Source organism: Polyergus mexicanus, unplaced genomic scaffold, assembly GCF_030449975.1.
Source record: "Polyergus mexicanus isolate NDT 795.1 unplaced genomic scaffold, iyPolMexi1.0 SCAF_13, whole genome shotgun sequence".
NCBI classification, from domain to species: Eukaryota; Metazoa; Arthropoda; class Insecta; order Hymenoptera; family Formicidae; genus Polyergus; species Polyergus mexicanus.
In genome coordinates this window covers 5481260-5625438 of record NW_027223333.1, presented here as the reverse complement: position 1 = coordinate 5625438, position 144179 = coordinate 5481260, and the positions used below count along the sequence as shown (strand labels likewise).

General features: G+C 36.6%; 1 protein-coding gene across 8 annotated transcripts; it reads left to right on the top strand.

The window, feature by feature from the left end:
• Positions 1-22717: 22717 nt before the first annotated feature.
• Imp (IGF-II mRNA-binding protein) lies at positions 22718-131227 on the top strand. 8 transcript variants are annotated; one of them, XM_070306156.1, is made up of 8 exons: positions 22718-23540; positions 47616-47679; positions 124178-124351; positions 124707-125090; positions 125385-125637; positions 125891-126247; positions 126807-127058; positions 127135-131227. In XM_070306156.1, exons 1-8 carry the CDS (start codon positions 23366-23368, stop codon positions 127369-127371), a joined length of 1896 nt encoding a protein of 631 aa, XP_070162257.1. In that variant the 5' UTR covers positions 22718-23365; the 3' UTR covers positions 127372-131227. The 8 variants fall into 8 exon arrangements, with proteins under 8 accessions (XP_070162257.1, XP_070162255.1, XP_070162256.1 ...); XM_070306154.1 differs by having other exon boundaries at positions 124707-125135; XM_070306155.1 differs by having other exon boundaries at positions 124175-124351.
• Positions 131228-144179: the final 12952 nt, after the last annotated feature.

Sequence of the window (144179 nt, the reverse complement as noted above, 5' to 3'; positions counted from 1 at the left end):
TCGGAGACCGTCCGTAGGCAGGAGGATGCTGGAGTATTCTTAAGGCTCCCTGTCGGCTCCTCTCGACGATCAGTCAAGTCTCATAACTAAGGTCGACCATTAACATTTATGACCTGCGAGCTATAAATACGTGAAAACGTCAAATCGGACTTGACGCCCGTGTTAAATAACAAACAAAAATTCCTCTGTCACAGATTGAGACCCGTATATCGAACGAGCTCGAAACGATTTTTGTTATTTGATTAAGAGCGAAACGTCATCCGTTAAAAAGAATACACTTTATTTATAATTGTAAAAATTAAAAAGTATAGCGTACGAAACTTAATGAAATATCGTAACTTTTTTTTTTATAATAGAGAGGAGAATGAAGTATCGCTCAGAATGTTACAGTAATGTTTTCCGTGTTAAAACACCGTCCAAACAAATGCCATCGTTATTTATGAAAAATTCGAAGAGATCTTTTCGCGAAAAAGAAAACGCCTTTTCCAAAAAGCTGACCTTAATCAGTTTAATGTAAAATACATGATTACATGAAATATACTGTGAGTAATATTTCTCGCTCTTCTCTATTCGTTTCTCATTAATTATCTACAAATATTCTCCGATTAAAATCCGTCTTGATGAAATAATTCGAGAGGCGATGAAGAACTTTTGTCTCATGAAAGAATGACTCCGCAATTTTCGAAGAAAATAATCACGTGATAAAAGAAGTGTTGATGCTAATTGGCTAATTATATTAAACAAATGATTTTACTATCAGGTATGAAAATTAAGGTTGTTTTTTTAACAGGACGGAGCAAAAGATGGAAAAATTTTCCTTATCATCGATACATATATTTAAAAGAATCTTTTCACCAACTTCAAAAATAACAAATTCACTGTTATTATTTACCTTTTACATTATCAATTGTCTAATAATTTTATATCATTATCGAATGATCTAATTTATTATCAGAATAAAATGTTAAGGTAACGATTGACATCGGAGAAAAATTGCCACGGAAATAATTATTTTTCGATTATATGTATTGTAGTTATGTATCGAGCATAATTGCCGTTCGTTCAAAAAAAGATATACAAGTGATGAAAACTGATCGAGAGTATAAAGTACGCTTACCGATAAGAATAGATAGAGCGATTGAAAGAGATAAGATAGCTAGAAATAAAAATAATATTATAAAAGTATGCGAAAATATATATTAGTCAATGCCCAACAAGCTTCAAAACGTTACCTTCTTGCTCGTTTATTTTAATACTTAATCAATAATAATCAAAAATAATAATACAATAAAAAAATAATAAAAAATAATGATAAAAAAAAGTATCGATTGAAGCATAAAGTTTAAAACGGACAGATATCGAAGAATCATTATCCCCGTAAATTTTTTAAAACTATCTAAAAAGATAATTACGCAGAAATATAATCGAGAGAAATGGAGAAATAATGCATTGAAAGTAAAGTGTAAAAAAATATTCTTTTATATAAATATATTATAAAATATTATAACTTATTTTATATATGGTATATATTTCTCTTGTTCGATGAATAACATTGCTGATTCTTCTCAAAACCATAATGATCATGACGCATGAATATTTATGTTAGACATGATCTGAAAATGGCGAGTACCGGAAGTAAAAAACATTCTCGACGTCTTCCGTAACTGCCGCGAACGAGAAAGTCAAGCAATTCGGGGAATAAACTAGATATATCCACGAGTTTTTAGGATCGCACATCTTCGATTCTCTACCAGAGCGTAGTTTTCTCTCGACTTTAAGCGAAAGAGAGGGAAAGTGTCGAGCGCACTCTCTTTCGTCTCTATCGTTCGTAAAGGAAGGTCCGATCTCTTCCACTCCGTCCTCGAGCTCCCTTTTCCCTTTCCTCCTACTACAACGAGTCTCTCCGGAAAAGCCGGCACGCGGGATCTCAAGGCGTTGCCACTAGCAACCGATAAAACTGCGGAAGACCCTCCTGATCTCCTTTCGAAGAAACTCGCTAGGAATTTCTGTCGCGATCGGCCCAGTTATTGAGCGAGCTTATTAAGAAGGATTGGCATCGTTCGAGAATCGCTATCGGCAAAAATAATTTCTTCAAATTTTTTTTTTTGCTTTTACTAAATAATTAAAAATGAAAAAATGCTTTTACAAATGTGCGAGAGAGAGAGAGAGAGAAAGTATGTGTATATTTTAAATATACAAAATTTAAATTTTATGGGCTAAAAAAATATAAGATATTAATTAATATCTTAAATGTAACGATTATTATTTTATTAAATTATAATTACTATTTTAAATATATATTTTTCTTCTTTTAGTATAGTATACTTCAAAATGCATATCGGAAGCATATCATCCAACAAGCATAAGTCCGTTGAAAATTAAGTCATAAACTGAGACAAAATTAAGAAAAAATTCATGATTGAGCTTCAATTTAGTAATAAAATTTTCAATCCTTTTTTTTTCGTTTCCCGATATATATATATATACGTACGCGATAAATATTTCGCGGGAACACAATATAAATTTTAATACAATATTTGTCTAATTGAAATTAGGCGATTATATTTAAATTAAAATATCGACTTTATAAGGTTCATCGCGCAAAAAAAATTATTTTACGTCTTACGTCATTAAATAAAGAGAGAGAAAGAGAGAAATTTTTGAGAAAATAAAATCCATTGTTGAATGACCGCTTCGAAGAGACAAGCCACGATTTCCGGGAGCAGCAGAAAGGGGCAGCCATCGACCCCTCGCATTGGGTCGGGAAAATATTGTACAAGCGGGGTCGATATCGAATAGAGGGAAAGGGGAAACTAAACACACTCCCTCGAAGAGCTTTAATATGTCTCGTGAGTTTTCCACACAGTACGTGCGTAAACGTAGTCGTAATAATCGGATAAATCGCAATTGGAACAGAATGAGCGCGAGAGAAATCTCGCTATCTTTTTTAAACTTTTTATTACATTTTTCTTAGCAAAACAGCGATCTCAAAATGAAATTTTTCTATTGTAACGATAGTATATACAGGGTGTCCCATTTTAATCTCCTTAGGCAAATATCTCAAAAACCAAGCCCGGAAGAGAAAAATGTTTCAGACAAAATTTATGTGGCTTCGAGGGGGCCATAATATGGTGACAATTATTTGACCTTGGAAAATCATTTGAAGGTCATGTGAAGGTCAACTTTAAAATCTTAAATAGAAATCCCCATTTTTTATTTAGTATTCTTGTAGCTGACATCGAGAGCTTTCCAAAACATTGTAATAAAGTATTTTTTCATTAAGTACTTTTTGAGTTATTTTAATCTGACATATTTTGATATAAAAAATTCAATATCTCGTAAAATATTTAGTTTTCGATAATCTTACCGTAATACTTCTATGTACAGAATAATGAGACAAATCAATTAGTATAAAAAAGAAAATTGTTTTTAAGAAAATTATTTACAATGTATTTTTTTAAACAATTATTTGTTTTTCTTGGCACTAATTAATTTGTCTTATTATTCTGTACATAGAAGTATTACGGTAAGATTATCGAAAACTGAATATTTTACGAGATATTTAATTTTTCATATCAAAATATGTCAGATTAAAATACAATATAAAATAACTCAAAAAGTACGTAATGAAAAAATACTTTATTATAGTGTTTTGGAAAGCTCTCGATGTCAGCTACATGAATACTAAATAAAAAATGGGGATTTTCATTTAAGATTTTAAAGTTGGCCTTCACATGACCTTCAAATGATTTTCCAAGGTCAAACCAATGGTACCATCTTATGGCCCCCTCGAAACCAAACAACTTTTGTCTGAAACATTTTTCTCTTCCGGGCTTGGTTTTTGAGATATTTGCCTGAGGAGATTAAAATGGGACACCCTGTATAATAATAATAATAAATTTATAGAGAAATATATTTAGAAAATCGTAGAAACGCACATTCTCTTTGCTTCCTCCAGCTTTAAAGTCAGTTATTATTGATGCTGTTTTACTTAAATTGCCAATTTTTTAATCGCGAATAACATCAAACGTTCGGATCTAATGAAAATCGAATCGATACGGCGCTTTGCTTCACGCGTGTATGCGAGACGAAGGATAAGTAGTAGGTAAAAGTACGGTGAGAGGAAGGTGTTGCACGTGCTTCGTTCCCCGAAACGGTCGGTTCAGGAAGGACATCGGCCCGGTTTCCACGGGTCGTGCCGCGCGTGGAGTCGAGATCTCAAAGAGAAGGCACGCCATTTGCGATCGCACAAAAAAAAAAAAAGAAGAAGAAGAAAAGGAGTAGAGGAACAAACGGATCTACGGGAGCGAGATTCCCCTCTCTCGACGGGGTCGTTACCCCCTTTTTAGGATTTAGGTCGCCATCCCGAGGACGCTTAACCTTCCGTATAGATGACGAAAAATTCATTCGATTACAAAGACGCGCAGATTTCTTGAGATTTTTCTCCCGTAAAATGGCGGAATAACTGCCCGCGATATTCGTGAGAATGTCATTATTTCTCCTGAATGATGAAAGGAAGGTGGCTTTAATCCATCACGTCACTCATGGCTCCGGTATTAATCATACATCACGCTTAACGGGGACAACCGGTAATATCGCAATCGCTGAATAGGCGATAATCGAATATTATTAACGTGTAGAGTCTAACGAACAGTGAGAATCGATAACTCGAATTTATCCTCTCTTTAGATATTTATAAATTAGGATCGATTAGGGAGTAGTAATTTTTTTATTTTATTTGTTTTTTTTTTCGTTAAATTTGGATGATGTTTATTCGTACTCAATGATTTTCATCACGTGACACGAATACAAACTCCCGCTTCCGAACGTTCGCGTCTTAAAGAGAATTTCCAGTACCAGTACAAGATATAATATCGCATGCAGGTTAGACATACACGGCTGGCATGCGTAACATACGTACAAGAGTGCCTGTGAAACGAGAGAAGATCTCGTTAGTCATTCAGCTGTACCTGGCACGCCCATTCATCCCCCTCACGAAACCACCGCGAGAAGGCTCCTCAGAGAGTACTTCCGGGTTGGAAACCAATTTGTTGAACCGTTGAAAGAAAAATAACCGTCCTCTTTCTGATTTACTTAGTACTTTCTGTTTTCGTACAGGATCGTCTTAAATTTAGCGCGTTTATCTGAGAAACACATAGATGTAATAGATAGATTTTAAGATTGAATTTATTTCGTAAAATGAAATTCTCTTTGTGTTTAGAAATCACAAAGATTTAATTTCAGATATATTTAGATTACATTGTTTTATGTTATTTATAAACTAATTAGGCAAATAATATTCTTTCAATTTTTTCCGTAGAACGTGAATAGTAGAATCATAGTGAAATATCTCTCTAACGTAGAATAAAAAAAGTAAAGTGCAACATATAATATTTTAGCATAAAATATATGTATAAAGAACGGTAAACACCACTTTGTTCTTTCTGTTGAAAGAAATAATACATATAGAAAAAAATAGAAACGAATACAGAGAAAGATAAAGGAAATGTGGATTCATTTTTTTTTTTTTTTTTTTTACGATTCTATCGTATTTTAATCTGATATTCCAGTAAGAGGGATTCAAAATTTTTAATCGCAAATTATTTTACATTCGCAATATTATAGCTGTCTTTCATATTTTTATCGCGCGTGTCTTATTCGATGAAATTTTAATTTTATGATTTCGTCACTCAATAATTCATCTGCGTTTATAAATCGACGGTCATTTTTCTTTTAAAAAATTTTGCCGCATATTAATCATCATTTTTCATCAAAATCTCGATTTTTGAATTTCAAAATACGCCTGATGCTAATACTATATACGCTTGGAAAAATTTCGTTATACCTACCGACATATCGTCGCTCAGGTAGCGGAAGGTTACCTTGTCGAGAGAAAAGCCTCAAGGTAAACAGCGTTAGAAAATTCCACTCATTGTGTGATCTGGCGATAGGCTCGGAAACTCGGTCCCGAAACGGCGCGTATCTACAATACCACCCTAAAGTGTTGTTAATTTAAAAGCTCAACACACGCATACGAGCGTACGTACATACGCACGTCCGACCAATCCTAAGCTTGTCGCTTTCTAGGAATCCATAGGCGTAGGATTAGTTCTAGCCTAGATCTAGAAAAACGTTCTTCCCGACTTTTTTCGAAAATAGTTATGAAATTAGAGGTTGCGATCGTCTATTGCTCGAATTGTGCAACATTCTTTTCAATACAGAATAATGTTTAGCGCTCAGAAACTAGGAATAAAAATAAAGGAAATTATTATCAGAGGAATTTTTATAAAACTATTTTCAGATTTTACAAAACACGCATTCGATAAGCTGAATGTTCATCAAATCGATTAGCAAATAATTTTAAAAACTATTTCAAATTAAATAATCTAATATTATTCTCGACTTGGAATTTTCTGAAATTTTAATGGAATTTAATGAGAACTTTATACTTTGTTAACTTATTAAGGAAAAGTATCGAAACAATGAATTCCAAAGCATTTAAATGGAAAAGATAAATATGAAAATGTACATTATATTTAGAAAGTATGTATTTATATATATATTAAGTGCCATTATGATGTATTAATTATTAATTTTCAGACATACGTCTAGCAGAAATGTCTTTTTTTTTCTCTTTTTTTCTTAAAACACAACTAACATATTCAAAATTTTCACAAATTGTAGAAGTCCCACTGAGCTTTTATAGCAATAGTATTTTTATATATACATAATATTTTTTGTGTCATTTTATATATGCTAGTCATTTTAAATAATATATTTAATTTTAAAAGATAGATTTTTTTAACAAAAAATATGTAACTATTATAATAGTTGGGCAAAAATTTTTACTTTGTGCTTAGAGATATTGCAATGATTCATCTTTAAATTATTATTAAAGAAACTTATTAAATATCCATAGTTTCATAATCAATTGACAATAAAGTTTGTATTAATTTATAAAATAATAGTCATTATCGTACAAGCTATACTTTAATTCATATATAAAATAATAATGTTCAGAGTAGAATTTTGCTGCACCATGCAATTATACAATAGTATCTTTTTATTTCGATCGCTCAAAAAGATTTATAATTTGATATCAATATTATTATATTTAAGAATATTTTATAATTGTATTAATAAAATATAAAATAATTACATTAAATTATATATATAAACATATACACACAGATTGTTTCACATCTACAATATTACTGCATCATAATCAGAATTATGCTACCGGAAACGAACGAACTCGCGTTTCCCGCGTCGACTTTTCGTGAAGGGGGAAAAATAAACGTGGGGTGTCGATAGGAGGAAAGAAGAAAGACGGTGAGAGAGGGGATACGCAAGGGTGTTTGGGAACGGGAAAAATTTTTTCACCGTTCGTAGATACGTTGCGGAGCAAGGGGTGAAGGGTCATAGAAAGGGAAGGGCGTGCGAGAAGGGGGAGATGGGTTAAAGTTTAGGAGAAAAGGAAAAATATAAAATAAAACCACTCCTCGTTGACGTTCGTCGACGGGGTGGTCAGACGAAGGGCGCGTTGGCCCGCGCTTTTTCGGCACGAGCCACTTCGCAGGATCTAATTGGTCGATCGACAGGCAGCCATCTTTCGAATGGGCGTAGCCGGCCGATTAATGCAGGGTGAGTCACCCCGCGCACCGAAAAGCCTATGCCTCGGTCGACCAGCAACCCCCTCTTGCTTCTATCGTCCTCTCTCGCTCTATCCCTATCCCTCCTATCTTCAGCCCTTTTCCGCGAATCACACCCTCTTCCTTTCCACGCTCTTGTCCCTTTCCCTTCTCAATTCCGATCTCGGTCCAAACCCTGCTTAACCGACATTTATCTTTATCCGTCTTTTTAACACGCTCCGATCTATTTTCAGTTATTTCGTATTTTCACTTTATTTAATTATGTATTTTGTGTATTTTTTTCTACTAACGAGAAACTATAATCCCATTATTTGTGATAAAAAAGTAATTATTTATATTTAATCTTTATTTTCACTATAAAATCTCCTTTTATCTTCTTCTTTTTAATTGTTTCATTGCATTATATTCTATATATCGCAGAATACATTTTGGAATTTTAAATAACTCTGAATATAATTTTTTCAGCACAAATCTTGCAAACGCAAATAGTATTGATTAAAATATATGATATACGCGATAAATAAAAAAGCTGCAATTTTTATTACGTATATTGCATTTTATTACATTTTATGGATTTTGATCTATTTGAGAGCTAAAGATATTTTACTGTTCCGTATTTGTGACTTATCATTTTTTCAAATTTCCTCTCCTTTCGACTCTTCTCTCTATTTTTATCTTACTCTTATCCTACTCTCTCTTTTTTATTTTTTTTATTTCTCTCTTTTTTATCTAGTTTTCTTCGATTATTCTTTTATTTGATTGCGTCGTAGCATTCGACTTTCCTTTCTCGAATACTTTCACCCATGATACAGCGCATTCCCTTTCATCTCCCGATGCCTCCTTTGTTATCCTTGTTCTTCTATCTCTCGCTCGATCCTTCCTTTCGTCCCTTCCTCCTCTCCCTCTATCGCCCGCAACCCTCCTTCGACGCTCTTGCTGTGCTCACTCCCTGAGACTTTCACGGTCGCTACCACCCTTGAAACGCGATTGTGATCGCAAAGAAAGGTGGGGAGAGAGGATCCAGATACCCGGAACAATTTTCCCTCGTCGTTTTCCTGTAGTACATGGATATAAGATTAGAAGCGCATAGCCACCGATTTCTGCGACTGTAACACAATTCTGAGTTTTTATGAAAAAGAAAAGCCCGTTTATTTTCCTTTAATTTTGGATCCTTAATAATTTTCGCGATTTTAATATCACACACAGATCTCACGAATTTAATTAATGAGGTATTGCAATTTTCTCATTCCATATACGCCGTTTTCGTTCTTTTTTAACTTCTAAAATCTTTGTTAAACGTGCTATGGTAAATAAAATAACAAGAATAGAACAGCACGACAATAAAAAAGATATTCAATTTTCAATTTAGATTTATTTCTTATTTATTTATTGCCATTGTATACGAATAACATAATGCATATAACAATAGAACAACGTAATTTAATTAAAACTATTATAAACTATTAATAAAAAGATTTATTATGTATTGTATTTTACTCGTATATATACAGGATGTTCCATTTTAATCTCCTCAGGCAAATATCTCAAAAATCAAGCCCGGAAGAGAAAAATATTTCAGACGAAAGTTGTTTGGTTTCGAGGGGGCCATAAGATGGTGACAATTATTTGACCTTGGAAAATCATTTGAAAGTCATGTAAAGGTCAACTTTAAAATCTTAAACGGAAACCCCCATTTTTTATTTAGTAACCTTATAGCTGACATCGAGAGCTTTCCAAAACACTATAATAAAGTATTTTTTCATTAAGTACTTTTTGAGTTATTTTCTAATTTTAATCTGACATATTTTGATATAAAAAATTCAATATCTCGTAAAATATTTAGTTTTCGATAAGCTTACCGTAATACTTCTATGTACAGAATAATGAGACAAATCAATTAGTATAAAAAAGAAAATTGTTTTTAAGAAAATTATTTACAATGTATTTTTTAAAACAATTATTTGTTTTTCTTGGCACTAATTAATTTGTCTTATTATTCTGTACATAGAAGTATTACGGTAAAATTATCGAAAACTGAATATTTTACGAGATATTTTATTTTTTATATCAAAATATGTCAGATTAAAATACAATATAAAATAACTCAAAAAGTACTCAATGAAAAAATACTTTATTATAATGTTTTGGAAAGCTCTCGATGTCAGCTACAAGAATGATAAATAAAAAATGGGGGTTTCCATTTAAGATTTTAAAGTTGGCCTTCACATGACCTTCAAATGATTTTCCAAGGTCAAACCAATGGTACCATCTTATGGCCCCCTCGAAACCAAACAACTTTCGTCTGAAACATTTTTCTCTTCCGGGCTTGATTTTTGAGATATTTGCCTGAGGAGATTAAAATGGGACACCCTGTATATATATATGAAGATTTTTTAAATATCAGATATATTAAAAATATATTATTTTACGAAACAATAGAGGGCATCTTACAATTATAATATGAATTTTGAATGGCATCAGAACAAAGCGCAAAAACGTCTCTTGTGGAAAAGAATAGCGACACTGGAAAAGTCTGATATCTTTTTTTACGACGCTCTCTCGTTTATGTTACGTAAAAATATCGCGCGGTTACATAAATATAAAAAAGAGAAATGAAAGTTTAATATGTACGTAGAAAGGACCGTTGCACTCGGCGAGTGCATCATGCGTGAAATGCATTATCCCTCAGCGAGGCGGGATTGCCCCCCATCGCGGGACAATATCTCACCAATCCGACATCAAGCGCTTGTTCCGCACGATGCACCTATGCAATGTACGCGAATATGCGTTGCATTCCTTCCCCTCTCCATCACGAATACGTCCACCAATAGCGCAGAGACAGCGACTAACAATAACTCACTCGTATTATTTGGAATATCGGATTTTTTTATATGATTATGTATTCTTATGAAACAAATATTATTTTTATATAAATGCGAATATGAATCGATATTTTAATTGTAAGAAATATCTTGCATTTATATGTATATAAAAATTCGATCCAATTAATTATTTATAATTAAAAGTGTCGATTTAATATAATAGTTGAAATTTTTAACGAGAAGTATATACATATATCTATGTAAAATCTAAAGTATGTATATCTAAAATATATATTTCTCTGACTCGCAAAATTATAATATCTTAATTAAATATTGCAGGTAGGGGAGACAGATTTGTATTACAGATAAATTATTATTTTTCACACTAAACATTCATTTACAATATATACATAATTAGGAAAAATAGCTTATATTTCTGCCAACGGATCTCTGGATAACGATAACCAAGACGAACAGTCCGTAACCGAGTGCATCGTTGCAATATGCATTATCCCTCTTTCATCCCTTCCACAGTCGAGCGCATCAGCTCCCCTCCAACCAGTACCACCACCACTATCATCATCACCACCACCACCACCACCACCACCACCTCTATGCAGTGCTTGTTGGCTCTTCGTCACAACGAGTTGCATGCGACGAGCGATGCACCGATGCACGCCGTCGATTCGAGGACAGAAAAAGGGGGGACACCGCGAAATGGCGCCTCCCCTATTCACTCTCCCCCCTTTCGAAACGAATCGTCGAACGACTTCCGGGGGAGATTGGTGGATTTAATGGTTCACCTCTCCGCACCGCGGCTTCCACCAATCCGGTGACACGGACGCACGCGGTAATTCGACGCGCGTGTGCGTGTGTGTGTGTGTGTGTGTGAGACGCATCGCGTGTCGTTGCATCCGAGATGCGCTTTTACGGACGCCATCGGTCGATTGGAGCCGGCTGACATTCACGCACTATAAGGAGTGTGCAAGACGGTTTTTTTTTTTTTTTTTTTTTTAGTATCGTCGAAAGAACGTGACGACAAATGGGCAATATGTTGCAACGAAGAGAAAAAAGGACTTTATAATATATCTATAACTTTGCTCTTTTTATTATTTATTTTGATTACAAACGAGAGGGAAAAATAATTGCGTACGATAATAAAAAAATACACGCCTTTCCAACTCAATTACTATATATATATTATATTATTACAGAAGATCACAAAACTTTCCGATCTTCTAAAACTAATATATTTCTATTTTTCACATTTAAGTTTTACTATCGAAACTGATATAAACTTATTACTAATTCACTTAATTTACTCATCGAAAACTCATATGCTAACGTTTTCGCTTATAGATAAATTAGATTGTATCTTGAAGTCTAAAAACTATTGAGTCTATTCTTGAAATTTGAAAGCTTTCGGTCTATGATTTTATTTAGAAAATTAAATAGCCATAATAATGGAATAATTTTTTGCAATATTACTTACACAGATACTTATATACAGAGACTTTATATACAGAGTTTTCAGAAATGTCAAAAATTAATATATATAAATAAATATGAATAGATTCATAAAAGTGGAAGAAGCTCCATATGAGTTTGTAACTACTTGAACGTAGCAAAATCTCTCCAACCACATCATCCGGTGCTTTTGGTGACGCAAAATGAAATCTATGATTGTACAATTCCACATAGATTTGAAAATATTCGTGCAAAGCGAAGCTCATCATCGCCCCGTGTTTTCGATGTAAAATGAGATTTATAATTGTATGATTCCACATGGGTTTGGAACTTTTTGCTTGAAATTCTCGGCGCTTCCAGGTTCAAAAGTAGAAAGCAAAAAGGAGAATGAACTTTCGAGCACCGAACGATATGGAATGGATCTCGTTCCGCGCCGAAAGTTGGAAAAGCCCGTATGGGATTATATAATTATAGACTTTGTTTCACACACACCGAAAGCACCGGATAATGTGAGGTAGATCTCGCTTTGCGTGGACAGTTACAAACGCATATAGAATCATAAAGTTATAGATTTTGTTTTTCACTTTTATATTTACTAAAAAATTATAGATTGATTCTTTTTTATTTTTATTTTTAATATAAAATATTAGCCTAACTTTTATCTGTTAATGACTTTTCAATAAGCAATGGAAATGACAGTTATATAAAAAATATATAAAAAAAAATATATAAAGTATATATAAAGTATATATAAAGTATATATAAAAAAATAATTACAGGATTTTGCAGAAAAGCATATAATAAATCGCGTTTTGCTTTTAATAAAACGTTAATATAATTTTATTATATAATGTTTTAAAAAAATATTGTGTGTACGCCGTATAAGAATAATATAATATATTTTATTCTTCGATAATATTATTTCTACATAAGTGTTTCTATGGAGACATCATGCAGCACAGAAATAATTGGACATAATAATCATCAAAAAATATTTCAAAGTGTACCAAAATTAAGATATAGTTTTAAAAATTATTTCATACATTTCTACACGATAGAAATAGGAAATCTTATTAGCCGAATAGAAGATTTAATTTAACTTTTTGTACAAGCAATTTTATTGAAACACAACTTCCTTTTGGTAAAGACTCATTTATATGGCAACTTGCATGAATTATTTGTGCGTGTTTTCTCGTAATTTTCTCACTTTTATTTTTTACATTTACACACTTCTTTTCTTTTTCTTTTCTGTAAATCATCGACAGATATTTTCATACGCTCGTATATAGTTTATGTCATATACAAAAAGCGAAATCAAAAAAAAAAGGCAAGTAAAAAAAAATAGAAATACATTTAAAGGAATTTAATTAAAGCAATTTTAAAATATTTAATCCGTCTCTATACAATTTTTTTCAGCTTTAATTAGCCGATAATGGAATCTTTAGCAGGAATAGAAATTTAGCAAGGTAATGTCGGATACGCGATCGCGAATTTTAGACCGCCATTCGTACGCTGCATTCATTTGCCATAACTGGACGCCCCAATTTCTCTCTCCCCCTCTATCCCCTTGCCATATGTATATAAGCGCATATATGTGTACGTACTAACACCGAAATCTGCGAACAGCACAATCGCCATGTTTGCACAGTGCATGCCATTTTAAAATCGCTTCTTTATAAATTCCAATTTTTTTTAAAACTTGAAACCGTACGTACTGTAGCTTGTATCATAAATTTTCTCTTTATGCAAAAATTATCTACGTATATTATAATATTCAATTTTGTATATATTCAGGGCAAATTTAGTTTCCATAAAATTAATAATATTTGATAATATAGAAAAAACGAGAATCGATATATTCAATTATCAATATCATCAATAAAACATTATGCCCGCTGCAAATCGCCAATTTAACTTGCATGGCTTGAATCTCAATTACACATACGTGATTTGTTGAATATATTTTTTCTAAAAAAAAAAAAAAAAAAAAACTCGCGAAAATATTTTCCGAAAAGTGTCATTGTTCTCTGTCATTCCCATAATGTTAATATACTCGCCGTGCTTTGAAAATTTTTAGCGAGGAAAACCTTCTCTTAATATCCTGAACTATACTCGTCTATTTATTTTTTATTTCAAATATCAATTCGATCTTTCACTCCCGATACAGATTCCAAAAACGTTAACCATCAAGATCGCAAATTACCCTCATCATGTGATTATGTCGTTTTAACACGGCGCGACCGCAGCATAGATTAAGTCTAGCCATTCTCCATCTGGTATAGAACATCCAGAACGAAAGGTGGCTACGAACAACGGTCGCAACGGTCGCAAACCCAAAAAGAGTTTAAATAAACGCAATAAAAGTTCGAATTAAGAGGCATTAACGACGCACACGCAAAAGAAAGTGAAAAAAAAAAAGAACAACCGTCGGGAGAACGGAAGCGTCGTTGATAAACGTCCTTTCCGCTTTGCGCATACCTTGCGCGCATAGATAATAATTGAATCTTTAAATAGGGATAAAACAATTTTTAATAATAAAAATGCTTCTTTAGGACGTAATAAAAACATTAGTAAAAAATATATTGCGCGCGTACTATCTCTCATTAAAGACAGAAAAAAATTACATTTAAAAAGCACTTACAATCTCAGAATAAAAACTATTTAAAATTTACATTGTTGAAATACACATTTTCATATATTCATTATATATAGTTTCTTATTATATGTATACAACAACAATAATTGATTTGTTATAGTAATTGTTACAGAATGCCGATAAAAATGATGGAAATATTGAATTTAATTTATCCAAAATTTAAATAACAATGATAGAAGATGCTGATTGCCCGAGGGATATAAAAATTTTGTTTCACATAAAAGTACAATTCAAAATATTGAACATTGATTTATATACAATCAATATCATATATAAAATTCTACACAATTTTCCTAAATATATATAGATAAGTTCGTTCTTATTAAAAAAAAAAAAAAAAAAAGTATTTTTGTTATTAAAAAAAAAATTATTCTAATGAAAGAAATTCATATACTAATTATTATAGATTTGATAAAAATTAATTAAAAATCTAAAACATCGCAATCATTCATCGGTCACTTTTACATCATTTTTCTAATTAGAAATTTTTTCAAATTTTTAGGCTTCTATATCCGTCAAATACTATAAAAATCTTGCGATAATTAATTGAAAAAGTGAAAGAAAAGAAAAAAAAGGGCGTTTGTAAAAAGTACAATGACAATCCAATAAAATTCTAATAGAACTTGGAAAATAGCGTATTTTCGTGGGTCCTTCCTCGGACCTAAGTGCTTTCACGGTAATCGAAGACAAGATGGCAGTACCTTCGCTCGTAGAAAAGAACGAAATAAAAAAAAAAAAAAGGAAAAAGAGGAAGGAGAAGAGAGTGAGAGAGAGAGAGAGGGGGGGGGGGGCGAAGAAGCGTAGAGGAGCGAGCGAGAGGGTAGGAGACAAGAGTAGGTCCTTCAAAAAGGGAACTCCCGGCAGCCTCTCTGAATATTGTCATCGCGGGATCCATCCGTGAGATCCGCTCCTTTTGTGCACCGCCAACTTTTTTCTTCCGATTTCACGGCGGCATAATGGATTCCCCGATCCTTTGGATGCGCTCGTTACCACGGCATTCGTAACGGCCGCAGCTGCCTCGCTAGAACGCTATCGGAAAAATTAAATAATATATTCTGTCAACATAAGATAATATATTCAACAACAAAACGAGATTTGCGATTTAATTCTTTTTTTTTACATCTTCTGTACAAAGCTTCTTTATTTTCTGAAAAACTTTATGGAAATATGAATAATTAATAAACAAAAAGGAATGTAATCAGTTTTTAATATAACATATTAAACGTAATGAATAAATAAATTTAACATAGACAAAATTTTCAGTTTATATTAGAATCTAATGGCTCGTAATAGAAGAATAGAAAGATAAGTTCTACTGTGGAAATCATTAAATTCATTTCATTCTTTTCACGATGATTCCTTTTTCATTGTAGAGACGCTTAAGTTAATAGTTTCTCTTGCATTAATTGTTCTCTTATTTATAAATCATATCAAATCGTAATCTATTTACATATCTATTTACTTAATCTAGTCATTCTAATTTAAATCTGTAAATACTTCAATCAGTGCAAAATATTCGTATATGTACCAGCTAATTATAAAATCATAAAATCCAGATATATACTTGTGATAATTTGAAAAAATTGCATGACTGAATCCTCGCAAAAATCGACCAATCTATACTTTAATATATATATATGTAAAACATAATAATAATAAAAAGAAATTGAGGCAATTTCTGTCGTAAATAATGCCGGTCGACTCCTGTGTAAGGAAACGCATCGCACGTGCTATGACATATTTTTCTAGGGCTAGAACTACTAGGGCTAGAGAAATAGGCGGAAGGGGGGGCATGATGATCGTTTCGAAAAAGGGGGCGTAGGAGCAAAAGAGAGAAAGAGAGAGAGAGAGAGAGAGAGAGAGAGAAAGAGAAGGAAATCCAGCAATGCCAGCTGCGCTACCATAACATAACGAGAGGACTAAGCACAGGCGCCTACTATCGATAGGAGCCAACTGTTCATTAAGTCCGTTGGTACAGGCTGTTCTAAATTGTCCCCGAGACGCGTCGCCGAGCCTGCGAGGATGTGCCGAAAAATTCGCGCGATGCTCGAAAGTCATAGGAGAACGCCCGCGAATCGGGCCACTTTGTGGTGAAACTGAAATTCGAAGATCGTCCCTTAATGCAATTGCGGTTACGCTACATAGTACTGGAAATTGTCCCCTAGAAACGATTATAGGGTTTACCGCGTTAATAGAATGTTGTAAAATTTTCAATTCGCTCATTCCTAGAGCAACGATCTCAGATATAGTTTAGAGAAAATGCCTAAGAATCTTTTCGACAATTATGATGAAATAGAGATATGCTGTCAATGACAGATAAGTGACAGGCGTCTTCAATTCGGACGAATTGACGAATAACGAGTCACAAATGAGAAATAATTGAGAAGACTATTTTTTATCTAAATAAACATTTGTTTTTTTTTCTTTTTTTTGCGCATCACACGTACACGCGCGGAGTAATAATTGTCTTTATATAAAAATTGATTAATGTGTCGCGAATAAATAATATTATATGCATAGCAAGTTTGCGAAGTAAATGCAAAAAAAAAAGACTTAAATAGCTCCTTTTTTCATCGCTCGATTGAAAGTAATATTTTAATTTAACACTTGAAAGAGCAAAGCACAGATCGTATCAATAATATTTATTACAACGAAAACGAATCACTTTTGCTTCTCTAATCGAATTTCATTTGCTCGATACCACGAATGTAAAATACCATTTTATGGTTAGGCGAAAATTTTTATTATTCGTCTTGTTTGTAATAACTTTTTATTTATTTTTATTTGTACTCTTTTCTTTTCTCCTTTAATTGTTATTCTCGTTATATAGTACTAATCGTGTATTCCACCTATTACATTAAAGAGATTCTTTTCATTTCTAGTAAATAAATAAATAAATAAATTCAGGGGTATCTACTTTAAAAAAATTTACTTCGCCATTTAAATGGGAAAATTAGAATTATTAACTCTCATGCTAAATAAGCATCTAGCCGACAGATGTGGGACAAAAATGAGCTCTCGCGTTGGAAGCTACTGTAAAGGAGGCGGCTGCTTCGCTGGCAAGTCAGAAATCTCCTAAATCCTGATTTACCAATCGACTACGACACACTGGTAAAATTTACTTCGAAGGGTGAGAATTAGAAAATTGTGAAAATGGGAAGAAATTTGAGATTATTCTGTAGAGAATAAAATTATTTATTTTATCCATAAAATTTTAGCTCATAGCTATTCAATATAGTTGTGACGATGCCAGTTGCAGCAATTGAAATAGTATCGTTCATTCGGTCTATTATACTTTTCGCATATCAATAAAATATATCTCAACAAGTATATCTTTAAACATACAAAAATAAGCAACTTTTTATAAGTTAAGATAAATTTAAAAATTAACAAATATCAAAATTATAAAAAAAAAAAATATTGGAAAGTTAGTTTGTTTTACCAATCGGTACATTAATGAATACAATTATGACGATGTAAAAGCTTAATTAATTTAAATGCTCAAAATTAAAAATGTATAGCAATATTATTAATTTTTTTATATTTTTATATAATCTTTTAAGTAAATCTTCTCTGAATTTAAAAAAATTTGAGTACGATAAGAGTGCATATACGGAAAACGCACAAGATACAATATTTTTACTTACCTATTATTATTCTCCTATTAATTATCTTTTTCTCGCAATAAAAATGATAAAGTAATCCAAGAATAATTTAACACTTGAAGTGTTATTTGCGTGTGTTCTTTCGCAATTTTAAACATGCGAATATTTACACACAACTTGCACAACTTATTTAAGTAAGAAATGACCTCATCAAGAAACATGATAAGAATCTATCTCTTTAATAAGAAAATGCTCGGTTTTGTGAGAGGAAAATACGATCGGAATCAATACTTTTGTACGAATTCCGTTCGAACAATTATTAGAGGGACTGCCATTTGCCGAATTTTCTCTCTTTTCCGAATCTCACGGGAAATAGTCGCTCTCCGGTTGCACCCTGCCAAGAGCGACCATCGTGGAGACAGATTGCACTCTCTTCGGCAGAACCGACTGGAAACATTTGCCACATGGCGCAGCTGCGGACCCACGAGACCGCGTTGCCTGTTTCCAATTCATTTTCCGTCGACTGAATTTTCCCTCCGTCCCTTTCATCCGCCGAAAAGAAACGGAGCGATTATGGTCTGCAAAAATCGAAGTACGAGGCATCAAACGAATTCGTCACGTCGTTTCTGCAGCGCGTATGGGGCTACTGCAAAATCGCAAAGGGGAAAAAAAAAAAAAAAAAACTGTGAAGAGAGGAAAAAAAGTCAGAATAACCGAAAACGTTTGGGAAAAAGGAGAAATTGCAAAATATATTTTAAACATACACATATGCACACTCTCTTTATGCCAATTGAATAAATATTTAGATATATAATATATCTAATATTGTAATCGATATTTCACTGATGTATATAAATATTTTGTAACTTACAAGTCGCTATTAAATGTTTAGAATTTTTATAAAAAAAAAAAATCTTTAAAATTTTATTGAAGGAAAAATTCAAGGAAAAATGAAACGATAAGTTGAGATTTCGTGCTAAAACTTGATACGAAAGAAGAAAGAAAATTAAATCGCAAACTTTGTGCGTAAAGTTACAACCAACGAAAAAATTTAATGGATCAGGCTAATGAACCGACTATTTCACTCTATGAAAAATCATCACAAGCGAAATGATCTTATTCACGAAGATATAAAGCAGACGCGATAGGTAATGCACTTGTCCAAATGTTTTACAATGGAAGTGTGTATAATTTTTACTGCAAGTTTGTTAAGTAAAGTATTTTCATATTCCGCGAATTTGTGTTTAAATTATTTTTTTAAGAGACATATATTTTATTAATCATAATTATTTTATATAAATAATTTTGCACACATATACTTGTATTACTTTCACGCGCATCAACAAATCAATAATTCCAATATTTATTTATATCATATTATATTTAAATGCTTGCTTTTAAACAAGCGAAAAAATTAAAAGCATGTAAAAATTAATTTAAGCCAAAAAAAAAAAAAATGTAACATTTAACTTAAACGAAATAATTAAATTTCTTTACAATTTTCCATGATATACAGGTATATATTTATAACCTTTGCTCGTATTTAAAAATTAAATATTTAATACACTAAATAAATGGTGAGGAGAGTAATGGAGGAGGATAAGCGCATATTACTCGAAAAATTAATTTATAGCATGATAATTAAATCCAGACATTTAAATTAAATTCACAGTAAGTTCATATAAAAAGGTCTCTCATTTTATATATTAAATAAAAATTCACAATAGATGGTATACTGACCCTTTCAACCTTCTTCGATAGCTGTGAACGCGTCGACGAAATAATGACGCGTGCGAATCGTATAACGTGGATGGTGTTCGTTGACGTCGCCGTAATTAAACGCGGTCGTCGGCGCCCTCCCGCTCCCCGCTAATTAATCGTAATTTATTAACAACGTCTTCGCTCGGCATCGCTCCAACACGGGCAGGTGAATAGAAACAACATGGGCGCGGTTTCTTCCTTCTTTTTCTTCGCCCTCTTCCATGCTGCTCCGCAGCACCCTGACCCTGGGCACACGGCCAGCTGTCTCACTCCACCCCTTTTGTGAGAGGTGCACACAGTACTCTAAGAGAGGGATTTGTCTATCCCTGTACGCTGAGAGAAAGAAAGAGGGAGAAAAAAGGAGAGGAGAAAGAGTGAGCAAGAGAGAGAGAGAGAGAGAGAGAGAGAGAGAGAGAGAGAGAGAGAAAGGGAGGACGGCGGGATCGTCCGGCGAGAGAACCAGGGCGAAGGAACTTTTGTAGAGAGCCCGCGGAATAATTAGCATGCTCTCCTCGGCAGTCTAATTTTAATGGAATACCGACATACGGCGTTTCATATTGTAATTCGTCCTACATTGTAGCTCGCACGGCTCTGAATATTATTATCCTTCGCGTATCCTCCTCACGACGAACGTTTTTTTAAGGACGTTGAAGAGTATCTCGCACGTATCATAATACGATGCTCGATTGAATCATGAGGAAAATTGTTAGGTAAGCCCCCTTTTCCTATTTCGTAATATTTTCACGCGTAAATTAATTCGCTTATAATATTTGTATGAAGAATAGAAAAGGAAAAATTTTATAAGAAAATAGAAATGAGATAAGAAAACTCATTTTATTGTAAAATTTGTCATTCAACTTTATTATTACGTAATCTGACTTATATTTGCAATAGATTAGAAGATAAATATTTTTAAAAAATCAAATCTTGTGATACGATGTTCGATTGGAACTCGAGGAAAATTGTCAGGTAAACCGGTAAAGATTTCGAATTTTGTATAATAATATTTTCACGCGCAAATTAATTTGCTTAATATTTATATAAAAAAATAGAGGAGAGTGTTTGTAAAAAAAAAAAAAAAAAAAAAAAAGATCACAAAAAAACTCATTTTATTGTGAAATTAGAGACGTTTGACCTTATTATTCCATAAATTTATTTACGTTTGCAATAGAGCGGAAGATAAATATTTAAAAAATAAAATTTTATGGAAATCTCCTTTGTAGTTCTGTAGTTAATAATACCTAAAATTATTTATCTGAATTTATGGAACCGACAAGTGTTGAAAGATAAATAAATATTGTACAAATCAAGTAACAAATCAAGTAACATACAATGTATATGTGATATTAATCTTTTACAATTTTTTTAGCAATACTTTACATGTGAAATATTACGCATTTAACAGAATTCATATAGATGTAAGGTTGAAAGTATGTGTAAATAATCTTCGTAGAAAAATTTTAAAAAAAAAAAAATTCCATCTAAATATCGATAAGGTATATACCTTGGCAAATAAAAATTTTTATTTCAATTTTTTTTGTACGAAAAGATTATAAAATAATAATAGAAACATAGAATTTTATAATAAACTCGTTTAACGATTATAATGATTCGGAAGCCTTTCGTACGATCGATATACGTCAAGTGACAAGATCCCTCACGTTATACATCGTTCTCCAAAAACACCCGGTAGATTTCTGCAAATCTATCGCGGAGGCGCGAGTAGAACTCGCATGCATACACGCGTCTATGCAACGTGCGTTCATGGTGCGCGTGTAATTGGCACAAGATACCGAAAGGAAAAGAGAGACAAGTAAAAGGAGGGAGAAGAAACGAGCAAGCGAGAAACGAGCGTGCATGCATGCATGCATGCATGCATACTCACGCGCTCGCACGCAGACGCACATCGGCTGCGAAAACCGGCGTGCGAAAAGCGGCCAATCGCGAGCAGAAGTGGGAGTCGGTGGGGTCGCCCACGTGGTCTAAGAACGGCCAATCGGTGCTCCATTGCCGGCGTATCTCGAGTCGGTTTCCCGCTCGTTTGCGTTTGCGTACGAGAGAGAAAAAGAGAGAGAAAGAGAGAGAGAGAGAAGAAAACAGGAGAGTGCATACACAAGCGACGAATTCGCAAAAGAAGGAGAGAGAGAGAGAGAGAGAGAGAGAGAGACAGAATGAGAGGGCTAGCTAAAAAGAGAGGAAGGAGACGAGTTTGCATCGAGTCTCTCTCGATTCCTCTCCCCTTCCCCGTATCCTGAGAGGCAAAGGGGTGAAAGAGGGGCACGACGTGCCGAACGAGAGAGCCCCTTAGAATCCCGTCGCGTTGCGGTTTAGCCAAAGAGAGGAGAGCCTGTGGAAGGAAGGTGCGTCGTTGTCGCAAAAAGAGAGAGAGAGAGAGAGAGAGAGAGCGAGAGGGGGGAGTCCTGGACACGCCGCAAGTCGACACGAGGGAAAGAGAGAGACGACGATCTTGGCGAACGCGCGCGTCCCTTAAAACTCGGAGCAATCGGGACGAGCCATTTCTGCGAGGACACGCCGGCCGGTCTCCATCGTCGTCGTCGGTTTCTGCGATCGAGCTGCTGACGGACAGCCACCGGAAGCGCGTCAGATTCGCGCAACAGCGCCGCGAGGCAGACGAAGAGAGAAGAAGAGAAAGAGAGAGAGAGAGAGAGACAGCGAGAGCGAGACCGCACATACAGTCGTCGCCTATCCGCGGATCGAGCGGCTCGCAGTCGGCCAGTCGAGGCGTGAGGAAGCTAGCAGCGAAAAACAAAAGAAGGCGCGAACCAAGAGCCCAAGTCGAGGATCGATCTCGTCGTCCAGAAGTCATCTAAGAAGGACCTCGTGTGCTTTCTCGCCCCCGTGCTTTCGCCCCCATTTTTTTCCGCGTGTGTGCATTTCGCGCGATCCGCACGCGATTCGCGTTCGATCGTCTCGTCCTTGTGTTCATCTGGGAATCCCATCGCCAGGATCCATCGCCATCGTATCGTCGTTCTTCAGCGCGGATACGTCTCATCGTGCGAGGAAAAGGAAAAGGAAAAAAAAAAAAAGAAAAAAAAGACAACAACAACAACGGACGCCTTCGCGATATAACCCGAAAACCGACTCTTCGTCTCCAGCTATCGCGCGCACTTTTTTCCGTCATTCAAGTTCTCCGCTCTCGCGATCCTCGTGATCCACGTCTCTCCGCGTGTTCGCGCGCTCTCTCTCTCTCTTTCCCGCACCGGGTCCACGTAGACGGTGGCCCCGCGTCTACGACGAGGTCAGTACTTCGGAGTCGGTCGTCCGCCGCGCGCACGCGCAACCGTCTAATCCAAGTCGTCACCGGTATACACGTGACCGAGGCCGCCGCGTACTCGGTGGAAGCCCGGCATCATAGCGTCGAGAAGCGAGCAGCCAGCCACCATGTCCAAGCTCTACGTGGGCAATCTGCCGTCAGATTGCAACGAGAGCTCTCTCAGGCAGCTCTTCCAGGAGCACAGCCTGGCGTGCACCACGATCCTGGTGAAGCGCGGCGGTTACGCCTTCGTCGACTGTGCCGATCAGTCCACGGCCGATCGGGCGATCGACAAGCTGAACGGTGAGTCGTTACGCTACACGGGATGAATCATTGCTTAGAGCTAAGCTTTGATGCTTTTATAATGCTTTTCACGTTGCTTTTCATCCTGACGACGACGACGACGATGATCAAGGGAAGGGAGACAAGAAGATCCAAGAGGAACGAGCGCCTACTTCGCTGATCATTTGTATACTAATAAAATGCTTTTAACGCTTTGCCACCTACGCTGCTACTGCATTCTCCCAAGCTTACGCCAGTTGTTGTTGAGAGCTTACAAACCTTTCCCATAAATATTAGCCGATATAAGCCAATATGCGAAAATCGTAGACTAATGGAGATGAAGATTCTAATCGCTTTTTAGATTCTATACGCATCCTTAAAATATATTTTTTTATTATTTTCTCACTCTTGTCCAATTGTCATCCGAGATGTCTCGCTGCTTATAGAAAATCTCTTTATATTTAGCGCTGCTTGTCTGACATTTATTCTCCTTTGCATTCGCGTTAAATATATGAGAGACAAAAATAAGAATAATTTCATCGATACGCGCTGAAAACGAATCTTGATCTCCGCGCTTTGTTTTTATAGCGCTTCTTGCTAGATTGTAAGAACGTCGAATGGATATAAAAATCTGCGTACAGCATGCTTCTAAATCGTTACAACGAGTATTTTGTCGAGCATCGTTTTTGAAGAGAAACGGCCCAAATTTCCCGGCACATCTCTCGAAAGATTTCTCCTTAAAATATATACGTCACGTTGCCGTGTCACATCGATAGTTGACCGCCGATTGTTTTTTTTTTCTCTTCTTCTCTCGATGGACGCGAGCTTCGACGCGAAAATTGGATGACGTCCGCGAGAAGCTCTTCTCTTCCGATGTGTATGACACAAAATAACGACTTGATCTGACAAAAGAGACTGTCAATATTATCTCGTGCGTTTTGAATGGACGAATCATCGAGTTTTCTAGTTGCTTCGATAAAAATATTACTATTAGATAAAACTATTCAAATAATTGCCGAATTCTAGTTACTCAGATAATAGTATTAATGATACATCAAATCATCCAAATGCAATATAAATTAGTCTCTCTCTCTCTCTCTCTCTCTCTCTCTCATCAAATTGATTTTTATTGGTAATAAAAACTTCATTCTCTCAAATATAATCTTCATATACATGACATTTACATACTATGTTTTCATTTCTATAACAACTAAGAAGTTTATAATAATGTGCATGTTTCACACACACACATATGCAAACATAATTGGTGGAAAAAAAAATAGCAATTGAAATGTTTCATGCGTTTGATCAAATTAGTAATATAATAAATGAATAAATACGTGACAGGAATATTCTTATTTGATATCGCGTTTAATGAGAATATCGACCAAAAACCGCGCGGACACACGCGGTTATATCTATCGTATTTTTTAGGCTCAAGGATTCGGTTCAATTTGCGAATGAGATTACGGAATTTGCGAGAATCTCCGATTCCCATCGACAAAAGGAGCGGTCTTTTGCTCGACGTTTGCACAAATTCCTTCTAATCTTACCGTATGCTTCGCGGGAAGGTCTAGTGCGTCGACAAAAAAAAATGTGATAATATCTTATCTCGTTTTGAAGCCTACTAGGCAAAATTGAATTGTTAGAATTATCAGTGATATCAGTCATTGTCTCAAAAGTCGGTAGAATCGAACGTCGCCGCAAACCTTTCGAAATAAAACATGATTAATTGAGAACGTGGATTCCGGGGTGAATCAAGGATGGCAAAGTAACTCGAAATAATCACCTTATAAGATTACAAATTTTTTTAGCAAATTCAGATTCTTTATTTATTTATCTTTCGGCTTTAACTTGGCCTCTAGAAAAGTATTTTGTTATTTTTTTCCCAAGTTGCGGAACGAGAGATGCGAGTTCCTTCTGCTCAACTCGCACGGAAAAATTATCCACGTGACGGGACGGAGGCGCGTATCGATAAAATGGCGCCAATTTTGATGCGACAAGGTCGCGTCTGTGTGCGATAAGTCACTGATAATGGCGCGCGTTGTCTCGATCACTCCGATTACGAGACTCTGGCGTCTTCCCGCCAAAAACCAAGCACGCATTCGAGAATTAGCGAAAGCGATAAAAAGCAATTCTTTCCGGAAAGAGCATAAATACTCGAACGGGCAACATTTCTCTCTCTCTTTCTCCTCAACGATATATTGAAAAACTACTTGTATACCTAAAAGAGATTTCGTTATTTTGTATACAGAAATTTTCTATTAATTTAAATGTATGCAACGGGTCTCTCGCTTTGGAACGTCTTGCTTTTTATTACCGTGAATTTTCAGAAGGAATCTGTAGAACGGACGTTATTGCAAAAGCAGAAACGAATCGAGAATTCTGTTGGATTAAATCGCGTTTTTGGAACGAAACTTTTATATACTTTGACTTTTCTCTATCGAAATGCTTCTCTACACATGTGACGCGCGCAAAAATCATCAGCCCAATGGAAGTTAACTATACGCGACGAGACATTAGGAGGCTGAACGCATCCGTTAATCGCTAGATTGTTGGCGACAATATTAGTCAAAGCTACTACTCTCGCATTCGTTTGAAATATTAAACGACACATATCGTATAATTTGACGTAAAATGCTGGCATCGAAAATCGTTGAAAAAAAAATCTAAGCGTTTCCATTAAAAATTCTTACACTCTTTTCTGTTCATTTGTCGAGAAATCCATTCATAAAATAGTGAACTGATAATAATAAGCGGCGCTTTACAGATAACTAATTTAGAGACACTTGAATGGAATTTCTAACGAAAAATGTGTATATAGGAGAAAGAAGATATTTTTCCTTCAAAGAATCTCTATACAATCTCGAAAAGGAAAAATTATATATTAAATATATATCGTATATACAACTCTTATATATATTTCGCATCGAGATTTCTCTCCCGACTCATCTTCATATAATCCTGATTTAACATTCCCGACTTATATCCCGTGAGAATTTTCAACCGGCGGTATGAGAGAGGAGTCACGCCCGGCGACGAGTGGTAATCGGTCGACGAGTTCTCCCGAAGAGAAGAAATGTGGTCAAGGTCGTGAATGGCGACGCGAGCGCGCGCTTGACGTATGAAGCTCCCGCCATCGCCCCCGCTCGTTCTACCCCCCGCTCCTACCCCCTCGCTCCCTTCCTACTCCGCCGCCTCCTCCGTCGCCGCCATCGCCGTCTTCTCCGAGGTTGAAATTTACATCGCGAATAGCCGGCGCGACCTCATCTCCTCCGCTTCGCCACCGCGCCGAAAAATCGACTAGTCGCGACTCGTCACGTTCCGCGGCGGCCATGCCTCTCTCTCTCTGATATTCAGATCGTAAATTCCATCGAACGGACTCTCTTCGCGAACGCTCCCATCTCGTTACGGCGTATTAACGCACGCGCGTGCATATTCGTGGCTGCGTCCCCCATCCTTGAACTTCTCGGACGAGGAAACGCGCGAAGCTCGATTCTCACCGATTTCCAACGCGATTCAAAGACGCGTTCTAGAAACATATCTTCCGAAACCGGCACATTGCGTTCGATCCGATGTATATTGTCGAAAAAAAACCAACATTATAATTCTTCGAAATCAATTAAAATTACGATTATCAATTATTCCTACACAATTTTTCTCACGGGCATTTTTTTACACAAAGAAGAAGGAAAAAAAAAAATCTAAAAAATTTTCGAGACGATTATTTGATTCAATAAAACGTTTTTGCGACATCGTGGGATTTTTCTTGATAATATTTTTTTGTATTTTTCATAATTCCGTGGGCAATATCGGGGACGAAATCAAGTGCGTCGAATTTTATACTGTATTTCGAGGAAAGAAACAAAATGTAGAGATGCTAGAAATTTTTCGGAGAAAAGACTCTTCTCTTAAAATATATATATAAGATTATATTCTATTGGCCGATATATCGAGCGCGCGAAAGGGCTCTGCTTAGAAGCGAGGTACAGGAAGGAGAGCCGGGACCCCGAGGGCCCTCTTTGGAGCGATTCACGGAGCGAACGCTTCCTCTCTCCCTCCACGTTTCGTTAGCAATACACGGTCGTTGCTTCTGCAACGTAAGGGCCGATCCTCGGATACAATGCCGCGCGAGGAACGTTACCGAGGCGAGCCGAGGCTAGAACTAGTTTGGTGGGTTGTTGAGTTAGGTTTTAGAAAAGAACTCTACCAAAGAGCCGCGGTCTAATCGGGCTTTAGGCGAGCTCGCACGTCGCTCTGTCTTCAGCGAGCGAGTAAGCCGTATGTTTGAATCGTTTTAGAGCGGTTGCCAGTACCGGAGCAAAGTATCTAGCTACCTGGGATTCGTATTTTCTTAGTGTCCGATAGCGTCATTCATCTCACCGATATTTTTAATATTTTATTCTAAAAAGATGCCGCGTAAATACTACCCTTCTTCAGATTCTTATGTTTAATCAAATTATACACATGTGCAATAATTATAAAGAATAATAATGATTAAGTTTGATGTTGTTAGAACATCTTTTATCTTTAAAAGAAATTTATTGTATTACGATTATCAAGATATTCATAATTAAATATAAATTCTATTGCGAAAAAATTGCAAATTAGGCTTTTGAGGGTGAAATATTTTTCAATATCTTTATCCGAACTTGATGAATTTTCCAGATTATTCAATACAAATCCAGATGTTGAAAACGACGAAATCAATCGAACGGAAATTTAAAAAAAAAAATCTGATTTTTTTTATTGATTTCGTTATATCGGAATTTATTAATTTTCTATATCAAATTCGTATTTAGCTACCTAAAAAAACTTTTACGTTTGAATAAACATATTGAAAAAAAAAATTTGAAAGATCTTCTATGAAGTCTAATTTATAATTTTCCGCGATCATCCCACATAAATTCCGCATTTAATCATGAATATTTTAACTACAATTATGATACGACAAGTTTCTTTTCAAGATCAAAAGGCTTAACATAACATATTTAATTTTCAAACAAACCTTTCAATGTGTTACATATAATAATTATATATATATATATGTATAAATATAGAATAATTATATACATATATAATATATATATAGTATATTTAAATATTTGCGATACATTTTTATAGCATTTATATACGAATTATTGTTTTTTATATATATCTTGTTATCGTTTATAATCACTGGAGAATATTTAATGATTCGAATAAGATCATCTCATTGTCAGTTGTCTTTTGGGAATCTCCTTCCCCGAAATGTAGGAAAAAGTTTTCGAGAATTTTCTCAAAGAGAAAGGTGAAAAGATTTTTCCCAAATTCTACGGCCGGCCGCAGGCCACGCCGTAAAGCTATGTCGTGGCCTGCATGTGCGTGCACAGCATGCGTCTTCCTCTTTCACATCCGGCGTTCGTGCACGCCATTCTGCTCAGCACGATCCCGTAGGCATGAAGCCGAGCCGAAAGTCGGAGCCGGAGAACGCTGCTAACAGGAAGCTGCCACATTCTTCCATTCTCGCCGCCTCCTCTAACACTTTCTTCTTTCCTCGTAACACGCCTGGCTTGTACCGAATCGATCGACCGTTATCTTCTAAAGTCTTCATTGTAAGATTTTCTCACTCTTATCGGAGAGGCACGAGAATCAAAAATATCTGAGATAATTCGGAATTTCAAACGTTTTTCTACCAACGTAAAACCTTGATCCTTGTACGCAATAAAAGAGGCCCTTTTCTTTCAGATCTTACAGTATTTTTTTTTTTAAGATATTTCTGACAGAGAGGCAAAATTCCCTTTTTTTTTTTAGGTAATAAATTTTTGAAGAAGCCTAAAAAGCTCTTATTTCCCCCCCGACGCAATATTCTATGTAAAATATATAATACTTCATTTAACTCTGCCATTATTTAAATTTTTGCAGATCTTTTCGATAGCTACGTATCGAATGTTTATTTAAAATATAAACAAAGAGCATATTTATTAATTGGAAAAAGAATTTGTTTTACTTTGAATGATTTAAAAATTTATATATCTTTAAAAGCAAGAATATGTTGTATATTATATTGTAGATATATACCTAATTGTACATATATAATATATATGTATAAAATTATAATATAAAATATACATGTATAGCCATATATTCTCTCCGATACTACATTGTTGCCGAGTGCGAGGATCTGCATCCACCAATGTAGAGCTAGAACGAGCAGATGCTCCTAGGAATACATTATTCGCATTTGAAACTGTCTGTGTACTCGATATACTCCATTTTCAAACGTCTTAAAGAGACGTCCCATTTGCCCGAGATGTTTCACACGTTTCCTTTTTCATCTCTTAAAATATGCCATCTCGATAAAAGGCCATCTCGATCATATTTCGAACGTGTAGATTATAATTTTTCGACACGCCATATACACTCTTTCTATGAATGTTAGAAAGTTAAAATATTGATAATAAGCGGAGCAGTTCGTAAATAAATATATTTACGATAACAGAAATATTACGTAAGCGACAAAAAAAAAAGAAAAAAGAAAACTGTATACAAGCCATTCAGTCCGAAAGTTATTTGCACATTTTCTCGAAGACGACGATTAAGACGGATCCACAATCGTGCCAATCTGTTTGCGTATTCGTGTCCCGCGCTTAATTTTCGACGTCGCGCAAAAAATAGCACGATTCCCGATAATTACGTATCGTAATTCGACTCACCACGCTTCGAAAGTAAGCCTCAAGCAAAGAAGCGAGATTGTGGGCATCGGAAGAAAAAAAAAAGGTGCAGCGACTCGGTATTATTTTTCTCTCGCACCTTTCTCTTCCCTCCCCCCTCCCCCCTCAGGACGTACCAACCTAACGTAAGTTTATGCGGACCGAATAAACATGTCCGCGCGCGCGCAATTCCTTCCTTTTTTTTTTTTTTTTTTTTTTTGGTAATCGCTGCCCGGCCCCGTCTTGATTTGTCGCGTGCCCGCCGCTCGGACGGGGAACCACCTGCCCCCGAAAAAAGTTACCTGTTAACAGTACACCGGTAACCGACACTGATGGGGCCTTACGATTCGCATCTCCTCCTCGCGCAGGCCCCAGGCAGACCAAGGCGTTCGGGCCTGCCAATTCTCGATCGCTCTTTCCACGACGGACTGACATGAGCGATCGAAAGAAAGATGAAAACAGGAGAGAGAGAGAGAGAGAGAGAGAGAGAGAGAGAGCGTCAATTATTATAATGGTTTTCCAGCGGATAACAAACGCGATCATTATTATCAACCGTTATAATCCACTGCACCTGATTGATGCGTATCATTTATATTACAATATATACCCAAAGAAATATGAAAATTCCTCTTTAAGATCAGCGCTTTTTGATCCTATCTAAAGGCCACGTCAATCTAAATGCGTTTTTGCGTGATTTTTTTTTTTTTTTTTTTTTTTTAATCAGGAAACTCAATCTTCTTCTTTTATTTTGTCGAACGAACGAAACTCAAGTAAGGTGAGCTTTTTGTAAGGATTGTCTCAGCTCTTTTAATTCTAGACGCTTCTCAGATTCGTAAAATCTTACCTTGCGCCGCGTTTCTCGAAGACGACTTTGCCGTATCATTATTCTCACAGCTATGCACGTTTTTGTCTAAGGCTCGCATAAACAGAGAATTCTCCTGCGATATCAATTATAGTATTAACTTAATAGCGCTAACTATTGTATATACGTGAATTGAGCTGTCTCATACTTGTTGCTCCTCGCTCGCGATCACATCTCGAGACATATTTGTGTAAACTCTCCGAAGTCACGTTCTCGTCACGCCTTTATATCGTGCTCCGATATAATGCTCCGGAAACGCGTAATATATTGATACGAGACACATTTCGAGATGGTTGAACGATATTAACCTTCTATGGCGAAGAAATTGCGGAAAAGAGAATAATATTTTTTATTTAATTAATTATTTAATAGAGAGTTATACTTGCGTTCGATTGACGGGATTTCGGAATTGGAGAAACGGAGAGCAGAATCAACGCGAGTAAAGCTTGAAAGAAACACCGGTGCGTTTGTAAAGAGGAAGGAAGTTGCTATCTTTAGCGCCACGAAGAGAGACTGCAGTAGCATGTGTGTATATATGTGTGTGTGTGTCTCTCTCTCTCTCTTTGTCTCTTCATTCGCGTCTTCCTTCCCATTATCTTCTACCATCGCATAAAATGATCCCAATTCACGATAACCGCACGGAAGCCGATAAAGGATTATTATCGATGATGTTTATGCAGCACTTTAAGTTTATCTTCTGTTAAAGAAAGGTTTGATAGAAGAAAATTGCAACAAATGTTTTTTTTTTTTTTTTTTTTTCCCCTCTCCAGAAACTCGCGCTCCCCAGATGTTCGATCACCCGCTCGTTAACAGTCGTTCTCTATTCGTCGTTCTCAGTCTCTCCCTGCTCTTATCGCATTTATTTTACGAACTTATATTCACGATTGTTTTTATGAGAATTCAGTTTTAACTTGTCAGAGTATCGCTTATTATTGTATTAATTCGAGCGACACGTTACGTTTACATAATCTCCGATCTCAATATGATTTAATCGTACAACGGAATAAACATCTTCACATATCTCTCTCTCTCTCTCTTCCCCTTTTTATCATCTTAATTTGTCGTTTAAATAAATATATTTATCTCTTAATACACGAATCCAATTCTATTTTTTTTTTTTTTTCGTTATTTTTAGGAGTAGTTTTTTTATATATTTTTATGTATCTTATTATATATTTTCTACTTTACATATCTCTTATCATATTTTCTGTGTTCCTCGAAAATATTTTTCTTAAAATACACATCTCTCTCTCTTTCTTTTTTCTTGGAAAGAGGACATATCTTTGTCTATCGTGACCTCCACCCGGCTCCGCTCGGAGAGACACGTGTTTGTTTTAGATACCCGGCCATTGACTTCCCGACAAACAGCGCGCCGGAATTTTCGGCATAACGAAAGCGCCTCGCGTCCCGATCCAAGTCGTTCCCTCTTGCTCTGTGTTTCTATTCGTCATCCATACGGCCCACATTTGTGGCATCCGATTCTGTGAGTTTCAGTAAAAGGATGATAGCCTTTTCAATAAAGCGAACCGAACCATCGAATCTCGCCCTTCAAATCAGCTATTTCGTCGTCGCGCGTTGAGTTTCATATTAGTATACGTGATATCAGTCGTTTGATATCAGTAAAAACAGTATATTCGTCAATCAAAGATAATTTTTTTTTATTTTTTTTTTTTTTTTTTAGGAAAAAGACAGGTTATTTTATCTTTCATACAATGCCACGCAAGAGTTTCTAAAGATAAAACAATAATTTTTTTTAATTATATTACAACGAAAAATATTAAATAAGATTAATATTTCAAAACTTATTATAAACTTATTTTCAGTACATAAACATAAATAGTATGGAAAATAATATCATCGCGAATAATGAATGTAGGAAAATTTCAGAGAGGCGCGCCTTAATCGAGTATTGTCGACGAATTTCGACGAGGATTTTGCGAAATTATTGAGAAATCGAGATAGCATTCCGGCCCGTTTCGGGTGTCCCGTTAACTCTTAATCATCGCTCATCGACGACAAGATCGGTCAATTAGCATCCCGAGTAGTCTCAATGAAATTCAGAATGAATAACAAATTTGTAAAACTGAGAACGAGAATGTCCAGCCAGCGTGATCTTTTCTTACTCTCATCAAACAATGATGATAAATTTTCTACAAAATTTGGGATTTCGTTTTTTTTTTTTTAATTTAAATTTTGAAAGCGCGGATTGTGTAAAAAAATGTCGATAGAAATTTCCGTCGGACCTTGTTCGAAATGTTAAGAGAGACGAAGCGATCTTTGTGCGAGGAAGCGTACAAAGGGATCTCGTTGCTTGATCGATCCCATTTGTGCAGATATCAGTTTGACAGAAATTTCATTTAGGACTTAATGGCCGCAATATTGAAAGGCATTGAAAGATCGCGATAAATGATAAGAGTTACGAGCGGGTTAATGGGACGAAGGAAAGAAAGAGAGAGAGAGAGAGAGAGGCGAAGAACCGGCTCACGTGCGCGTAATTGTCAGGTACACGCGGAGAGGAAACCCGAATCTTTCGACAGGTGTCAATGAACCGGTCAACGACGTATTCATCGCTGAGGATAAGCGACGACGAGGCTGCGATCGAGCCTCGAAGTGGAGGGAGAGAACGAAAAAGAGATGAAAAAAGAAAAATACGAGCGAGCCTTGGCTCTTGCTCGCGCCTTCGCACCTGCCTCTCGATTGTGCGAGCCAAACTTACGGTGATTTTGAACTCGCGAGCAGGCGAACGCGTGTCACCGAATACGGATCCGAAAGAGCCGATTTTCTCCGCGCGAGAGAAAGAGAAAGAGACACGATTAAGATTCGTCCAAGGCCGCAATAGATAGGAAATACAAAATAAAATGAAGACTTATTTTTCAGGGAGAAAAAAATAATATAAAAAATTATAAAAGAATTATATATATATATAAATTAAGAATATAACAGAAGTAAATTATTAATTAGATAAAAGATTGAATTTTTTAATCCTTCTCTTTATGAAATGTAATATTGCAAAGAACACACACATATTTAATTATTAATCTCTATAAAATTATATAAGAGAATTTATATAGATTATTTAAAAATATATATAATATTTAATATATAAGCCATATATACATACAAAAGGATATAATATGAAGAGCGAAGAAATTCTACCTTTAATAGATTTACAAGAAAAGAAATATCGACGTTTATTCTATAATGTATAAAATGTGGTTCATTCGTATCGCAAACGGGAAAGGGACACTTGTGTGTGTAATCGAAGCTGCGCTGCTTTTTCACGGGTATTTTGTGATTTCACGGAAAGAGGGAGACGAGAAGAGTAAGAATTATCACCCGACATGTATTCGGGAAAATTACGATTTCAAGAAATCTTACGAGTCTCGAGCGTAAAATCGACCCCTCCGATGTGAACCGAAAAATCTTAACAATTAGATACGCTCCTTTTTTTCCCCAAAAATATTTCTCATTCAAATACGAGCAGGTATAAAAATCACAATACATAATTGTAGCATTATATTTTATTATAGTATATAACTATTGTACATATACATATATATATATATATATATATATATATATTTAAAATTCAGAGAAGAAAAAACAATGAAAGAAAGATTTTTAATATTTAGAAATATAAATGACATTTAATTGTGACGTTTCATAATTTACCATATATCATTATTGGTTCGTTCCTATTTTCGTTCACATACGTTTCACGCTTACTAACACGCTTATATTACACATATTAATCTGTATCCCGTTTATATTAAATACGAAATTTTATCTTATTATTAATCCTATAATACGCGATTCGAAAGAGGAGAAATACAATGGGAACGATTTGCGTCGCGATACTCTCAATCTCTCCGAAAAGCGGCGACGTTCTTTCCGCGTCGAATCGAACGTGAGTCACGTAGACTTTATCGAGTCGTAATTCAATCCCCGGTTGACGATAAGAGAACGAGCTGGGTGCCCTGAGAAATGTACGAAAATAAGAATTACGGATGGGTTTGTGGGGGGGCAAATGCAATATGCGATCTATATGAATTTTTCGAATCGTGTGTGAAATGATACTGTCTACACTATAATTCCGGTAATTTATTATGTCGTTTTAACTCTATACAAAATACTATCATTTTAATTGTACAAAATTTTAACCAAAAAAATACTGTTGTACAAAATAGTTGTTTAAACTTTCTAGAAAAATAATGATATAAAAAAATTGCGCCTAAAATAAATAAAAATGTATGCTAGAAAATTTGTTTCTTTTATTATTATTTAAATAAAAACATTTTAATTAAAAAAGAAACTGTTATACAAACTAGTTGTTTTAATTTTCTACAAAAATGATGATATCAAGAAATATTACAACTGAATAAAAAAATTTATGTTATAAAGTTAATTTATTTTATTATTTCTAATATTAAGAAAAATTATATGAATAAAAATTTGTTATAAAGTTAATTTATTTTATTATTTTCAATATTAAGAAAATTTATATTTAATAAATTGCAATATAAAATAGTAGGATGTATAGCTAATTTATTTAAAAAAAATTAATTGAAAAATTAAAAATTTATACACAAAATTAAAAATTAAAAACTTATGCAAAAATTAAAAATTAATACGAAATAAAAAAATTAAAATTTTAGTTAAAAATCTTGGCGCCCTGTAAATAATATGCTAATGATATTATGATATTAACGTTACTCCGTACATTTATATTGCAGTTATTAATGTAAGTTACTTTAAGATACATTGCAGTTATTAATTTTGAATTTATTATACACAGCCTATGTGAATATATATCACATCCGATAGAGTCTTGTGTAAAAAATTCGCAGAAGATAGCAATTTCTGCATATAATCGTTCATGATAAAATATGTATCGATGATAACAAAGCAAACCTAAGTAATGCTAATCTTAAAAACGTGTTAAAGTAAATGAAAGCATTATCCCCTCCCCCAATAATCGTGCATAGAAAATCGCATAATCTCGTATCTTACCGATAAGTATTAAAAACTTGGCGGTGTGTATTCGTTACTCGTCTAATTATAGATCGAAGATATATAATTTCGTCGTCTCGTACGCGTCGCCGTAATTCGAGATAAAACTTGAAGAATCGACCATATCTCGTACACTCGAATTATCGCAATATCGAGACGCGACGCTGAATATAAGTGGGCTCTATTTCTTTCTCAAATACGCGGGGGAGGAAGACGGCAGTCGAGCGCCGTCGAGAAAAATTACATCGGCACACCGCCATTAATCTCCGAACGAGCGGATATTATTTTAATTCCCGAGTCTCGGGCTTGTGAGTCTCTTCCTAGAAACGCCGGCCTTTGTCCCAGCCGGCTGCCCAGAAAGAAAAGTGACCGAGTGATTTAATCTACGAACGAACGAACATAGCGCGACCCTGGACTCCTCTCTCTCTCCCTCCCTACCCTCTCTCTCTCTCTCTCTCTTTCTCTCTTGTTGTGTGCGCGTTTGCTCCTTCTCTCCTCTCTCAGCCTCGTTTGCTCGTCCCCCCGTTGCCGAGATTCGTTTTTGCTCGCCGAATTTGCGACGGCGACCACCGCGTGCTCCAAGTTGCTTCTCGGGAAAGTCGCGAGAGACGAGAGTTTTCTCCGGTTAGATTATTAACGATCTCCGGTATACGTAATATTGAAGCTATGTCGAGGGATACCGCTCGAACTCGGTATATAAAGTTCAACTTTTTTACACATACATATATATTATAAATCTATATTAAAATTTAGAAATTAATTGGCAACGAAATAAGTTTATCTAATTATCTAATTATAATTAATATTAGAGAGACACAGTATATATATATATATATGTATAATCGTTGAATTTTTCGAATAGTAAAAGAAGTCAAATTTCCTGATGTTTTTAAAATTTGCTATCGTATAATCAATTGAATTGCAGGAAATGGCGTTGTGTATATACCGCATCTGCCATTTCCGTTCTCCTAGATAGATAAAAAGTGAAATCTGGCGTTCGAAAAAATCTGGTGAGGCATTTTATTCTACAGCCATGTAGAACGAAAGGATTTGAAAAAGCTAAGAGGAAAAGAGATAGAAGTACGTCGGCGTCCATATGCGCGCGTACGTGCTTGCCTTCCCTTCATTTTCTTTTGCTTATGTGGTACGGTTGTGAAACGCACGCAGCTCAACTTCGTAACGGCCCGAATCTTTGAACTTTGTACGCCACCCAGATATAACGGCCGTTATCTTCGGCGCTTCCGCGCGTAGCTTTCATTGACAAACGCGTTTTGAAAATCGCGTGCGGATCCGTAAAATCTGAAAATGCGTATCACCTAATTATGAAATTAATGAAATAATAAAAAAAAAATAATATCTTCAATTTTTTTTTATTTTATTAATAAATTGTTTCATTTTTGTAACACAGTTTATAAATAAAAAAGAAACTTTTAATAAATAAATAAAATATATATATATATATATTTTTTTTTTTTCATATACATACGTATATATAAAATTCTTCTTTAATGAAAAAAAATACTCACTTGGAGTAAATAGTTTCTTTTTTTTTTTTTCCTTAAAGAAGAACTTAAAAATAGCATCAAGAAAAATAGCATCAAGGTTATAAGAATCTGTCGCAAATGATGATTAGATTACGATTGACAGACCGGTTTTCTTTTTTTTTTTTTGTGGATACGCGATGCACTAGTTCCATCAAAAAGTAACGCGTCATTTTCGATCAATGCAATTCACAATATCGTAATTAATGCAAACGATACAATGTTCTTCATTACGATTTATCTCATGACGCAATACCGCTTTTACTTTCATTAAAACTAATCGTTTGCAAAAGTATCGTTCTCTCGACCGTTGCACTTCAATAGGAAAATATTACTACTAGAGAAACATACGGCGTGAAAAGTAGCTTATATTATAATCGAACTTTTTTTTCTTTTTTTTAAAAGCAACTTTTCACGAGAGAAAAAATTTAGCTTGAAACTTAAGACCTGATTTTTTTTTTTTTTTTTTTTTTTTAATGTAAAACAATTGTGTATATTTGGCATCCACATTTTTGCTTTGATTCAATGAATAATATATTTTTTAGGAATGCATTTTTAATTCCAAATATTTAATATTTATTCTCCTTCTCATAGTCGAAAAAAGCATAATTAAATTAAAGTAATAATATAACCGATTCTAAATTCTGCTTCGTTAATCGTAAATATTTAAGGAAAAAGTGAGAAGAAATCGGCATTTTGAAAATTTCATGTTTAAATGACATAATTAATACAGGGTTGAATCGTGCATTGATAACTCAATATATTGAACATGAGTCCGGACTATCGGAACTATATATGTTCGATAATACTTTCGCTGCTCGTGTGAACCGGATGCAGCTCGTTTTTGATCGATAGAACCAAGGACGAGCCGTCGTCAGACTCGCGCGTTTAAAACATTCTAAATTTGCGTTGCGCGAGCTAGGAATCCGTTTCAACTTTTTTTTTCCTCGATACTAAATTTAATGGGGAGCATCTTAAAATTTTTTTAGAACTTATTTTTAAATTATATGTTATTAAGAAATATAATATCGAAGAACTGACAAGCTACTTCTTTTCATTTATATATTTCATCGTATTTTATATAATCTCAGTGAATTAGAATATAAAAATTTATGTATTGTAATAAAATCATATATTATGTATATAATCGTGAACGTGATAAGAAAGTGAAAAGCGTGTGCAATCCTACATGCATAAGTAGCTACGGAAGAGGAAGTAATTAGTGGAAAGCAGAATATAATTAACTTGGTAAACCACGGCGTATCCACATTACATATTAAACGTATAAATACCAATCCACGTTTATTCACATAACTATCCTACGTCTCAACTAATAGAGAGTAAGTTTTCTTAGAGAACATAAATAATGTAATTAAAAAAAAAAAAAAAAAAAAGCATATATAAGAGCGATTAAAAATGTCAAAAATATTGTTGGAGCATAAAAAACATAAATGCGATAATTATAAGATATCTGAAGAGAGTCACACACACACATACATAGATGCGTGTAATGTACACATGAAATTCATCAGTATTATAACGAAGTGGTGGATCGTCCCAGAGTAATTAGTCCTGTTGTTGGGAACGAAGCATCTTGCGTTTGGCGCGCTTTCCTGCTGGATTCCCAGTCAGGACCTATCTTAACGTGCGTGGGCCCGGCTCGCTTCATTCGGCAAACTAACCTACCCGTCTAAGTAATCCATTGTGCTTCTCGTGCTCTCTTTGTGTGGCCGCTCTCACGCCAAGAGATCGGCGTAAGAGGGCCAGAGGGACAGAGCAAGAGAGAGAGAGAGAGAGAGAGAGAGAGGGGGGAAGATAAAGAGAAAGAGTGAGCGAGAAGGTGCGAGGATGCTAGAGGAGATAGAGAGGAAAGAGGCGGGATTGAAGAAACGAGAAAGAGGAAGCCACAAGGCCAACCGAGTCCTAAACGATTCCTGTTGCCTTACGTTTTTACCGTGCCGAAATCAACGTCGGATTGACTAACTGGTCCAGTTTTATTTATTCCAGAATAATTCGTCGAGATAAGCTCGCGATATTTTTCCCTCAAACCCAAATTTTAACTCTTCGAAGCGTAATAGATAGTTTTCTTTTTAAATCAGCACTATGGGAAAATCATAGTGAAAAGAAATTAATAACAACTTTAACTAAAATCCTTTTTATTAGGTGTACAACTTTGCTTCCACCGTTTTTTTTTTCCCAAATTCGAGACTTTATTGTAAAAAACTGGTTATACATTTATGATTCAAAGATTCGTGCCAATTCCTTTTGACTTTGACTCGAGTCTTCATTAAGTAATGCCTCCAAAATTCTGCATCTTCGAAAACCTTCTCTCTTCCACCGCTATGCCGGTCTTCGACGTGAAAATCACCGTTCTTGAAGCGTTGAAACCACTCGCGACACGTTCTTTCACTAATAGCGGCTTCGCCATAAGTATTTGAGAGCATTCGATGAGCCTCGGCCGCAGATTTCTTCATATTGAAGCAGAAAATTAAAACCTCCCGCAAATGACGAGAATTTGGCTCGTAAACTGACATTTTCAATCGAGAATAACTTTATGACGCGGACACAAATCGACTAATGTTTCTATGGGGTTATGTTGACAGATGCCCAAGTTTATCGCATGACGTCTACGATCTATTTATTTCGACCGCTACTTACCGCTAAAGCCATCTATAGGAAAACGGCGGAAGCAAAGTTGTACACCTAATATATATCGCGTATCAATATTTTATTTGGCGATCGCAAGCGAAATTCTACGATTCGATTTTTTTTTTTTTTTTTAATTTCTTTACAATAATGATAATCTAAAAACGAATATATACATATGCATCGATAAATGTATGTATATATGAATATACACATACATTTGTTAGAGTGTAAAATTATTTGCGATATTAATACTAATGAAAACTTTGGGTGATCGTAATAAACGAGACAATAAATGCAGACGATACATGTGTATTTTTTCAATCTGCCATTGTAGCCCGTAAATGTTTCGACTGTATCTCCACGACGTTTGTTGCACGGAGGAAAGAAGCTTCACCGATATTCGTCACCGATAGCGCGACACGGCCTCGGTAAGATATATTACTTAGAATCACGCGACCGCAATATCGTGTAAACCTTATCCTCGAATAATCCTCATTCGGATCGCATCTCTACGTTGATTTTAAACACTACCTTGGACTTAATTGCTCCATTCCTACTCGCCGTCGTCTTTTTACATCAACTATTGCCCCGGCATGTTCGTCTGTTCCATAGTTTTATAAATGGTCAAAACAATGCATCAATTCTTCTTTTATTTAAAACTTCACGTGGTGAAGACGATGGGATATTTGAAGGGGAAACTATACTTTTATGGTGGAGAGAGTATCAAAACATAAGGATTTTTTGACAAGAGATTCATGTGCTTTTTTTTTTTAGAAACGTACTTTATGGTTAGTTACAAGATAATTTAGTTTATTATAGTTTTAAATATCGCAGGATATTTTATTATGGTGATACAAATGAATAATATTGGATGGAATATTGTAAAGAATGTTGAAAATAATTCTATGGAAATTGTGATACAAGAATCGGAGTTCATCGGCAGAAATTATAAATATTTAGACGGATTTATTTCATATTTTTAAAAATGTTATATTATACAAAGTGTCCCAATATGAATTTTATCCATAAGCATTCAACTCCCTTCTCATTCAGATTCCCTATACATAAATATTTTAAGAAGATAATAGTTTACCCCTTCAAGCAAATTTACTTTTAATTATTCATGTGTTTTATAAAAAAAATTTACATTTATCTATATTTATAAAAGATATATCCACATTTATTTATATAAAATCTATTTCAGTTTGTGAAACATTCTATTCACAATTAATTCAGAATGATTGTTTCTTTTTTATTTACAAGTATATATATATATATATATATATATATATATATATATATATACCATATAATATATATCGAGATGTTTCGAATAAAAAATAAATCATCTTAATAGAGCGCGAAAATCGCAAAGCATTTTCAACAGAAAGCAATGTCTGTTTCCATCGTATCTTCGAAATAATAAATCGCTCGTTTAATCTTTGTCTTAGTTTTTCCCGCCTTTTCCCGATATGTCGTTCTTATCAATTCAGGCGCACCGGCTCGTCGTATGAATCGCAAAAGGCGGATTTCCATGAGACTGAGAAGAGGCAGCGCGCGCGCGCGCGAGAGAGAGAGAGAGAGAGAGAGAGAGAGAGAGAGAGAGAGAGAGAGAGAGAGAGAGAGAGAGAGTGGTGTAACCCAATAGTAATTTATGTACCTAACCGTGCCAACCGCCGTGTCCACGGCATCGGTATTCAGCATCGGCCTAAACAGAGAGAGAGAATGCGCAACAGGAACCTGTTCTCATTCCCATTCCCATTCTAGTTCCCGAGGCGCGTAGCGCTACCCAAATATTTCATTACTTACCTATGGCAGCCGATGTACTCGGAATTCTCTTCGCCTCTCTTCATCTATGACACCTTCCCTGCCTCTCGCTGAACATTACCAATACTATATCACTCGACGATCATGTATACGCGCGGCAAATGTATCGATAATAAATTTTAATCGTCAATTTTAAATATCGGATATATTTCACAAGATTTATTTTGAATTTGGAGAACGCGTCAACACAGATTCTCGCGAAAGATGATTAAATTGCCCGCGCGAAAAATGTATTTATTTAATGAACGTCTCCTGTAATTTTATCGAATTGAATAAATCTTTTTTTTTTTTTTTTTCTATACGAAATATTTTACGATGCTGATGTAACAGATAAATTAAGAAAGCGTAAAATGAATTTCATGGAATAATGCATTGCGAATATTAAAAAAAAAAATATATATATATATATATTTTTTTTTATAAGAGTAAACGAAGAGAAATGAGATATAGTAAGTCGTTTCATTTTTTTTTTAAGCATATAAAGCCACGCAATTTAGAAATGAGACGATTAAAAATGGGTAGTTAGGCACGTAGAGGCGAGCGACTACCGGAGAAGCTTCACGCCCTGTATCGCTGAGACAAGATAAGAAACCGCTAACGTTGAATTTCGGATGTGCCCTGACGGTCGGGATTTGCATCCGTTGACTGAGCAATCTCTCTCCCTCGAGTATTAAGAATTGTTTGCCCTGTGAAAAGAATCGACAAATAAGAAACGGTGCTTAATAGCTGTTATTTAATATCGTCGTTACGTCCGAGCCCTTGTTTGTCATTCTACACCAACTTTTCGATTGTAGACACAATATTATCATCCAGCGATGTCTTATAAAAATGTCGCTTCGCGCACAGTGAGATAAATAGATTTGATAAATAGGTGCGCGCGCGATTAAAGGATGATAGTAAAAATTGATATTTTCGAGATATGTTAATTCAATATTTAACTATACAACATTTTTATATGAATGTGAATATTCCTGAATTGTTTTTTTTTTATTTAAAGAAAAAATAACATTGACCGAGAAATAGCTTCAGGTACCATAACCTAACGAGATCTTTCACGAAATCTCCGTAAGCTCCGTAACTTTTAACAATGTTCGTCCGACGCTTAAAAATTTATCCTCGCACATCTTCCGAGACAAAGTACAATGCATTAAAAAAAATCTAAAGCATCACGAATTCCATTTCGTACATCGGGGAGAAGGGGGGGGGGGAGGGGCTCGTTTGCTTGCAAGGTACGAGGGCGATAAGGAAGGTTCAAAAAAAAAAAAAAAAAAAGAGGAAAAGAAAGAGAAAACGAATGAATATATATTAGGTAGGTTGCGCGGGGCATTTCTACTACATCCGCATAGAGAGAGAGAGAGAGAGAGAGAGAGAGAGAGAGAGAGAGAGAGAGAACGCCCAAGTTTGCCGCTAGCTCATTCTAATCTAACCAAACCCTAACCGGTAAGAAGAGGACAAAAAAGAAGTAGAAGCGGGCTCACCTACCTGGCGGCTTCGCTCGTTGTAGGGAGAAAAAGGGCTGGCAGAGAGCAAGGCAGAGGAGGAGGGGAGATAGGGTAAGAAGGTAAAGGGGAGGGCACGCACTCTAAGGAGACCTTGAAGGCTGCTGGCCGGGTGCCCAGGTCTAGTGCTGACCCACTATAAAAGCACTTGCCATCCTGCTCGTTCGTCAAGATGTGCCGCTAGCAACCTCTCCCTCGGGAGTGGAGCGCCTGCTAACCTACTACTCTCCTGCTTCTCTCTCTCTCTCTCTCTCTCTCTCTCTCTCTCTCTCTCTTTTCGTTCACCGCATTTATACAATACATACACCGGCTCGCGAGACTCGACTCCGAAACCCGCTTTCAGACCCCGGACCACGCGCGTTCTACTCGGAGCTCTACGGAGGCCCCCGCGCCATCTCGCTTTCCCCCTCGCCCTTCCATCGTTCCTTCTTTCACTCGTCATCATCTCCTCTCGTATCCACCCTATCGTGCTCGCTCGCTGCCTTCGCGATCTCGTTTTCCCTCTCTCATCCTCTTTCAGTATCCTCCCCCCGCTTCATCCCTCCGCTCGCGGTGGCTCTTTTCTCTCTCTTTCTCCCTGCCCTTTTCCAAATACACATCTTTGCCCTCGTCACTTCGCCCTTTATCTTACGCGCAGTGTTTCTCCTTCGTTTCTATCTTACTCTCTTCAGCTGATACTCTCTTTCTTTATCTCGCCTTTTCCTCGTTTCTTTTTTCTCTTCTTCTCTCTTTTGCCGCTCTCTACCTACTCTATTAACACGCGCGCAAGGGAAAAGAGGGAGAAAGAATGTATGCTTGTGCGTATCTATGTGTGTGCGTGTGTGTGTGTGTGTGTTTGTATGTATATACGTGCGTACGTATTTTGGAGGGAGTAGTAGCATCTAGCATAGCAACTGCTGTTTCTGCATTTCTTCGCAACGCGCCCCATACGAGATGCCGGTATATTTTAAGCGTATAACGGGTGTCCCCGTCGCCCGAAACGAAGAGACGTGAAATTTTCCCGGAAGTTCGCGAAACATTTCGGAGCCGCGACGATTCCTCTCGTCGTTTAAGAAAGTTTTCGTACACATCACGCGCCAATTAATTCACTCAGATACCGAAGTATGCGTAATTAATTTTCAGATTAAAGCTTTCGAAGAAATAAATTTATTTACGCAAAATAAAAAACACATTTACCATCTTTTCAGGATTAATAAATTCTTGTCAGGTAAAATGTTGTGTAATAATTGAGAAAATCAATAGTGATTAATATTGAATTAATGCATTATTTATAATCGTACAATTTTATATGAAAATATTTGAACTAGAAGAACTCAACAAGAAGAGTTTTAATAGTAATAATTTCATTTAGCAGTAGTAATTTTGTGTATTTTAAATCGTATATATTTTTATGTGTTACATGAAAAATATTACAAAAGTCAATGATCTGTCAATATAATCATTCTCTACCAATTACATGATTCAAGTACATTGATATTGATACTTTATCTTTTTATTGTCAATGGGAATGAAAAAATTTACATTTTACTATCTTATATATTATTATTACACCATTGTAATTAGTATTGTTGTTATTCTCGTCGATGCTGTCAATTTTGTAGCATCATCGGGTCGCTTGTCAAACCTCGCTTTAGCCAGTATTTATAATGACAAAGTTAACCCCGCCAGTGCAATCTCGTCCCATCTTTACGGCACGTGAAATCGGGCGTAAAATACGCGGCGTATTTAACGCGGTATAAGAATCGAATTAAAGCCTCGTCAGGAGATGTATCCTAGCTCTTCTCTCTCTTTCTCTCTCTCTCTCTCTCTTTCCTTTCTCTCGTCTATCGCCGAATTGGCTTTCGCATGAAACCTGTTGGCTACGCGGTCTCTCGAGCACACTCATCTCTCTCTCTCTCTCTCTCTCTCTCTCTCTCTCTATATATATATATATATATATATATATATATATATATATAGGTACACTTACGAATATTGTTACTGCTGGTCAACTCTGGCGAGGGGAGAGACCTGACGCGAAACATACTAAGTAGCTATTTAGACGCTACTCTTCTTTTTCCTCCCGTCTATCTGTCTCTCTTTATCTCTCACGCTGACGAGATGGAGAGGGACACGCGAATGCGCCATTTTTCTGCTACCTCTTTCTCCTTGTTCCATTTCATATTCGTATTTTTGATTCATTCGCATTCTCTCAAGCCAACTCGTCCAGCCACGTTATACATACATACAATACATACATACATATATATATATTTTTTTTTTATTGCGTGTGTATGTATATTGAGCGCAGCATCTAATAAACTCTAGTTTGCCACTCGATCCACATTCTTGTACCGCAAAAAAAAAAAAGAAAAAAAAGAAAATAAAAAAATGTAATCTTTATTATCTGATTAATAAAATTTCGTTTCGAAAGAGAAAACGTTTATAATTGAGAAAACATATCCGGTTACTCGCACAAACTTATAATTTATTAGTTTGTAATTATACAAAGAATTATTTTATATACTCTACAATGTTCAGAATTTACAATATAATTTTAACGATACTTATCGATTGATATGTTACATATCGCTTCCTTCTGATGAATTCTGATCAATTAATTAATCGCTTTCTTTGAAAAGGGGGAAATGATACTTTATACATGGATAATTAACAATGTAATTATATAATTGGTCGATAATACAAAAACGCGAATACCAAGAGCGACGAAACGGGGGCGATTAGTTTTGATATCGACGGGACGATTGAAATCGCAAGAGTTCCAATAATGCCTGGCATTCGAACCACACCAGGGATACCACTTAACGAGCGCTTATATAGTCGAACGGCCGCTCGACGCGCGAGAATGATTCGCGAATTCTATTCTGCTCGCGATTCGCGGGGCGAAGAACCGGTCGTGAGAAATTAGATGGGCTTGACCGGTAAACGACACCTGGCACATAAGAAACGAAAGGAAATACGTGCGCGCCTTGTATATATCCGCGCTATCTCTCCCCTCTCTTTCTCTGCTTTTTTTTTCCTAAGCATCTCTTCTCCTTCTACGTCTTTGTCGCGAGACTTTGCCGAAATGTCCAACGGTTCGCATAACCTTTTGATCCTGATTAGAATATGAGTGAGGTCGTAGCCGGTGATAGCTTCTCGGTCGGCTCGATGGTCTCTCCGGGCCGCGATTTTTGCGCCGTTACCGTCACACGTGCGATACCGGAACCCGGAAGCGACCAGGCGCGAAACCGGTGTGCGCGGCGTGTTTTTCCATGGGAAAAGCCTCCTCGTCTCATCTCCGTTTCGTCGTCCCCCGGGGTCAGAGGTCGCGGCTCAAACAGGTTGTACCCCCTGTGACCCAATGATCCAATTCTGCCGTTCGACTTGAGAGACACGCATGAGAAAATCACGGCCAAGAGACTCGAGTAGTCGCGCGAAATGTGGCATTTCATTGCAATGTAATGAAGTAGCATTGAAAGTTAAAAGACAAATAATGCTCGGACGATAAAACACAATTATCATATCACAAGATTAATAAAAGAACAATATTTCCCGAATAGTCTTAGCGTCATTTACGAGAGATTGATTGGTAAATTGAATCAATGAGAAAGAAGAGTGAAGTATATATTATTCTCATTCTCGTGCGTGACACGAGATGTTTTAAATATATTTATACAACACCCATGTGTGTGTAAAAATAAAAATAACAAGTGTTTTTACAATTGAAGAAATTAATTCGTTTTAATAATCAACTTGAAAGTTTTAATAATAAAATTATTCGATCTTCGCATTCTTTTCACGCATAATAAAAAGAGAATAAAATCACAGACATTATTATTAATTATTTTTATTCGTCATGCGCGAGGAATTATTTTCCGCTATTTATGCCATTAAAATCAGACTAAACCGTTAACTTTCCGCGACATTGGTAATCGCTCTATTTATCGGCCAGCGTCTTTATGTTGTTTTCACAAACCTCCTCAACTATTTTAAGGGCGCATCTAAAAATTTGCTCTTTCATTTTTTCGTTGCAGGATATACCTATCTCGGATCCTCGCTCGTTGTAGAACCATCCGTAGCCAGCTCGGCGAAGAAACGGTAAGTCGACAAAATTTCTCCCTTAAGAGCGTGCAGACGAGGAAAGCATGGCTTCTCAATGATGCGACAATCAATTTAAACGAATAAAAAGTCACGAGCGCCACTTTTTTTAATTCCAGATATTTTCGTAATTCTTCTTTATAAAAAGAAGAAGAAAAAAAAAATAATAATAATCACGTCGCACGTAATTATTCTGACAATTAAATTAAAATTAATAGCTACGATTAGTGTAATATGTCTCTACAGAAATCGCGAGAAAAATTACGAGGGGAATGAGATAATCTCTTACTCTGATTCTTTTATAAACTCGTCAATGAAAATTATCGTCGCGATACATTATCGCTATTTTATTCTCTCTCTCTCTCTCTCTCTTTCTCTCTCTCTAATATATCTGCCGATGTCGCGGATCGCGTGTGACAATGAAAAATTTCGATCGCGTGCGGCGCGTGATATATATCGTTGCTCACTCTCGGTCATCGGAATTAATAAAGTCGCTAAACCGTCGGCCACTTGACCGATCGCTGTAAATTTTGCGCGATTTTATTTAATGATAATATTTGATCGTTAAGTCGAACGACTACCGGGAGCCGTTCTCGCTAATACGCGTGCCGATCGCGCGTCTCTCGCTCTTGGAACTTCGTTTAATTTAATTTCTCTCTCTCTCTCTCTTTCTTTTCCTTTGCCCGCGCGCGCGTACGGAACTTCAAAAGGTTCGTTAACCCGGGCTTCGTAGCTCGATCGGAGAGAGATTCGGGCAAGCGCGCGTAATACCGCGCGTAACAAGGTGCATAATTGGCCGCACGTGAGTGAAACGCGCGCGTGCGCGCGTGCAGAGGAGAGTTTCGGCTCTCGAACGTGCGCGAAACGTGCTCGGGCAAAAATCGCGCGTGGATTAAGTCACCCGCAGTGGAACTCATTCCGCGCGCCCCCGCGTCATCTTTCGGCTCGAATTCGATCGGGGGATTCGATCGTATATTTGTTTCTCTTATTCGAAATTTTCTCGGGGAGAGAGACGGTGGAGGAGAGAGAAAGATATTTGCCGTACGGAATATACGGAACGATTTTTTTTACCTTAGAGAGCGGATCTTTTAACATTTATATAAGTTTAACGTCGATCGGCAAGGATTGAAAGAGGGGAAACGTGCCTTGTAACAAAGGCAGAGACCTTGAAAAAGTTTTATTATGCTTAGAAAATCATTTAGAAACTTTTGCACGTGTATTGGAAATATGAAAAATCACATACAGGGTGTCCCATTTTTAAGGACCCACTCAAATATCTCAGAAACACTGCGTTAAATCGAAAAATATTTCAAACAAAAGTTTTGTTGCTTCAAGGGGGCCATAAGATGGTGACAATGATTTGACCTTGGAAAATCATTTGAAGGTCATGTGAAAGTCAGCTTTAAAATCTTAAATAGAAACCCCCATTTTTTATTTAGTATTCTTGTAGCTGACATCGAGAGCTTTCCAAAACACTATAATAAAGTATTTTTTTATCAAGTACTTTTTGAGTTATTTTATATTTTAATCTGACATATTTTGATATAAAAAATTAAATATCTCGTAAATTATTTAGTTTTCGATCATCTTACCGTAATACTTCTATGTACAGAATAATGAGACAAATCAATTAGTATAAAAAAAAAATTGTTTTTAAAAAAATTATTTACAATGTCAGATTAAAATATAAAATAACTCAAAAAGTACTTAATGAAAAAATACTTTATTATAGTGTTTTGGAAAGCTCTCGATGTCAGCTACAAGAATATTAAATAAAAAATGGGGGTTTCCATTTAAGATTTTAAAGTTGACCTTCACATGACCTTCAAATAATTTTTCAAGGTCAAATCATTGTCACCATCTTATGGCCCCCTCGAAGCCACACAACTTTTGTCTGAAACATTTTTCTCTTTCGGACTTGGTTTTTGAGATATTCGACTGGATGGATTAAAATGGGCCACCCAGTATATAGTGTAGAGAAATTTATATTTTTTATTAAAATAAAAAATTCTATTTAATTAATATATAATCTTATTATTAAAATAGAATTTCAAGATCTTTTGTTACACATTAAATCCCGAAGATTATGAACCCTTGAAGTTGACTAATTTTTTAATCAAACGATTCCGTGCCGTTACGATTAAACGTATTAAAAATATTATACATATTTCTTTGAATGAAAACGACAAATACATAATCCAATATTGTGGAATTTTCTTTCAAAAATTTATGAGAATTATAAATAAAATATGTTTGACTCGATGTAAATGGAATAATTTGAATATGCAGTCGTGTGTCGCCGGTTCCGTAGCATTGTGTGTTTGTATTATTGTGCATGAAAAAGAAAAAAGATACTTGAAGCTATATTTATACATTTCACTTGTTCTCTCTTTACATGCTCACGTATACACGGATCGATGGTACGTATCTTTATTGTAAATAGCAGAGTAGGGTTTAACGCGCGTCGCCCTGATAAAGGAGCGCCGAATTGCGATATCATCGTCAGTCCGTTATCATAAAACGGTCTGCATTTTCGTGTGTCGTAAACGATGAATTTTCATACTTTCTACGAAATAGTACAAGTTGCTTGTTTGGCGAGACAATAATTAGAGATATAACCCTTTTGTTCTTTCCTATTAAATATCTTGTATAACACATGTAGCATAATCTGTGTATTGTTGCTGTTGCAAACAATATAATATATAGGTTTTGTATATAATATATAAATATACAAAATTTTTATAATACAATATATACAATTTATATATAATTTATATAAATATATTAAAATACTTTATCTAGATTTTAGGATTAAAAAAAAAAAAAAAAAAAAAACTAGGATATAACTGTTTTGAATGACTTATTTAACGCAAAGATCCACATATGATATTACAATATTTTCTCAATCCAGTAAAGCTATTCGTTGCACACATCTCTTTCCCATTTCCATTAAATTATCGAAATAATTGATTAAACTATCTAAATAAATAATTATTCTCTCCTTACTTACATCACTTTTTGTTTGTGCGAGAGTAGAGTAATACTCGTAAAAATTTGCACACAACAATAATCTTAGAAACAATTCGCCGAGGAGGCTCCTTTTCCAATAGATAAATAAAAATACGATGTTATACTGAAAGGATTATTAACCCAAATACTCGAGAGACGCGACACGTTTTTGCGTAGCGAACTCTGCAGCAGCCTCTTTCCCGAGACGGCGGACGATTTGGGAAAGAAAGAAAAAAAAAAAAAAGAAAAAAATTTGTGACACCTGCCTCGCGAGGCGGCAGCCTGCGCTCTTTCGCTCGTGCCACAACTGCAATCTGTTATTTCACCATCTCCTGCCCGCTCACGCGCTCGCACTTTCCGTTTCTTTCTCCATCCTCTCATCCCTTACGCACCGCCAGTTTCCTCCTCCTCCTCCTGCTTCTCGCCCAGTTTAAAGCGGTCTTATCGATGCCTCGGAAACGTGCCGTCGTATAAGCCGAGGATTCGACCAAATTCAATATACTCGATCGAAGATAACGCCAATTAAAGAAAGGAAACGAAGAGCGAATGATAAATAACCGAACGTAACGGACAATGTATGATATGCGTGTATCTAGCTGCGCAGTTGCATCTTTTATCATGTATTTATTAATGGGTGCATCCGATTTTTCCTTTTATTTTCTCTTATCCGAGAAAGATATATTTATTATGTTGTCTTGCAATTAGAAATATTTTAGTTAATTATAGAGTTATGCGAATGCCGATATAGAATTTTAGATTTAGGCCTTCGACATGATATTCTTGCAGGATAGAAAAGATAATGATTATTTCTTTTTATCAGTTAAAAAGTTAATGAAACGATTAAAAATTATCTCAAAACGCGAATGCAATGTATTCTCTTCTTATTAGGTGTACAACTCTGCTTCCGCCGTTTTTTTCCCAAATTCGAGGCTTTATTGTAAAAAACTGGTTATACATTTATGATTCAAAGTATTGTCTACTCCCAATGATCGTGCCAATTCTTTTTGACTTTGACTCGAGTCTTCATTAAGTAATGCCTTCAAAATTCTGCATCTTCGAAAACCTTCTCTCTTCCACCGCTATGCCGGTCTTCGACGTGAAAATCACCGTTCTTGAAGCGTTGAAACCACTCACGACACGTTCTTTCACTAATAGCGGCTTCGCCATAAGTATTTGAGAGCGTTCGATGAGCCTCGGCCGCAGATTTCTTCATGTTGAAGCAGAAAATTAAAACCTCCCGCAAATGACGAGAATTTGGCTCGTAAACTGACATTTTCAATCGAGAATAACTTTTTGACGCGGACACAAATCTAACTAATGTTTCTATGGGGTTATGTTGACAGATGCCCAAGTTTATCGCATGACGTCTATGATCTATTTATTTCGACCGCTACTTACCGCTAAAGCCATCTATAGGAAAACGGCGGAAGCAAAGTTGTACACCTAATATATATCGCGTATCAATATTTTATTTGGCGATCGCAAGCGAAATTTTACGATTCGATTTTTTTTTTTTTTTTTAATTTCTTTACAATAATGATAATCTAAAAACGAATATATACATATGCATCGATAAATATATGTATATATGAATATACACATACATTTGTTAGAGTGTAAAATTATTTGCGATATTAATACTAATGAAAACTTTGGGTGATCGTAATAAACGAGACAATAAATGCAGACGATACATGTGTATTTTTTCAATCTGCCATTGTAGCCCGTAAATGTTTCGACTGTATCTCCACGACGTTTGTTGCACGGAGGAAAGAAGCTTCACCGATATTCGTCACCGATAGCGCGACACGGCCTCGGTAAGATATATTACTTAGAATCACGCGACCGCAATATCGTGTAAACTTTATCCTCGAATAATCCTCATTCGGATCGCATCTCTACGTTGATTTTAAACACTACCTTGGACTTAATTGCTCCATTCCTACTCGCCGTCGTCTTTTTACATCAATGTCCCCCGGATAAATTTAAAGCAGAATCATCTTCGCATCTCTTATCCAAGATATATTTACATGTATCTAATCTAATCCTCATCTGGATGACTTTGAGATTATCGGAGCGGGGTACGGCTGGTAACGATCATAAATACACACGAGTGTAAATGAAACGATTATTGTCCGCAAATGCTCGGTCGCGAATCTCAATATGAAAAGCGCAGATAACGCAACGATCTTCTGCACGATCGCTCACGGGAGAGAATCGTCGTTGTTATACCTGCCATCGCGCCGTGGGAGATCGTTACCCAAGGATAGAGAGAGCTCTCTCTTCGCGAGAGGAGATACGAAAGTGTATATAGCGGCAGTTTATTATACACTCCCTATAATGAAAAGGACGGAGAGAGAGGGACAAGGAAACGAGTATCACTTCCGAGTTGTCCTCTGCATATACATATAAGCCGAAGACGCGCGGGTTTCCAGCGGCGAGGCTCGCACTCGTCGTTCCTCGATGTTTAGGAGCCGATGCATGGCTAAACATTCATTTCCATATAAGCTGATACGTTTCAAATGTAAAGCGACATTTGCGCGCGCGCGCGCGCGCATCGGAGAAAGAAAGAACGGCGGAGCAGGAGGTGCTCAGGGGAAGAAAGGTGGTAAGGGAGGGAGGGGGGGGGGGGGAGGGTGAAAAGAGGAAGAAGCCTGCGTGTGTGGAAGCGGCGAACTAGTACGAGCGGAAACTAGTTTAAGCCCGCGGGTTGTCTCTCAACCCTCCTCGAGACCGAGCCCCTCGACAATGCCCTCCATGGGATTCACCGTGCTCCCGATTCTACTTTAACTAGCTCCGGTATATCGCGCGCGCGCGCGCACACACACACATATGCACACATACACACCGGTCTTCTCTTTCTCTCTCCTTTACGCCCGTAAGTAACCCCCGCGAGTGTGAGAACTGATCGGATGCCTAAAGCTCGTGAACCTTCAACTTTGCCGAAACGCGCGCCTCGGTTACCTTCAACCCTTTCGTACCCTATAAATTTAATCGAATACGAAAATTTGGAAATTTATCCGTGTTTTATTGTTGTACGTGAAGCTCCGAGAGATTATTTAATTGCTTTAATAAATTATAAGAAAAAACAAATACGTCGAAGTATAACGATTACGCTCGCTTGAGACATGCTCTGACTCTTTTCTTTGCACACGTAATCAAGCAAAGATTAATACCCGTATTCATAGTCCGTCCTTGAGGAATAAGGATTCCTTGTTCCTCGTTCCACGTTTCATAAACTTTCCTTGACCGAACAAGGAATCTTATTGGCTCCCTTATCTCAAGGAAGGTCACGAGCTTCCTTGAGAAGTGACGCGACCTTTTTAGCAGACGATACGCAGAATATAACCAAATATAACCTCCAAAAGTTAGTTTCGTTACATTTGTGGTTTTGTGGTTATTTGTTGTCGCGCTCTCAAACTGAAAGTGTATAAAGGAAAAAGGGATAATGGACAATGAATTTTTAAATGATTCTGACGATGGATTTGAAGACGAAAATCCAGAGAATCGGATTCTGTGGCGGATTCCGAAAAGATACACTCGCGATTGGGAAAATCCCGTGGAATTTTTTGAAGATACGAAAAAAGTTTTCATATGTATTATATGAAATTAGTTGCAGGCAGCATAAAACAGTGCTGCCTCCAGTCGGCCACTAAAAATCCCTAAAATATTCCTTCCTTTTGAAAGGGAGACTCGAGGTCCGTCTATGAAACAAGGTGGCCTTGCAGATTCAAGGAATCCTTCATGGAGGCTTCCTCCGTCCTTAAAATAAGGAAGGACTATGAATACGGGTATAAATCAATCGAATAAGGAAAATCGTATTAGAGCCGTTTTTTCATTATTTTAATTTTGACGTATTAACAAGAGCTAATATCTTATATATTTGCAATTATAATATTCAATCGAGGGATAAAAGACGAAAGATTTAGCCTGTTTCGTAATACAATCAAACGAGAATTATCGTCCCAAATTAAGCATCCTTTTTCCGTATCAAATCATTATTAGATTACCAATATCAAATGCGTTATTATAATTTAATTATAGCAAATAAATGTTCTTCGACATTACGATCCTTAAAAAATTCTCGCGTCGACTCGAGACAGTTCACCGAAATTCGTGCGCTCGCCGGCCACACTTGCGGCCTGTCGACACACGCGCATCGTCTTATTAACAACCGCACGTTACGATTCCTCATGTCGGCACGTGGTGCCAATCGTTCCACGTATCGTTCGCGCATATGCCGGACGAAAGTCATCTCGCGACCGCAAGACTCGCTGCGGACGGGCGGAGGGGGGGGGGGGGGGCACGCTCGATGCTTTGCGGCGCAAAAACCGTGTACAATGTAAACACGTGCAATGCGTATTATTCCGTACGTGCGTGCGTCACTCCATTCGCTGCGTCTCGGTCAGAGGCCGGCCGAACGAGCGAGTCGACAGCTTGAAAATACTGACGAAACTATCGGTCAAAACCGGACGGATTCATCATTTTGTCTTGTCCGGCTTATGAAAATTATTTTTACCAGGATTACAGCATTTTTATCTTATTTTTATTACTGTTACGACCAACATTGTACATTTTTCCGGTGATTTGCACAGGGTGTCCGAAAATCGTCAAACGTTCTTTCGATATGATTCTCTAGTCTACTTGAAAAAGATTTTTTTTTCTATCATATACTTTTGTAATAATTAGGCTTCAAATTCTTTTATAGAATAGATTTTTAATGAAATTATTACTAAAGAGTATAGTTTTGCTCTAAAGTCAAGTTTAATCGCGAAGAGCCTTTCTTTTTCGATATTATTAATTCTTTAATAAATTAAAAAATATATATATTTCTCGATAGCGTTACAGAAAATTATACACAATATATATATATATTTTAATTATCATTTTTTGAGTATAGAATAAAAGATTGTTGCGTTGAAATTGAAATTGATATTTTGAGAATAATTTTTATCGCGGCAAGCTCGTGACTCATGACAAAAAAAGTGCGAATGAAAGAATTTTCTTTATAATAAAATTTGCATCTCGCATTTTCCCTCATAACGTTAATCAATTCCGTACATGTATGTGTGTCGATAATTCATCATGAACGAGTGGCAAGTGCGCTATTCGTCCACCCCAGAGAGCATTGCACCGAGCGCTTTAAAAGAGTCATTCGGGCATGTACCGGTCGTCGCGTACGATTGAAAGCACGCTTGCGGCGCCGCTTGCATTTCCGCATAACATCGAATGGGGTGCGGACATGCGCGCGTGCGCACTCGACTGCACTTTTCTCATTTGCATGACAAGGCCGCGCTGCACCTCGCGACGTATGAGGTCGGCAGGTTGTACGATATATATATATATATATATATATATATATATAGGGGGGAGGGATGGAGAAAAGAAGTAGCCGGACCCCCTGCAGCCGCCGACCTGTGCAGTCCGGTAAGTCCCCGGATGCACTTTACTTGCATTGACTATGCATTTGAAATGCAATTCTGTCGTTCGAAGAGAACGAATCTATGTCCACCTTTTGCCCATAAATTCGATCACGTTTGCAAAATAAAAAAGATACAAAGAGGAGGAGGAGGAGGAGGAGGAGGAAGAGAAGTAGGGAATGTCATTCTGAGGATTTTATGAAGGGCATCTCTCTCACCCTCTTTACGACGGCATCTCTCGGTCGATTTCTCTCTCTCTCTCTCTTTTTTTGCTCTTTCACCCTTTCTTTCTCTCCTTATCCTTCCTCTCCCTCTCCCCCCCCCCACCTCTCTATTTCTCTTCCTCTTTCCTACGGAGTGAATCGTTGCACTCGGCGCGTGCCGACCTCGTGCCCTCTCCCGCCTGCTGTAACCCCCTCCCTCGCCCCGTGCATTTAATTCCGCCGGTTCTCTCTTCGTCCTTCTACACCCCTTTCGATTCACCCCACCTCCTCACCGGCCGACTCCAAGTGCATCCTACGTGCACTTGTTGCGCCGAATGATCGCGCAGCAGGCTCTCTCGCTAATATTTCCTTCTTCTTTATCAGGCGCAAGTTTCTTAACCGAGAGATTTATCTGCTTTCACGAGATCATAGGAATACGTTGGAGATTATAACTAATCTACTAGATAGAATTTAAATATATGTATAATATAATAAATGAATTTATAGATTTTTACACACATACATATAAAATTATATATTTGATGAAATCTTTGTTTCCTTTTTTAGCAGATTATTTATGTACAAAAAGATTCTTATGAGAAATTATCTCTGAACTTTAGGAATTCTTATATGAGATTTTCTAACAAAGTTCAAAAACAATATAACAAAATTAATATTCCTATAGAATTTTTCCTCTATTGTAGAGCGATAAAAGCGTCTTCTTTTATCTCCCCTTCTCTCTCACAACAGATTCGCGCAAAATGCAACAGAGAGACGTGATGATATAAATTGATACGCGCATAAGCCCGTCCCCGTAGGGTATCTTGGATTCCAATGTGTTTGCTCAGATATATCTTTTCACAGGCCTCGAGGAACGACGTTCCGATGACAGGAAGAACCCTCTCCGATGCAGGAGAGAACCTCGTTCGTGCAGCTGCGTCCACACGCGCATCATTAGCACGCGCTTATTTCACTACGGTCAGCGTGACAACATCCGTGACGTTTAACGAATCGGCCGGTTACGCGCGTAATTAGTCATGATTGTGATTTGAATTGATGTATGCAAACGCGACGTTTGACTTATGCTAATGAAGATAAAGCTCGGATCATCGCGCGTTATCTTTTTACATCGCCAATATTGTATATTATATTAGCTGCTATAGTCAGATATCGTGTCGGTTGATATTCTTGACAAATAAATGCTTTAAATATAATTTAGAACGCCTGGAATCCATATTTGCTCAGTTGTAGAAATTTATTAATCTTATGCTCTCTCTCTCTCTCTCTCTCTCTTTTAATATTTATTTTTTCATAAAGATAATATTCAAGTACATATTATTGCGCTAAACATATTTTTTTAATTTAAAAAACACTGGAATAATTTCGCATTATTATTAGAAATGGATTAACATATTATCGCGATGGCAGAGAAATTGCAAGGTAAATAATGACGGTGAAAGTTTGAAATTGACGCGAAGGCATCTTTAAACTTTATAACGCGTAATTCCGGCGGCCTCGATCCGAATTACCGATTGGATGCTGCGGGGCGCAATGTATTGTAATTTGCCCTTAAGTAACGCGACGAAAACGCGATTATCGTCGTCGAGACCCCCAAGTAGTAAGCACGAAGCGTGGTCTGAAGATTCGCGCTCAAGTCTCGCGTCGTTTAATAAGATTCTTTTGCCCTCGCGGTAACGAGCCTGGCGTAGACGAGCCTGCAATCTTGCATTAATAGCCAGATTAAAGTGTAAACGAGGCGCATCGTCGCGCCAACGTCATTGAATCCAATGCAAATATTGTACTTATGAGAAAGAAAAAAAATTGTTTCGCTGAATTTTATAAATTCTGCGCAAAGTATATAAAAATAACATCAAGCTAGAGATATTTTACAATTTTGTTAGATTATATAAATCGAATTAAAGAAATTTCATATTATATATACGAAATATATACCATTAAATAAAGATCTCGGAAATATAAGTGTATGATATCGCATATTAATTATTGCATTACAAAATAATTTTTTAATTTATCTTTTTTTTTTTTTTGGATGTTTAAATTATGTTAATTATTATTAAAAAAAAAAAAACCTTAAAGTTTTATTAAATTATATTACGAAAAATTTTGTTATACATAAATATACTTAGATATTATTGTTTAATATGAAAATACTGCGAGCAGACGAATTTCTTTTTTTTCCTTCCCCCTCCCCCCCTTTGGACTTTTTAACAGATTCGCCGCAGGCTTGTACGCGCCAGCCGTTTTACGCTTTAAATCTCTTTTGTTTGGAAATATCGGGGCGATGACCATGCGCAATTCCCTTTATTAATAATTAATAACAGCGCGTACGTGTATCCTCTCCCTCTCCCGAGAAAGAGAGGAAAAAAAAAGGGGAAGACCGGGAAGAGCCGCGGAGGACGGCGAAAATCTTAATTACAGATTCGCCGCATTGCATAATGCGCTCTGCACGTCGTGACGTCGGCTGTTTTTTTCTGCCATCTTATCCTATCGAGAAGAAGCGGAGGCGGTTACCCTCCGCTTATCAATCTCTTATCGGGATCCCGGATCGGGCCCCGTGTCCGGTCACGAGTGGACGCCGGATTTCATGGATACGCGTGGTCCGCAGGTGTAAAAGGGCCCCGCTTAATTATTCCGAAATAAAGGCACGCTGACGTGCAATAATTGTCACGCGTCGCCCCCTCGCCTCTTCCTTCTCCCTTTCCACGGTTTAAGCCGCGCCTTTTTCAGATGCTTTCGCGAATCCTGATCGTTCCGCTTTAACGCGATCGTAAAATCATTTCGATGATGCGATCTCTTCGAATTTAGATCCGTCCCGCCACGGAATATCGGAAGTCGCTGTTATTACGACGATTGCACCGGATGCAATATGTTTTTTCCACCGATACTCTATCATTCCAGAAGGCTCTTCATCTAAAAGATCATAAATTTTTGTAATTTCTATATTTATGCGATATTAAAAAACTTGCACTCTTATAAATGTCATCGTATATCCTTGATCGAAATAAATTTTTAATTTTTTTCTAATTAAGTCTACAATTAGTAATAGTACTCGAGTCTACAATTTTATGATAATTTCGTCAATGAACGATGAAATTTACAAATCGTCATTACATCGTACTGCGAGCATCTTAATTTTATTTAATGAAACACGTACCTATACGTAAAGTGAAGAGAGAAAAAATATCAAGGATTTTTCAGAAACTCATTCATATATTTATATACTTGATCTCAAGAATCATTCAGTTCTTATATCTGTCTTTACATCCCGAAAATGGCACTAAACGATTAAAGGGTTAAAAATTACATATATATATTTTTTAACGTCTATAAAATCGATGTAAATACAACTCCTGTCTCCAGAGACCATAGAATGCTTTAATCGCGATCATTAGTATTAGTATTCGCGCGGCGAAAGTGAAAACTCGCGCGAGGTGAAACAGAGGTTCCTTCTGGGGCGCGTGCTCGTGCTGGGGCGAGGGCGATTTTAACGGCGATACCTCTTAATTGCCGTGACCGGCGTAAAAGGACGCGTGGAGGAGGCACCCGGGAATATGCACGGATCACGGAAGAGACGACACAACGCGACGGCGTCCTGCACCTGGCCGGAACGACCCGGAACGACTATAGCAGATCCGTATCTCGAACCGACGTGGTTATTATTAATTCTCTCGTTTTTAATTCTATCCTTCCTCCCCCTCCTCTTTCTCGCCACCGCCGCCGCGATTAATATGCGCGTCGCGAGAGGTTTGGTTAATTGGAGAAACGAGCGGACGTTTTTTTTCCCTATCGCGAAATTCAGCCTGACTCGGCAGCTTCTGTCCTCATTGCGGCTCATCAATTTCATATTTATTTAGCCGAATTATATCAGCTACATTATGTATACAACTACACATACACGCGTACTTGTGGTGGTACGCATCTCGCAGAGTTGAAAGGAGGAAAGAAGGAAAATTGTTGTTTACGATAAACATACACATGAATTATTAATATGATATTAAAAATATTGTATAATTAATAATTATTATATATACTGGGTGGCCCATTTTAATCCATCCAATCGAATATCTCAAAAACCAAGCCCGGAAGAGAAAAATATTTCCGACAAAAGTTGTTTGATTTCGAGGGGGCCATAAGATAGTACCATTGGTTTGATCTTGGAAAATCATTTGAAGGTCATGTGAAGGCCAACTTTAAAATCTTGAATGAAAACCCCCATTTTTTATTTAGTATTCATGTAGCTGACATCGAGAGCTTTCCAAAACACTATAATAAAGTATTTTTTCATTAAGTACTTTTTGAATTATTTTATATTGTATTTTAATCTGACATATTTTGATATAAAAAATTAAATATCTCGTAAAATATTCAGTTTTCGATAATCTTATCGTAATACTTTTATGTACAGAATAATGATACAAATCAATTAGTATAAAAAAATAATAGGTTTTAAAAAAATTATTTACGATGTATTTTTTTAAACAATTATTTGTTTTTTTTTTTGCACTAATTGATTTGTCTCATTATTCTGTACATAAAAGTATTATGGTAAGATTATCGAAAACTGAATATTTTATGAGATATTTAATTTTTTATATCAAAATATGTCAGATTAAAATATAAAATAACTTAAAAAGTACTGAATGAAAAAATATTTTATTATAGTGTTTTCGAAAGCTCTCGATGTCAGCTACGAGAATACTAAATAAAAACTGGGGGTTTCTATTTAAGATTTTAAAGTTGACCTTCACATGACCTTCAAATGATTTTCCAAGGTCAAATTATTGTCACCATCTTATGGCCCCCTTGAAGCCACACAACTTTTGTTTGAAACATTTTTTTCTTCCGGATTTGGTTTTTGAGATATTCGACTGGATGGATTAAAATGGGCCACCCAGTATATATATATATATATATATATATATATATAATTATTAATAAATGCTTTATTTACAACGCTTGTTTGATATTTATCTGTACGCATCTGTCGGCACTAGTAATTTAAAATAAATATTTTCGAGCAATTCTCATTATTTATTAGAAGCGATTATTCTGATAAATTTGAATAAGAATCTTGAAAAAAAATATTGCTATATTTATATAAATGGTTGCTTTATTCATATTTTTGATTACTATTTATATAAATATTATGCCTTTCTCGCGCAATACAAAGGATATCTATGCGCGAAGTAAGAAGAAAAATATCGCGAAAAACGCCATTAGCTTCATCCTTCGCTCTAACCTCATCCCTCGTCCCTTTGTATCCTATAGAATGTCTTTTCCTGCTTGCAGGGGTAGCGGCACCGCCCTACCAGAATCTCCAGTCGACCAGGTCGGCAACAGATGGAGGTGAGTGATTTCTCTTCCCTTTCTCTCTCCCACTCGCAACCTATCTTTCTTCCTCCACCTCTCTTGCTCATCTCATCCGTGTATAGAAAAAATACAAAGCGATAATAAATACGCAAAGCGTTTCCTTTAGGACGAGGTAAAAAGAATGTTATTTATTTAATATGTCTGGAGAGATTAATAGCTTAAAGACGAGGAATTCTTAAAATTTCGCAACTTTAAGAGTATAGATAGATAAGGAAGACGGTATCCTGCGTTTAATTTTAATATTAAACCGCACTTTAGGATAGATTTTTAATTGGAAATTCATATGAAAAATTATTTTCTCAATATAAAATTAAGATATTGAAGCGATAAGGACGCAAAGTCCGCTTGATTCTCGCCGAGAATAAAACAACAATATTAAATTACAATCTCGCGAAATGAATCGCGAATACGAAATAACTCTGAAAAGTAAAACTGTGCCTCGATGTTTGTTAGAGCGGCCTGAACGAGAAGGTGCATTCCCCCGAGGAACTATCCTTCTCCCGGTCTCCCGGTGCGAAAATTCTCCAAGGGTAGCTATTGATTCCGGAGGCTGTTGCCGCCCTTACGCACCCTCACGCGGTCTCTCTGTCTCTCTCTCTCTCTCCCCCTCCTTCCACCTCCTCTCTTTTCCCTGCTACGAGCATCTCTCTCGTTGCCTTCTCTCCTCAGTTCCTTTCTTGCCGTCTTTCTTTCTCTCTCTCTCTCTCTCTCTCTCTCTCTCTCTCTCTCTCTCTCTCTCTCTCTCATTCCTCTAAATGTTATCTCTTCCCATCTCTCGCGCTATTTCTCTTTTGCCCGCAGCAATCTCTTCTCCGAATCTGAAATCCGGAGTCCAGGTCGCCTCTCCTCTATCCTAAAGGGGTTAAAACTACCCGCACAATTTCCAGATCGCTTCCGCGCACGTTCCAATTATTAAAGGACCATACGCTATCGCGGAATCACTATCCTAGGGACCGCATCAAATCGCCGGAAATTCAATCATCGATATCGAATAGGATTAACTCTTCCGGAAAGCAAAGCTGTCCCGTATGGAGAATTTTATCAATATGATTCGCTAAATATCTAACAATATCGTATAAAGTTTATCAATATATTTGGCATTGTAATACTAATAGTAAGATGTCGTATACATGTGAAACACAATTGGCTATAAAAGATGCGAAATTCTAAAGAAAAGTTTAAAATTTCTAAAAAAAAAAATTTCTACGCGCATTCTTAGCGCAGCGCATGCATGGTCCCTTCACAAAAGATACAATATCTTCTTACAAAATATCCTTAAGATTGGTATTATAGCTTTGAAAGCAGTTAAACTGAGGAAACAGATTTTTCAAAATTTAATATAAAAATAATTACATAAAAAAATACTGAATATATTTATAAAAATATTATATTTATTTAGTACAATATATTGAGCTATATCTTTTAATTAAATCTTACAGGCATAATATTTTTCCGAAGACAGAGCGCAATGTAACGCGGTGCGCTTTAAAATTGTAGAAGATAAAGAAAATAATTGAACAAGAGAAAGTGCGTGAGAGAAACCAAGTTTCGGTGCGCCGCACAGAACGCTTCCCTTTCATTTACATCGGCCGGACGATCGGCCTTGAGCGGTCCTATCGAAATCGAAGAGTCCTGCCGAAGGCCAGCCTGAAACCCATTAATTTTTATGCGCCCGGAAACCATTTGCCGATCCCACGCGCACTTGGGCCCGTACGCTCCACGATAGCGGCGTTTACGCGTACCATGTAACTATTAATTATCCTTAAACGTTACCTGAACCTATCCCAACCTCGTTCAAATTATTACCGGGGTAATAAAGGACTCGGCATCCATTTCCCGGTTAGCAACGACAAAAAAGATTTTCACTTATCACTCGCCGTGTACTGTATGTTTATTCCCTCGCGATTTCATTTTCTCCAATTCCACATAAATACGATCAATGCAATTGGCGTTATATAAATGTAATGAGACATTTAATATCGTAATATTATATGGACGCGTATCACGGCGAAGAAATTTTCGCGGCACAATTTTCTAAAGTGAAGTTAAAACGGGAAGAAGTCGCGGCAAAAACGGCGGAAGACACTTATTTTCTGGGAGGGAGCCGTCGTAGATTCACGCTCGACCGAGAGGATAATCGATTGGCCATTCAACGGAATTAGTCGATCGGGAACAAGGTGATCGATAATATACAGTACAGACATATATACGCGCGCCAATACACACGATACAGAGACTCACGGACAAGGGAGAGACAAAGGATATTAAGAAAATACCCTCTGTGTGTTTCTCCGTTTCCTTTTCCCTTCTTTAAACGGAGCTTAAAATCGCATCGGATTCATCTTTCACGGAACACGCATAATAATATCGCTGAGATATTATTCTGTGTCGTATCGTACCAATTGCGTTTGTACAGATTAATGCAAAAAAAAAAAAAAAAAAAAGATAACATTTTTAAATATAAGAAAGAAGAAGATTATGTCTGATAGTGTTTCTTTCTTGACATTTGTTAAAATAAATTTACCATTTTTCATTCATTAATTTTAATAATCATATTCAGCGACTTGTAAAAGTCTTAAGTTTGACATAAAAATAGAATTTAAAAATATTTGATAAATTCTTATTATTAGCTTAATCATTACTTTCCTGCAATAGACTCCATATTCATAATTATAACTATCTTGATTATAATAGATAATAAATTTAAGGATTTTAAAGTTTCGAAAAGATGTTTAACTTGGACCTAACCTAACCTAACCTAACTTGAATAGCGAGAAAAATTTTTCAATACGTCACATATAGTTATAACACGGTAAAATTAAAACAGCAAATCTTTTCTTGCAATTTTTCTCGCAAATTTATAATATGACGGAACAATTTTGAAAATTGAAATCGTATTTAGCGTCAAAAATATTCAGAGATTCTCTTTCTTGTATTTCTTGTCGAATTGCATTTTTAAGAGAAGAAGATAATATTAACGAAAATTACGATCGATTAACGCAAATATCATTTTTTAATCATCTCGTTACAATAAGGACTCGTAAATTCGCGACGCATTTTTTCCACGGCACGGTCCCATTATCGCAAGAAAAAGAGAGAGAGAGAGAGAGAGAGAGAGAGAAAGTATTCGAGGAGATCAAGTATATAGGAAGTAACAAAGTACGCTCGTTTCGGGCGCGTTGCGCGCTACTGTGAATGATAAATCTACTTCAAGGATAACACCCTCGTCATTGGCGAAGATAATGACCGGCGGATCGGCAGAAACGACAGGAATACCCGAGAACTGCACCCATATACCTGCGGGCGCGCGAACAAAAGAGAGGATCGAGAATCCGTCCTTTCCTCTACCTGGACGAACAAAGAGAGACCCCGTAACGGAATCAACCCTCGGCGACCCTTCCACGGTAATCCCGGTTCTCGCCGAGAGCCGATTTCGAAACCGTGCGTCGATCCACCGTAGGACCCGACGACTGTAGTTCGCCGCTAACAGCAGTTTCGGCATTAATGAGTCGAACATTTATTTTGTGGAGAACAATGGATGACAGTGCTTCACGAGTCACCCGGTATAGGATTATGCGACACGACCCCCTACCGGGTCGATCGACCAAGAGCCCTTCAGCGCAGCCGACGATCAAAGAAGCGCAATATCATGTTCCACGAGAGTAGATTCGGCAAATCAAAATTCAAATTGCTCCGTAAGGGAAAGGGAAGCGTTCTGTCGATCATTCGGATAAATTCGCGCGGGAAGACAAAACAACGGAAACGATGCGCGGTGAAATTTGCTTTTTTCGAAAGTACGGCGATTTCACACCGAGGAAAAAAAAAAGTTGTTAACTTGACTAAACTCGTCCAACTAATTACTATTTCTTTAATTGAAATATTTTAATAATTTAAATCAAATACGACATATTAAATAATTAAATCTAACATGAGGTATATTTGATTTAAATAGTTAAATATTTCGATTAAAGAAATACGAAGAAATAGTAATTAGTTGGACGAATTTAGTCAAGTTAATAACTTTTTTTTTCTCAGTGCAGCTATAGAACCTCAAAAATGATTTCTACGATTATTTCCGGTGATAAAAATGCAACGCGTGATAATTAATACGGTGATTTCAAAATTTATCCATTTTCTGGAAAAAAAATTTTCTGAACTTTCCAAGAGGAAGTGAGAGATTCTTATACAATACAAGTCTCAAGAGTGGGTGAAAACGCTCGAGTTTTCCTCGAGTCATGCTTGAAAGGGACGAAAGTTCCTTATTCTTCTAAAACAAAATTTTCGAGTCGACATCTATCACGCGCGCCACTTGCGAAATTCCACTTTCACTTTTCCAACACTTTTGAAACATTCGCATTGGAGAAAATTTTAGAGGATTATTGATTTCTTAACGAACGATTGAAGAATTTTTACATCGTAAAACCGTGTCAGAGACTATCGTTTGACGGACGCGTAGAGCGATCGTTGAATGAACGGCTGACGTTTTATCATCGAGAGCGATTCTCACAATCAATCGCAACGTATAGTACGGTGTGTGCCTAATCTTAGTACATACTAGTATCCACCGAGCGGCGCCTCCGCTCACGGTCAATGACATGCGTCTTTTGGCATCTACACGCATTATCCGGCATGACGCGTATCGACCCCGATTACTCTCCGACATCGCATCGTCTTCAGCGGCAAACGTATCCCGCGAGAACTTATCTAAGAAATCCACAGCAAAATAAAAGCAGACTTTATTTCACCAATAGGAAAATCAATTTGAAATTTTCATCTCTCTCTCTCTCTCTCTCTCTCTCTCTCTAAAATTATACAGGATGTCCCATTTTAAAGGACCCACTCAAATATCTCAGAAACACTGCGTTAAATCGAAAAATGTTTCAAACAAAAGTTGTGTGGCTTCAAGGGGGCCATAAGATGGTGACAATGATTTGACCTTGGAAAATTATTTGAAGGTCATGTGAAGGTCAACTTTAAAATCTTAAATGGAAACCCCCATTTTTTATTTAGTATTCTTGTAGCTGACATCGAGAGCTTTCCAAAACACTATAATAAAGTATTTTTTTATTAAGTACTTTTTGAGTTATTTTATATTTTAATCTGACATATTTTGATATAAAAAATTAAATATCTCGTAAAATATTTAGTTTTTGATAATCTTACCGTAATACTTCTATGTACAGAATAATGAGACAAATCAATTAGTATAAAAAAACAATTGTTTTTAAGAAAATTATTTACAATGTATTTTTTTAAAACAATTATTTGTTTTTTTTTTGGCACTAATTAATTTGTCTTATTATTCTGTACATAGAAGTATTACGGTAAAATTATCGAAAACTGAATATTTTACGAAATATTTTATTTTTTATATCAAAATATATCAGATTAAAATATAAAATAACTCAAAAAGTACTTAATGAGAAAATACTTTATTATAGTGTTTTGGAAAGCTCTCGATGTCAGCTACAAGAGTACTAAATAAAAAATGGGGGTTTCTATTTAAGATTTTAAAGTTGATCTTCATATGATTTTCCAAGGTCAAATCATTGTCACCATCTTATGGCCCCCTTAAAGCCGCACAACTTTTGTTTGAAACATTTTTCGATTTAACGCAGTGTTTTTGAGATATTTGAGTGGGTCCTTTAAAATTGGACACCCTGTATATCAAATATAATTTGTTTACAATTATTTTTATAATAAAACTTTTCATTCCCCAAAAATGCGAGCCATTGAAAAAAGAAAATTCGAGAGAAGAGATACGCAAAATAACCGCGGTGAGAGATGCCCGCGTTTTTCCGCGGAGAGAACCTTCGGCGAGAAATATGTATCCTTCCTTCGCGCACGCGTCGTAAACCGCCTCCTCAACGAGTCGCAACGCACACGTGGTGGGGGTGCTTGGAGAGGGGAAAACCGAGTCGTTTGGTGGGGGAGCCGGCACCGGCGAGCGGTGAGGGTAGACTGGGCGCGGCCTACGACGGGACCCCGCGCACATAGCGCGTGTTATAAAAATAATATCAGTGTACCTAGCGCGCCGAGATATCCCCGATAGCCCGACATCGTTACTCTAGACCTTCGCGCGGTCCTTCGTCTCCCCTATCCCCCTCGGCCCTTTGTCGCACGCGCGATACGCATCGGCGACAAAAAGAGAACCTCCGTCTATAACGTCCTCGACGTATCCGTTGATCGTCGCGATCGCCAAGAGCGACTCGCGATCGAATCTGACTTCGGAGAAGAGCGGGACGAAAGGTAGGGATACCTTCGTTTAACGACGCCATTGACAGCGTGGACACCTGAGCCGGATGCTAGATACGAGAATAGCAATGTCATTCGTATGGGTGTAGCTGGCGGTACCGCGAATTTGACAAACTCTCTCTCTCTCTCTCTCTCTCTCTCTCTCTCTCTCTTTTCGCACGATTGATCCACGTGCTAGAAGGCGTAAGGACGCGCGTATTTATGGCGCGGGTGTATACATACCTGTGTGTACATACATTCGTTGATATGCTCGTGGATTCCAACGACGACGTCCATTATACCAGTGAATCCAGTGATTAGACAACGCGTACTCGGAATCGTTCCGGAATCGTCCCGACGAGCGGCCAATCGCGTTCGGGCCGGTTTACTCCGCTCGGTTGGTAAAAAAGCGCGAGCCGCTCCGATACGTCGAGGGGAATTCCTACGTCGGCCCAGAACGTCGAGAGAAAGGGAGTGAGAAAGAAGGAGTGAGAAAAACGTAGCGAGATACATACGTATAGGGAGTGAGGGTAGCGAGCTGGAGAGAGAAAGACACAGGAAGCGGACGCGCGGAGAAGAGAGATAGAGGGACACAGATAGAGCTTGAGTCGGAAGGGTAGGGTAGGGGAGGGGAGGCGACTTGCTAGAAAGCTAGGTATCGGGAGGCGACGGGGAAAGCTAGAGTTCTTCGCCACCCGCACGAGTTTCCCTTCAACAGTCGTCCGAAGACCCGCGGCGTCTTTTCTTCCTTCTCCGAGCGCGAGTGTGGACTAGTTGTAGTTGGACAGTGCTCGTCGTCATAGCTATCCATCATCATCATCGTCATCGTCGTCGTCGTCGTTGATTTTGTTATAAAATCGTCATTACTCCGTGACGTGAATCGCGGTGTCGTCATACAACGTCGCCTAAGAAGGAGGGAGCGACGTGCTCGAAGGAGGGAGCAAAACGCGGGACGGAAGGAACAGAAGAGAAACAAAGAGAGAAGAGAGAGAGAGAGAGAGAGAGAGAGAGAGAGAGAGAGAGAGAGAGTGTGTGCGCGCGAGGAAGTGCCGTGCGTCGTAATCGACGAGGGAGAGGAGAATCCTCGACGTCTTGAGAGAAATCCCCGTCGTTTTCGCAACGTTTCGGGATATATCCTTGTGTCGCCTCGACGACGTTGAAGGTGTCGCTCCGGGACGAATCTCGCGCGACGAGGGACAGTGGAAAGTGTACCCTTTTTCACGCCCGTCTTCCCTCCTTCTCTCTCCGCTCCGGTGGTGCGAGAGCTCGAGCCAGTGTTTTTAGTGCCAGTGTTTAAAGTCTACCTCAAGAGCGGCTTACGGCCGATAAGGCAGTTTAAGAAACATATTTAACAGAGAGAGAGAGAGAGAGAGAGAGAGAAAATTAAAATATACACACATATATATATATATATATATATATATATATATATATATATATTATATAAATATATATATATATATATATATAAAAAAAAGAGAAGAGGAAATACAAGAGTGAGCCTTTACGTTTATTGTGCGCGAGTTCTACGAGAGAGCAAAGTTATTAAAGTAAACATGTCTCTGGATAAGTTCGCGGAAGGCGGTGTTCTGCAGAAGGAGATGGAGCGCTTGGAGATCGAGGATAAGAACGGCGACAGTCAGAGGTAAAGACAAAAACTACTTAAGCGTTATCTCCTTTGTTAATCGTCTCAACTATCTCGATATCTCACGCACATCTTGTCCAATTAGATATTATATTTATATCGAGCTTAATAATATGTGATATTATTATCGATAATATTCTCCGCGCGTATTTCGCGAAATTTTACATATGTAAACGTAAAAAATAAACGATAGAGGTCTCTCTCTCTTTTTTTTTTTTTTTTAATTACAATGGAGAGAGCGGGGGGGGGGGGGAGATGAGCGTTTAACGCAATATTATTTTCCCGGGGCAGAGCTCAATATTTTTTCGATCCGATTCTCCGGATCTGCCGCGATATGATTTAGACACTTTGCGTAAATAAACAACAACATTGAGAGTTTATGAGAAGTAGGCAATAACAAACGATGCGAGCGAGGTTATCCAAAAGTAATCGACCTTTCGGAACAGTTGATATAATTTCGTGCAATTTATTTTGTTATTATTTAATATATTTGGCCAAAATTTCAAATATGTGTGTGTGTGTGTGTGTATGAGAATTTCAAGAAAAATGCGAAGCTTCGTTAATAATCGCGGGTAAGTTTCGATTAGCCTAATATAAGAGAGAGGAAGAGATGGACTATACGTATCTCCGCGATCGGAGCAACCATCGAGAGGCAAGATATCTCTCCGATTTGTCGATTGCGTCAGGCGCGATCTCGTTTGCGAATTCGTTTTTTAAGCCGCGTGCGATTATGTAATACAAGGCGCGAGCGTGAATTCCGGATATCGTTTCGCTTCCGCTCTCTCGGCGCATCTCAAGTCTCTTTCTATAGCTCTCTATAAAGATGTATGTATTTTTTTAAGTTCACTTAAACCCTCGGCAAGAAACCTGATCTCTGTTTTATTTGACGCATCAACGCAAAGATTATGTCGAATAAATCTGCTGAAATAAGGAAACAATATATTCCTTCAAGTATTTTTTAATTAATGGCAAATAATTTTCCAGCAAAAAAAAAAAATTCAATTATACGTGTATATAATTTTAATATATTTTTAAATCTCACGCTTATTTATTTTTTATTTATTATTGAATTTTTTTCTAGATCGATTATATATGTATAGCGCGTCATTTTTATATCGCTTATATTGGCCGTTCGAAAAGGATATCGACCGATTGAAAATCGACTAAATAAATTCTCTCGCCGCTTGGGCGAGAGAAACGTCTCAGATTTACTTGACAATTTACGCGTCGCGTGTCAAATATAATGGCAGTCGGTGAAATGATACTGCGATTCAGTCTCGATCGAGGGCCGTCTAATCTCACGGCCAGCGAGAATTACGTACGCAGAGTCAACGACCTCTTCGATAAATATCGGCGATAACGTAAATCAAATTACGCACGCACGCGTGCGCGGGCTGCGTCATTCCTCCTCATTACGCACATTCGTGTGTGCGTTACGCGACGGCGGTAACCGCACACTTTCATACCGATCGGCTTCGAAAAATAATGAGAAATCATGTCCAGATGCTGTTATCGAATGAAAAGCGCGATGGCGTCGAACGCGATGAAGGCGATTAAAAGAATTAAAGAATTCATAAGAGAATTAAGCGATTAAAGATGCGTTATTAAATAAATATTGTCGGGTTAAAATTACAGATCATCACTTAAATAAGCTCTTTCTTGCTATAAATAATTTTTGTTGTACGTATTAGGTGTACAACTTTGCTTCCGCCGTTTTCCTATAGATGGCTTTAGCGGTAAGTAGCGGTCGACATAAATAGATCATAGACGTCATGCGATAAACTTGGGCATCTGTCAACATAACCCCATAGAAACATTAGTCGATTTGTGTCCGCGTCATAAAGTTATTCTCGATTGAAGATGTCAGTTTACGAGCCAAATTCTCGTCATTTGCGGAAGGTTTTAATTTTCTGCTTCAATATGAAGAAATCTGCGGCCGAGGCTCATCGAACGCTCTCAAATACTTATGGCGAAGCCGCTATTAGTGAAAGAACGTGTCGTGAGTGGTTTCAACGCTTCAAGAACGGTGATTTACACGTCGAAGACCGGCATAGCGGTGGAAGAGAGAAGGTTTTCGAAGATGCAGAATTTTGGAGGCATTACTTAACGAAGACTCGAGTCAAAGTCAAAAAGAATTGACACGATCATTGGGAGTGAACAATACTTTGAATCATAAATGTATAACCAGTTTTTTTACAATAAAGCCTCGAATTTCGGAAAAAAAAAACGGCGGAAGCAAAGTTGCACACCTAATAGAATGAAGCCGAAAATTTCCGTTGTCTTTTTAGAAATTTTGCAATGACTCATCGTATTAAGTCACTGAACATTAAGCAGTCATTCGTAGTCCATTTACGATAATTTGGACGAATGTATCACACTTTATGCGATAAGATTGTGACGTTTCAATCATTAATTCTACACGAAAAGCGATCCTTTAAGATTTCCTCGCATTTTGCTGCCAACATGGTGCTTTTCATTTCAGTTTTCGTCATAGCGGAAAAGTAAATTTCTTCCAACAGAGGGTAACCAATGTCCATCTCATTCGAAGATAAGAGATTGAATATCTCGTACAGTGATCTTCTCTCTATAATATAAAGAAGAATTGATTGCGTATATGTTTCTTGTTTTCGTCTATATCGCAACGTATCGTGAAATATATCTCTCGAAATGAATCATATATAAAAAGAATTAAAAACGTGATTAACAAATATGCCTAGATAAAATAATAATTTCTTTTTTATTTATATTTTTATTTTATTATTATTTCTTATTTTTGACATTATTTCTTAAATTTAGATGTTTATGATTACAATCCGACGTGAGATGCGAAAAGAAGAAGTTATCAAATTGAGACCTTATTATTGAGATATTTGATCAACGAAGTGAAATGCATATTTAATTTCTCGGAATAAAGAAATTTGATGGTGAAAATTTCATAGGACACAATCGATGGAGAGATAATTTAAATTCCGATCCTTGATGAGCCAGTTTCCTCGTTGCCTAAGGTCGGCCCTGATCTCGATGTTGTACGTGGCATGATTTCGTGATCGTCCCTGAAACGGCGTCGCAAAGATTAACATTTGCCCGACATTAAAGTATCTCTTCGAGAGGGAATTTTCAGAAAGAAGAACGAAAGAATTATATATATATTTTTTTTTATTTTATAACTCTTTCAATCTTCTTGAAATTTTTTAGGATAATAAATATTTGATAAATTTGATTTTTATGCGCTTTTCATAGATAAAAATTGTTACGGTAGGAAAATATTAAGATCTTTATACACGAAGCGCGCAACGATCTCATCGTATTTGCGATAGTAAGTATTTACCGAAAATGGCGGCGACATGGTGCGAGGGTGACATATCGCGTACGTGACTTCAAGAATGACACCCCGTAAAGCAGAAACGCAGCCGTGACTTATTCGAGAAGGTGGGATAATAGAGAGCAAGATCCGGGCAGGACTTTCTCCCGCTATAAATATAACACGGAGTTTTTTTTTACCTCGCACAAGAATATCGTGGCACTTCCGAATCGTTACGTCAAATTACAAACGATTTTGTTGATTTATGTTTTTAATTTTTAGCAAGTTATGTTTTTTTTTTTTTTTTTAATGACACATATTTATATATTAATTATTAACGTAATCGATAGGAATTTTTTTCTCCCCTTAAATCCGATATTAACGTTTAATTTGAATTTTCGTATCGATGAACAAAAAAGATGCATTGATTAAATTTCTGAAAAAAAAGGGGGAGAATCTTTGCGATATCTCTTTGCTGCTGTAATATTTAAAATTCCATCGACTATCTGTTTATTCGTAAAAAATGTAAACCACGGTGAGGTTATGATTATAAAAAATATAATGAAAAGTGAAGCTTATTAGAATTTTATAAAGATAAAAGAAGAAAATGCATATGTAATTTCAACGACTAATCATGGCGACGCTCGTGTACACCCACGTGGGGGGACTCGCATCAGGTATACGCGTGCGTGTATGAATTAAGGGACAGAAATAGTGCAGTGCAACGTGATCTCTGCGAAGTCGCTTAAAAATAACATGGGGAAATAGACCATATACGTACGGTTCTTTATATGCGACAAAGTCCGCACCGGAAACCGGCGATAAATGAATGGGCGGCGAGGGCGAAAGAAACATGATATTAGTGCTCCGTATCCAGAAAAGTGTCGACTCAGCGTAAGATTTCGTAAAGAATATGAATTTAAAATATTGATGAAAAGAATTAAATTGATATATAAATCGATTGGAAAATTTCGCTGATGATAAAACGTAAAAAAAAAAAATTTGAAAAATTATACTCGTTATAACGATCGTAGGAAAATCTACGACTAGCTAGTATTGATGCATCTTTGCAAGGAAATTTCACGAATTCTATGAGAAAGATATTGTCATAATGATTAAAAAAAAAAAAAAGAATAATAACAGAGCATGAGAAAAAATTCCAAGAAACTATGGGAAAAGTCGGAACGTTCGAGAAAGAAAGGAAAAAAAAAAAAAAACTGTATTATATAATTTTGACAATCGAAGTCGTGTGTTTGAAATATTTGTTTTTAAAACAGTTGTCACATGGACGATAGGAAAAGGAAATTCGCTAGTTGATGAAAAAATGGAGCGTTAATTTGACCATACCACGCGAAATTTGTCTCGACCGCGGCGTAATATTTTTCTAAGCATGCTTGCTTACGTAATTTTCCATTACGTAAACGCATGACGACACGCACGCATACAATTAAACGTCGGGAAGTCTTCTTTCATTTCATAAATGTGAGCGCGCGCGCGCGCGTATACAATCGCAATTCTTTAGGATCCTTTAGGAATCGCGATTCGCGTTTTCTCGAATCAAGAAATATAATTGTACAATCAAATATATGAGTAACGAGAAAAGAGTATCAAATTTAATGTTACAATTCTATACTCGTCTAACGAACGATGATAGTTGGTGACGCGTTTACGATTAAAAAAAAAAAAAAAGTATATAAAAATAAAACGAATATTTCGCGATAAAAAAGGCGGATAAAAATACATACGTACATAGTCATTGTACGATTGAAAGAAATTTAAAAATTTATTAATTTATAGAATGATTTAAAAAATTTAATTATATTTTATGAAAAAATGTGTAAAATGCACTTTCCCTCTTTCTCTATCTCAGCAAATTTTCTCCTGCTGAGAAAAGAGAATTTGTTTTCGCTTTCCTTCGTACAACTTTCATATTAAGGAAGGAGAAGGAAATTCAGAATATCAAGTCACAATATTATGCATTAAATGCGCGTAATATTCTTCTCTAAATTTTAAGTACCTGCATTTTTTTCATATCTTTCCCGCCAATTTATATGAATTTAGACACAAAGTCACACGATACGAATACGTGGAACGCTTTCAGCCAAAACTTTCCACATGAAGCGACCCCGCTCGCCTCGTCTCTCCTCCGCTTCTAAATCTCCTAATAGCGATCGTCATCGTCGCCGCTCGTCGTCTCGCACGCATACACGCATTGCACGTTCGTATTACCGCGTTCTTTTGTATGAAACAAACGAAACACGGCTCTAGGCGATCGTAATCGACGTTAAGTGCGCGTCGAAAATTATACAATAGATTTTCGCTGATTTTAGCGAAGGAAAATAAAAATTTCCATTGAAATCAATGTTTTATTAAATAGAGAGCCAATTATTTCTTCTAATTTCAGGGAATATGTTATAACGCGAAATGGAGAAGAAAATGAGAAATATGAGTAAATCGTGGGACGAGACAACCTTAATAGAGTAATGGCGAATCGGTGGTGTCGAAATTCGATGAAGAAGAAATCACACGCGATCGTGAATTCCGATTCGATGGAGAAACGGTCGAAAATTTATAGAAATATTCAACACTTTCAGACCAGGATCGAACGCGTAAAACTTTACTTTCGCGATCTTCAAAGATACAAAGAGAGAAAAGATTCTCTTTGGAAAAAAAAAAAAGTATGATGGATGTACACGCGAGAGAAATACGCGCGGATGGATCGTACAGAGAAATCGTAATGATCTCGAGCAGGATCGCGCCGCCGTTTATGTCATTTTACTTTACGACAAACAATTCACGACGAATAACTATAATAAACTTAAGTGGCGAGGAAGAACGGAGGACGCGATTTGTGCGTATGAGAGAGACGTTACGCCTAGCGGAACAACGTGCGTGACTTAAATTTCAAACGGACAGTGCGTGTGTCCAGATATAATACGAGATAGTTCGACGTGTGTCCGTCGATTATTTGCCAGTAATATAAAATGTAAATGACGAACGCGCGGAGGAAGATTCCGAGAAATTCAAACGAAATTTGTGAGCTCCGAGTTCTGCTCTTTAGCCAGAGGATGAGAAATATTGTACATTCGAAATATGTCGCGAATCGAGCTGCCATTTTCTATTGACGCAGCGCGATGATAGAGTAGCATAGTTGATTTATACATCTTAATCGCGAGAGAGAGAGAGAGAGAGAGAGAGAGAGAGAGAGAGAGAGAATAGGATAAGGAAAAGACGTAAAAATAACGATGTTTAGATCGCGAGACGCGACGGATTGGAAAAAGAAAAGTCGTCAGAGTACTTATTTGTTAATTTTTATTGATATTATACGGCGAGGAGCGATGGAATATCGTCACGTGTCATGTGGCATGTTGGCCAGAGACAGCGTTTCTACGTGGCGCTGTTCGTGGCTCTATCTTCCAGTGAAAACGCGAATCGTTCCTTTTTTTTCGCGTCGGTAATGCAGATATCTACGAGAAAAAAAAGAAAGAAAGAAAGATAAACGCACGCACATTGTCATCGCGGAAAATTCTCTTTCCAAGAGTATTTCCTTCCACGTGTTACATCGACTCAGAAAGCTCGACGAAGATATTCGATTGACTCTTCTTTCTTAACATTAGAATCAATTCACATTCAAAAAATCCATTTCCCAAAATACTAAAATCTATAGATAATAATGCTTGTAGAGGAAGCGATTATCATTTCACAAAATTGAATGAAAATAAAAAAGCGGCTTTTCAAAATTTTCAAATTTTTCAACGCTAAGTACTCCAAGTCTTAAATGAAAATTCTGTTAACATAAAATTTACAATTGAAAAGATCAATAAAAAAAAATATATATATATATATTTTACTATTTATCTATTTGGATTTTTCTTGTATTCATCAAAATATAAAAATAGCTTCAAATTCTTATAATCGAGAAACAAGTAATATTAAATTGATGGAGGAATCTTTGAATCGTTAAAATAATGAGACCTAACCTAACCCATTATGAAAAGTTCAAAATGTTTTTTACGATTTACAATCTTCTTACAATATCTGAAATGAAACCAGGGAACGATTGTAACAGAAAAAATTTTCAAAAACACTGCGTGTGTTTCATTCTGTACATTTTATCGCAAGGAAGAGGAAAAAAAAAGAAAAGCTCCGTTGAATGCAGGTTGTTGTTTGCGTCTAATGTTTCAAACAAAGAAAAGAATTGCTTCCTCTTCTCGCTCAAATTTTTTCCGTTACCGCCTGCATCGAGAAAATGACACTTTTTTTTTGTCCCCCTGTCAATCCCGGTGTAACCGCCGTCAAAGTTTCTCCTGGGAAATCTTTCGGATAAAGAAGCCAGGTAGATTTCTGGCTTCGTTTCATTTAATGGTCTTTTAAGCGCTACGGGTGAATTTCCAGGAAGATCTCTCTGGCGGTTTCTAACGATTTTTTTATTTGAACTATTCTCTTTTTGTCTGACAATGAAATCGAAAATGCCCAAGCTGGCTTTGTGCAAATACGAAAAAATAACGAAAGAATCTATCTCTCAGGAACATTTCTATTGGGATAACTGCATTCGTGAAGACATTTTCTCTAAAACTTTTCTGTCTGCCATAAGATTTTAAAGCTATGATGAATTTCCAGGAAGGCCTTTCTGGCGGTTTTTATTTTTTTTTCTTCTCTTACCTAACAATAAAATTTTTAAGCTTCTTTAGATGATTTTAAAAAAATGCGACAAGTTGTTAAACAATTTGAGGATAAGCATTCTCTTTTTTGTATTTTTTTTTGTTTTTTGTTATACGTTTCCTCTTTTTTTACTTTCCCCATTTTTTCTTTATTCTATTTAATCTTTTCATAAAATCTTTAAAGAAACTGATGATATTTTAAGTTCTATATAAAGTTAGTTATCCTTTTTACCATTTTTGACAATGGAAAATAAATGGAAAGTAGCCGTCTCTTTTTTAGTAAGACAGAAACAAAATGTTACAAGTTCTTTTGATGAAAGCAGGTATCTAGCTATAGAAATAATTTGAAAAATTTCTTTCAAATTTTTACTGACAATATGAAAAAAAGTTTTGATAAATATTAAGTTTTTTTATGCTTCCAATCCCTTTTTGTCGAGATATATCTTGAGAGCGTAAAAATGGCGCCGACACTCAAGATGGCAACCGCCATTTTGCAAACCGGCTTCCACGAGGCTTCTCACCGATTAGCATACAAGTTCGACTCTCGTCGTTCGTATCGAGTAGCACCAAATTTTATTTTACGACTTATCTGCGAATAGTAAATCAAATAGTAATAAAATCAATGAAACAATAATAACAATTTTTTGTTCAAATTTTCAATAGGCGTTAATTTTTTTTTTCTTTCTTCGTTTATACCTTGTTATAAATGAACAAATCAATTGCTCAAAAATTAAAAAATCATAAATAGTTTGTAAATTATATCGTAAATCACATGATAGTACGATACAAATTTTATTATATCGACATTATTTCACAACAAACTTGCATTGTAATATTAATTTATTTTACGACACATTAAATAATTATAATGAAAAAAATTTTATGGTGCAAATTATATAATATTTATTGTAACGTGGGAATATAACGTCATTAGAATATTTATAAAAATTGTCAATTATATATTTGTTTTATTGTTTATTATGCATTTGTGTGTGCATCAACTTGTTTAAATAATTATAATTCTTCTCTATAAAATATAAAATTGTATATAATATTATATTGAAAGTAAAAATATGATTATATATATATATATATATTAGTATGCTTCAAGATTATAAAAATCATATTGTAATTTTTACTATACTATTTTCTCTGTGTAGACATGATAAATCAAATATGTATTTTTTAGTAAATGTATATATATATATATATATATATATATATATATATATATATATATATATTACAATATATAATTATAAAAGTTTCAAATGTGTGAAACGCGTATTTTCTCTTTTACAGTCAATATCGAAACGAGGCAAATATCATGAAAAAAGATGCGAAAATAGAAAAATAATTCATTAATAAATATTATTAAAAAATGTGGATAAGCGTGAAAAAATTCTTGAGTTTTCTTGCATATTGCGAATCTCGCTGCTAAATAATGTGCATCGGGGCGTTTGACGGTGCGATATTAAAGCTCGCGCGATAGTCGCGGAATTTTCTCTACTCAGCTCGAGCGCGAAGTTCCTTGCACTCTCTTTGTCTCTCCTGACGATCAATGCACCCGCGCGGTCGATTCTGTTTCCACCTTGTGGCCGAGTAGGATAGACGACACTCGCCGAGTAGTCTTTCGTCTCCCGTATCCGTAAGGATGCATTCCTAGAAATGCAACGGAGCCGCGGTTTCTCTGTAACATTGATTAGTGTGTCTTATCAGAACGTCGTAAGCAGCGTGCATCCACTTGGCTTTCTCGCTCCTCTCGCGAAATTTCATCTCGATCCTCTTTCTCGAGGATAAAAAGAAATTGTAGCCGCGATCGCAATTTATAATTCTTTTTTTCGGGACATTGAGAAAATATTGTATATGATAGTCTTATGATCAATGTATTAAGTTATATAAATTTTTGTTTTGCATATTTTTAAAATCCCTTGCACATATTTATAGATAAAAATATAAGGAGAATTATTTTTAATTGTTCATATTTTAATTGTCGAAATTATAAATATTCAAGTAAATTAATACAAATTTATTATTGTGATGTGTAGACATTCAAACGTGCAAACGTAACAAATTAATTGTGCGAACGAGATATAAGCGAATTTAAAACACGATTATTGATATGACATCCTGATATAAAATATAATATTATCCTCTATCAAAACAATAATTTACATAAGAGAAATTTGTATATGTTGAATAATGACATTTTGATTCCCGGCCGAAAAATAAATTTATCTATCTTTAAGAGTGAAACGAGAATAATACGAAAAATAAAAGTTGCGTAAATATGAAACGAATGAGAACAAAAATAATGTCTACGATTTCTGTGGTGTCATGATATTTTAAAAAATTAATTAAATTATCGTACGATTGCGTACTGATTATCGCACTTTTTCCATTCTTTCCAACGACCACGTGTAATGGGCTTGTCAAACTTACAAGGTGGCTCTTTCCGATCGGTCGTGAACTAACCGAGGTCACGCGAGCTTACGTAAAAAGGCACGTATCTGGTTTTCGCGATCGAGCCAGGCCGAAGGCTATTATTTATTCAACAGCCTCGTCCCACTTTGAGCTTTCCGTCCCGTACGAGTCCGCGACGTCAGGCCAAAGAAGGATTACAAATAAAATGAAAGAGAGAAAATTCGGATGGAACGAAGATTCGGCCACTTAAAAAATACTCTTCGTAATTTATTACACTTCTTTCCTCGTCCTCTACTCGTTAAGATTTTCTTTCCCATATTATTAATATTGTAAAAAGGTATTCGTCAATTTAATATTACGAATTAATATATAGGATATTTTATGCTGACAATTTCTTTTATCTAATTTAATGGAATCCTTCTTTTTTTAATGGAATCTTTTCATCGACGAATTATGAGATATTTTTGATATTTTATTCTAAATACTTTTTGCAATATTTATTTACAATTATCTGTGAAGCATTAAATATCAAAATAAAAATAAAATTAAGATTCATCGGACTAGTCGATGTCGATAGATTATCACTCCCTTCTTCGCTCTCTTTGCTTATCGCAAATTTTAATTTGCAATTTTTGTAAAAAAAAAAAAAAAATTTGTTCCCACCAAGATCATCGAGTTGTCTAAATCACTTTAGTATAACAATTATCGCGCTCGCGCCGCAACTTGATAATTAAACTCTTCGCGCTCGTGTATTCGCTGCTGCGTTTACATTCTCGAGATGTATCGCGCATACAAAACACCGGGCGGAAATGATCTGAACGAAACGAAGCGAGAGAAAAATAGAGACAGACACGAAATGATCGAAACGCGAAAGGCGGGGGGAGGGGAAAAAAAGAAAATAACGATGGTCGGTGATATTTTGAAGGGGGAGAGGGAGAGGGGGAGAATTCGGCGCGGGTACTAACGAAAATTTTAATTAAATTTCATAATCTGGAGACGACGCTGTCTCGAGAGCATTGTACGCGATCGGTAACTTAAATCATTGTCGGTGCGAGCGGCGTCGGCGGCGACGCATTCGCGGAAAACGCGAGTACCGCGTTGCACTTTTCGTTCCCTCTCTCCCTCCCCCCACCCCCCACCCCTCCCGCTACTCTTATGCTTCTTTCACTCTTTTTCTATCGAATGCAACATGCGACGATAGCGGCAGCGGCGCGTTGCATTTAATTAATTCCCTGCCGATTCCCCCTCGCGCGACGTTCTCTTTCGTCGCCGTTTATTTTATTCGCTTCTATCTTTTTTTTTTTTTTTATCGCGCGCGGTTAAACAGCCGCCTAAATTCGATTAAAAACTAAAATCGACGCCGCCGCAGTGGGACAGCCGCTTCCTGGCGTTCTTAAGGCACGCGTCGCAGCCGGGATTACCTGGATGAACGATAAACGATGGGTGACGGCATATTTCTGATCAAAAGAGGATGAGTGAGCGAGAGTGAGATTCACATAGTGGATATTTAAAAAATTTTCTCACGTCAAAGCAACCGACATTTGAACAAAATTTAATAATGAACAGTAAAATTTAATAATGAACGGTAAAATTTAATAACGTGATATGACAGGAAATAAAATTTTTCAGATATTAGCGAGTATAGATTAAGTTTCAAATTGTATATAAAGTTTAGATTTAATTAATATTATTGATATGGAAAATATTATTATTAATATTAATGCGTGTTAATATGTGAGAATTAACACGGATATTCGAGTAAGAGATTCGAGGGAAACATTGAAAGCGAAAGTGAAGCCAATCTGTAATTCACAAGATTCACTTTGAATATGCAATTTATCTCAAAGCGAATCTTATGAACCGCGAATCTTCGATTTACTCGTACTTTCAACTCCTTATACGCGGGATAGCAAATTAAAGGATTTTGGCGAATTTGTTATATCTGTCTCAACGTATATATTTTTAATGGATAATGCTTGATCTCCTTTCGGTTCAATAACAAATGAATGAGTATATTATAATCGATAGGGCGACGTCTTTAATCTTTCCCGGGTTTGATAAGATTAGATAAAATCGATTTTAGAGATTAAATTACGTCGGAGAATGTATAAAGGAAATACGATAAAAGTCAAAATATGACAAAAAATTGAACAAGAGTATTATATCATCTTCTATTCTATAAAAATTATATTTTGGAAGAATACTTCTTTGGATATCTTTTATTAAAAATGTCTTATAAAAGAGATTGTATCGCGCAAAAGTAAATTCTCTTCCTTCTGATTTTTTTTCCCGCGTTCGCGGGAATACCAGGCGCGGCTTATTTCGCCACGTGTCTCCTCGTCGACGGCGACACGGAATTTTGAAGATCCTTCCTTTCGCCGTCCTATGCGAAGGGCTGGGACGGTACTCTCTTCCAAGTACGAGTACCCGAAAGAGGAGCCGTATGGTTAAATTTGCGCAAAGTACACCGGCGATGCCGCGATCTACAGACGTGTGTGCTTCGCCCACGCACCTTCCCAAAGTATTGATTACTTTCCGCCTGTGGGAAGGTAGGGACGCGAATGTGAGGGGTAGGAGAAGAGGAGCAGGAGAAGGATGAGATGGTGGTGGTGACGGAGAGGACGGGAGGGACACGATGCGCGCACTTTCTCTTTCTCTTTCCCACTCCCCCTTTGTCATTTTTCGCAACATCTTCCACTCCCCCTTGTATACACTCTTTATTGATTAATTATTTTTATCGTCATTGTTTCTATATTTTAAATTTAAGTGTCTTAGGATCGTTTTACGTGTACAAATATATGTCATTTCCGTTAACCTAGCATCACACTATTATAGGAAGTCAAATTTGGAAGGACTTGATTATATGACATAATTAAATGTTAATTTATCGTTGATTTGTTTGTCGCTAATTCCGAATTTATTACCAATTAGTATTTCTTTTGAGCGGTATTAATTTTACAGAATATATACAACCGCGTGAAATTTATTGTGTTTTATCCCATTTTTAGTAAAATCAATTTATTATGTATATTTATTAGAGCACTGTATGTGCACTGCAGATATAAGAGTTTTCTATCTTATATTTTCATAGTCATTCTTTATATGTATAATATTTTTATACAATACTTTGCCATTTTTGTAATTATTGTAAATTTTTTTTCTAATAATTCATAGAAAAATTATTTTGGTAATTAAAAAAATTTACAATTACCATATTTCTTTTTCCCCCTCTTTCTCTCATATACGCATATATGCTTTCTTTTATTCTATTGGTCTTCTCATCGATCGACGCTATGTATACATTCCGTCCTTGCTCCCTCGCTTTCGCTCTCGTCCTTTCATTTCGGCTAAAGCCACCGACGATACCGATAGTCATCTATTAAAATGTGACCCTCCTATCTTAACTTAAGGCCTGCGGGAAAATTTCGTCGATCGTCTCGTTTTCTTAGCTACGTTAAATATTCCGGATAGAATTATTAGATGAGTCGCGCTAGTCAGATGAAAAGAAAGTTGCAGATTTGCTCTTGTAGGAAGACGACGTCTCTTCCGAGAGACAATTTAGCGTTGATTGCCTGGAGAGACGAATCTTACATAGCAATTTTTTCAAACTTGCTAAAAAATCTTATTTAATGAAAATAGTTTTACTTTTCATTTAGAAATACATATATATATGTATGTGTGTGTTAATAATAAATTCGAAAAATTATGGTAGCCAAACTTTGTTTTATTTTTAAAATAGGCAACAGTTGTAGCAATCTCTTATTGTGACAGCGAAGTTTTGTTTCTCTATACCTATGTATCTGACGTCAAAAAGTTTCATACTCGAAACTACCATATATGACGATCACGTGATATACAGGGTGTCCCATTTTAAAGGACCTACTCAAATATCTCAGAAACACTGCGTTAAATCGAAAAATGTTTCAAACAAAAATTGTGTGGTTTCAAGGCGGCCATAAGATGGTGACAATGATTTGACCTTGGAAAATCATTTGAAGGTCACGTGAAGGTCAACTTTAAAATCTTAAATGGAAATCCCCATTTTTTATTTAGTATTCTTGTAGCTGACATGGAGAACTTTCCAAAACACTATAATAAAGTATTTTTTTATTAAGTACTTTTTGAGTTATTTTATATTTTATAATCTGATATATTTTGATATAAAAAATTAAATATCTCGTAAAATATTTAGTTTTTAATAGACTTACCGTAATACTTCTATATACAGAATAATGAGACAAATCAATCAGTATAAAAAAAAAATTGTTTTTAAGAAAATTATTTACAATGTATTTTTTTAAACAATTATTTGTTTTTTTTTGGCACTAATTAATTTGTCTTATTATTCTGTACATAGAAGTATTACGGTAAAATTATCGAAAACTGAATATTTTACGAAATATTTTATTTTTTATATCAAAATATGTCAGATTAAAATGTAAATTAACTCAAAAAGTACTTAATGAAAAAATACTTTATTATAGTGTTTTGGAAAGCTCTCGATATAAGCTACAAGAATACTAAATAAAAAATGGGGATTTTCATTTAAGATTTAAAAGTTAACCTTCACGTGACCTTCAAATAATTTTCCAAGGTCAAATCATTGTCAACATCTTATGGCCCCCTTAAAGCCACACAACTTTTGTTTGAAACATTTTTCGATTTAACGCAATGTTTCTGAGATATTTGAGTAGGTCCTTTAAAATGGAACACCCTGTATAGCTAGAAAAGGTTCACAGAGAAATTTTTTGAAATTATTCTCGCTTTAATGAAATACTTTTCTGGATTTGTTCTTCTGCATTCTCACTTTGGGATTTCACATATAAAAAAAAGTCGCGACTTACGATCGTATGTAGAGCGGATTGCAAACAATTTCTGTCGAGAGGATCTCTCTTGAGTGCCAAAAAAGAATCCTATGGCGTAAAATACTTGCGATATTTTCGATAACGACCCCGATTCATTATTAACCCGATTCGTGCCAGATTCCGTATCTGTGCCATCGACCGTCATTCATCATTTAAGCGGCGTAAAATCGCCGAGCTTGGTGCAAATCGCGAAATCGACAAATATACACGCCGGTATCTTTAGCGACGTCACTTGACCCGCGATATAAGAGGATTCTCGCGATAGTCGATCGTTGTATCCGCTTGTGGCCCAGATCTTTTGAGACCTGATTCCATCAAATCAAACATGTTTAAATTTAAATTAAGCCCGAGTATAAAGAGAAGTTTGTTGATGAGCAAAAATTTTTATTTTTATTGGATAAACGACGCGTAGTTTGATACTGATAAAAATAGTTAACATTTGAGACCTTAAACAAGTTGATCCGTTTATCAATTCTTGAATAATGCCACGAGAAAAGAATTAGGAATTTTTTGAGAATTTCAAGACCCGGTTATTACCTCGATCGAGTTGCATCGATTATCTCGTTGGTAGATATGTCAATCTTTTTTCAAATACGAAATTAGCCCCTCGATATTCACTTTGTTTCAATGAAAACAGGCGAGAACTTATTTTATCATTTTCTCTTCTCATCATTTTTGCCGTTATTCGTATTTTTATCGATCTTGTAATTTTTCTGTTATTCTTATATATGATCCTATATATTTTTATAATATTTATCGCCTTAATGTGATAAAATTTTCATTTAATTACATTACAGTCGAATAAATATTCAAGAGCGCGTAAATTATTTAAAGCTTTTCCCGTGCAACAATCTGCAAACAACGACATTAAAATATATGAATAGATGTTTCGTTGTGGCGAAAGGAGCAGCTTTACTTCGACAAATTAAACGTATCTTCACTTTATCCGTCCATCAATCCGTCCTGTACGTACATAATTTTAAGATGAAAATCGATCAATCGAAAGATTGAATGGGGTGGAATGGCCGATCGATGCCGCGAACGATAATTCGCCGTTCCCGAAAATAGCCGCGAAAGCGGACGCGAACGGAATGGCACGCGAAATGACGCGGGCCCCATCTTCGTTATCAGCTCGCGCGCCGTCAATTTTCGTAGGCGCGAATCGGCCGACTGCTGTGTGCGCGATCACTTTAGGCGGTAGGAGAACTTTCCGAGTCTCGCCGAATCGATCGTTACCCTGGCGAGAACCACCCTGGCGGATTCGACGACGACCGATGCACGCGCGTGCCTCCGAATCGGCGCATCTTAAAGCGCGATGAAACCAAAAGACGTACGTTGATCGAGAGTTCTCGTGAAGAGAAATCTGCAATTGCGTTGAGAGGAGAAAGATTATGCGTGACAACGCAACATCGATTTTGAATTTTCGGAAAATTCGCGTAAATGCTTCTCCTTCATTTTGGAGAATCTTGGAAAATTATATCGCGATTACATATATATTTTATGATTTTTTAGGAAACTGTTTAAATTAATTTTTTTTTTTTTTTTTTTTTTAATGTAATATGAGAATATCATCTACTACTGTAATATAAACACTGTATGATTTAATTTGAGAATTATTGTGTATCACGTCGAGAGAAATGTCATACGATAAATAACGAATGTAAATCTATTGTAATGATTTAATTGTACATGTCGAATTAATAAATAATGACTTTGATATATTGATTGTTCGAAAGCACGGTATTGAGTTTTTAATAGACGCGCAGCGTCAAGTCCTGCATATCGATAGACTTAAATAATTGGGGATACAATTAAAATTTGATTTTCATCGGATTTTCTACGTTCCACGTTGTATTATTGTATCAATTTTTTATTTTATTATATATAAAATATTATTATATTTAAATTACTATTATATAAAAATTTTTGTGGATAGAAATTTATAATTTATATTTTTTTCTGTTGCAGGTAAGCATCCTTTTTTTGATGACTACAATCTTTGTAATGACAGAGCGTCAGGTGATCGAATGCCTAAAAGAAATGACGATACGACTTTTTTCGTTTAGCCAGGAAGTGAATAAGTAATTATGAATAATTTATAAATAATATGATTGAAACGTAGACAGAGAGTTATAGATGTTATAGCAAATTTTTTATTCCGCTTTTGTTTGATATTCTATTCAAGAAGTTTTTAAAATAACATTTAATATCTTGAAAATATTTATATCTTTGATTTTATATTTTTTCAAAAATATGAACGTCTCAAAATATCTCGTCGTTTTTATTGCCAATCTAGTTTTGTTAATTAGTTTTGTTATCTCGCATTGTTTCGCGTGGCAAAAGAAATTCTAGATACGCAAAAATCAAGCGCAAACGTACATTGTGAGTCATCTAAAGGAAAATTCCTATTTTTTTAGATAAATGTTTTATTAATATTTATAATAATTGATAGATTTTTTATTTTATTTTGTTTAAAAAGTTATCTAAATCACTTTTTATATTACAATAAATATATACACAATTTTATTTTTTGAGATAAATCGATGTTGAAAGCTTTACGAGCTTTTTTATTCTTTTTGGGGGGCATTTTTTGTTCGATTTTGTTAGACATCAAAATATGATATAATGAGGCTAATGAAAAGTTTCTTGCGTGAGTTAAAACTGTTTGTCCATACTTTAAAAATTAATCCTATCACATCTGAAAATAGAATCTAAGAATAAGTATGATATCAAGGTTTTTTAAGAATAAAAATAGTTGAAAATTATTGAACATTAATCAAGAATGGAGGAACGTGGGAAACTTTTTTTATTTCTTGATAAATAAAGAGATTTCAGTAGATACATATATATTGGGTATTAAGAATTATAATCGAAACATTCTTAAGCATAAAATTAATTTTACACTTATTATTTAATCAGTATAATCACACACACAGAGTTAATATAATTATCAAATATATCTAACAAAATAAGATATAATATTTTCCCAGTGAGCTCGCTCACTCCCGTCACTTTGGTCACTAGGCCGGTTTCAAAAATTTGATGGCGGTGCAAACCTGCTCGTGCATAAATATCGCTCTCCGTCAATTTCGAGCCCTTTGGCCCCGCCGCTCGTTACGGCGAGCGCGAATGCGAGACCGCCAGCTGCGAAGACCTCTATTTCGGGAATGAGCCAAGAAACGGGATGCGAATTCATTAATCGATCCCGAAATGTACGTCTCGACCGCGTCGTTTCAGGATTAGCCGCGTCCTAGGACGACGCCGCCGCTTCCCACCTGTCGTACGCGCGTGCCGGCTTCTTTAAGATACGGCGCTATATAAGTCAAACAGGACGATTGCGCATTTCGTGCGAGACCGTCTAGTTCATCGCCAGGCAAATGTTGGAGCTCTTAGAAACGTCTATCCAGGGACAAAAGTTACCTACGCGGTCGCCCTGATGAAATTGTCCACCGGCTCCGTCTTTACGGTCAGGAAATCAATTTCGAGATTAATTCTGCGGTTCGGAGACGGAGCGTACATTATACAGCAACGATGATTGGTCTCAAGCCCTAGGAATTGTGTATTCACGCGATCGTTTTATCCCCTCGTAGGTTGCGAGATTATGTTCGATTATTTAGGTCTCTACTATACCAGGTATATAAATATGAAACCGGAATTTTTGTATAGAAAATACACGTTTATTGTATGAAAATGATAAAAAATATTTTATTCCAAGTATCGCCCATTGCTAGCTATACATTTTTCCCATCTCTCTGACAATTTGTCGATGCCACGCCAAAAAAACTGTTGCTCCTTTGAGGCAAACCAGTCATCGAGCCATTTTCGTACATTTTCGTAAGAAGTGAAGCGCTGCTCACAGCAAGTGCGTGTCCCATCGATGCAAATAAGTAGTAATCGGATGGAGCCAAGTCTGGTGAGTAAGCCGCATGCGAAAGTATTTCCCAACTAAACGCCTCAATCGTTTCATTGACCGGTTTTGCTGTGTGCGATGGTGCATTATCGTGAAGCAAAATCACTTTGTGTCGCCTTTTTTTGATATTCTGGTCGTTTTTCACGCAAAGCTTGATTCAAATCGAGTTGTTGTTGCGTTTGAGCGTCATCCTCATCCAACAATGTTTGCAATTCGCTGTCTTCAAACTTTTTCGGTGGTCTTCCACGTTCTTCGTTTCTCACGTCAAAATCGCCACTTTTGAATTTTTTAAACCACTCAAAGCACTGTGATTTATCAAGAGCATGCTCACCGTAAGCTTCGACAAGCATTCGATGCGATTCTACAGCAGTTTTCTTCAAACGGTAACAGAAAATCAATGCTGTCCGCAAATCGTAGTTTCCAGGCACAAAATTCCACATGTTCAACGCTATTAAAAACTATGCTGTTGTATGAAACTTGTATTGTTGCGAGTTGAAAATCTTTATCGGATGTCAAAACAAGAAAATGGCGCCAATGACGCGGTTTGACGATAACTACATTGACAGCTAGGGCAATCTATGGGCAAATTCCGATTTCATATTTATATATCTGGTAGTATGCAACATAATTGTTCGCATTATCGATGGGACAAAAATCTTTATTTCAAAAAGTAATAATAAGAATTATATATTTTAATTTTTAAGTTATATGTACGTATATTACTACAATTTATTTTTATCTATCGAATAAATTATGTTCACAAATGTATATATACGAGTATTGTGTAATAAATAGTAAATAATGAACGAACATGATTTTAAAACAGATAAAAGGATAAGCAGGTTGTCTGCTTATGCTAATTAAATGTTATCAATGATTATCTTTGGAGTTAATAATAAATTTTTGGACAATCAATCAAATAATCAATTTAAAATATTTCTTAAATCGAAGAGAATATTTTCAGGAAAATGGAAAATAATGCGTATCTTAATTGGTTTAATCTATTGAACTTTTGTTCAATTTCCTTTCTTGCCTCTCTCGCATGGAAACTTTACCCCGCGGATCATCTTTTCTTTAATTATAATGACGCGTAAAATGAATCGATTACTGAAAAAAATTTAACTGGTTTGGAAAATCAAGAAACTTAAAAATTGTTATAAATCATGAAAATTCCTTGTAAAATGAAAATCGACACACACGCGACGGGAGGAGAAAAAAGAATCAGAACGCGACCCGGCCGGGATAACGAATCCAGCGCGCTCGATTCCCGGGCTCGTACGATGGCCTTGAAATTTCGCTCTCACTATCATCCCGGCCGCCTCGTCATCCCCTTCGACGCTCCGTTGAAGGACAAGGAAAGAAAGAGTCGCGAAACCGCGCAAGCGAGCGAGAGGAAGACTCGAAGGCGGCCCGGGTTGCCCTCCTCGTGATAAGTTTGCGCAGAGAGCGAGAGTGCGTCAAGAGAGTGGAAAGGGAGAGTGAGAGGAAGGGAAGAAGGGTGGATGAGTAGCTGCGAGAATACGAAAGAGAAAGAGCACCGCTCTAGGCGGATGAGAGGCGGTTGAAGAGAAGGAGGAGGAGGAGGAGGAGGAGGAGGAGGAGGTTGTAGGGAGATGGCGGTGGTCAAAGGGCTAGAGGAACGGAAAGAGGAGACGATGGTGGGGTCAACGAGGAGGGGGTCGGAAAAGGGGTGGAAAAGAAGCAGGAGGAACGGATCAACGGATCCCGGCGGAGTCGTCGTCACGGCGGCTGGAAAAAGGAGTAGGGAGAGGACATACGAGGGAGGGTCACCTAGAAGGGCGTCGGGAGAGAGAAAGAAAGAAAGGAAGAGAGAGAGAGAGAGAGAGAGAGGGCTCGCCACGCGCGCGCTCAGGGATGGAGGGTCGTTCATCCCCGGGTCAAGGTTACCCACCTCCAGATCTCTTCCTCCTCCTCCTCGGATCTCACCCTCTCGCGGCCCGTGCCATTTACCACCCGGCTTCGACCGGTATCCCCCATCCTCACCGCCCTCGCGTCCCGTTCTCCTCTCCCACCGAACCCACTTTATTTTCCTACCCTCAGTGTGGCTACCATCCACCTACCGCTACTACTATTGCTGCTGCAACTACCATCGATCTTTATTCCCTTCTCTTTCGTGGCACCTACGCGAGATCGCTTCCGGGGCCTCCTCGTAAATCCTTCGAAGGGAACTGGAGAGTACTTGCTTCTTTCGCGCGGGAATCGAGTCGGACTCGAGTGTCACACTAATCCGCGGGGTTGCGAAATTTTTTCATGCAAACATGTGTTACGATTTCCGTCCCGGTCACATCAAGGGAACCTTTTACGATACGATATTATTTGAAATCGGAGCGATATATTCTATCGATGAATCGGAATATAAATCGTACGTATTAAATTTATAATACTGAAGTAAACTAAAAAAATTAAGGATCAAGGGAAAATTCACTTTCTACTACTCCCATGCCTTTTCTCGCAGATTCTAAAAATAATTATTATAATAAATCGTAAATTATAAAAAAAAAAAAAAAAAAAAATTTTTTACTTTTGATTATTCCGTCAGCAGAAAATAGCAGAAAAAAATAATAAGGATAGAATAGAATAAGAAGAAAAATAGAGAAGAAAAGAATGAGAGAAGAAAAAAGAACTCTTGAATGCTGGAAAAAATTTTATACGTCATAAACTCATAAATATTCGGGATATTGTTATAAATTTTTTTCAGTTCTTCTTTCTCTTACGTGTTACGCGACACTAAGCGTGTCCGATGTCGAGACGATTCGCATAGTGAAATCAATGCGTGGCGAACGACCACCAGAGACGTTTCCGCGTATAACACGTGCTTGGAGAACGAAACACTAGCACTAGAAGGACCTCCCAGGAACTTGGCGCGACGACGATGCTCGATAAGACGCGGTCGCGAAAAATTTTCTCATCGGAAACATGAAATGCGGTCAATTCGTTCGTTGCGCTCGTTGTTAAATTCCTTAGCAATAAGAAAGACTAGCCTGGTGTCGCGCAGTCTCGTAAAATCACATGCGCCGCGAATTTCATCGCGATTTTTTCGTGGATAAAAAGTTATTAATGTACGCGAGTCAATACATGCGCATGCATATAACGGATAATAATATCTTGGTCAGGAAAAATCCACGAGCATAACTCTTTATAATATATTTTTATGTATGCATTTATACGCGCGCGCGCGCACACACACACACACACGATCAAAATTAATAAAAGTATTTTTTGAATTAATAATATCGAAATTTATTAATTTCATTATATTAAGATATGAAAGATATATTTTACATACTATTACAACTAGATAAAAATTATATATATATACATATAATTACTTTATATTTCTAAGATATAAAATCTTGTTTATATTTTAATATAAGTATAAATTTCAATTCAAAAAATTATTACATTGATCTGAATTTATTGTTTAGTTTCTGTTATATATAATTTAATTTAACTTTGATATTAATCATAAAAAAGCTTAATTACGCAATTATTTGAATGGTTCACATTTCGCGGAAAAGAAAAGGAGAAAAAAATTAATCAATGTCTGAAAAATATAAAAGGACGGTCTCGAAACAAGATTATCTTATTTTAGAAAAATTTCTGTCCTCTGTCGCAACGGCGGCTGTCTCTCTCTTCCCCCGCACTTACGTCAATTCGAGTTCCGTGTTCCCTTCGGCGTAATGCATAATTCGCACATTTCGAGGAAGAGAAGCAGCCCTTCGCGGCATTGCCCGTGAACTCTCACCCTTCTCCTTTATTTATCGCCCGCCGTATGTATACCGACGTTTCCCTCTCAACCCGGGAAGAGTTAAGAATGCATGCACTTTGCGTTTGTCTGCATCCGCAGAATGCGGAGCGCTTGAAAATACGAAAAATACTTCGCTAATTGTGATCTTCCATCTCTGCGTCGTGTCTGAAAAATTCGAACGATCTTGGGTAGTGTAATAGAAGATACGTTTTCTTCTTAAAAAAAGATATCAAAGTATAGATAAAACAACATTTTTATCTAAATAACGCAACGTTAAAAAATGCAATAGGCTAATTAGATCATAAATAAAGATATGTAAAAAATGAACTACATAATTGGAAAGACAATTTAATATTAATATGAATATATTTATGTTTTAATGAGGAAGCGCAATTTTTCCTTCGAGTCTAACAAGTGATAAAGAAATCCTAAGACTAGCTTTCAACTTAATACCATACAAACTCCTTTTTAATTCGTAGATTTTTTTACAAGATTGGAATTATTGTTTAGTCTTTTTAGGTAGCTTTTTTTATTAATACCTGAAAAAAAAATTTTTTTTTTCTTTTTCTTATCACGGCTGTAATCCTTTGGCGTTTAGAATGAGTATGGATTGAAATTTTGATAAGAGGTCAAGTTACCTTTGATATGGCATAGTGTCGTTCTCGTTATAAAAAATAAATATAATATTGTTCTAAAATTAAAAATTAAATTTATGTATACATTCACAGGTTTTATTTTGTTATCGAAATTTTTTCAAATTTATATTATAAAGCTGTGCACATATCCAAGGGGATTGTGTGAATTAATATTAATATCGAAATATTAAATTAAATCCTCAAATTAAAATATTAATATTAAAAGTAAAGTATTTTTAATTAAGATTTTAAATTAATGAAAAATTTCAAATTAAAATATAAAAATTGAAAAACATCGCAATCTTTAATACGAGAAAACGAATCGAAATAAACGAAAGGTAAAAAATAAGAAACGCATACAGATCTGCTCAACTACCGTATTTCGCGTTTTTCAAACTTCCTCCGGATGATGGCGAGTCTTTGGTATACGGTCGAATTTAAGAGGACGATCGCGAAATATTCGGCGACAGGGGGATATCGTTGGATAGGGGACAAAGGGAAAAACAAAAAAAAAAAAGAGAGAAAGAAAGGGGCGGAAGGATGCTGCGCGTCCCATCTCGCAATGTATGCAACTCGCGTTATTCCGCGCGATGTTTATGCGAAGGACAGAACCGCTCTCTCTCCCTTCTGGAAATAACGCCGATGGGATGCGAGGGAGTGCGCTCGCTTATTGCCTTAAATTGCTAATTGGGCTCAGGACCGACGCTGCCTTTCCACGTTGTGCAGTCTCCTTGTCGCTTTCTCTCTCTCTCTCTCTCTCTCTCTCTTTTCTTGAATCTCCCTTTTTCTCTCCCAACATCTACTTTCCCTTTCGACTCCCGCATATCTGTTTCCTCCCCGTCGCCCTTCTTCATCCTCTCCGACTTCGATTCTCTATTGTCGCCGGGACCCTCCGGAGACGAAGAGGGTGCCTGCGCTTGGTAGTTGCGTAAGGTTCCGAATTTCAACGGTGCACAATTCTGTGACAAATTCGGCGTCGACTTTTCTCCGCTTTGAATTCAGGGAAAAAAAACCGCGGCAGGATTATTTATATTGATGATTTAGAATTATTAACACGGAAGGATAATTATGACGAATTAATCATAATTTAACTTATATGAAAATTAAATTGAAATAGCAAGAGATATAATTTATAATATTCATCAATCTATAAGATAAAGTCCATAATAACGTAGTGTATGTCTTTTCGCAAGATCGTATACATTATAAGAAAGATAAACATCTCACGAAAAATGTTATTATATATATACAGGGTGGTTCTCGTAACGCTCGCCACGATTTTTAAGGCACTTACAATAATCTGACATAAAAAAGTTTCAAACAAAAGTTGTGTGGCTTCAAGAGGGCCATAAGATGGTGACAATGATTTGACCTTGGAAAATCATTTGAAGGTCATGTAAAGGTCAACTTTAAAATCTTAAATAGAAACCCCCATTTTTTATTTAATATTCTTGTAGCTGACATCGAGAGCTTTCCAAAACACTAAACCAAAGTATTTTTTTATTAAGTACTTTTTGAGTTATTTTAAATTTTAATCTGACATATTTTGATATAAAAAATTAAATATCTCGTAAAATATTTAGTTTTCGATAATCTTACCGTAATACTTCTATGTACAGAATAATGAGATATATAATAAAATTCTCTCTCTCTCTCTCTCTCTCTCTACGAACGATATAATTTGTTTTACACATATGTTATTACATAAAATATTATATCTACGCGCTTAATTTTTGATAGGTATTATACTCATGAATATTTATCTCAAGTGAGCAATTTTTAATACAGCAACAATGTATATGATTAATACAGCAGCGATGCATAATTAATGTAGGGATGATATCGGATCAAGAAGAATGCGTACTTGATGTTTCGGAAATAGCGCACGGAAGTCTGTGCGCGCATCCTGTCTGCGATATATATAATATATATATATAATGTCGATCGTCGAAGAAATTAGGGATATCAGGGGTTTCGTCGGGCGATTTTGCAGTTTCACCTGCTTGGCACCCGGATGTGCTCGCGTTGCGAATTACGTTTTTATGCGACGCATTATCTCGCGCATTATTCTTACTCACCTCACGCGAGCATTAATCTGATGATGAAACGTACGCGAAATTAGCATCGCGATTCCTAATAACTCGCTAATAAAACCGTGTCCACCAGCTGCGAGGAAAGCCATGAATATTTATTATTTAGATTTATTCGTCGTAAGTCATAAAGCAAATCGAACGATCGTCTCTTCGCAAAAAACGCGCAAGTGTGTATCAACGATACGCGTGTATACGCATCGATAGATCGAGACGATCAATTTTGTATAGCAGATGACCCGATCCCTTTCTTTATAGGGAGAATCTATAATTTAGTGAAATAGTAATTTTGGATAGTACGCTATTACTATGATCGTTTCAAGCTGATACTACTTTGATGATTCATTATTGATCGTAAATAAAAGCTGCTTTGGAATCCCATAGGACGATTTGTATCTCGATCGATATGAAGATAAATTTTATTCGAGGGAAATACGATTAAATTTATACTTTCTCAAACGTTTATTTATTTTTAAATTTTTTCTAAACCTTTGCGGAATTTAATTGAGAAATAAAGTGCGCGCCAGCGTCTTAATTCGCTCTTTGATTTCGAATTAAGAACACGTCGTATGAAAAATTATCGGGATGCATCTCGGCGTAGATATAAAAAAAAAAAAAAAATGATACGAGGTCTGGGTCCGGGTATCGATCGTAAATAGCCCGCGGAGAATTTCCGCGATCATGGGTGGTGCGTGCCGCTGCCACGTGGCAGCTGCCACCAACAGCTGTTACCGCGTCGCGTTAGGTGCATTGCTTTCTCGCGCACGCTGCCGATTTTTGATGTTCGCGTGCTCGCAAAAAAAAAAAAAAAAAAAAAAAGAAGGCCCGCGAAAACGCGCCTCTTATCGGCGACGCATCGGACACGTCGTCGATCCTCAAGCCTCGATCAGTCACGCGCACGCTTGCAATTATATACGGTAACACAGAATCGCGTTCTCGATGTAACACAAGTTTTCCTTCTCGTTACGCATTTTTGGGCTATCGATGCGAAATCGAAATACCGGAAAACAATAAAAATTATAATATTGGAAAACATATTGAAGTAAAATGTGAAGATAGTTAAGAAACTTTTTACTGGGATATTTTTAGTTTAAATATTTAAAGAGAGAGAGAAAGGGAGATATTCTATTCAAGAGATATAAATTTGATTTCAATGTTGCAAGAAATCGAATAATCGATTTAATTCGAATAATAATCGCTACCGTAAATGTGTATAAAGTTACGAGAGATGTTTTGTACGAATCGATAATAAACTATTGCCGTAACTTCACTTGCGGATGGAAACGAATGTTTGCGGAGAAATGTTTTTTTTTGAGAAAAGAGAGAAAAGAATGTTTCGAACAAATACGGCGGCATCTTTTCGGCGGCAATTTAAACTCTCTCTCGAGGTTTCTCGAAAATCCCTTGCCGTCATTCAGGAATGTCGAGATTGTTCGAGTGCTTTTACAAGAGTAAAATGTCAGCATATAATGACAGCTTCTTCGTCTTTAACCGAAAGACAAATAGCGCGAGTCGAGTCTGGTTTTCGGTCGCCGAAATGATCGAGAACAAAGTATTAACCCATCGTATTTGCTAAAGTCGCAAGTTTTAAAGCTTTTAATTACATCTGATTTTTGTATAATATATAATAAATGTTTGTGAGAGAGAGAGAGAGAGAGAGAGAGAGAATAATTTTTGGCACATATTGAAAAAGAAAGGAGAAAAGTTCTATATTAAAAAGCATACGCGATACTATCAACTTAAAATACTAATTGAGATTAATCGCAAATTTAATTAGCTTTCAATAAAAAAAAATTAAACGCAACACACGCAGTGTCGAAAATCGATCAAGTCCAGCGTGCGCGATTATATTGTAAAAGAACCGTGATGTGTATTATTTTCACTAAAAAACACGCGTTTCTCTTTTAATTACATAATATTGCCCATGCGATATCAGAAACAAAAATTTCGCGATATAATATTGTCGTTAATATTAAGTTAAATGCAACGAATAGAAAACTTTCTGCTGTATATAAAAAATAATCGTCTCGGTATGATATAATATATACTTAATACTTATATAATATAAATATTGAATATAATACAATATTCTTATTAATCCGCTAAATTTAAATTTCTATTTCCACATATAGAACCTTATTAAATTCTCTTGATTCTCAATATATGTATATTTTTCATTATATATATATATACAGGGTGTATCCGAAATGATTCACTAAACGATACACCGAAACTTTAGGAGCGTATTCTAGAGGTCAAAATAAGATTTTTTTTCTTCTTATGAATATGAGTCCGCAAATGAACCCCCCCCCCCCACCGAGTTTGATAAATTAATGTTTTCATAATATACGTTTTTATTTTTTCATTTTCGTGGCTTACTTTACTTTATAATTTACTAGGTTATACCAAATTTCAACTTTTTGCTATTTCTTTTTCCCCCCCGAAATACAGCCAATTTATAATTTTTTCCCCAAACTTTAGGGGCCTCTAGCTCGGAGGAGGGTTCATTTGCGGATCCATATTCATAGGAAAAAAAAAGTCTTATTTTGATCTCTAGAATATGCTCCTAAAGTTTAGTGCATCATTTCAGAGATACACCCTATATATTAAATATCTTTATAATAAATTATATATTATATATTGAATGAGATATATTAGGTGTACAACTTTGCTTCCGCCGTTTTTTTTCCGAAATTCGAGGCTTTATTGTAAAAAACTGGTTATTGCTTGTTGAGTTACTCCCAATGATCGTGCCAATTCTTTTTGACTTTGACTCGAGTCTTCATTAAGTAATGCCTCCAATTCTGCATCTTCGAAAACCTTCTCTCTTCCACCGCTATGCCGGTCTTCGACGTGAAAATCACCGTTCTTGAAGCGTTGAAACCACTCACGATACGTTCTTTCGCTAATAGCGGCTTCGCCATAAGTATTTGAGAGCGTTCGATGAGCCTCGGCCGCAGATTTCTTCATGTTGAAGCAGAAAATTAAAACCTCCCGCAAATGACGAGAATTTGGCTCGTAAACTGACATTTTCAATCGAGAATAACTTTATGATGCGGACACAAATCGACTAATGTTTCTATGGGGTTATGTTGACAGATGCCCAAGTTTATCGCATGACGTCTATGATCTATTTATTTCGACCGCTACTTACCGCTAAAGCCATCTATAGGAAAACGGCGGAAGCAAAGTTGTACACCTAATATATTTTTTTACATCTCGACATAAAATCACACAAAGAGATAACGCGGGGAGACACGCGGCTGCGTCCCTGTGAGAAATTCGCGCCGGCGCCAGTGCGCGCCACGCGCGCGCGCCAACTCGCGCGTTCTCTTATCTTTTTTCATATCTTAACGTATAAATGCGCCGCCGCCGCCGCGTCAGCGGCGTCGGCGGCGGCGGCGGCTCGGGTGTTTTCGTGTGCGGGCGACCGAGACGAGGCGCTCCAGTCGACCGGTCGTTCGGATGGCCGCAGTACGCGGTGAGACGCGAGCCAGTGTGCAGTTTTTTTCAGCGGGATACCGAGTATCGCGCGATAACGCGCGAACGCTCGCGCTCTCGATTACGTTTCGACTTCGCGACTATCGCTGCGCGTCGTCATCGTGGACCGTCTCTTCAAGACTCAGGAGAGAGCCGAACGCGATCGAGAGGATCGGCGCCGCTGGATCAGGTGGTAGGTTTTTAACGGAAATGCGTGTGTGTGTGTGTGTGCGTGTGTGCGCGCGCGCGCGCTATTCGCGCAGACACGTGGTAATACGTAATCGTGATAAGAATATGCGCGCCGCGAGAGCCGGGATATGGAGCGAGGCGTGGAAAAGAGAGAAGGGAAAATTAGTCTCTCTTTCCTTCTCTCTCTCTCTCTCTCTCTCTCCCCCTCTCCCTCCCTCCTGCGAACGACGCGTTTTTCCACATCGACAAGCGACGTGGCGCCGACGCAATTTCTGTGTTTTCACGCGATTGACGATCGCGCGCGCGTGTTTGTAGTTTTCCGCGGAGTAGAATTCGCGGAAGAGAGGCTCTCTCGGGATTCGCACGCAGGACCTTTGCAAATTCATGTCTAAGTGTCGCGTATGATAAAATTTCTTCGTGAATATTCTATAATACCTTAGTGAGTGAGGTAAAGGCGCGAAATTTTTGTTACGAATGTGACGATTTGTGCATTAATTAAACGCGACTTACTGAATAATTCGAACTGAATATCTCTCCTTTCGATTTGCCGCGCGTAAAATTATCTCAAAATTGCGACTACATCGAATACGAATTTCTAATTCTGTAAAAATTGTCAACGTTAATCTACAAATATTTTTGAATTACAGACATTGTATGCAAGCTAATTGTAACGGGAGCGCCGATTTCACTTAAAAAAATTCAAAACAGTTTGAGATCATTATCAACTTCTTCATCGGGTCGTCGACAATCGATGGATTAATATTAAAATAGCCAATGTTAATTTCGTATAGCAATATCTCTTAGCGTTCTAATAATGCACGAATTAAAGAGAGATAATTAATTAATCAAGATTTCAATTTCTAACGCCTTAATTGATCGATAAATTAATCAAACGAGCTGTCGTATACATGCACAATATACTTGGAAAATTACACGCGTGCAGGGCTCGTTTCAATCCCCGAAGTGTATCGGGCAGTCGATACGTTACGAGATTCTTCCAACGAGTTCTCTCGCGTGACTCCGATCGAGACTTAGGTTCAATTTCGTGCCAAGAGAGAAAGAGAGAGAGAGAGAGAGAGAACGGTTTCTCTGACTCACTGTGTCTCGTCGACGCACTCGCAGTTTGCCAACGTCATTAACACGCGGCGTCATTAACCCGCGCCACGAGCGCCGCCCAAAGTATGAAAAATAATTTGAGAAAGGAAGTCGAGAAAAAAGAAGACGCGATTCTTCTCTCTTGTAAAACTTACTCGATCTTCTGAGCTTATGCCTCGTACCTTGCATGTTTATCGCCCATTCGTTATCTGAGATTTTTGGAGCAAGAATGCAAGAGTCCACCTCTCTTGTAAGATAATAATAATTATGCATTTTAGACAAATGAGAGCTGAAATATATTACACGGACGAAATATATTGCTAGAGAATTAAAAGTTTGTCTTGATATTTGATTTGTTGATCTTGACAAATTTGTCGAAATTTCTTTTATTTTTTACAAAAGAATATGATTTTACAAAGTAACTCTATCTGTCTCTCACAGTTGTTTATAATCTTCTCTATCTTATCTGTTTCTGTTACAATCTTTTACGCCACTTTAATTTGTAATTCCTTAAACATGAATGCAAATTTAATATATATATATATATGTGGATATAAAATAATATCTATAATTTTTTCAGTGTGATAGAAAGTCTTAAAATTTTTCAACAATATGTAGTAGAAACTCTCTTTGTCAATTAATTTGACAGAGGACAGAGGCATAAATTTGGCTCTCATCGCGCGAATTCTTTTCATCTCATTCTGACATTACGTGTTATTTTTTATTCTCGCGGATCTATCCCTAGTTTCGCGTTAAAATTTCGCGAGCTTTTCTCGGATACTCGAGAACGCCGCGCGAAACACGTGGTGCGCAGCTTTTTATTCGTGAATTGACGATCACGAGGTACATGGGTGGGTGAAAGAGACGAGAGAGGGAGAGAGAAAAACGAAGTTCGCAAGGATAGAATCATTTTTCGATGTACACATCGCTAACGAGCACGGAGACGAATTAGAAGGTCGACCATCCGTTAGAAGCCGACGAATCTCTCGTTAGTGTCTCGATGCGTCTTCCTGTGTTGTGGACGAAACCGTAAGAAAATTATTTACAATGTATTTTTTTAAACAATTATTTGTTTTTTTTCTTTTTGGCACTAATTAATTTGTCTTATTATTCTGTATATAGAAGTATTACGGTAAAATTATCGAAAACTGAATATTTTACGAAATATTGTATTTTTTATATCAAAATATGTCAGATTAAAATATAAAATAACTCAAAAAGTACTTGATAAAAAAATACTTTATTATAGTGTTTTGGAAAGCTCTCGATGTTAGCTACAAGAATACTAAATAAAAAATGGGAGTTTCCATTTAAGACTTTAAAGTTGACCTTTACATGACCTTCAAATGATTTTCCAAGGTCAAATCATTGTCACCATCTTACGGCCCCCTTGAAGCCACATAACTTTTGTTTGAAACATTTTTCGATTTAACGCAGTGTTTCTGAGATATTTGAGTGGGTCCTTTAAAATGGGACACCCTGTATAATTGTAGAGATAGAGGGTATCGTTGAGAGTAAAAATTTGATATCCCTCTTCTTGAAGAAATCCATCAATTTTTATCTAGCAAAAACTCGACGAGCATTAAACTTGCTAATCGAATCTCGGATCATTGATGGGGAAATTCATCGAACTTCACTCTCGGTGAATCGCATCAAGATTGCGTGCAAATGTAAATGCGTATGCGTAAATGAACGCATGATTTTACAAATAATACATTATTTGTGCCGAGCATCATTCATTCTTACATACGCACCGGCCTTTATTCTCTTACATATTAATTCGTGCAATCCTACAAACACTTTCCCGCGGTCCCGCGCTCTTAATCGGGCCTGACCGGAAACCGCGTAGACTTGGTAGCCGCGCCCGATAATATTATGCAAAGAGTTATGCAAAATTATTGCCCGTGTCGTCGCTCGCCGATTGGCGACGCCGATGCATCGGATGCCGCTATCTTCCTTCACGAAGCGTCCGAGATATCGGCGTTTGTTCGGCGTATCCGGGATTTGGGTCGTCGTCGCGTAACCGCAACTCGTAATCTCTGCAACTCGCGCGCGTAAATAAACCATCATCCATTCACACGCTCGACTTCGACCCGCCATTCTGTTTGCGAACGCTTGAAGAAAATTAGATTGCATCGATACGGAGAACGAGTCATTTGTTACGATATTTATACATTCATTTAACGGAGTATCGTGAAAAGAGAAATTTTTATATTTTCAATAAATTTTTATTTATAAATTTAATAATTGTATGTTAATTATTATAATTTGAATAAGAATGTTTATATTAATTTTTTTATTTGTAATAATACAACAAGTATGTGTAATTGGCTGTAGCTTAATGCAATGATGTTTTATATAATGCAAGTATTAATATAAAATCGTGCAGTAAAGGAATAGGAAGAGCTTTGCGTGAGAATGATTTTTGAATTGCGATGTTTACATGTCATTATTCGAGAAATATGATTTAACGAGAATCGCGTGATTTATTCATAATAATGAAAATAACGCTAATGAATAAACCGCGTGCTTTCTCTATATTTGACAGATTGAGAAATAAATAAAGCATATACGCGGATTGCGATCCGGGCTTATTACGCGTAACATGTATAATGACACGTATAACGATCCGTTGAACACGATGACACATCGATCGGCCATGTCACTAACTTTTCCGTTGACGAATGATCTCGTTAAGACACTTGTTGCTTCTCGACCCAACGGATTTAGCATAAGCGAATGACATCGTCGCCGTCGAAAGAAAGATAATTTTATAAATATTTAAGGAAGATTATATTTATAATTATATTTTATTATATTTTGGAAAAATCACAAACATGTATAAATATTTTAAAAATTATTTAAGCGTGGCTTTGCATTCTTTGTTACATTTTTGATTTTAATCTTTATACGGTAAATTCGCACACATATAATTCAAAAAATTGCTTCCTTCCTTATTTTTCTTATCTATATTTTGGGCTGGATAAACTTTATTGGCAAATCTTTTCCTCGTGAATCGGAGTAGAATGAATTGGAATGAAAATAATCTATTATGACACAATACAACGAGAATATTTCGGTGATATACATATTTGATAATACATAGATACTTGTAACAAGACGATATAAAATTGAAAGGTTAATGCGAGGATCTTTTTATAGCGTTATATTTTTACGTTTAATGCATTACACGCGCTCTATTCATGACAAATCATAGATTATAGAGTGAGTGTACAAGGATGCCTTTACGGTGTTTGCGCGATATCTAGGGTTGCACGAGATACCAAGACTAGTTTTGGTCTTGTCTTGATCTTGTCTTGAATTTCAAGACAAGATCGAGACAAGATTTTAAATTAATTATCAAGACAATACAAAAACAAATTATCAAGATTCTTGATCTTATCGAGAAGTCTTGGTTTTTAAAAAAAGTTATCTAATTGTTCCCGATCTCTGAACGGAGATTTTAATTAATATGGAAATAGGCGAGAAAGACAAAAAGTTTTATTTATTGTTGGTAAATAAAAATATTTATAAATTTAAAAACTTTAAAAAATTTAAATTTAAAGAGTCTGCGCATCATTATCGTTACACACTTTAATATGACATAAAAATAGCGCAAATTAATTACTTTATATTACTTAATTTATAAAGTTTAATTTCAATACTTACGTTTAAAGATATATCTATCGCTTTTTGTTTTTCTGACAATATTTTATTTTTCATTGCTTTTAATCCAAATTAATCTTCATACGCTTTTTTATGATCTTTCTCCAAATGTTTTTTTAATCCAGTAGTGTTACTATTTTTCATTTTTATTTCTTTAGTCACATTTTCTTTTTGACATAATAAACATACGCCGATTTTTTCATTGTTTCTTGTTTCATACTTGAAATAAGTTTTCTATGCGCATTGTTTAACTGCACTTACTTCCGAACTTTCATTATCACTTTCGGAAATGTTTGCATGTTCAGCGGAAGAACTTGGTTTAGTTTTTAGACTGCGTCTGCACAATCGAGACGTGAGCATACGCGGTAAAGAACAAACGAAAATCGTGCTCGGCGCTTCGGATAACAGAAGAAATCAGATATACTTACTAGTTTCTGTTTTTTTATCAAGCTGACGAATAATTTAGTGTTAAATAAAAACTGTTAATAAAAATCAAGGCAAGACAAGACAAGACAAGACCTTTGATACAAAAATCCTCTCAAGACCAAGACAATGTGATTACGATCATTGTAGATAATTAACATAAGGAAAAGTCACTCGAAAGATTTTGCACGAGTCATTGATGGCGTCGATTCTGTCATCTTCATCGCGTCGGATGATTCAGCGTAACTCAGATTGTGAGAAACGGTATAATCGTCACGCTATTCGATATACATATATCTAACCAACCGATGCAGATTATGTTTGCGATGTACAAATGCACATTTAGCGACCGCGTTACAATGTGCGTGCATTATTGTAGTCGCGCACACAATTAAACCGGTGACCCGAAATCAACGTTTTGTGCCAAAACTGGTAAGAATAAAAAATTTTGTATTAGTCATCGATCGAAAAAACGTAGGTGTGTCAAGTTTAATGCAAATCCGTTGAAAATTGGCAGAGTTATTCATGGTGACCATATATGAGTCATTACCAGTGAACTGGTTAAAAGATCTTTTTTGCGAAACTAAATATCTCTTACAATTAATTTCTGACCATCTTAATATCTTTTTTTAACAACAAATGAATTGACACATATCTGAAAGATATACAATATATCTTGTCTATATAAGATTTACGGATAAAAAATTCCAAACTCGATCGCGAATGTAACAATGTGAATTTTAAGAAAGCCCATGAAAAATCCGCGCAGTTTGTTGATAAAATTTTACATATATATTTTTTTATATATTTTATACATTTTTTCGATCTTACAAAGAGAAATATATATATAAATTCAAAAACTGTAGGAGCTGTGTATTTTTCTAGAGCTATATCCCGAGAGTTGAGGGTTAAAAAACATTTCAAATATTTAGAAGCGAAACAAAATTTTTATTGTATTATTTACTAACGTTTGTGTAACGATGAGTTTCGCGTTGCCAACTCGAAAGTCATTAACTTACCTTGCTTCTACTTCGCTTCACGAAGTGTACAGCGAACGTTATCCCTCTGATAAGACCGTAGTGAATCTTTCGTAATGATCACGTCATCGTTGTGACAACGTGATCCGCATAACTTCGTGAACAAATTCATGACAAGGATACATACATCTTCTCGGCATTGATTCATCGCGTCTTTTTCTTTTTCTTTATCACTTAGCTTCGACGAATCACCGGAAATCGTCATCACATTGCCGCTAACGTTATTCAGAATACTGTATTCAGAAATGCGCATACGGTGCATCTTTCCAAGTATTTAGATGAATAAGAAAAAAAGTATATTAATAAATAACATTAATATATAATATATAACACACTCTAGTTAGTTTTTATTTTAATCTCTTATATTAATTTTTCATTTATTACGTAAAAACGGATAATTGAAATTTATGTTATGTTATATATTAATATAAAAATGAAAAGTGCCGGCGATTTCAATTAGTAATCAAGATCGCTTCGATAACAACAACAATCTCGTAATAGAATAAATTACAAATTTTTACGATAAGAAAGAGAAACGAATTTAAATCATACTTTGTTTTCAGTATCGTTTTGACGATAATATTATTACTTTAACTTGCATTTTCGTTCGTGTCGTCCTGTACATAAACAGAAAGATAGAGAATTTTTACGAAGAGTGTGTATTCCGTATCGTGAAGAAAATTCACTGACGTTATCCCGAGGATTTAATATCGAATTTTGCATTTAACCATGTATTAGGTGTACAACTTTGCTTCCGCCGTTTTCCTATAGATGGCTTTAGCGGTAAGTAGCGGTCGACATAAATAGATCATAGACGTCATGCGATAAACTTGGGCATCTGTCAACATAACCCCATAGAAACATTAGTCGATTTGTGTCCGCGTCGTAAAGTTATTCTCGATTGAAAATGTCAGTTTACGAGCCAAATTCTCGTCATTTGCGGGAGGTTTTAATTTTCTGCTTCAATATGAAGAAATCTGCGGCCGAGGCTCATCGAATACTCTCAAATACTTATGGCGAAGCCGCTATTAGTGAAAGAACGTGTCGTGAGTGGTTTCAACGCTTCAAGAACGGTGATTTACACGTCGAAGACCGGCATAGCGGTGGAAGAGAGAAGGTTTTCGAAGATGCAGAATTGGAGGCATTACTTAATGAAGACTCGAGTCAAAGAGTCAAAAAGAATTGGCACGATTATTGGGAGTGACTCAACAAGCAATTTCAAAACGAATCATAAATGTATAACCAGTTTTTTACAATAAAGCCTCGAATTTCGGGAAAAAAAAACGGCGGAAGCAAAGTTGTACACCTAATAAATTAGCACGCGTGTACGCTCTTAGAACAGCCCTCGTTATCGCGAATATAAATGCAATATCGTAAACATCCGAGATGGGGGAGGGTGGGAGGGCTACACACCATCGTGGTGGTATGCGCGCATGTTTTTGATACGCGCCTAATCGCCGTGACATAATCGGTGTACCGCCAGCGTGGCACGACACGATCTCGTAATATAATCGATGCCTTTCTCGGGAAGAGCCGCGCTGCGGCTCGTTTGAAAGCCCCGCGTTAACACGATCTCTACCCGGGTGATCCCCCGGAGGATAATTTTTCCAGCACAAAGAGAAAGATCTCTGAACGTTATGTATTATACATTGACGCGCCGACACCCTGTGAAATCTCGCATTGTTGATTGATTATTATTATTTTTTTTTTTTTATCGTATATATTGCGGGCCCTTTTCTTCCATTCGTCAAGGCAAAGATGTTTCAACGAACTATTTTTGCAAATGGACACTTTGAAAATGCGATTTGAATAAAACTATTAGAAGATACGGTATCGCTTTTCACGCTATCATGTATTTTACAATTTTTATTTTCAAAATAAATAAAAAACGAGAAAAGGCTCACCCATGTTTCGATACGAAATATATATATATATATATAATGACTGTCTCTATTAATTAATTTAATGAAAATCACGTGCACATATAAATTACTAAAATCATCGCTTTAAACATATTGATGTACGAAGCGTAAACGTTCGCGTATTATTGAACGAAGGAAAAGAATGTGGGAAAGAATCGGACGACGGGTGACCTAAAGTTTGAATGTAAAAACTAGGTCACACACAGAGACAGAACCGAACGAGACTACCGGGTTCAATTCAATTCCACTCGCGGAACTCGCGACAGCTCGATATTATTGAACTCAAATAAGCGCGTGCTTTTGTTCTCGCACGGCACGGCACGGCCGCCCTCTGGAGGCCGGGTTAAAAATAAAGGCGAGACCATTTAGCGGTCTTCTACATCGGGGCTGGTCTTGGCATATATAATACGATTGCGAACTGGGATTCGGTGTTTTTTTTTTTCTACCGGAATAAGCGTAACGAGTATTTTGGTTATTTTTTAATCCCCAAAAACCTTAAATTTATGAAATTAAAGTTTATTAAATAGAGAAAATTCGTTATTCGCCGCACAAAAATAAGCTCGTAGCTTTTTAACTCATGTTTTACAGAACATGATATATTTAACGCGATGTGCACTATAATTGTTGTAAAGAAAAAATAATTTGAATAGAACAGGTTAATTGCATATACAACGTATTTAATTTAAACTGCGTATATATTTAATTTTTTGTCATTTTACAATACAATACTACAATTTTAAAGCAGTGCTGGCGACATTTATTTTAATTATAACTCTTAATTACCGATCTCCCGTCACTCTCTCTCTCTCTTTTGGAAATCTATCATCCTCTATCTATCGGTATAAATATCGTTTGCGACGACTATATAAGTCGATGTAATGTGATTAGCGAAGCTAATTACATTAACACGCTTTTATCGCACAAACGATCAACAAATAAGATAATGACGACACGATAGTTAAAATACAGATACAGAAAACTGTTCTATATATCACTGTAGCTTCGTTAATTCTATTCCCCCCCCCCCCCGCACGAAAAGAGATATTTTCTCGACAGAGCGAGAAAATATCATCGATGAATTCAATCGAGAGACTGCATCTCGCTTTCTCATATATATACAGATAATCGTTCTCTATTACACGCCTCAATCGACATCCGTTGCTTTCTCGCGGAAGCTCTCCAAAAGGAAGAAAGCATCACAAGGGCGAGAGAGAGAAAGGGAAAAAAAGCGAGATTTATCGGCGTCGAAATGGCGTTTCGCGCGATCGAACACGAGGCCGGGTCGTTATACCTGACATGATCGTTCAATATATGTATTATCTGTATATATATATATATATGTGTGTGTATGTGTGTGTGTGTGTATCGATCTTTCTTGCCATTCGCTAGCGCGTTTACAACGATATCGAATGTAAATAGTCACGCATTCGATATCTTCCCTCGAAATGGAGCACGTATGAGAAAATCTTCCTGCGTAAATAAAATCGTAATCACATGATACGGCAAACCCCGAGATTATTGTATTATATGCATATATATACATATATATATAGGATATTCCGTAATCGATTGATACAACCGAGAAGGTGATAATTTTACATGAAGAAATAAGTCGAAAATGGAGAAAAAAAATAGTTTCATTCGTGGCTTAATTTTTTTATTTTGAAAAAATGAATAATTAATAACATACACGGAAAAGATTTTTATATTACAAATTACATGAAAAATACAATACATTTTCTTTTGCAACATTTTACATTAGTAAAATTAGAATATATGTATTAGAATTTTTTATTACCGCAAAAAATGTAAATTTTACGTTTTATGCATTTGTTTTTCTGCATTTTCCAAATATTTAAATAATTAAATATAATGTCCTTTTGTGTAAAATACAAAACGTGTATAATATTATCGAGTAAAAAAATATTGTGATATTTGTTACAAGTTGACATGATTCGCAATTATGATATAAAAATTATATTAGATTTTTTTACTATAATATTTTCTGTGAGTGCATTATTACTGTTTTAATGATTTCAAATGATGATCTTGTACTTTATCAAATTTATTTTGCGACAATGGGCCTATTGAAATACAAAAATATATCTCGAAAGACTTTAAAATTTTATTTTGAAATTTTTTCTAGATACATTTTCTTTTTTTACGGAAAATTTTAGATGATTTTAAATTATTTTACTAAATGGATCGTTATATTTTTATATTTTTATAATAGTTGAATTCGAGACGAATTCTGCAATTCTGTGACACAGGAGACTCATTCGAGATCATTCAAACTTAAAAAGGCGTAAATATTAATTAAAATTATTATTAATCTTTCTAATTGCAATGCCAATTTTCTCGAATGTACATATATAAAAGCGAAATTGACGGTGGGGAATGTACATTCGTATTTTCATCTTTTTTTATACATATATAAATATGAGGAGAAGTCGAATAACTTGAATAAACTCTGACAAGAAGTGGCAGGAAGCCCTTGGAGAATCGCGGTCGTTCGCGCTGAATGAACGTAAGGCGCTACGAGTCCATCCGTTAATAATTCCGACGCTGAGTCATCGTTTCCAACAAAATACGCCCACCGTCATCGCTTCGTGCATTCGAAATGACGTCGGTCGCTGACACCACGGTCACGTGACGCGTGTGCCTCTCGAGCGTCTTCGGCGCCAACGAATGATTCTCGCTCGGAATGCCAAAGTTCTTTCGGTAAATACGAAGTGACATGTTTTTCGAACTATTTTCAGTCGATGACAATTTGGGAAAAATCCTAATGCGCATCGAATAATAAAACTAGATAATAAAGCTAGGTAATGCCTTCCGGGAAGTGATCGACAATCGATTAAACATACTTTATCATTCGCTCTCTGTTGATTCTTGTATAAACGTATAGCTTTATGCTACTGTGATCCGTCAACGAATGATCGGCTAAATAATACAAGATATTACATCGTTATTTCCTAAAGAGAAAAGCTATCTCTTTCTCTCATTCTTTACTTGCCATTCTGGCTCTTATCTATTTTCTTTCCTAATCTATATATGATATAAGCGCGCGAACTGCGTATTTCTGGATGAAAATACGTTAAACTCTACTTATAGTAGAGGAACTCCGCTTATAGTTTACGGAAGAGAGTCTACAATCGTGCTTTAGATATAATACCTATTTTTATCTCCACAATGCTCTGATATCTTTTCACGCATACATTGTCCGGTTCATGTGTACCACAAATCGCTAACGCCGTACAGTGTATATATTTTTTAGCCCATTTCCTATCCTCGAATTGTTATATCTTTTTTCTCTCTTCTCCCACCCGTCCCACACACGAAGGTTAAATTAAACTACTGCGTTGTATTAATATGTATAATAATTACGGAGCGATAACGAGGACGTGATATCCAACGATGTCCATAGTCTAACACGACGCTCTTAGATGTTTGCGATTATTCGCAAACGTTGTGCAATCTTTGCTTTCGGATGATACGATCCCGCCGGCGCCGCCGTCTTGTCTCTTAAATTTCTCTTTTAAATTGTTTTTTTTTTTTTTTCAATTCTCTATCTTCGTCTTTTTTTTAATTTCTACATGTAACGCGCCGATCGTGCTACAATGTACTCAACATGCATCTATCTATTTAGTAGGTCTAGATGCTTTATTTGTAAAGTCCCGCCGATTTCCCGATGCATTTATTGCCTTCACAATTTTATACTTACAAGATATTTTTTTCTTAGTGAGTAAAAAATAAATTATTTCCTGTTGACGGTTAAACGCTTTAATATAATATAATAACATGACGTGAAATGTCAAGTTTTCGCTCTTATTTGGAAATATACCGTGAAAAAAAAATTTATATAGGAATTGACTTTAAATTAAATTAGATGTTAAAGACGGTGAGAATAATATTCTCCATTCCAACTTGAATTTGTGTAATTTTCTAAATATTGCACATATATATGATACGTTAGTTTCGCAATGTTGCGTCATTACGTTCGTGCAAAAATAATTCGGAATAATTTTTATCACCGCTTTATAACGTTAAAAGTCAGATTTATAGTTCTTTTATATAAAAATCAATAAGTACAGGAATATATGAAAATCGAAGTGCTTTGATTTTTGGAAAACAGGATGATAATAAAATAGAAATTTTTATCTCGTATCTTTTTATTTATAGATCCTCTTGATTATAATTTGAAACAAGAGTACGTCTCTTCTTTTTTCCTCTAAATTTATTTCATATTTGAATTCTATTGTTATATGAGATTTTAAATTAAATTATTTTTTATCAACAATTTATATATATATATCAATGATGTAATACATGAATGAACATATCAAATTACATAGACTTTCTGTAAAAGATATTTGAAAAAAGGATAATAAGCTCGATTATAAATCTGTTTAATAATTAACGTCATTCTTTAATTATTCGCTCATAATGTTTCCTCTGTATGGACACATCGCGTTACATAATTTAATTTGCATCATTTTGTTTTGTCTTCGAAATCTTCTACATAATTTCCGCCTTCGTATTGAGATTCTCCCGTATAACGTTTTCGCACTCGGCGAATCGCGAAAACATCCGCTTTGGACGAAAACGTTGATTCATCAAGACGAGAAAGCCACGTTGAAAGAAAATGACGATGAAGCGTGCTCGAAAATACACGTTTGCCGATTTTAAAAATGAACGCCTTGCTCTTGACAATTACTGTAGATTGAAATTTTTGCTCCTACTTTCATCTTCAATTTTCTCATTTTTATGAATTTTAGAGAACTTTAATAAGTTTAATTTATAGTAGGAATTGAGAGGGAGCCTCTCTACCTCTCTTTTTATCTCTCCCAATTTGTACCTCAAATAAGCAGTAAACAAACAATTCCTTGCATGTCTTCGATAAAAATTTTGCGTGTCTTAGGTATCACTTTTGCATTGTAAAAGACCGAGAAATTTTCTTGAGAAATTTTCTCGAGAAGAATCGACACTTTCTCTTGGCGAAAGATGTAAAGAGACGGAACGCAGTATCTAAGCAAGATAATTTGAGATTCGAATTGTGTAATCTCTGAAAATTTTCATCTCGCTGACGACGAGACGCGCGGGGGGACGTTCTCGAAATTATTTTTCCTCCTCTGAGAGTTATTATCCTCTCGTCATTTCTGTCGGAACTTCTTTTGCTTTATCAGACTGCGCTTCCGGCGACGTCTTTAATTCGATCAGTCGATTTTCTGAGATATTAATTTACGCATCTTGTCACAAAGAAGAAACATCGATAAAACTTGGTTGACGCATACGGCGTTGGCCGCAATACAAATATACATACTGTAGAAATAGGGTGCGAGTAGCTCTAGTTAGCTGCCAATGTCAATATTAACAATCCTCGTTGCGCGTCTACCTTACCTATCTATCTTATCCGTAGATAGTGCAACGACACCAGTTGGCACGTTTCCATATATCGTCGCTTATCGCTTAATAAAATTCCCTTCTTAGTATCCCTTTCGATAGAAAATAATTTATTTTGTGTCTAACTTCTCATATTTTTCGTCCATCTTTTCTATAGACTTTTTACGAAACACATCAGAGGAATATATACACATCTCGAATTTACTTTGAATTTCTTCTTCATTATTTTTATATACCTAATCGTTTATTATCTTTCGAAGAAACACAATTTTATTTTGAATCTGTACGCTGTTTGCAACGTATGTTACATTATGCTTTCGTGTTTAATTATGTATACAATAATAATTTATCTAACATTCTACGATCGACAAAATTTATATTACACCAAATTATTAAATAAGTCCCCGCAGTCAATAATATAAATTAATGAATAAATGTAGAAATGGAATCCGATCTATCTTAGTAATTAAAGCAATTAGAACTATTAGTATAATTAATTTATGATTATTTAATATAAATCTATATCTCAACTTTCATATATAAGTGTTATTCCAGTAGATATTAATAATTTAATATCCTCAATTATTTATAATTTATTTTATTTAATACAATTATTGATTAAATAAAAAAATAATAATTCTATTATTTATTTTATTTATTTGAGCTTAGTCCTTGCCTTTCGGCTTAGGACGAACTTCCGGTTACACAATTTTCTTCATCCACTCTGCGCTTATATATAAATTTCAATTTAAATTTAAACTTAGATTTGCCTTTAATAGGAACTCGATTAAATCTAGAATTAAAACTAAAACTAAAATTAAAACTAAAATTAAAATTAAAATTAAAATTAAAATCAAAATTAAAACCAAAATCAAATTCATAATTCAAATTCCAATTGACGCTGGGGCTATATAAAATAGAATTGGATAAACTTTACAATAAAATAAAATAAAATAAAATAAAATCAAGAATCAAAAACACAATCAAAATCAAAATAATAAATATACAAATAAATATAAACGCATCTCTATCCTTCCTCTGCCGCCTTCTTCCTTTCTTCTTCTATTCTCCTTAGTACTATCAGCCCTTGTCCATCCTCCCCCAACACTTTTTCTATCTCCTCTTTCTGTCCCGTCTTTTCACATTCCTTGAGTACATGCCACATGCTTTCTACCTCTTTCTTACATAGCCTGCATACTTTTTCCTCTTCTGCTTTCCAGTATTCTTTTTCTCTTGCTTCATTGCCGCACCTGAACCTTGCTATCGTTTTTCTATCTTTTTGCTTCATTCTCTTACTTAGATATTCTGCTCTCTCTTCTTTTATTATCTTCTTGTATTCTCTGTTGTACGTAGACTCTTCTATCTTTTTCCTTCTTTCCGCCTTTTCTTTCTCTCTTATCTTCCCTATTATTTTTTGTACTGTGTTTTCCTCCTCTTCTCTGCTTCCTTCTCTTATCTCAGTACCCTCTCCTTCCTCCTCTAATATTTTCCTCCTTATTCTCGCCCATTTTCCTTCTCTTCCTGCCCCCCACTCTTTCTTCCTCTCTTTCCAGCATTCTTCCACCAGTTTCTTCCTCGTTGTTCCTATTTTCTCTTCGTACTTCAGTGCTCTTTTCAACGCCTTCTCTTTAATTTTCACTAACTTTCCTTCCTCTACTACTATGTAATTCGGCGTTGTCCTTTCCAGACCTAGTATCCATTTTACGTATTTTCTCTGAATCCCGTCCAGTCTTTCCTCTTTTCTCCATCCCCATATTTCTGCTCCAAACAAACTCACACTCTCCACCAATGCTTCAAACATCTTCATTCTTCTTATGTAGTCCTCCCTAAATAATCTCTCTCCTATGCTCCACGTTTTCTTCATTGCAATCATTGCTTTTCTTCTTCTTTCTAAGATATGTTTCTCCGCTCCTCCATTTTTTTGCATAATGTATCCTAAATAGCTAAACTCTTTTACTTCCTCCAATTCTTCCTCTCCCCATTTCCATCTCCTCTTCTTTGTTCTTCCTTTCCCCTTTTCGAATACCATCACTTTTGTCTTCTCCGAGCTTAATGTTAGACTTTTTTTCTCTAAATATTTCTTAAATCTCCTCAGCATTTCCTTCATCTCACCTTCTCTCTCTGCCAGTAAAACTATGTCGTCCGCATACATTAGCGTCCATATCTTTCTTCTTCCTACCATTACTCCCCCCGTCTGTCCTCTTTCCATTTCTTCTTCCAGATCTGCTACGTAGATGTTGAATAGCGTCGGGCTCATTGGGCAACCTTGTCTGACTCCTTTCCTAGTCCAAAACTCTTCTGTATATTTCTCTCCCACCTTAATTACGTTCTTCGTTTCCTTATACGTCTCCATTATTCTCTTTTTCAGCTTATTCGATACCCCAATTTCCTCCATCCTTTCTCTCAGTATTTTTCTGTCTATTCTATCAAATGCCGCCTTCAAATCAGCGAAACATGCAAAGACCTTGCCTTTCTTTTTTCCTACCTCTCTATCCACTGCGTGATTTAATACATATACAGCATCCATAACCCCTCTTCCTCTTCTGAACCCGAATTGACCTTCTTCTAATTTGCCATCGATCTCTCCCATTAATCTCTCATTTAGAATGCTAGCGTAAATCTTATATGCTGTGTCCATCAGTGTTACACCTCTGTAATTCTTTACCTCCTTCTTTTCTCCTTTTTTGAATATGGGGCATATTACTCCTTTCTTCCAGTCCTCCGGTATTCCTCCTTCCTTCCATATTTTCTTTATCATTTTCCACATTGCTTCTCCTATACTTCTTGGCATGTATCTCCACACTTCATTTTCCAAACCATCCTCTCCTGGCGCTTTTCCTTTCCTCAATCTTTTCAACTGCTTTATCAATTCCTCTCTTGTTATTTCATCCTCTTCCTCTTCTTCTCCCCTTTCCGCTTCCTTTTCCTCTAATACTGCCAATTGCTCTTCTCCCTCCAGTATCCCCATAAAATGCCTTTTCCATTCTTCCTCGCCTATTTCTTCGTTTATCTCTTCTCTTCTTTTTCTGAATCTGTTTATATATTTCCATGCCTCTTGTTCTGACTTGATCTTCCCTATTTTTTCCTCTTCCTGTTTCTCATATTCTTTTTTCTTTTCTTTGCACCATTCTTTGTACTCTTTTCTCATCTTTATATATTCCTCCGTTTCGCATTCTCCCTTCCTCCATTTTCTCATTCTCCTTCTTAATTCTCTCTTTTTGTTTTTCCATTCCTTGTCATGCCATACTCTATCTCCTATCTTCCATTTATGTCTCTTCTTCTTCTTCTTTGGTATTGCTTCCTCTACTTTCTCTTTTATTTCCTTCCATAATTCTTCAATCCCCTCTTCTTTACTGGTCCACTCCTCACAGCTCCTCAAGTATTCTTCCTTTGTTTCTTCTTTCCATTCTCTTCTTTCTATTTCTTTCTCCTCTTCTATTTCTTTTTCTTCTTCCCTTGTTCCATATAATGTCGCTTCCAACGGTACGTGATCTGAGTCCGTTCTTTCTCCTATTTTCAGACTCTCTACTTCCTCTGTAGCCTCTTGGTTTCCTATTATATAATCGATAACTGATGTTCCGTTTTCTCCTATATATGTCCATTCTCCTTCTTCTCCTTTGCTTCCATTTAAAATCACCCATCCTCTTTCTTCAATTTCACTTATTAGTCTTCTTCCTTCTCCGTTTATTACCTTGTCCTTCGATTTTCTTTCTCTTTCCTTTTTTACCGCTTCGTTTATCCAACCTCCTTCCTCCCCTGTTCTGGCGTTCCAGTCTCCTCCTATTAACAATACGCCTTCCTCGTTCCCTTCCATTCCTTCTGAAATTGTGTGCATTGTTTCTTTTACATTCTGACTGTACACTGTCATCACTCTCCACTCTCTCCCGTCATATCTTATTCTCCTTTCCACTATGTTGTCACTCCATTCTTTGTATTCCAAGGTCGTTATCCTTTTACTTATTCCTGTTATAATGCCTCCTTTTGCTCTCCCTTTTTTGTTTTCTCTCTTTGCTGGTCTACACTTCCATTCCAGATTTTTCGGCAGTTTGTCCTTTATTTTATTCCATCCCTCTTCCTCTATCCACGTTTCCATCAACCCTACCATCTCAAATCCGCTTAAGTATTCCCACACCTCTTTATCTTTATTTGTAACTCCTGCTATATTCCAAAAACACATTCTTGCCCCTTTTTCTCCTCTTCTCTCTTTTTTCTCTTTTTCCTATTGCCTTCCTCTTCTTTCTTTCTCTTCCTCTTTCTCTTCATTTAAACAATCTTCCTTTTCGTTCCATTTAAACCATTTTCCATTTACACTTATTTTCTTGTACCCTATTTTCACTTCCTTTCCTTTTTCTTTCTCCTCTCTGGCCCTCCTTCTTAATCTTCCTTGGATCTCTCTTTCCCTCCTGGTTAGGTCATCGTCTATATATATTCCTCTATCCAGATTCTTTTTCCTCACCATTATGTTTCTTTTCATCTCCCATTCCTCTACTGTCACTACTATCCCTTTCTTTCCTTCTCTCTCCTTTATCTCATATGCTTTCTCTATCTTTATTTCTACTCCCAATTTTTCCTTTACAAATTCTTCTATTCTTTTCTCTATATTTGTTTTTTCAATATTTATTCCTCTTATAACTATGTTCTTCTTCCTTTCTTCTCTTTCCTTCTTTTCTTGTACCATCTCTAAATTTTGTATTCTTTCTAGCATCTCTTTCCTTTCTTCTTTCCACTTCCTTCTTTCCTCTTCTCTCGCCTCTCTTTCTTCTTGCATTTCCTTTAATATATTTCCCATTAGTTTCTCCATTAGTTTCTCACAGTGTTCTCTCATTTCTGACACTGTTTCCTGTTTACAAATCCTCATTATACCTTCTATTCTCCTTTCCATTTCCTTCTCCGGATCTCTGCTCATTCCGAAATTTTCTAGTGTTTTTTCTTTTTGTTTATTTTTACTTCCCGTGGGCCTACCTACCTTAGCTGCCATCTATCTCTTCCTCTACGCACTCCGACCTTCTTTACTGCTCCCGCTTCTCGCACTCCTCCACCTTAATGGTTGCTGTCCTAACCTAAAACCGCCTTCCCTACTTTCCTCTTTTCTTCTCTGCTCTTCTTTCACCTCCTCTTTTCCCTCCACTTCCTTGCTTTCCTTTTGTCACCCTCTCTCTCACTTCACCCTATTCTCCGTTTTTCTCCTCTTCCTTCCACAATTATCACCTCACTTTCCTTCCTTCTATAACTACTCTAACTTTCCTTCGTCACTCTCCAACCGGAAGTCAATAATAATTCTATTAAATAAACGTCAAATAATAATATAATAATATATAGCCTCTTTCATTCAACATATTTTACTATGACTGTTTGATGTATAATATAGAAAAGATTTTGTCTCCATAAAAAAAAGAAAAAGAAAAGGAAATCACATTTATTATTAGACAGAGCACTATGACTGGCGCCATGCGCACGTGCGTGCGTCACACGCGCGCAGGCGTAACTGGAAAGCGGCGCACGTGCCACGCGGTCGCGCAGGTACGTATGCCCTCCCGCCGCCCCCCCCCCTTTCTTCTATCCTTCCCCCCATACGCACACGCAAGCTTTAAGATCCCTTCAAATGGAATTTCTCGACATGACACTGATTGTAGGACCGACTAACGTAAAAAAAAAAAAAAAATATGTTCGTCGGAGATGACGAATAATCCTTTGATCAATATTTTTCTTGATGATTTTGATCATTATCGATATGCATCTTATTTCTATTGATAGAATTTTGTGATTTTATATTTTTAACATCTTTCGTATCTATTTTTATCTACCCTTCTTAAAGCGCTTATTAATTTACTTTATATTTGATCGTGTCTCTAAGGAATTCATGTTGAGCTTCAGGATTGATAGTTTTAGCAGGAATTTTATTAAAATTAAAAAGGTATGGATTATCACGATTTATATGACACAAGTATTATTTATATTATATAATTTTAAAAATAAGAATTATTGAGGAAAGAATTATAATCAGGATAATGGAAGTTTGATACAAAAAGAATAAGTGGCTTACTCACATCTATTGTTCGTATAAATAAATTAATACGTTGAATATTTATAATAATAAAAATTCAAACTGCGATCTGCTATTTAAATATATCTCGAGTACCTAGCGTCATATAATCATCTATGACTCATATAGAGATATGATAAAGAGGACGACCGAGAGATAACAGCACTGTGGTCGTAAAATTCCAGTATCAAATACTTTATTTCATATATCCCGATGAAACATATAAATCGTCACTGATCTCTCGATATATGCTGACAGAATATATCATCTCTAGCCATGTAGTATTTACGTTGACTGTACTCGATATATACATAGTAGCTTTTGATGTATCAACAGCGGATAAGATACTGAATTCGTTGACATCATCTTCCTCCCCCGATGATTGGAATATTCTAAGAATATAAAGGATACAGTAGGAGATAAAAGTATTGTATCTTTGATATTTTACGTTTCGACGAAAACGATGAAAAGCTAGAGATCTTTCGACTTTAATAGGTGTGTAAACGCCCTTGTTAGCCAGCGGCTTGAACGCGCGTTTTTCCGCGACCGTATGTATGTATGTGTGTGTGTGTGTGTGTGTGTGTGTGTGTGTGTGTGTGTGTGTGTGTGTGTGTGTGTGTGTGTGTGTGTGTGTGTGTAAAGTCATGCCGCTGGCACTTTCCCTTTTCAAGATCGATTTTGACGCTGTGCGTCCGGACGGCGCAAGTCGACGACGTCGGCGGTTCCTCGAGCAGGGCTGTATTTATAAACGCGATCGCCCTCTTCGACTTGGTTCTAAGAAATTGATAGATGTACGTATATGACTCTGTGTTAAATATTTTAAATTCATCGTGATCGCGCGTTATCGGTTTAAATTATTTATTTATGATTTCTAACGAGATATACTTTGGAATAGAGCATCAAATTGTATTTTTATCAAACTTATTAAAAGTATATCTGTCGAGGAGAGTTAAAATGGGAAAGCCGGGGAAAGTAAAAATAATTATCTAATTTAACAAAACTTGAATAATCTTTAACGTTGACCTTATTCCCCATGAACGCCAGTGGCCTTAGCTTAAGCAACCATGTGTCTTTGAGAAATTATTATGCCATATAAAGTATGAAATCATTTTTGCATCTGCCAGTACTTTTGCTGCGAAATGAAATTTATAATTATATATTATAAGTTTTTTCCAGAACGTACATAATTACTCCCATATAATCATATACACATTATTAAATATATAACATATAAATAATTATTAAAATATTGCAATCTCAGAGGTGAAAAAGTTTAAATGGTTCACCTTTTTACACCACATGTTCTCTATAAGATAGTTTTTTTTTTTTTTATATATACAACGCATTTTTATCTTTAATTCATGCATCGGTAAAAATAATGCGAACAAAGATACGAGGATTAATTTGTCAATTGCACGCGACATAATTCATGTTATTTTCCCGCGATAGAGATTTCCATTCTCGATTCTTTTTTTTTTTTTTTATTTATTTATAAAATCACCTGCCGTCGACGACCCACGAAATTTTCGGTCAATCCATCCGCGCTTTCGGCCCGTTCATTCCGCACCCGGCCACCGGCATTTCGCTCCATCGGCTCGTTAATCCGCAAAAAAAAAAAAAGAACGCAGGAACAGGGCGGGCGAAGGGAGGGAAGAGGCGACGAGAGCGAAACGAACGGAAGAAAAAGTGTCCGAAAAAAGTGTCTTAGGCCGGGGACATCAAAAGCTCTTCCACGGGGGTGATCCGCCACGAACCACTCCTGTCCGCAAAGGCCCTCTCCCTCTTCCTCTCCTCCTTCTCCCCTTTCCCCAACGCTCCCCCTCTTCCACCCTCCCTCTCTCCCTCTCGTCACCCTTATCCAGGTTTGCGTCGCGAAAATTCGCCGCCTTTCGTTAAAGGTGACCCGACGAAATCGCCGACGAGTCACACGTGCGTGCAAAAGGGTTGAAGGGAACGGCGGGCGAGGGAGGAGGTCGACGAATGAAGGGAGGGAGGGAGGGAAGCAAGAGGGAGAGGAAAGTCCGGCAGTGGGTGGTTGGGTGGCGGGAACCACGAGGCAGACGGTGCGCGCTTACACGCACTCTCTTTTCGCGTTATATCGCCGGATACCGCCGAAAATCCCCCAAGGGGAAGTACGCGAAACAAAGGCCATTCCTCCCACCGTCCCATCCCCGTCTCCCTCCGCATTGTTCGCGCCTGTCATATCCCTCCCACGCGTGCCTCTTCGCGCGCACTCGCGCGTTTAGTCCATCTTTGTCTTTTCCGTCCGTCTCCCTTCCCTCTTCGCCCCCATTTTCCCGCGTCTATTCTTCTTTTTATTCCCTAATTTTGTGAACGTATACACTTATTATTACTATTTATCTGGCGTTTTCATTAATTTTCATTAATTGCACATTATACAATATTTCTTGAAATCATATAGAAAAAGGATAACGCGCGCTAAAATTTACTATCAAGAATCTTTATCTCAAGCAGCGCAGGATATAAAAGTATTATTCGCGAGATAGTAATTGAGAGAAACAATGAGTGTATAATTTCGTGTCGATTAATACGCGAAGAGAATGTATTATCCCCAAAATTTCTAACAATGGGTTTTTTTGTTAAAGGACAAGAAAGAGAAAATTTAAATTTTTATTCATTTATTTGTATTTAATTATAATGAAAGGATTCTGAGATTAAATATTTTTCACTGATCCTATTGTTGCATCGGTACAAAATGATACGAGATTGCACACAATTTGCTTATATACGCATCATAATTAGTATTGATTTCTCTCTCTCTCTCTCTCTCTCTCTCTCTCTCTCTCTCTCTATGTTCATCGTCAATTATAAATATGAATCATAATCCATAAATTTCTCGTTGCATAAAAGTGCATCACCAACGCGATATTTCGAGGACATTTCGCATTCGGGGAAAATTAATTTTTACGACACACGAAAAGCTCAATTGTTGCACAATTTGTTTGATTGTGAGAGAAATCGAGAGAGAGAGATTATAAAGAGTCGCGTCGAGAAAAGCGCTTTTTAATTGATTATACGGAAATGCAAATCTTCTTTTAAATTATTCAAATGAATATACTATAATTATTTAAATTATTCAAATGAATATAATATAAATGAATTATTTTCTATTGTTTCTATTCAAATCTTTTCTCTTTTCTATATCTTTTTCTCTTCCTTAAATTTCTCTCTCTCTCTCTCTCTAACACTATACTATCAAAATATTTCTTTCCCTTCTTGTGCTTACCACAATTGACGATCATTTATTTTTTCCTTTAACAATTATTTAATGCGAAGCACTCTTTTTCTATTCTCGAGCGGAAAATCTAGGTTGCGCGGGGGTCGATCGCGGGAGAGAGCGATCGCATCGTTTCGCGAAAGCGTAACGTGTCCTCCATGTAGGTCCCGAATCCCCACGGGTCGTTCGCCGCGGTTTCGGTCTTTCTCAAGGTTGCTGGCTCGAAAGCTCGCCGACGCAGGCAGCAACCCCGACGATGAGCGAGAGTGGGTCTCGGCCTACTGAAAAATCGATACGTACGAAAGTGAGAGTCGTTTCCCTCGGTCGTTCCACCCTCCTTTTTTGTTCCTCGCGTTCTCTCTTCTTACTTGCCGTTCGGGGTTCATTCATGTCGTCGTTGGTGGCCGATGCGCGCCGCGATTCACGCTCGTGCAAATCTCGAACAAAGTTAATATGACGCCGGTAACAAAACACACAAAGTAGGATTTAAAGAAAGAGATTTGAGAACTCTTTCGCACACCCGACACACCCGTCTGCAAAGGACATTTAGGATCTTCAAAGAAATAATTTTATGACAGTGTAATCGTAGTTCCACTGTCAATTTCTAATTACAAGACACTTGTATATATGACATGTATTGGGTGATTGCATAAGTTCGTGCCCGATTTAAATATAAACTTCAATAGATTATATTTTAGAGATAGCACCTTTATTAATCAATTATATAGTCTCCATTCTTTTCTACAATGGTTTTCCAACGATCTATAAGCTTGTCGATTCCATTTTTGAAGAAAGAACTTGATTTTTCTTGAAAAAAGTTTGTAAAGTGGTTTTCGACAGCTTCCTCGGAATTGAGATTCTTGCCATTTAAACTATTCTGCAAAGACCGGAACAGATAAAAATCTGAAGGCGCAATATCTGGAGAATATGGCGGGCGCTGCAGAATTTCTCATTGCACTCCTGCAGTTTTCCTGCAGCTTATTCCTTTCAGTCAGGAGACGCGGCACCCGCGTATCAAGCTTGGAAATGTATCCAAGCTTTTTTAAATGACGAAAAGCGGTTGAATTATCGATGTTCAGTCTCTCAGCAATATCCTCAGTTGTAATCCTTGGGTTTCTTTCCACTAAGGCATGCACAATGTCATCATCGATGCCAGAAGGCCGTCCAGAGTGGGGTTGATCCTCCATGTTGAAATCACCATTTCGAAATCTGCCAAACCACTTTTTGACTGTTCGGAGAGCAGGAGCGCGGTCCAAATAAACGCTTTGAATATTTTTTCGTGCAATCCCAACACTCACGCCTTTCCGAAATTCATATAGCATTACATGCCGCAAATGCACCTTTCGTTCTCTATTTTTAATGATTTCTCTTATGCACAAATGGACTTATCTGAACAATGTCCGACGCTAAATTGACATAAGACAACGTCATCTATTCGGTGTAAGCAACAATTACCACACGAAAACAATAGAACTCCGCCATGCAGCAACTTAATGCCATCTATGAAAATCGGGCACGAACTTATGCAATCATCCAATATTATTTAACTTTTTGACGAATTAAAAGAATTTTTTTTAATCCGTTATTACAATTTCTCCCGTGATCATAAATTAATAAATAGAAACGCTCTCATATTAGAGAAGATTTCATGAAGGGTTCCATAAACCTTAACGAAGCAAATTCTTCTTAATTGATATAATATATTTACATATTAAAGAGAGAGAGGAACGAGAGATAATTCATCAATCTCTCAAAAGGCATTGTTTGGAAAAATTATTTGATTTCTGTAAAACTTATTTAAATTTGTTAATAAATATTTTCATCTAAATTATGATTATTTAATTTTATTCATCTTATTTTGCTCATATCTTTTTCGAATTCTCTCCTGTCAAATATTTAATAATAACTTAATAATTATTTATATTTAATAAATATTAAATAACTTAATAAATATGATATTAAGACGCATTGTGCTTCCAATAGCAACACCCTGCTAATCGGCGTGAGTATATCATGTCGGGTTGTTGATAACAACATAATGGTCTAATGTAAACAGACGACTCGCTACGTTACAACTCGGTACTTTCGAAGTTTATTCGACGATTATCGCGCTGGTATTTCGCTATCGGGGAAGTATAATTCTGTCAAGAGTCGCATCTGAGTCCTACATGGCCACTCTCTTCCTTCGTTTACAATCTCTGCTCGGTCCAGACAGCAAAATGGAATACATAAAAAGGATGCGCACGCTCAAGTTACAGTGGTACTGAGATATTTTTTATTACTTATCGTGTGTATATAAGTAACGGTTTTTTACTGAAATATCCGATAAATATCAGGGATTCATTTATATTATTTTATTACATATTTTGATCATTGGCATATAATACATATGTAAAGTATCTTGTTTCTCTTTTAATTCCAAATGTTATTTTTCTATTATTTCAGCAGCAGCGGCGTCGCCAAGATTCTAGTGAGCAATCTCCCGGCTCAGGCCCGATTAGACGATATCGACGCGCTCTTCTCCGCTTACGGCCAAGTACAGAATCTCGAGAAACTGTCGTCGCGGGATCCAAACACGCAGACCTATCTCGTCAGCTATGAGACGCAGGAACAAGTACAGCAGTAAGTATCGACGAAAATATCTCGTTCTCTTCTTTTGCGTTTTGCAAGAAATCGCTCGCTCGAGAAGGTGTATCGATATCGTCTCGATATGGCGAGATTCGGTGCCTTTGCTGCGAAAAATCGCGTGTATAAATATTACTATTTTTAATATTAATACTTTTTTTTTTCTTTTCTCTGAAAATACCACTTGCATGTGACTAAAAGAAAAAAAAATATTTTTATAATAAAAATTGATATTTTTCCATCATGCGTACATGAAATATTTATTTTATTATTTCACTATTTTTAATATTAATACTTAAATATTCTTTTGTCCTTAAAATATTGCTTGAAAATAATTTCTTTGTTTTCACAGTGCTGTGAACCAGTTGAATGGCTACGATTTCGACGGCAATCCGTTGAAAGTGGAGATGTCCTCGGCGGAGGGCCGACGAAGGGGCCGCAGCCAGCGCAGCGGCGGCGTCGCTTTCTCCGGATTGCCGGGTTCCGGTCGACAAACCGATTTTCCGCTACGTATCCTCGTTCAGTCGGATATGGTGGGCGCGATAATCGGCCGGCAGGGCTCTACGATACGGCAGATTACGCAGGTGTCCCGTGCTCGGGTCGACGTTCACCGCAAGGACAATGTCGGTTCGCTGGAGAAGGCCATTACCATTTACGGCAATCCCGAGAATTGCACAAACGCCTGCAAGAAGATTCTGGATGTCATGCAGCAGGAGGCGACCTCTACGAATAAGGGGTACGACGACGTCGCGAGTCGCGTTGATACTCCCAAAATGGAATCGTAATAAAATCGTCGTGTGATAACCGGTCGAACAATATAAGTTACTCTTAGATGGATTCCTTTTGTATAATTTATATCTGGATGACTTTTACAAATGACGTATACTGAAATTTCGTCACTTTTACGATTACATCGATTTCAATACGATAAATACGATCCTTACATAATTTATGTTGCTCGACCGAACTAATTTTCCTTCATTGACGATCGATTCGTTGACGTTAATATTATATTATTGTTTGTCGACAGTGAAATCACCCTGAAGATTCTCGCGCACAATAATCTCATCGGTCGAATTATCGGGAAGGGCGGTAACACGATCAAAAGAATTATGCAGGACACCGATTCCAAGATAACCGTCAGTAGTATCAACGATATCAATAGCTTTAATCTAGAGCGCATCATTACAGTTAAGGGAACAATCGATAACATGAGCAAAGCCGAGTCCATGATCTCCAGCAAACTGCGCCAGAGTTATGAGAATGATCTGCAAGCTATGGCTGTGAGTCTTATCCCTTATATCGCTTAAATGTCATATATCAGTTTTTAAGCTGTTTGAAAGAATATATATGAGAATATCAAGAATATTTCAGATTTGTTCGATACGCGGAATATGAAAAGTTGAAAAATTTAAAATAGAAAATCTTTCGTCAAACTTTTGCTCAAATGTACTTTATTGTATTCTTGTTCTCTCGTCGAAATTATTTAGCGCGAAATCAATCGTTGCGATAAAGCTAATCGATATGATCGTTTAGCCCCAGAGCATGATGTTCCCTGGTCTGCATCCGATGGCCATGATGTCCACTGCCGGCATGGGCTACAGCTCCCGCGGACCCGGCCTCTACGGTTCAGGACCCGCCCCGTATCCCTACCAGAGCAGCTTGCCTACTCAACAGGGCGTCCCCGCTAGCGACACTCAGGAGACGACCTTCCTATACATTCCCAATAATAGCGTCGGCGCCATCATCGGCACCAAAGGCTCTCACATTCGTAATATTATTAGATTTTCTGGAGCTAGCGTGAAGATCGCTCCTCTCGAACAGGACAAGCCGGCCGAGCAACAAACCGAAAGAAAGGTCACTATCATCGGCTCTCCAGAATCTCAGTGGAAGGTGAGTGCGATTGCCATTATCTCTTGATAATGATTTTTTATATCTTACGATTCTTTAATCTTATATTTAGCAATGCTATTTTTTTCTAATGATAAAAGTTTAAATATGCGATGATATTTTTGTAAAAATATATCATGGATGTATAACGAGTGATAAGAATCTGTTGTAATCGCTATGAAACGTTTTAATGTTCGTGTAATTTCGATGCTTGGCAGATAGGAATCGTATCGGTCTACCGTTGCAAAGAGTCACGAGTTCAAATCCCGGCGTGATACTTATAAAAATATGTACTTTAGCTACCCTGCTGAATTTTGGGTGGATGTTGCCTTCTATGCATCAACTTGAATCAGCAGGAATATCAAAGAGAGGGCCCCGTACCGATCTCATCGAATCAAATATTGAGAATTGGCTCCGTTTGACCCTCCGATATTTCTTTTCTTTCTTTTTTATTTGTTTATTTATTTTATTTTTATTATATTGTTTCTTACAATCTGCAGATTTTTGAGACAAGAAATTGCATCCTTACTTTATTTTACATCATTGAAAATTGCGATTTCAGGCCCAGTACTTGATCTTTGAGAAGATGCGGGAGGAAGGATATGTTGCCGGCACTGAAGACGTTAGGCTAACCATTGAGATTCTCGTGCCCAGCACCCAAGTCGGTCGCATCATCGGCAAAGGCGGTCAAAACGTTAGAGAATTGCAACGCGTGACTGGCAGCGTCATTAAACTGTCGGAGCAACAAGCTACTCCTCCTTCAGCTGAGGAAGAGACCACCGTCCATATCATCGGCCCCTTCTTCTCCGTTCAGGTAAAACAAGCGCGCGTTTTTTCAAGTAATTTTTAGTATAAATTATTTTTTTTTACTTAAATAATTGATTTTGCAGTCGGCCCAGAGAAGAATCCGTGCCATGGTCCTGCAATCGGGCACACCTGGCGGAACTGGCGGAACTGGCTCGCGTGCCGGACGCGGTAGCAGTCAGGAAGGCGCCTCCCGTTCTAAGAGAGACGGCAGTGCCACTTCTCAAGGCGGTGTGACGTCGCAGCCCAGCTCCCAGCAGCAATCGAGCGGTTCACCATCTAGCCAGCAGCAGCAGCCGCCACAATCGCCGCAAAGCCAGTAACGTCGATGACATCCACATTGACGCGGACCGATGCCTATCCGTTTTATTCGCCGGAGTGGCCTCGTCATCGCTTTGACATTCTCTCTCGTCGAGAGACTGAGCTTATCACGACCACCTCCTCCTCTCGCGAGGCATGAAATCCTCCCTGGCGGGGGAGAGCTTTGAACGAGAGTGCGCGACGCGCAGATTGTGACGGGAAAACGTGCTTTAGAGTTAACTCGACATCATCTCGTTGATTCAGCAGCGATTTTCGCGAGCTTCGATCTGCGAATTAATTCTCAAAAATTTCGGTTTTTTACGAGCGCGATTTGAGAATTACAATACAAAGTAACCGAAATTTTCTGAAAATTAACTTGTAGGGCCTGGCGAATTTGGTGGAGAGTTAATTCTGAGAATTCGCGAACAAGGATTCCAATTTCGAAGAATCCAAAACTCAATCGTAAATGTCAGTCAACGAGGCTTTCCGTTCGGTTCGACACGCGCGTCTATTGTAATCGACCTCGACCTTAATCGTGAGCGAACAATGTTATCTTCTGCGTTACCTTCTGGACGTCCCGTCGCCAATGGGAACGCAAATGTTGTACGAAATCAATCGCATTGGCTAAGTTCGGCTGGAAATCGCGATTTTCCGGTCGCGACTCCGATGCAAAATCTGGAACGGTAACGAAGGATCGAGCGAAAACGAAAGCGTACTCTCTGCAACCGAACGGAAGAACGCCAAAGCGTACTAATCTAAACTGGATATGTCCAGTCAGATACACTGCCGGTACTCGATCGTTCTCGTTGACAAGGAATTATCGTTTTCCCCTTCGCTCTACGCGTCGCGTCTATATCCCGCGACAACGACAAAGCGACACGTGCAACCGCGCACGACCCAATTTCGCAGCGCTATAACGAAACCACCGCCGCCGATGAAATAGGATACGACGATATGAGAGAATAAACTGATAAGGCAAAAAAAAAAGAGAAAAAAAAAGAGAAAAACACACAACCTTATTACCTCATTGCATTACGGTTAAAGATTTAATACGATAGAGGAAAGTGAAACGTGTGGGAGAAAGGATAAACCGATTAATCTAAAAAAAAGAAGTCTATGTAATATTAAAGTTATTAATAATATACAGAGAGAGAAGTTAAGTGACAATTACATATTACGTTTATACCTGTTATTACATACTACTACTGCAACTATTACTATTATTACTACATACTACTATTATATCGCTATATACTATTTACTTACTTCTTAACTAGTACTACAGGGGCGTATTCGGAAACATCACCCCTGTGCATACGAGCGTTGTTCTATCTTTGTTATGTATCAAAAGTTGAACGAAGATAGAACGACTCTCGTGTCCACAGGGGTGATATTTCCGAACGCAGCCCAAGAGGAAAGCGGTTTTTCTTAAAAAAAAAAAACAAAAAAACAAAAGCAAACAAAAACGCAACCTAAATACACAGTTTTTTATATATCACAATCCAGAGACATTAAATTAATAATACGAGACTTAAAGTAATATGGAAACCTGTGAACACCGTGGAACAGCGACTCGTTCCCGGTCGTAGACATAATAAGCCAGGATGCCTCAGGAGGAGAAAAGAAAAAGTGAAATGACCCCCACGCCCCCAACCCGCCCCTCCTCGCACTATGTAATACCAAAGAAGAAGCAACTATGAGTTTTTTCGTATTAGTGAAGTGAAATGCGTCGTGTACGCTCTATTCACCTCAAGTTCCTCAAGAGCCGCGAGAGTGAGAGAGAGAGAGAGAAAGAGAGAGGGGTCAGATATATGAAGGTGGGAGGGAAGATCGACGAGCGGTCATCAAGATGTCGAAAACAGCACCGACGAGATATCGAGTCGCTTGGTACAGATGATTAATGGCGATGAAAACAGAAAAAAAGAAAAATCGAAAATATTGAACTAGAGAGAGAGAGAGAGAGAGAGAGAGAGAGAGAGAGAGAGGAAACAAGAGTTCCAGCGTGCGGTGCGATACGACCTGGCCGTTTTGTGCCGTATTTTTAAAGAGTGTTACTGAAGAATGTTTTTCTAGCACAAGGAGAGATTGAAAAAGCGACCGTCGATACACACGCGAAGAACAGCAGAAGAAAAGAAGAGAGAGAGAGAGAGAGAGAGAAGAGAGCGAAGGAGAGGACATAAGAGGGAGACAAAAAGAAATGATCGACAAAACTTTTCAGGGATTTTTACTTTGTGAATGTAATAATGTGTGAGTGTGCGTGTGTTATATTATTATTCGATAAGTAATAAATTACTGATTAGGAGTTTAGATGGCGAGGAGAAAGACGGACGTAAGAAAGACGTAAAGAAAAAAAATTTATGCTTAACCCGTAAGACAGAATTAAGAGGGTATAGAGGGGCGGGAGAGTTTAGAATCGGCGAAAAAACGCCGATGCTATTCTCACGTGCCGCTCGCGTTATGGATGATATGTCGCCGAGACGAGACGGAGCCTTCGCGCGCCGTCCCGACGAGCCCAGTAATTTCTGCAAAATTGTGGCTGTTAGAAGAACGCAGAGTCGGGAACCGGAATCGCGAAGCGCCACTCGTAGCATGTACAATCGGCCATTATTATTCCGCTATATATACAGAGTTGAGAGAGACTCTCTTTGAGGGCAAATATTCGGCAAGCCGAAGCGAATGAAACGGAAGGATAAATGAAATGTGATATTTCACGTCTATGTCAAAGATTGACAATGTTCTTCTATGGCGGATGATGTCATACTCTAGTAGCGGTGTATTTGTGGCCGGATACACGTTGCGGCCACTGTATGTGTTTTGAGTTTTGAGGAGATTCCGAAGAGATGTGAAGAGAAAGACAGAGAGAGAGAGAGAGAGAGATTCGGACGGATCGGCAGGGAGAGATCAAGCGGAAAGTGCGAGATAAAGAATGCGATGAATTCAAATAAATTCGAGGAAACCGCCTCTCTGTAAAGTGGTCGTGTATTAAACACGGCCAAGAAAAATTCAACAAACTCAAACGGACTAATCAATTATGGCGCACAGTCTCGCGTCGTTTAGGCTCGATGTATCGTTATCGATTCGAATATGAGAAAACATGCGTGTCAGAATTACTCTCTTTTTATCATTCGATCATTTATGTGTCATCTCACTCCGACTTAACTGTTCGACAATTCGAGACTCGTATCTTTTTCATCGATCGAGCTTTTAACGGCACGAAATTGAAGCGGCACCGGCCACATGGAACTCCACAGGATGTGCCCATCGGATCTGATGACACGATGGGCCTCCTGACGGACCCAGCCGGTTTATAAATCTCGGCATTCGGTATGCGTTTAGTACAAAGATACACGAGTTTAAGAATGGATAAGACTAATCGAGTTTTAAGAGAGACGCAGGGTACGGAAGATATAATAGAGAGATGTAATATCGTGTTTAACCGCGGTTTTTTTTTTTTTTTTTTTTTTTTTAATCTCTCGAGGAAGGATGAAATTTCGATGAAATGTGTGCCCGCGCGCGCGAATATTATAATAAGATCGAAAACTTTTGCAGTGGGAAGCGAAGGCGCGCATTTGGCCCGTCGTATCTTCAAATTCTAAATGAAGTCTGATTTAAATGATTGGTGTTTAATTTTGCCAGTCTTCCTTTTCTCCGCTGCATCGCGCGACAGATATGCGCAAGCACAAGCGCACACGAGTAAAAGTATAAGGGCGAAATGAGAGATAGATAGATAGACGAGAATGAGAAGGTAAAATGAAAGAGGGGAAACACGAGTCTGAGAACGTAGGTTTATTTTTGATACATTGTTGGGGAGACTCCAAGCGAATCTTTCTTTCTCAATATTAATTTTTTTTTTTTTTTTTTTTTTTTTTTTTTTTTTTTGTTAGATGTTTTAACAACTTAATAAATTTTAACGATATTAAGGATATGAGAAAATAGCGAGAAAGATTTTGTTTTAATGTAAGATTAAGAGAACGAGAGAGAGGAAAGGCGGAGTAATTCTCACGGGAGAACGCGTATAAATTAACGTTATAGAGGGAGGGTATTAATTAATAGAGGGACGAATCAGGAGGACGCGTTGCGTAGCTTTTTGCGCTGCGCTCGCTCGCTCGCTCGCTTTGGGAGGGGTGGGAGGAAGGGGAGAGGTTGCATAAAGGAGATTTTTTAGTCGGGTATAAATTTGTATATTATATTTAATAATATATTTCGAAGAAGCGGCGGCCGCGGATCCGTTCGGCGAGATCTGTCCCTGGAACCTCGTAGTTTTATGCGAGGAACCTCGGTCATTGTATTCCGTAGAAGAGTATCCTCGCCCGCAGACCCGCACTCGCCGTGGTTATTTATCAAGCGTAAATATTTAAATGATGAGATATAGAGGGGGAGATAATGAAAGAGAGAGAGAGGGAGAGATTTGTATTAAAGTTTGTAAAGAAAAAAAAATTGCGAAGAAAAAGTGCCAATGAACAACAGAGAATACGCTCGCGTAAAACTAATACAATATAGAGCAATAGATTACAGACGATTAAACAGAATAGAAATGAAGACAATCGGATAAACGAAACAGAGATAAAACAAGAAAGGAAGAAATAGACAATACAAAGATATGAAAAAAAAAATACAGCGGAAATGTGGAACGAACCCTCCGTTTATTCTCATGGTCGACGACATCATTTACGCTACTTCGATAATTCATCTATCACGTCTTTGAGTTTTTTTTTTTTTTTTCCTTTTGGCCCGTACTTCAAAATTTCGTGAATCGACGAGAAGAGAATAGCCCGGACAACGCAGAAGGGAGAATAAGCAGGACACGCAAAAAGCGAGACACGTGAATCGCCCCTATTGCAGAAATCGCCCCTCGTCACTGGTGAAAGGAACCCTTGCGGGGGACTTTGTCGAGCCGGTCTTCGACGGAGGATTATCACCCAACCCGCCCTCTTTTGGATGGTTGTTTCTGAATCTCTTTCTAAATTGAGCAAACGAGGGAAACTTTCATTTTTGACAGAGAGAAAACGCAACGTGTTCGTCTTTCTTTTTTTTTTTTTTTTTTTGTTTTTAATGATTCTGAATATCTTTCGTTTTCTGATTAAACAATACATCTATACTTTAAATAAAACTATATATATAATTTTTATCTCTTTTTTTCAATTTCTAATTTCTGATTCTAGGAATATTAATTTTCGAATCTCTACGTCTATGGTTTATGCGATGACAACTCGATACACTTTTAAATAAAATATAAAAAACATTTTTCTTCAACTTTTTATACACAAATGTTAATGTACAAAAAAAAAAAAAAAAAAAAACTAAACATTCATAAAGATAGATCTCGTCGATAGATGATTTGGATAGACAAACCAGAATAAAAAAATTAAAATTAAAAAAAAAAGAATGAAACTTATATACATTTTTATTTAAGACACAATACTGTTTGATTAGGAAACGAAAGACAAGAGTATTCGGTCAACATTGTTCGGTCAATTCCTCAACATTTGAGAACGTTAAAAAGAGAAATAGAAAAACAAAGAGAGCGAAAATACAACCCGTTCGCCAGCTCGAGAGAAAGAAAGAGAATGTACAAATGAAACAAAATAAATAACAATGATTGAGAGAGAGAGAGAGAGATAGAGATAGAGAGAATAGATGAAATTATTAATATAATAATGATAACTTAAAGAAGAAAGAGAAGATTTTTAACGTTATAAATTATTAATCGTGCAGGGTGCGCGATTTAGAGGCGAGGAATATAACTTAATCTACTGGTAGGGATATCGACAACAAATGTACAAAATCGATTTATTACTAAATGTTAGTATTCTAGAGTATTTTACCGTCGAAGAATTGCGTAAAAAGCAAAGATTATACTAAGCTCGGCTAAGATTGTACATCCTGGCAGATTAAGCTAAAGATTAAAAGAGAAAATTAAGCCGTTCCGCCGAGAAAAAAAAAAAAATTATATAAAAAAAAATTGGAATAATCAATCGATTAATATGAAAATATAAGAAAATATTTCAATTATCATGTAAGCCTCGGATGCTAATGAACATTTCATGTTTCTTTTGTACGAACGTCTAACATTGTCAACCATATGTCCAACGATCCTCGCGCATACAATTTCACCGTTTTTTCGTCACATTATTCGTAATCTTCGAAACACCGACAAATTGGTATTTATCGCCAAACATTCTTCAGCTTGGTTACATCAAACTCGGATAACTATAATTAAGTTTCCTTCTCTCCGTGTTACAATTAACGGTGTAAGAGAACTAACCAAGAACAGAATTGACAAAATTGTTGTTTCCTCGAAAGAGTCGACGAAAGGTTAGTCAATCGTATTTCACTGTTATAGCTAATTCAGAACGCGAGACAATCCTGAAAGGACGAAAAATCATTGATCATATTAACCGAGTTTGCGCGACCAAGCTCAGTAGCTGCTGAACAGGAGATTATTCATCAAATGAGATCTGCGTGACGATGGACGGATAGACAACGTAATTACGCGCACCGTATTTCAATTACGAGAATGAAATCGTAAAGAAAAGAAAGTACACAGAATATGGCAAAACGTGCCTGGGAACAAAAAAACAAAAAAAAAAGAAGAAGAAGAAGAAGAAGGAAGCGTCTAACGCGTAACAGCTACGCGATTCGCATCGTACATGGGACTTTCCACGAAGAGACTCACGACGAAGGATAGAGAAAGGATCAAACAAACGAGAGATGGATCTGTCTCGTTTTCAATTGATCAAGCAATCGCAGAACCGCAATCGTGAATCGCAGCACGTCCATCATGAGACGTCCGATCATCAGAGAAGAACGACGCAAGAGCGCAGGGGTTCTTCCGAGAAACATTACGTTACATCAGAGATTTCTTTTTTTTTTTTTCCCCCTATCTCGACGATAAATTTCGAAGAGCAACAAAGTCAAACGTATGATTCGGCACGATTACCGATGAGAGAATATCATTGAGAGATCTTTGAAGAGGAGATCGATCGAGGCATAAGTAGTTTGCGGACTGTCGACTTTGTCGATGCTCTTTGTCGAGGTTGCGTGGAATCGTGTCTCCAGCGAAAGAAACCCCCTGCGTACATATACACGCAAAACCCACACGCAGTATAACTATCGCACATCGGAAATAGATAAGGGGAAGAGGAAATGGAGAACCAGATCGTTTTCTCGACCCGACACGCCACTCGCGCATTACCGACGACTGGATTATATGTATTCGCGCTACCGCGACTTCGGAACTCAAACAGGTTGCAGGATATACTTCTCTTAATTAATAATAACGATTAATGAGTAATAATATAGCGATAAGAGATGATTTAATGTTAGATACGCGCGACGCGCACTCCTCGAGAACGAGAGGATCGCGTTCGCGTCATAATTTTTTTTTCTTTTTTTTGGGGGGGGAGGGAGGGAGGGAGGGAGGGAGGAAACATCATGATGGAAACATGTAAAAGTGGTAGATCGTGATCAGAAGTGATGAAATATTTTGGGCTTTAGTATTAGGATTTTGATTTACGGAGGAAGTAAAATGTGCGATTCGGAGTAAATGTAGAATATAGTGTTACAGGGCCGCCGGAAAAATTTTCAAGGGTGGGAGGGCGGTTGTCGCTTTTTTCCGAACTCGTTTCGCCGAGGGGACGAGATCGAATTGATGGTTGCGTTCTTGTTCCTCATGTTGAAACGAATGATTATCTTGTTCGGAAATTGCGCGCAACGACATCGATCGGGCCTCTCAAGTATCTGAATAAATTGCAGATGGATGGTCTCGCGATAATAATGGAGTTCTCGTTAGAGATTTTCGAAAATTTAACAATGAGTTGTCAAGGATAACTTAACCTAATTTTAAGAAAAATCTCTGATTAGCGATTAAAAATATATACACAGTATATATATATATATATACTGTGTATATATTTTTAAACGCTAATCAGAGATTTTTCTTAAAATTAGGTTAAGTTACCCTTGACAACTCATTGTTAAATTCTCTGATTAGCGATTAAAAATATATACACAGTATATATATATATATATATATATATATATATATATATATATATATATATATATACTGTGTATATATTTTTAATCGCTAATCAGAGATTTTTCTTAAAATTAGGTTAAGTTACCCTTGACAACTCATATATATATATTACCAATCTTTTGGTTGGACGATTAACTCAAGAGATTCGTTGAATAAGATCGCTTTACTCGAAACCAGCTGTAAGAAAGCTCCGTTTCTCTTTTTATTCAGATACTTGGCGCGTGACTGGAAAGAATTCGTTTGAAGAAGACCATGAAGTAGGTATTTTAGGGAACGGTTTTGGGACCGGGCACATGGCGGCAATCGAGGGCCTTATTATACACACTTGGGCATTGTTATTACTGTGACAGGTTGATATCACTAAATACAGATAGTATAGATCTTTTTAAGCGCGCATTATAATACGCCTCCAAATGATAGAGATGAGATGAGATGGGAGACAGAAAGAGAAGGCGTTTATTAACGTAAGGTGATCTTAGTTAGGGATGTTAAGAAGAGACATCGTGAAAAATTTGAGAAAGAGATAGTAGGACGACGACGGTGGAAGCCCTGAAAGGGACTTCCGGTGTATTATCTATTATTATCCTATTGTTGCCAATAATGGGCATTATGAAACAGAGCCGCGCGGAATATAACTTATTCTCTACACTGCATTTACCCTATCCCCGAGAGACGTCCCGAGAAATATACCTATGTATACATAGTTAACGCAGCGCATATACACACTATACATCTGTTGTACATAGATATATAATATATTATATATATATGTAAAGCTTAAACTTAATTACACACGTGAGGCGGATGATTAATCGACGTGCCAGATTATATGTGCAACCCGTAAAAATAGCCGTTCGTCGAATGAAGCGAATGAGTGAGCGAAAGAGAGAGAGAGAGAGAGAGAGAGAGAAAGGAAAGAAGTGTAAGAGTGAGAGTATATGTGTATGTATGAGAAGGATGGAGGGGAGAAAAATCGAGCGACAGCTCTTTTGTACGTTTAGTTTTCCGCGCAGGTGCGCCTCGTCTCATTTTACTACCGAACTTTTGCGACTGATTATACACGCTAAGGAGCGATGTCACGTCCGTGGAAAGCGGATCGCACGGTAGAATACGATCCAGGAAATATCGACGTAGAATAGACAGGTGTTAACCCATCGCGATTTTTTTTTTTTTTTTTTTTTTTTTTTTAAATTGCTCAACTCTTGACTTTTGTTTCAACGTCATTGTCGAGAAACGACGAAAATTGTTCGATCGTTTGTTTGAAAACGCCGACAGATTAATGTCGAAAAAGAAGATATACATTTTTCTTCCATAGAAAAGAAAAAGAGAGATGAAGGAAATTCCACCGTGCAATCCGAGGTTTGATTCAACGTGCGATCACTATCGATCATTCCTCCGCGATAGTAACTATCTCAAGGCTGTCCATACACTGCCAACACTGAGACGGGGTGACCGGAACGGACGCTGGACATAATATATATCGAGAGACGAAATTAGTAATACTAAAACCCAAAATAGCCGTTTCTTCGAGAAAAAGAGAGAGAAAGAAAGCAAGAAAGGCGCGTACACGGAGAAGGAACAAAAAGTCCATATATATACATATATATATATAAAGAAGCAAATTTCTTTTTCTTTTTTTCACTCCGTGATCGCGCGCGAGAGGGTTGGATTAGAGGAGAGAAGGAATTATTCACGTAATGCCATCGCTACCTCATAAGTTTTAAAAGAATTCTATGAAATTAAGGACGAAAAAAAGATAAAAAAAATGCTGCTAGGCGCACAAAAAAAAAGAGAGAGAGAGAGAGAAAAGAATAATTGTTCGCGTTTTTCTTTCACGTTTTTAATCTTGGTTTTTTTTTTCTTGATTTCTTACTCTTCTTTTGTTTATTCACTTGTTGCACCGAGCAAAAAAAAAAAATTAAAAAGACAATGTTAGGATTATATAGCTCCGCTATTGAGACGCTCGAGCAATCGGCGGAAGAAATTTATATATATTTTAGAGAACACGAGATTCACAGGGAACAGAACTCCTCCAATTCCTCGCGTCACGTTTCGTCGTTTGATTTGATTTCATTTTCCCAGTTGAATTTCTCGCATTCGTGCGTAAAATGTGTGTGCTTTGTTGCTTCTTTTTTTGTTCCTGCGGTTCCACGGTATATAAAATGCCTGTGCTGTTGATCCGTTCACGACGACATGACGCAAATAACAATCCCACACAGAACACACTCATACATCTCACACCGATCTTTCGAATTCCTCCCCCGGGAAGGAGAACTACGTTTTACACTTAATGTAAAGAGAAAAACAGCGCTAAACTACCGCCGATAATCGCTCTGACGCCGCTCCTAGCCCGGCAGTGGTATATTCGCGTATTTGTCTTATATAGGTGCTCTTTTTTAAACAATAAGTAAGGCGATTATATACATACATACATACATATATATATATATATATATATATATATATATATATATATATATATATATTAATGCATATCGAGATCATGTTCCCATTATTTTGAACAATAAATAGTACCGAATATAGTTCGATTATTTGTCTATTTGTGTATCTGCGCAAACTCTATATTTGTTTGAAAAAAACATCTCTTGATCAAGAGACATACATCAGGTATATAAAATGCGTTACAAAAATTATAGACTAGATTAAGTTATATACAGAAACACATGCGGAAATGTTATTTGGTAATAAAATAACGAATCAATAAAAAAAAAAAAATACACGAGTTGTACTGTAATTTAGTTTAAATGATACACGAATCGAAAATCCCTAAAGAAGGTGGAGGGAGGGAATGCAAATTTTTTGGGCTATACCACTGCCGGTCTGTTACTTGCGATATCGGGATCAAATCCTCCTCGGCCAATATATATATATATATATATATATATATATATATATATATATATATATATATACATATATGCTCGTAGCAGTAAGTCGAAACGCACATTGTGTACATATGTACATGTGTACATAAAAAATACGCCCTGTACATATACGTTGCTGCGAGTCGCGAGGATCCTTTTTGATAGGGCTACGTAACTTCTTGTAATCCGATACAGTTTGGATCGATATATAGTAGGAGCTTTTAATATCAATCAGCACGTTATACGGGACCATTAAGTCGAAATCAAGAGCGCGTGGACTTTTATCACGTCTCATTATCTGGGGGAAAAAAAAAAAAACTAGATTCTTGATCTCCATCACTTTTTATACACCAATTACATCTGACTAAATTCGAAGATATTTACCGGACGTTTACCATCTTCGATATCTGAATCTTTTGAGATCTATATTTGTAACATCGACGTCAGACAAATAATCTGTTCATCGACTTAGCGAGTTGGATAGTTTGAACGTCTTTCAACAGCGAGTATAATTTCTGACAATTGTTTGCGTGAATTTAGAAAAATTCTCGCGTCATGATCATTGAAATTGAAAAAATCATAGCGTAGATAATTTGCAGATTCCGATATATGAAACTTTCCAGGATCTTCCCGACTCGTGGCATGTAATTTGCTTCGTGTTTCCTCGTTTGTTCTGTAATACAGTACGGCGAGAATAAATTAGATATATATATTATATATATATAGAAAGAGAAAAAGAGAGCAAATCACACATAGGAAGAAAGGAACATGCAATAGAATGCACATTTTCCGGCGCAGCATATAAATAACGACAGCTACAGCCCACTTGAAGATTGAAAGAAACGAGAATGAGATGGAACGAATACCGATCGATTAGATGATCCTAGAGAAGAAATAGAAAAATTCGGATTTTTAAATATTGTGCTCTCGAAAACGAGGACTATTCTGATTAAATTATGATTTTGACGAGATAATAATCAAAGCAACGTTATCTTATCCCGAACGACGAACAAGTTAGCTCGAAGTGTTATTGTAATTGGAAAAGAGAGGACATCGAAATAAGAATTATAAATTAAGACTTTCGAGATAATCAAAACAGCGTCGATCTTTATCGTACAAGAGATTAATTTAGACCCTTAAATATTTGATTAACGAGGAAAAATGAAGATCGCGTCAGCTACATATATAAATTAAATTGAGATTTTTGAGATAATCAAAGTAAGAAGATGGAAGAGATAAACCAATATAAATCTACGAATTCGGAAGAGGCCCATACGAAAAAGTTAATATTAATCTCAAATTTGGAAAAAAGGATCATATATCAGGGATTAGATTAAGAACTCTGACATAATCAAAAAAAAAAAAAAAAAAAAAATCGACGCAAAGCGAGGATCGTCATCGAGCATCGCGAAGAACTTCGATGACGATCGAGTTTGTGAATTCGCAAATTGTTACAATGATGATTATTAAATTAATCGCGTGTAGATTCAAGTAGTTACCGCGGAGAAGACAATAGGGCTATAGCGAGAAGCTGAAAACAATGGCAAAACGAATGAAGCGATTGCGCAGAATTGATAAGCAAAACTCGCCAATAAAAACGCAGCGGAGCAAAAGACAAAAGGTTAAAGAAAGAAAGTTCACACGATATGTATATATATATATATATTATATATACCTAAAGAATAAAAGAATAGAAAAGCACAAGAAAAGTGGGTTCGATCGAGCAACAACGTTAGGACGACCAAAGGGCCAAACTTTATTTAGCGCACTAGAAGAGATTTTCGACGCAACACACCCGAAATATGTCCATGTTACAAAATATACAGACATGCATATTATATATAAATATAAATATATATATATATATATATATATATATATATACTTTTATATATGTATCTCTACTTTTTAATATACATACATATTATTATTATTATTATTCTATATGCACGCCGAGATATACAGATAGAGAGAGGATTAACGAGAAAAGGAAAAGAGAGAAGCACACACACTTATACATACACACATATATATATATATAATAATATCATACGCATAAACGAAATAATAGTAATTAATTAATCGATAATCATAGCGAACGCGGCGACGCGCCGCTCGTCATTATAGTTAAGTATACGGGGAAAAAGAGAAACGAGAAATACTATCGCACAATAGTGAGAAAGAGAGAGAGAGAGAGAGAGAGAGAGAGAAACGCTATTAGAAACACTATATTCATTTATGGAGGAAAGAGAGAGAGAGAGAGAAAGAGTACAGGCTGCCGATAACATATTTCGAGAGAGATAATATAAATTAATCATAAGCGAAAGCAAAAAAGGAGATGGAGCTTGTGAAGGGTGTTCACCCATCTTTTTTCAACCGATACCGATATCTCGAAGTCGGAACTAAAGTCAGTGCGAGCCTTGGAACGCGATAAAAAAAAAAAAAAAAAAAAAAAAATCCCCATATATATATCTTGCTTTTTCTCTCGCTAGACGATATTTTGTCAATTTCGTGCTCCGAAATATGACATATAGATAAAGATTGCCGACGAGAATAACTTTCGCATTTGGCATAACAATCGCTTCGTTGCTCGCTACGTATATAATGTGTATCCTCTTTTTGTCTTCCTTTTTTTTCGATATTAATTCCGGCGGGATCTATCATGATTGAAAAACCTGAGACAGCGACCGACGATAGAGAGAGAGAGAGAGAGAGAGAGAGAGAGAGAGAGAGAGAGAGAGAGAGAGAGAGAGAGGATCGACTCTCCCGCGATTAGGAATAATTTCGCCGTAATTAATTCCCGTTCTATTTTTTTTTTTTTAGTCTAATCGCTATTCGATAGATGAAAAAGTTCTATATGATTGCTGCTACTATTACTATTACTAGTGCTACTAGCCACTATATATTTTTGTGTGTTCGACGATTTCTTTGATTTTCCGATTTTCACGCAACAAAGTTTTGAATGAAGCGCCAAATCGTTATTTCCTTGAATTTATTCAGCAATATTCCCTTTTTTCGATTAATTTTCCCTTTAAGCGTGCACTGTGCGAAGTGGTTTTCAATTGACTAAATATAGTCGGAACGATCATTGAAATTTTAAATTGTAATGAAACTCTTGTAATAAATCATTGAATAATTTAGGACAACATAATTATCTTATCAATTTTATTATTAATTTTTTTGTGCTTTAAATTAGTTTGTAAAAAAATTTCCAAAATATTCGCGAATATATAAGAAACGAATGGAGAGAAAAGGGGAAGGAATAGAGAAGAGAGGAAGGGAATATTTCCCTCCTTCTCCCCCTTCCCAACCCCCCCTCCCAAACGAGAAAGACGCGTTTCTTTTAAAGAGCATCTTTTCCGCAAAAATTTTGTGCGTCGTCGCATTTCTCACCGTTTCGTTGATATTTTCTTTTCTTTTCGCATACATGAAAAATCATTTTGATTTTTCTTCAATCTACTCCACGTTCGAATGCCCTTTTCCGAATCGCCAAATTCGTATAGTATCCACTTATCGCAGACGCATGTCATCAATATACGCGCGTACGAGTAAACGCAACATTATAAACATGGCGCATAAAACTTTTCGATGATCGAAGGGAAAAAAAAAGATGTAGCGTTTTTAGTGGATAAAGTTTATACTGCATACTATATATTCTATATGGATAATCCTTATTAAGTACACAATACAAATGCATAGGAAATAAAAATAAAAAAAAACGTATGTAGACGTATCATAAGCAGAGAAAAAAAAATATATATATATAACGAGCGGCTCTCTCCTCCAGATGCAAAATTCAACTTACTTTCTATTACGTCTACATAATAAAAGACAAAATTATTCTCGCTAAATCATTCACGAGATAACCAGACACGAGATACCTGATTGTCAGTGATTTCGAGAAAGAGCCCTTACTACAAATTTCAAATTTCCATCATCACTCATTCAAGAAGTTAAAAACATTCTTTTGCATTAGAATCATTTCTATCGTGATTATCAGAAAATTTCATTCTTCCGATAAAGCAAATTTTATTTGTACTATATACTTTATAAAGATTAGTTGATATAAAGATTGATTTAATAATAAAAAAAGCTGCGCAACGAGTGTCTGACGAAAAAATTGAAGTCGTGTTAAAACTTTCGAGACTCGGGACATTTTAATCGAGGAAAAATTCTTTTTCGGAAAAGAATTTTTCCGATCCTTCTCTGGGATCCAAGGATACCATTTCTGGAGGATGAGCAGTCGCTAAAGTGTTTCTTCGAATTATGAATTTAGTAGGCGCACACAGTGAGGAATTGTCCTGTATTACTGATAGCAAAGGGAAAGACGTCGAAGTCGAGAATCACAAAACACACTCGCGTATATATGTGTACGCAGGACGAGGATTGATGCGGAATTCGATTTATATATTTCGCGATATAAAAGTGTGTTTCTTTTCGCGGGCATATCGTCGATCACGCGTGTCATGCAAGCATCTAAACTGATGAAGAAAGAAGCTTTTTGTTGAAGATAATGAGAGGACGTTATATGTTTAAATATCCTGTTTTTCTTTCTTTTTTTTTTTTTTTTAATATTTTTAACAAAGAGATTTCTGCTTCCTCTTGCTTAGTTTGGATGTACGCAGGCTCATTATGCTCATTATCGCATATATACACACGATATCGAGAAAAGGAAAATATAAGAACGACCGATTCTCTCTACCTGTAATAAGTATTTAAAGATTTATCAACGAGCCAGATTTTTTTCTTACCGTAGAAAATTTTTTATTATATACATCGAGATATATATAGATATATATATATATCTACTTCATACGCTATATCTTTTTTTCAATTTTTTTTTTTTTTTTTGCTTTAGCTATACAATACGTAACAGAGATAATAGAGTATATGAGAGATTTAGAGCATGTATGTATGTGAATATATATATATATATATGTGTGTGTGTGTGTGTGTGTGTGTGTGCGTGTGTAAGTATGTCTGAGAGAAAAGGAGCTACGGAAACCGGATGGCATTAAAAAACGTATCTATTACATGTTAATTAATTACAATTAATTTGCAGTGCGCAAAACCAAGTCTTTCTACGCACCACCACTTAGTTATCATTACGATCGAATGAATATCCCACGCAAATCCTACATACTTGTTATATACAAATCATATATGTGTTACAATAGTTGTTACAATAGATCGACAGGGAAAATTAGTAAAGCACCGGCGTCGCGACGCCAGGCGTCTGCAGCTAATAAACGAGCTAATAAGTTATCTGGCATGGTATGACGCAGAATTTTGTGCTAGATGACAAAGGGAAATTTATTTTTTAACAGAGCTAAGATTCGCGATGTAAGGATAAAAAAATGTTACAGCGATGTCCAACGTTAATTGAAATCGTAATTAATCGATGTAACTCCATAAGTTATTCGCAAAAACCTCGTACATATTTTTATGTAAACTTTTAATATTTTTATTATATAGTAATTCTTTATATATATATATATATATATATATATATATTACCGTTAAAACAATTTTTTCCTCCTATTAAGAATCTTTTCTCTAAAGATAAATTTTGTTTAAGAATCGATAATATCAATAAAATGGCAGAGAAAGTTGATCAGTAATTACTCGACTCATAATTATCCTCGAGAGTCGACGAGATTCTGCGCTTATCATCGCCGCGAGCAGATCTTATCAATACGTGATTTGTGTGAAACGGGACGAACACGCGCGACGATTATGCCTATAACGAAGGCGGAAACCCAACACCCTCTCCTCCACCAACCATCGTCCCTTCGTACAATAGAGAGTAGATGTAACAATGTAACAATGACGATAAATGAGATAATAGATTATTGCGTTCTGCGCGCATGCTCCGTCGAGGATGGGACAGGGTATCCATTCAGGA

Bases quoted from the DNA above. Each gene is read 5' to 3' on its own strand.
- Imp (XM_070306153.1), top strand. From the start codon at position 23,366: ATGTCCAAGCTCTACGTGGGCAATCTGCCGTCAGATTGCAACGAGAGC. The intron at 124,352-124,706 runs GTAAGTATCGAC...TTGTTTTCACAG, and splicing joins ACGCAGGAACAAGTACAGCA to TGCTGTGAACCAGTTGAATG. The intron at 125,136-125,384 runs GTAATAAAATCG...GTTTGTCGACAG, and splicing joins GATACTCCCAAAATGGAATC to TGAAATCACCCTGAAGATTC.